Source organism: Puntigrus tetrazona, chromosome 20, assembly GCF_018831695.1.
Source record: "Puntigrus tetrazona isolate hp1 chromosome 20, ASM1883169v1, whole genome shotgun sequence".
NCBI lineage: Eukaryota > Metazoa > Chordata > Actinopteri > Cypriniformes > Cyprinidae > Puntigrus > Puntigrus tetrazona.
In genome coordinates, this window is record NC_056718.1 from 27,451,514 (window position 1) to 27,595,692 (window position 144,179).

General features: G+C 37.5%; 7 protein-coding genes and 1 pseudogene across 9 annotated transcripts in view; 4 read left to right on the top strand and 4 right to left on the bottom strand.

Annotated features, from left to right (window-relative positions):
• Nucleotides 1-3,784: 3,784 nt before the first annotated feature.
• Nucleotides 3,785-23,427, top strand: arhgap31 (Rho GTPase activating protein 31). The gene is given in 13 exon segments (XM_043219352.1): nucleotides 3,785-4,358; nucleotides 11,357-11,459; nucleotides 11,610-11,754; nucleotides 12,159-12,241; nucleotides 13,093-13,200; nucleotides 13,484-13,626; nucleotides 16,313-16,520; nucleotides 16,613-16,737; nucleotides 17,134-17,193; nucleotides 17,565-18,371; nucleotides 18,923-19,059; nucleotides 20,252-22,343; nucleotides 22,346-23,427. Coding segments are annotated over 13 exon segments (4,245 nt in total). The 5' UTR covers nucleotides 3,785-4,258; the 3' UTR covers nucleotides 22,480-23,427.
• Nucleotides 23,428-24,586: 1,159 nt separating this feature from the next.
• tex55 (testis expressed 55) lies at nucleotides 24,587-26,714 on the bottom strand. The gene is made up of 4 exons (XM_043219811.1): nucleotides 25,935-26,714; nucleotides 25,625-25,803; nucleotides 25,222-25,284; nucleotides 24,587-24,903 (listed from the first exon to the last, which is right to left on the bottom strand). Exons 2-4 carry the CDS (start codon nucleotides 25,760-25,762, stop codon nucleotides 24,847-24,849), a joined length of 258 nt encoding a protein of 85 aa, XP_043075746.1. The 5' UTR covers nucleotides 25,763-25,803; nucleotides 25,935-26,714; the 3' UTR covers nucleotides 24,587-24,846.
• A 1,070-nt stretch (nucleotides 26,715-27,784) lies between these two features.
• zbtb20 (zinc finger and BTB domain containing 20) lies at nucleotides 27,785-76,021 on the top strand. Of its 2 annotated transcripts, none has more exons than XM_043219809.1 (4): nucleotides 27,785-28,051; nucleotides 63,345-63,533; nucleotides 70,303-71,868; nucleotides 73,844-76,021. In XM_043219809.1, exons 3-4 carry the CDS (start codon nucleotides 70,323-70,325, stop codon nucleotides 74,377-74,379), a joined length of 2,082 nt encoding a protein of 693 aa, XP_043075744.1. In that variant the 5' UTR covers nucleotides 27,785-28,051; nucleotides 63,345-63,533; nucleotides 70,303-70,322; the 3' UTR covers nucleotides 74,380-76,021. The 2 variants fall into 2 exon arrangements, with proteins under 2 accessions (XP_043075744.1, XP_043075745.1); XM_043219810.1 differs by lacking the exon at nucleotides 27,785-28,051 and adding an exon at nucleotides 40,776-40,938.
• Nucleotides 76,022-95,517: 19,496 nt separating this feature from the next.
• On the top strand, nucleotides 95,518-106,027 carry si:dkey-251i10.3 (uncharacterized protein LOC553498 homolog). Of its 2 annotated transcripts, none has more exons than XM_043220032.1 (15): nucleotides 95,518-95,782; nucleotides 95,945-96,044; nucleotides 97,184-97,254; nucleotides 98,143-98,207; nucleotides 98,281-98,429; nucleotides 98,702-98,857; nucleotides 99,439-99,558; nucleotides 101,030-101,124; nucleotides 101,313-101,436; nucleotides 101,527-101,604; nucleotides 101,712-102,042; nucleotides 102,312-102,739; nucleotides 103,238-103,422; nucleotides 105,115-105,214; nucleotides 105,494-106,027. In XM_043220032.1, exons 1-15 carry the CDS (start codon nucleotides 95,748-95,750, stop codon nucleotides 105,827-105,829), a joined length of 2,373 nt encoding a protein of 790 aa, XP_043075967.1. In that variant the 5' UTR covers nucleotides 95,518-95,747; the 3' UTR covers nucleotides 105,830-106,027. The 2 variants fall into 2 exon arrangements, with proteins under 2 accessions (XP_043075967.1, XP_043075966.1); XM_043220031.1 differs by having other exon boundaries at nucleotides 95,519-95,782; nucleotides 101,712-102,054.
• Nucleotides 106,028-107,396: 1,369 nt separating this feature from the next.
• On the top strand, nucleotides 107,397-109,580 carry si:dkey-251i10.2 (uncharacterized protein LOC562682 homolog). The gene is made up of 5 exons (XM_043220058.1): nucleotides 107,397-107,670; nucleotides 108,021-108,133; nucleotides 108,934-109,043; nucleotides 109,151-109,215; nucleotides 109,347-109,580. Exons 1-5 carry the CDS (start codon nucleotides 107,478-107,480, stop codon nucleotides 109,454-109,456), a joined length of 591 nt encoding a protein of 196 aa, XP_043075993.1. The 5' UTR covers nucleotides 107,397-107,477; the 3' UTR covers nucleotides 109,457-109,580.
• A 417-nt stretch (nucleotides 109,581-109,997) lies between these two features.
• Nucleotides 109,998-117,548, bottom strand: LOC122324398 (annotated as a pseudogene).
• Nucleotides 117,549-122,349: 4,801 nt separating this feature from the next.
• Nucleotides 122,350-125,859, bottom strand: LOC122325363 (ADP/ATP translocase 2). The gene is made up of 4 exons (XM_043220385.1): nucleotides 125,616-125,859; nucleotides 124,050-124,536; nucleotides 122,865-123,005; nucleotides 122,350-122,753 (listed from the first exon to the last, which is right to left on the bottom strand). The coding sequence occupies exons 1-4, from the start codon at nucleotides 125,724-125,726 to the stop codon at nucleotides 122,596-122,598; spliced, it is 897 nt and encodes a 298-aa protein (XP_043076320.1). The 5' UTR covers nucleotides 125,727-125,859; the 3' UTR covers nucleotides 122,350-122,595.
• Nucleotides 125,860-134,117: 8,258 nt separating this feature from the next.
• LOC122325076 (transcription factor COE2-like) overlaps nucleotides 134,118-144,179 on the bottom strand; it is a 16,560-nt gene continuing 6,498 nt past the window's right edge. Inside the window, 11 exon segments of the mRNA XM_043219944.1 lie at nucleotides 134,118-134,859; nucleotides 135,233-135,397; nucleotides 135,513-135,698; nucleotides 136,706-136,883; nucleotides 137,223-137,288; nucleotides 137,382-137,470; nucleotides 137,583-137,709; nucleotides 137,833-137,963; nucleotides 138,167-138,211; nucleotides 138,214-138,307; nucleotides 139,685-139,766. Coding sequence (XP_043075879.1) covers nucleotides 134,828-134,859; nucleotides 135,233-135,397; nucleotides 135,513-135,698; nucleotides 136,706-136,883; nucleotides 137,223-137,288; nucleotides 137,382-137,470; nucleotides 137,583-137,709; nucleotides 137,833-137,963; nucleotides 138,167-138,211; nucleotides 138,214-138,307; nucleotides 139,685-139,766 — 1,195 coding nt within the window. The 3' untranslated portion in view covers nucleotides 134,118-134,827.

Sequence of the window (144,179 nt, forward strand, 5' to 3'; positions counted from 1 at the left end):
AACAAAGGACTCTTCTACCTGACACCACTGAAAAGACAAGGCAAAAGAGAGACAATTTCTTGAGATTTAACAACATTGTGAGTCAGATCATGTGTTATTTACGTTTTAAAGGGATAACTCGTCCCAAAATTGCAATTTTGTCATTAATCACTTACTCTTTGTCGTTACAATCCATAGTATATCTTTAAACAAATGATGATAATAATAATAATATATTTTTATTAGCTGCAAATTAATGAGTTAGTTGACATAAAATTTGTAGAATGCCTAAAATGGACTTTCAAAATAAAGCTTAACCTTAAATTATTGAAATTATAATATTGTATAATAAGTATACTTATTTTTGGAATATAATTTATATATGTATAAGAAATCTCACCTGTTGAAATAAATCTCAAACTGCTGTCTTGTTTAAAAAAAACTTAATGTGTCTTGGTTTATTTAAAAAAAAAAATTCTAATCAGTCCTTTGAGATAAAAGTTTTACAATTATTATTATTCTTATTATTTACTTTTAATACACTTAGATATAATACATTCAATAATGTCTTGTAATACAATATTTTTTAAATGTAATTTTTTTCTGTAAATTTTCAGCATAATTAGTGTAATCTTCAGTGTTGCATGATTCTTCAGAAATCATTCTAATAATCTGATTTGCTTCTCAGCTAACATTGTTAATGTCAGTGTTGTAGCGTTTTTTACACTGTATAAAAAAAATTCAAAAGAACAGCAATTAGTTGAAATATAAATTTATAATGACATTATTAATGTCTTGACTGTCACTTTTGATCATTTAAATGCATCATTGCTTAAAGCTGCAGTCTGTAAATGTCGCCATCTATGTTTGAGAACCTGGTATCGCAGTTTCTCGCGGAGTTCTATCCTCTGCGTGGGTTGTGCTGCAGCGCGGATGAATCTAATGTTTTGAGGTGAACGTGTTTCTGTCAATCACCGCAGCGGACTCAGTCCTGTACTTAATCACAGATTCTACACTACGTCTCTGAATATACGACCCAAATAAGAATTTACTTATTTATACTGTCAAGTAAGTATAATTTAATTCATTTTATATAATCCCTTCTAGATTACAATCCGCCATCAAAATAAGTTTTGACATTTAATTATTCCAGCTGCTATGAGAATATGCTCCTCCCGCAGGATCCTCAGGTGAATAAAGCCAGCCGGACCTCAATCTTTACGTTTACAGACGTGACGTAATGACGCAGTGCCGTGATTGAATTTCCCGCCAAAACCTACCCGTCCCCTCAAATCAGAAAACATTATTACAAGCTAGCCGTTGTGAATCGAGCTAAAGTAAGACGACAGTTTTAAACACTGGCTGGTTATGCATTATTTCAAATATTGTTTTTGGATCATTTTTAACAAAAAAAAAACACCCAACCCCCAATCCAAAATCGCACACCACTACAAAATGGCTGACACCATATAGTGTGCACCATGTAGATGACAGGGAGCTCAAGGTCGGAAACCAATGCTTTCTCTGAATCAAAAACTCATTCAAGTTGTTCTCTGTAGTTTTGTATTAGATTTTGATTACAGTAAAAGAGCATACTGTACGAGTGGTCGTCTTCCATAAAGCTCTCCTGTCTTTTTATCCTCTTAAGTGTTTGTTATTAAATTCCCATGGAGAAAAAGAAGGGGAAAAACACTGAAATAGTGGGCAGTTTTGCACTCTGTTACATCATAGACTGAGATTGTCTGACAGGCATCCGTTTGAATTCACCCTTTGTTGACTTGTGTCACATGATGCAGGATTCCCCTATAGAAAGAAGAAGAACCTTTAGCACATGGTGACTAGACACAAAAAAGTGTCTGTTCTAGCGCTCGAAACACTTTAATCAGTGATCTGACTTTTTTATGCCATATTTGAAAGGATCCTTTTTTCTAATTCCTGTGTCTGCTAGGAAAAGCCTTTAGAAGAAATGTGCATTACTGATAAAGGAGCATTTGTATTTTATCGGGGACAGACAGAATTTCTCCCCGTTTTCATTCAGTAACACTGTTATTATTACAATGATTATTTAACAATGAAGTAAGGTTTTAATGACTTTATTTTATCCAGCAAAGATATATTAAATTGATCAAAATGAACAGTAAACACGTTATAATGTTACCAAAAAAAAAAATATTTTTAGAACATTTTTACACAGCAACTATTTTCAACTGTGATAATCACTAAAATCAATGCATATAATTTATGACAAAGGTCTTCTTTATGATTCTGAGTTTGTATGTTTAAGATAATTAAAGCAATAGTTTCTAAATAATGAGCGATTATGTAAAAACAAACCCATCATATTTAAAAATAAGATATTAATCATATTCTATAATAAAATATGATTTGTTGTTACTACTAAATATATATATATATATATATATATATATATATATATATATATATATATATATATATATATATGAAATTATTATTGGATCTCTTGCAATACTTTCAGAATATTTACTTATTGAAATGATTTTGTTTCTGTATTTTAAATATATATATTTTTATATGAACATATTTTATTATATATAAGTATATTTATTGAACAATGCTGACAATTCACCTTTGTATTGGAGGAATAAATTACAAAGATTTTATAATATAGAACAGTTATTAAAAAATGTAACTTTTTACAATATCACTGTTTTTTAAAATTTTTATTTTTTTTTAACTGCTTGTTTTTTTTTCTTTTACAATTTTGACTAACATAAAACCAAAGAGCAACAATTATATTATAAAATTATAAAGAAAACTGCTTAAAAAGGAAGCTGATCTTCCGCTACTGTTCTGTATGAACAAAACAGAACAGATATTGTATTACTTTCTACAGAGAAAGACAGCCACACATTATCTGTACACATCCAGTCAAAGTGAAGTTAACCAAATGCTTGTCTTCTGACATGCAAAAAAATCAAGGTCCGAAAGGTTTGGGATCTTCTCCTAAACATTTTTTTGCACCAACGAACGAACCTTTTGGACGCATAAACCATTTTAAGGTAGTAGAAAACAGATCCTTCTGTGCTTGCTGACTCTTTTGTGCTCATTATGTCAAGGTTAGCGCTCATGGCCAAGTTTGTCAGCATATACTCTCCTCAGTCCTTCATATTTCCTTCCTCTTAGATCGCAGTGAAACGACTCCTTACCAGCCGTCACACCGATTTCTTAGTTTTTCTGTGCTGCCAAACTTTTACACGCAAATAATATTTTTTCTTTCATTTTTACTTGGTTGTCTTGAAAATAACTTGTTGACCGCGGTGGGCATCATGCCGAGGATATAAAATGATTTCAGTATGATAAATACAAGAAATATTCAGATGGCCTTATGAACATTAGAGCATTAGAAAAATAAAATTATGAAATGATGTTTCAAAAAATGTGACATAATTTAATAAAGACCAGCCCCAGCACATAGAAGTGCCTGCAGTTGAAGAAACGTTCAAAATGGCTAACAAGCCGGGGTTAACGGGAACCTTGTGTTTTCCCCTCTCTCATCTGCCCTGTTCTCCAGATTTTTCCACGTCCTCTCTGTCTATCTCTTTCTGCCTTTCTCTCTCCCCGACGTCCTTCTCTCGGTCTGTTTTTGTTTTCCAAACAAGGTTCCCTTTACAGGAAATTGTGTATTCTGGAAGCATTCAGGAAGGCAGAGAGCAGGTTTCCTGTTGAAGCCATGGTCACAAAAAAAAAAAAAAAAAAGAGGGAGGAAGAGAGAGAAAGCGGGGTTGGGGGGGTTGGGTGAAAGGGGTTCAGTAATGTCCGAGCTGCTAAAGAAAAAGCAGGCACTTATTCCTCTCCCCTCCCCTCGCTCCTCTTCCCTCCCCTTTGCAAAAAAAGTTCTGACATTTCAAGCCTCCACTCAACACCAGAACAACGTGGAGCAAAAAACATAGATATATAGATAGACAGAGAACGGGAAGACTCTTCTCTTCTCGCGGGGGACAGAAGCTCTCACCTCACGGTCTGAACGAGGGGACGAGGGAGGAGAGACCCTGATGATGAAGTGACGTTGGGCGTGTACCGCTCCAGAATTCTTCACCCACACCAGCTCTTTGGTGGCTCGGTCAAGATGTGAGCGGATGATTTCTTTTGTTTAACGCCGTGGACTTCCTGATTTGGGGGTTTTTTTTTTTTTTCCCTCACTTTAACCACGTTTCCCACTTCCCATCCCATGCGTCGTGGGGCCAATGGTTGATTTGAAGGTGTATTTGCTCTGATCTGGATAAGTTACTGAAGCCTGATGAAGAACAAGGCTGCCAAGCTGAAGTCCAAAAGGAAAGGAACTGAAAATGCATTCGGCTGTGACTTGACTGAACATCTGCAGAATTCGGGACAAGACGGTAAATTCCTCTTTTCCACACTCACTCCTCCTCTTGCCATTCACATAACGGCTGCCCCTTCTTTCGAAGCCCCAGCAGTCATAATAAGTTTACTTTATTACGAACCGACACCAGAGCAGCGGCCTGGGCCTCTGCGTAAACATTAGCTACGTGTAATAAACCAACACCCATTTCCACGGCTGCTTGGGTGATGTGTCTATGGTTTTTTTGAGACAGAAGATACTTTATGTTACCAACTTTGGAGTCGTGTTACGTGTTACTTTAACTCTTGGGTGGCGTCTAATAAATCTCCACTCGGAAATAAATCTGTGCGCGATCTTAGCCTGACTTGTTACGTAGCGCTTTGATTTAGCAAATACTCATGAAGCCTTAAAAGAAAATCAAGAGCAAAGGAAATGTTCGGAGGAAGAGGAAGGGGGAAAAGAGGAGGAGAAAAAGCGAGGACTAGATTTTAAAGATATACTGTTCATAGTAAACGCAGACATACTGTTTATGAAATATCATCAAAAAAGTAAGTAGCTCATTGTAGGCGACAAAAAAGCAACAGGTCGTGATACATTGAGTGTATGAATTTTTTATGGATATTAACCTCATCCATACCCTAAGCCTTAATATTAGAAGATGTGTGTAATGTAGTTTAGGTTTGACAGATCCATGTGACTTAACCGAGTTTAGATCCTGTATCTCACATATTCATCATTGCAACTATATTTTTCAGAAAGCATTTGATTTATTTTCTGTGTTGACATAAAAGTATACTATTTTTAAACATCACCCAATACATTTTATTAATTGAAGAAAGCACTATTTAAACGATGACTATTATATTATTTTGTTATCGTGACAAATTAGGCCAATCAAACGATTTTCCTCCATTGCTTAAACATCTTGTGGACACACCTTTGTTTTAGTCACTGGCAACTGTTACACATTATATGAACATAAAATGGATTTATGCTTTTTGGATAGATGTAGATTAATGGAGCAACATCCGTTAATCCCGTTGTGTAATATCAAACTGTTTTTCTAAGTCAGAATACACTCTGAATAAATTCACCCCGCTGAAAGGCCTGCTTATTCCATGCATGCAGACGTTACAAACCAATATTGGCATGCGAAGACTGACGTTCAAAACATATAGTGCTTTCAGCAAGATACGACAGCTGTCAGCATCTTACTAAACTAAAGCACAATTGACCAATAACTGGAAAACAACTCTGCCGACAAGTCAAAAAAAGAGCTTTTCTCAGTCATCTTCGCCTCAGAGAACAATCATTCATTCATCCGTCCTGCTGGAGGTCTACACCGCGTCCTGAACACAATTTCTGAATAGCTAACGATCCGGGTTTTCCCTAAATCCCCCATTTTCTTCTACTTTCTTAAATGATTTTTTGCTTAAAAATGCTTTTGCTGAAGGATGTGCTGTGTGGTGTGTATGTGAGGATTTTCAGTCACTCAAGAGTGATCTCTCTGTAATTGCAGTTTATTGATTGATGATGAAAAGTACTTTATGAAAGTTCTTTTATATAAATCTCTATGACACATTTAGATGAGAGCTTTGTGCTTAGACTTCCTCAGATTCTGAATGGTTTGCTTGGCTCGGAGGTGCAGCTTTTTAATGTTTTGGTTAAACTTTATTTCATGTGTTCAGTGATTTACCAAAGAAAGATCTGGGTAGTATAAGTGAACTATATGGAGTAGGGTTAGGTTTAGGGGTAAGTTTAGGGTTAGCACCTAGTTATTGCCCAGTTATTGTAAACTCTATAATAATTACATAATATGCACATGCGCTACAGGACTGTAAACAAATTGCGCTACCAATATTTTTTCCTACAGTGAGAGGGTTATTTCATTAATTTAGTAGGAATACATTTTATATAGTGAAGCCCTTGTATTAGCCGTCTTTCTTTTTTTTTTTTTTTTTTTTTTGCAAATGGATTACAACTCAGTGGTTCCTGGTCATTTAGATTTGAGACTACTAATCTGTACTTGCGCACAAATACCAAGCAAAAGTTGTTATTATGTTGTTATTATGTTGTTATTACATGTTATTAGAGCAAAATTCTATTGACCATTTTCAATAAAATAGAGTTTAGTGCACATGCTCTGATATATGGTGCTCAAGTAGGCAAGATGAGTTCAAGTGGCTTGCATAATTCCTGATCCTGTATCCTCCCCCCTTTTTCCCATCATTTCCTATGTGTTGCTCAAGAGTTGTAGTCTAACCAAAAAAACAAAACCCAGCTACTAATTTGAAAATAATGGTAATAAAATAATAGTTCATAATAATAAAGATTAGTGAAATTTAAAGTGCCCCTATTTTGGATTTTTGAAATCTCCTGCAAATTTTTAATATGGAAAGTGCACTGTGTATAAAGTTATTGTATCTCAAAAGAAAGAATCTACTTATTGAAACGAATCGTTTTTTTAAAATGAATGACATCAACATGAAACATTAGCATGCTATGCACGAACAGACCTGGGAAAAGCTCACAAACACTGCTTTAAATGTAATCAACCAATCACAGGAGAGGTTTGGAAAAATTAATTGTTTAACAAATCATTTGGGAGTTTTACTCTGTTGTAAATATGAACCTTAGTATTACACTTACACACTCTTCCAACAAAGTTCCACACAAAACGGAACTCCCCAACCCTTTTAAAAAATGCCAACGTATCCTAAATGAATCTATTCAGTTAAAGGAACATTTCTCCCCCAAATTAAAATAATTTACTCACAAATATTTGTTTTCCTCCATTCAGCGAAAGTCAATAAAGTCTAACGTTTCAATATCCAAAAAGTACACAAGATAATCCACACAGCTCGGATGGTTTCTGAATCGATCAAATTACTTTGTCTGATCCACAGCCCAATATTTGATCATTCACTTGAAAATCATGATATGAAATGCACAACCCTACCAAAGGAACTACTGACATCAGCATGTTTGATCAGAGAAATAAGATGACTAGAAAATGGATAGACAGTATACCATATACAGTAAGGCCCTAAGCTCAAATAGTCAATTTTGCTTTGTTTCCTTGAGTTGTATGGAATTTAAATGAAGTGGTGGAAAGAAGCAATTTAAAGTCATAAGCATCATGGTCATCAATGTATATGCTGTTGTGAAATACTTTAACAACGGTGGCTAACAAAAATAATAAATAACAAAGAAACCTAAAGCTTAAAGATATCACTGCTGAAGGTATGGTAAGGAAGTGATGAAGTTGGGTGGGAACTTTCCAAAGGCCTTTTAGAATTAGAGGAAGTGTCATAAGTAATACCAGCTGCAAGGACTGGGTGTGTCAGGTTTCCTCTGAAACAAACAAACCATTTTTAACTTCCTGCCCTGGCCCACCTTCTCCACAATAAGCGGCCTGACAGGATAAAGGAAGGACGGTGTAATAGTACTGTAGTCTACATGAAACACTGTTGGGAGAACAGAAATGTACATACAGATTATTGAAAAGGTAAATGCACAAAAAATAAGATTTTAGTAAATAGGTTTCATATTTTGTAACAGTTGATGACTTTCTGTATGATGTGGAACTGTAAGAAATGGCAAAAAAAGAAGCTCACATTTTCTGCGTAGTTAAGCCTCTCTTTTGCTCCTGGGTACATAAAATTGATGTTTGCTTCAAAGTATATCTTTAGGATAAAATGAGTATGTTTTTATTATCCTTTTTTTCAGTTGTCATACAAAGACAGTCTTATATGTGTCTCTATAGAGTTTTTCAACTCAAACGAGTTTTTGTCTCAAACTGAGCTCAGATTCCGTAATCAGCAGTTACAGATTTCACTATGAATTCCAATTCATAGCTATATAGTCTATTCCTATGCCCACTGTAAATATAAGTCAGTCGCAACTGGATTTGTGAAATTTTGCACACAATTCAATTTTCAGAAAAAATACTTTTTCATTAAGGCCATCGAGCCTTCGCCGAAAATTGGGCCAGATCATTCGAAAAGTTATGGAACCGATGATGATACACCAAACTGTTCACGTTCAAAACATCGAATAAATATATCTCCTTACATTTGCTGTGAAAGTAAAGCAATACCAAACATAAACTACTTCAGCCAAACACTTCTCAGTCGTTTGTCAGATTGTTTGGTGAGTTTTCTGTGTAATGACGTAATATTGAATTATTATAGTTCATTTACACAAACAACAGATAGATATAATAAATTTAAAGTAGATAACACTAGGGTTAGAGGATCAAATAAATAATGAATTTAATAGAGCAGCTATTGGTAGTCAATTCAAATTAAATACATTTATAAAAAAAAAAAGAAAACTACAATTTAACAATGAAATTGAATGCACAAGTAAGTGCACTTATTTAGCTTAAGAGCATCTATTTAAGGAAATACACATCTAACTTTCACCTCTTTGGACTCTTTTGTTGTTGATTTTGTCTTGTGCCATGTGCTCTGTGTGCCCTACCTTCCATTCCTGTTAATTGTATCATTTTCTTCAGCTGTGTCTTGTTGATTTAGTCAATTGCTTTGTGTATTTATTCCCTGTGTGTTTTAGCTCCGTTTGTCCAATCTCGTCTATATTTTTATGTGGTTTATCTGCCTGTCTGCCTACCTGCCCGAGTTATTGTTCCTTTATATGTGTATGATTAAACTTGTTAACCTTATATTCTCGTTGTACTCCTTCATGCTAAACCACTCCGTGACAGAAGATTGGACCGTACAACAGAACATAAGTATAGCAGCGTATTTTTGCCTTTTGTTTTTTATTTTGAAATGTTTACCCCGTTCATTGACCTGACTGTCCTCATCCTCCGGCTTGGAGCAGGGGGATTGCTCTCTCGAGGAATATACGGAGACCTTCCTCATCTTCGCCAATGACTCCCGTTTCCCAGACAGTCCAGGAACAGTCCTCGAGAGAGCCTCGCCTCTGTTACATCGAGTGGGTGCTGGTTTCGTGTAACGCACCAATGACCATTCATCCCATGGACAACGACCCCACTCCCAATCCAGAGCCCATCCCACCATCTCCCCGCGTCGTGGAGCCCCAGCCTGAGCCCACCGATGGTGCAGTTGCGGAGTCTGGCATGACCACAGAACCATCGCCAAAGAGAGCGACAGAGCCGTGGAGCGCCACCGGACCCGAGCCGACTGCATCAGACCAGGTGCGTGAGCCGGCAACAGAGCTCGCCATGGTGGAGACATCCGAATGCAACGAGAGCACGGAGTGGAGCTCCGACCCATTGCACCACGGCTGAGGATGAGCTGATCATATATCTGGGGCTGCTGGATGATGTGGAGTTGGGCTTCGGCTTGACACCACCCATGTATCCTGAGTTCCTAGGCCCGTCCAGCCGTCCTGAATGCCTGCTGGTTCCGTCCAGCCGTCCTGAATGTCTGCCTCAAAAAGCCCCTAGAGACTGTTTCCCAAGAGCTCCCTCCAGTGCCCGCGCCACGGGCACTCCCTCCAGTGCCTGCGCCGTCGATGGATCCAAGTAGCCCCTGCACTCATCCTCACCTCACCATTTGGTGCTTGCCACGGGTCTGCCGGTCTCCATCGCCGTCTTGGGTGGAGGATCCCTTGCCTCATCGTCCGGCCTCCAAGTCCTAGACTCCACTTTGGCTCGTAGACTCTCCCTCCTCTCCACTGTGATCCATCAGGCCACCAGCTCCACAAGGCTCCATCGTCCCTCCAGCTCCGCCTTAGTCTGTCATCGACAATCCGTCGCCTCGCGATTCCACTCTTCCGGCTTCACCTCGTCCCTCCATCCCTCCGGCTCTGTCAGGCTCCTCCTTCCCTCCGGCTCTACATCAGTCCTCTGTCACTCTGGCTCCGCCGCATCCTTCTTGTCCCCCATCTCTGCATCAGTCGCCGAAGCCTGCGGTGTCGCCTAGGTCCTCCAGTGCCTCGGGGTCACCCTGGCGCTTCGGCTCTCCACCACCTGCTCCTCCACCGTCAGTCGGCCCCATGGAGTCGTTGGCTGTTGGCTGGGTTCAGGGTCCTCTTGATCTCCTCCTGCTCCGGACTCCTCCTGTCTCCTCCTTGGCTCCTCCCTCCATCTGTTCCTCCCTGGACTCTGTTTGCCGACCCCCTCCTGGGGGTCCGTCCTCCACAGGAACCTCCTCCCAAGTTCCCTTTTTGTTTTGTTTTTTCGGTGCGAGGACGCACTTTCCGGGAGGGGGGAGTAATGTCACGTCTTTGGACTCTTTTGTTGTTGATTTTGTCTTGTGCCATGTGCTCTGTGTGCCCTACCTTCCATTCCTGTTAATTGTATCATTTTCTTCAGCTGTGTCTTGTTAATTTAGTCAATTGCTTTGTGTATTTATTCCCTGTGTGTTTCAGCTCCGTTTGTCCGATCTTGTCTATATTTTTATGTGGTTTAGTTTATCTGCCTGTCTGCCTACCTGCCCGAGGTATTGTTCCTTTATATGTGTATGATTAAACTCGTTAACCTTATATTCTCGTCGAGTGCTCCTTCAAGCTAAACCACTCTGTGACACTAACCATGGACTGAGACTGTAGTAGGACCTGCACAATTTTGCGACGTATGTACGAATGTACGTATAGTTTTAGGAAGCAACAAAACATTTAACTATTTCTGTGATTGTGCTTTTGAGAAACACGTCTCATATTGTAGAGAAAACTAAGAATTTTTTGTTTCTGCATACTGAAGGAATGTCGCCAAATGGAATATGAATATCCATTCAAATTTGTATGAATTGGCTCAGTCTGAGGAAAAATGGCATGATTAGGCTTGCATCACGAGTCAAAATGTGCTGCTCCAGTTGGACTTTAAAATGGACATGAATTTCTTTTTATGTGAGCTGCTTCTGGGGAACACACACACATAAATATTTTGTCTGAGGAGATAAAAATTTAAGCAGTTATTTTAACGGTATTGTATTTTGGATCTCTTTTGTTTCATTTGAGTGAACTGCTCTTTTAATAAAAGAATCTTTATTGATGATTGACCGTTCATTAATTTTGCCATTCTTTTTTTTGTTTTTGTGTGTCTAGTTCCTTATGTTCTGAAGACGTGTGCAGAGTTCATAGAGAAACATGGGATTGTGGATGGAATCTACAGACTCTCAGGAATCACATCCAACATTCAAAAACTCAGGTGGGCTGATTTTTAGACTCATTATATCAAACATACAATAATGTTGCATGATGGGAAATATTTCCTATAATACCTGAACTTGTCTTGCTTGAATCATTTATGTCAGTCATGTCTTTGTAGCTAATGTGTATACTATGTGTGTGCATACAGACAAGAGTTTTGCTCTGAATCCTGTCCTGACCTCACTAAAGAAGTATATCTTCAGGATATACACTGCGTGGGCTCTTTATGTAAGCTGTACTTCAGAGAGCTCCCCAACCCTCTCCTCACCTATGAACTCTACAAGAAATTTACAGTAAGTTTGTAAGATAAATGTAACATCTATTTATCTAGTGACAATTGATATTTATGTGCATTTTTATGAATGTTATGTTATATCACGGTTATAAAGTTCTCACTGATTGCGTTACACGCTGTCACAATTTCATCAACATTTTGGTCATATAAATGTCAGCATTTGCACAAAATTGTATATTTTTGCTGTATGAGCCTGAGGTCTTTCCTTTAGTACTAATAATTGTAAACAAGTTTAAGATTAGCTCCATTTGAACCACTACAAACACAAACTTAAGATGGTTATTAGCTTCCAGATAATGTGCAGTGAGCACTGTGATCCATAGACATTCATAAAAAGTAAAAAAAATATTTTAACCATGGATCCAGAAAGTAACAAACCCCCATTTCTATTTTTGTCCAAAGCATGCGGTGTCGGTTAAAGAAGAGCAGGAGCAACTCCGAAACATCAGGAGTGTCATAAAAGAACTTCCTGTTTCACACTTGAGGTACAGCTGATATTACTGAGGTTGTTTTTCCCATGACATTCTATCTATCTATCTATACTCCCCAAAAACAGTGCTTTCATTCTCTTTGACAAACTAACAGATGTTAGACCACATGTTCATGTTGACCAGAAACTATGCTTCCAGCCACAGGTTGAGAGATCTAGTTCCAACCACACAACATATGCAGTTTGCAAATGATCATTGGAACTGTGTTTTCAGGAAAAATGATGGAAACTATGGAACTTCGCCACAGTTTATAGTGATGCTTTTGGGAAATGAACCCCTAAAACAGTCGTACACAAATTAGTCTGATCCAGTTCTGCAGGGGAAAATTATTACTGCGCAATGATTTACATTTCAGTATGTTAATCAGGAAGTCCCCTGATTACTGAAAAAAGACATTTTAACTACTTTATGGCGCTTGCTTGAAAGCTCTATTCATTGTAATTGCATAGGAAAGAGTGATCAGTACATTAGCCAGATTTTCTCCTGTTTTCCGAAGAAAAAAGTAAGTCTTTCAGATTTAGACTTTATAGTAAGGTGTTATATTATTTAACGCAAGCTAACAATGAATAATACTTCTACTGCATTTATTTATTTTAGTTAATGTTAGACGCCACATTTATTAAAACCATTTTCAGATCAAAATCTGTTAAAGTGTAAGTGTGAACTAACATGAAAAATAGCATTTTTATTAGCTATCATGAACAAGAGCTAACGAATGCTAATGTTTAGCTAATGTTACTCCATTTTGCAGGTGGAGTAACCTTTAATTTCTGGTGGAAATGGTTTTAATTTAATAATAAACAAACCTGAAATTAAGAAATGATGTGAATTCTATCTCTGTGTAGAACTCTGGAATACCTCACCAAACATTTGGCACGTTTAGCTACGCTCTGTCACCAAACCAACATGCATGCTCGCAATCTCGCCCTGGTGTGGGCTCCAAATCTACTTCGGTGAGTTCTGCAATGCTTTACTTTCATTTTATAAACTCTTCTCAAACACGATTTTAGTCATAGAATTTGTATTGTATGTCTACAGTAAGCTTGCAAAAGGTTAAATTAAATACAGTTTTGTAGTTTTTATATTCATGCTATTATTATGCTGATTATTAATCACAAATGGAATATTTTCCTTAAAGGCGTTTATGCTACATTGTACAATTCCTGACAAAAATGAATTATTTTATCTACCACCGTAAACCATTAATCTAAGTGCTCTCTTTTTGTTTTGGTATAGCTCCAAGGAGGTAGAAGTGCCCTCCTGCAATGGTGATATAGCATTTCTGGAGGTGCGGGTCCAGCAGTCAGTTGTGGAGTTCATTCTCAACCACACTGAGCAAATCTTCAACCAGGATGTTCAGCCATCCAAGTCCAGAGAAGGTAACTGGAGCAATGTAGTCACAGTAAACACGAACGGTGCACTGTATCTCTAAATAAACTCAGCGGCTGGTAAAGATGCCAGATCTTCTTAGTTTAGCCATAAAAAACTTTATTGAAAAATGTAAGTCTATCATTTTTGAATGACAAGGGAAATCGTAGTAAGAGGAGTTTTCATTTTTAATGTACACCATCTGGGCATATTCTGTAACCACGCTGTAATTGGAAATTAAAGATCATTAAGGTGAATTAGCATACAGTTGAGCAGAGTGAAGCTTATGATCAGAGGAAAGCCGTCCAATCTTACACAGCTTGATGTGTGTTTGGTTTAGCCCAGCCTCCTAAAGCTCCTGCATTAGGCCCTGCTTTAATACTCATGTTGCTATTTAGAAATCTGCCCCGGATTGGGATAACCAGAAACGAAGTATGCGATATTATCATGAAAGCAAGTCAAATTTCTGAACTGCTACACTATACAATTTTCTTCTGGGACTTTGCATACATGAATAATAACTTGAAAATGAGTTTGACTGCGCTATTCGTGACAGCTGTGTTGATAAAGTCAGGAAATGGGTCTTAGAATTGGAGAAGGGTGTATACAATAGCATGAGATCTGTAGCCAAAAATGTAACAACAAAACAATAGGCAAGACATACAAAAAAAGCAAACAGCTAATGTCCGCACACATGCACACTTGTTGATCACAGTGTGAGCTTCAGTACATTTCTTCCCAATGTGTTTTAAAAACAACTGAATAGATAACCGTTTTATGACTAATTAATGCTGAAACTATAAAAGCCTGTTTTTTAATAAAACTGAAAAATACAAATATTCACAAATTAGAACTAAAGTTTACGTTGAAGCACTAAAATGTCAAATTGTAAATAAAATAAAACTTAAACTGTCAACTACAAACCCAATTCAAATAAATTTGGGATATTTTTGTAAGAAATACAAAAATATCCCTTTTCTTTTTTTTTCTGGTAAAGTTAAATACAAACTAACACCGCTTTGTAGTAAAACTACAATAACAATTACAAAAGTTAGAGTCAAAACAAAAGTGAGATTATAGAACAATAGGAAGGTTTTAGAATTTTCACATTAAACTGTTTTGAATGCGGTGGATTGGTAATAGTTGAGGGTGTCATGATTGGGTAATAAATAAATAATCCTCCAAAGCATCCACCAAAATCTCAGCCTTTGCAAGCAAGGAAGCGAGATGGTTTGTGGCTTACCACTTTGTGCCAAACCTAATGAGAACCATTGAAAAATATTTCTCAACGCAAGATTGCAGTGGATTGAGGTCTTTCAGCATCTACCGTACCGTAGGGAATCTGACATAATCTCAGTCCATATAGGGAAAGGCAGGAAACCTCTGCAGAATGTGCGTAACCTTCAAACCTCAGATGGTGCATGAAAAACCATCATGTTACTGTGTTAAATATAGCCATGTGGGCTCAAGAGTATTTCAAAAAACCATTGCCTCTTGACACAGTCCATCGTTGCATCAAAAAATGCAACCGTAATTTCTGTTAGGGATGGAGAAAGCCGTACATCAATTTTCTCCGGAGAAGCTGTCAAGTTCTCTGGACCCAGGCTCATCTTAGATGGTCTGAAAGCCAGTGGAAATGTGTGCTGTGGTCAGACGAGTTCACATTTCAGTGTGTAAAGACATTGTGTTCTACATGTCAAAGACGGGGACCATTCAGACTTTTATCAGGTGCAAGCAAACAACTGTCATAGTAGCCCCAGAACAGTAGTGTCCACAGCACGGGTGACTTTCTAATGCGAAGGTACCATTGGAACAGGAAAATATTGGGACTGTACAGAAACATATGCCGCCATCAAAATGACATCCATAGATATTACAGCAAGACAATGCAAAGCTTTATTCTGCGCATGTAACAACAGAGCGGCTTTGCGAAAGTGAATGCACTTGATCTGCTTGGTCTGCTGTTGAAAATACATGGTAAGTCATAAAAAGGAGAATCAGACAATGATGAATAACCACAGGATGTTGAGCAGCTGAAATCTTGTATCAAATGAATTGGGCAAATATTCCACTTGAAAATTAACAGTTCAAAAGTGATTTAAAAAATGTAAGTGATGTAACGTGCACTCCTTTTGGAGTGTGCTGTAGCCATTGCACTATACAAAATGTCTCAACTTTTCTGGAAATGAGGTTGTAAAACATATAAAAATAATAGTAATACAAAAAAGTATTACAAACAAATACACAACAACATCACTGGAAGTCTAATTAAAAAAAAAAAAAAAAAAAATCCAAAAATATCTTTGATTAATCATTTGACAGCACTAATATGAAGTATATGAATAATACTAAAATAGCACTGAATGAATGCATTAAAAACATGTGCAGTTCAATCATTTATATATAAAGAGTTCAAATGCGAAAGCCTTTTATTTATTTTTTTATATATTTTTACAGGCTACTATGTGTAGGTTCAGTAACTGCACTTTAACGCCAATGAGTGATTATTTTCATTTGACATTAAAGTGAAATAACTGAACGTAAACATAGGAGCCTGAAAATGTCAAACACTACTTTAAGGCTTTAGCATCTGAACTCTTCGTATACTGACAGAATAAGGTTTTGGCCTCCTTTAGTGATGCAATGTATGTTACTCTCAAGACATGCTATATCTGACTAGTTGTTATGGTTTTGTAGGCCCTAGCATGGCCTGTGGGGAGAAGTATGCCACCTTGCCTGCCAGCACGCAGTGTGGCCCCATGAAGCTCATGAGTCTCGAAGAGGCTCAGGCCCGCTCTCTCAGTCCCAACCATCCAGCAATGAGAGAGAGGCAAAGAGAGAACAGCCTTCCAGATACAAGCACTGCTGCAATGTATCATACAGTGATAGATCTGTCTGACAGCAGGTGTGATTTATGCAAGCTTCTAAAAAATATATATATATATATTTTTACATTTCAACATTTTAATTACATGCAATAACCTTCTCACCATACAGAAGAAAATTCTCAGGAAAATCTAAGAAGTGGAAGTCCATCTTCAGTCTTGGGCGATCTGTAATTGACTCTAAAGGGAAACTGAGTCGCAATGGGAGTGTGTTTATGAGAGCCCAAAATCCCTCAGGTAAGACCGAGACACCTCATCAAACAGAGCTACAATAACAGCACAACGCTGCTCTTGATGTCTTGAAGAAAGCCATACAGATGGCCAAAACATCATGTAGTTCACACCCTATTTTCACCTAATTTTACTTGTTGCTAAAACAGAAAACATGATGAATATTTTAAAAAGGCATCACCATGATGACCAATTACAGTAAGTTAAAAGTGGAAAAATACAGTTGCTAAATTGATTAAATATGGTATTATTTAAAATAAATCTTTTTCTACTGTGTATGAATGTTTCAGTGTTAAGAAAAAAAAAATTTACGCCCAAAGTATCTTTTTTCAGTGCGGAGTAAAGAAGAATTACAAGTGTGCCAAGTTTTATGTTTTTTTTTTTGGTTTTTTTCAAAAACAGAAAAACCTGCTATAAGGCCATCCAAAAGCATGGACTCTCTCTGTTCCTTTCAGGCAGCAGGTGGGGCTAGATCTCCATATCTACAGTATACTTACTTCACTATCGTTTTGTAGTTGGAGCTTTTTCTATCTTTCTATCTTTTTCTGTTTTTTCTAAAAAGATTTTAAGCAAATTTAATAAATGATAAATACTGCATATATATTTAAAGATACATTACATATTACTAAAACAACAAATCTATATATATATAAATATATAGAATCAAATTATATGATGTTATTCTGCGTTTTGCAAAGTTTAATGCTTGATATGATTAATTCTACAAATAAATGGTTTAATATTGTGTTATGCCAACACATTCATAAATTTTTATCTTCTAAGATTTAAAATACGTTTTTGGAGCCGCTGTAATTTTTTTCATTCCCATTCAGATGAGGACAAAGCACCAACAGAAGGAAGCAATGGCATCTTTGTCCCAGTTCTAAAATCCCGAACCCTGGGCTCGGATATCGACTACAATCTAAACAAGAAGGATCAAAAATGGGACTTAGATCCTCATACCGCGTCAGGAGGATCCCTGAATGAGAAAACAGAAGGAGCATCCAATGCCTCCTCTTCGTCACCTTCATCTTCATCCCCACTGCAGAAAACTCTTCCAGAACAGCTGAAAGTGTTCAAAGGTGATGACCGCAGCGGCTGCCAGCCCACATCCCCCAAAAACCGTCGGATGCTGTATTCTGGATCTGCCGGTAACGGATCCAGACCGTCTTTTCCAGGCAGTCTGTTTCCGCTGGAGTCATCGCCTCGCCACCAGCGGAAGGCCCTCAACATTTCTGAACCCTTCGCGGTGTCTGTACCTCTGCGTGTGTCTGCGGTTATTAACTCTAACAGCACCCCCTGCAGGGCACCAGGGAAAGAGCGGGACAGGGGTTTGGGGGGACTCTTTAAGCCCACTAAGGAGGCTGGACCTCTGGAGCCAAAGCGCAGTGAAAGCATTGGCACTGCTGGATTGCGAGCCCCCGGCAGTGGTGGAAGTGTAAACTTTACGTTCAAAGACTGGGAGACAGGACTAGCAGGTCACACCAGCAGCACGGGGTACAGAGAGAGCCCGCTCAGTGACAGCAGTGGAGGCAGCGGATGCAGTATCTATAGCAACAGCAGCTCTTTCCCCGTGGAAAATGAGGATCAGACTGGGGAAAGAGATACTACAAACACGCTCACTATGGGGACAACAAAGAGTATGACGATTGCTGTGTGTGTGTGTGCGCGCGTGTGTGAATATTTTCATTTAGTGAAAATTATTCCAAATCTTTTTCTTAATCACTGACATACTCTTTCATTATCATATATTATCAGATTTACAGAGTAGTCACATGAAGTAGAAAATAATTTAGATCAGATCTGCATTTGCAAGTTGACTAATTAAATGTCAATGATATGTTTGAAAAAAACAAACGTAATCACTGACATACTCTTTAATTATCATATATTACCACATTTACTGAGCAATCACACAGAGTAGAAAATAATTAAAACTACATTTTTAAAAGGTGTAAGGCAAAAAACAAAATACCACGGTGCTTTAAAACATTGGTTGTTTTAAATCAACCATTGTGTGTTTGAGCAGGGACTAGATTTTATGGTAATGGCAGATGGGGGAAGTGTTTGGAAATCACATTATTTTTGCAATTATGTCTTGTGTTGCTACTGCCGCAGAAATCACATACTGCACCTTTAATTCTACTACCCTAACTGATGATATTATATTGATTTCTCTGAATCCTCTCAGGCAAGGATGCAGAAGTTAGAGAGCTGATAGCCAGTGTGAAGAATTTTGAACCTCATATGTCATCTGAGACCAAAGAAACTGGGGAAGAACTGGAAACTACATCAACGCAACAAGATATGACAAAATTGGATAAACTGGTATAATTTTTTTCTTTTAGAAAACACATGAAATTGTACCCCTATATTTTTAAGACTGAAATGCTATATATTACTATTTCATATTTTATCTTGGAACATAATAATAGTACAGTGATTATATGTACAGAATTGGTCCAAGGTCAGGCTTGGAAAATAGAGATTTTTCTAAAAAAAAAAAAAAAAAACAGTGCTGTATAACTGTATCAAAGGTACACATTTCTAGTATTTATGCATTTATTTACCATATTACATTTACATAAAGTTTCTGAATTTTAAATAATATAATTTCAAAGGGTTAAATTGACCTATTGAGATTTTGCATACATCTATATTGTAAATACATATTTCTTTAAATTCATAACACTTTAATGTTAAACAATATTTTATTTTATTTTGAAACCTTTTTTATTTTTTGGTAAAGTGCAAAAAGTTGATACCAATTTCAAAAATAAGGATTCTTTAGTTTAATTATACATTGATCCAAAAATTATCATAACATCTTAGTTAATCATTTAGTATAGTTTCGTTCTGACAAAACATCCCTCACATCTGACATGTGTTGGTAGTGACAGTAATGCTTTGATTGTAACCACACAGCAGAATTTTCACTCACATACTAAAATACCAAAAACAAAAAGCTTAACTGTACTAAAATCTTGTTTCTTTCACCCAGATATGAGGATTATGTGTTTACTTTTGTCACTACCAACAAGTAGTAGCGACAATTGTAGATACTTTTGAACCTAGCTTAAAGATGCTAATCAGCACATGGTTAGCTAACTCAGTTCTGAACAGTGGTACACATATAAAAACTAAATGTTACAGAATAACTCCTAAAAAGTGATCATAAATGTATTGTAAATGTATTGGTTTTGTTAAAATAAGTCTTGGCAAATTGTCTAAAACATACACTGTTTCATACTTTACAAAGAAAATATAACTGTTTTTTAAAATACCAGTGGATATATATTTTTCCAAAATAATTTTTATACGTTTAAATTTAGGGGTTAGGACTTAATATAACATATATTCAATTCCAGATTCACTCCTAGTAGGAATAAAGCCAGAATTTCTAAAACTACTTAAACTACAGACTTAGAAAAAACAGACATAATTTTGACCTTGGTAATATTATTGGAACAAATCATACCCCACTTTTTTCTCATTTTGATTGTTTCTTCGTGTTTCACAGGAACTAATCAAAAAGGTGCCATCATCTGGCACGCATGAAAACGTTTCAATCACTGAGGCTAAAACAAATGTGCCAGGTGAACAGGTGAAGCCCAGCTTCACCAAGATTACTGGAAATGAGGACACTTGCAAGCTAAGTGCCCAAGCACAGAGAAGAAGTAGTTTGCCTACCAACACTGTAACATCAAAGGGACTCTTTATAGACCTTACCAAAAATGTAACGTTTGATCATTCTGGTGCTACTACATTTAATTCTGTCATGAAGCATTTCCCTGAAAGATTGTTGTCATGTGATGGTGGCTGGAATTACTTGGATAATGATGCTGACAGGACAGACCATAAGAGCTTAGAGTTGCAAACCACAATAACAACCAATCTAGAACTTTCCCCATTTCTACACCTAAAGGAAACAGATATTCTCCAAGATTCAGAGCCATGCAGTGAAGAGGATCTAAGAACAGATCTTAGTAAGAAAGACAACACTTCCAAAGGTGACTTGTCAGACAGTTCAAGCAGCTATGCAAAATCAGACATTCTCACATCTCTTAAGTCTGACACAGAAGAACCATTAGTATCAAAGGACATTTGTCATAAAGAAAATAAGGAGGTTAATGATAAACCTCAGAAACTTGACTTAGCAGGAAGAATCAAGGGAAGTTTGGAAAGACTCTCGACTTGTCTGAATGAACATCACCACACACTGGAAAGTTTTTATCAAGATGATGCAGACGCATGGGGGAGTCATTTGGGTGGTTTGGATCAGGTTGAACCATGGGAAGACTTTTGTTCTGCCAAACAGTGGGTAACCAGCCCACTGCACTCACCAAAACTTGAGGATCACATACCTACACCAAGAGAGACCACGCCATGTGAAGCAATTCACAGCCAAGTTCTTGACAATCCAAAAGTGGATGACTTGCCCAAAACCAAAAAGGCTGAAGCTAAAGAACCAGCTGCGCTTAATGACATTACATCATCTCAAACAGAGGTTGCTGTGACAGTTGCCTGTAAACTAGGAAACTCTGACTTACCAACAGGAAACAAAAATGCAAGCTCAGATGTAGCTTGTTTTGCACAGATAACAGAACATTTTGACAGTGATAACCTCAAATGGATAGGAGGCAAAGATGACAGCGAACTGGAGATTCCACACATTAAGGTATTGAAGAAATTCGCCAATCCAGATGAGACTACTGGACAGCAAAACATGAGCAAAGTTAAACAGAAACGCTCTTCTCCATCTCAGAGGTTTTATCGACAAACATCCCAGGAGTCCTGCATTGTGGAGAGAAGTCGTGAAAACATTAAACCCAAACTCAGGCCATGCTCCCTTAACCTTGATATAGGACACCAAGGTGTCAGAGACATTTCATATAGTCAGTATCTGAAAAGTGCAAAGCACTCAACTGCACAGGAATGGTTGACACCTGAAGCGAAGCATGGTAGCACATCTCTAGAGTTGGAGCTATTCCTCAGTGGCTCCAAGGCCCCTGTGCGGCGCAACTCGGCACCCGTTAGCGTGTCATCAGTTCGTACTGCATTCATGATCAAAACTTGCAAAGCTAAAGCAGTTCCTGTTATTCCACCAAAAATCCAATATAGCCATATACCTCATGCTTTACCTGAGGGGAGCACTGATCAAGTAAGTAAAAATACATCTGAAAAGAAACCTGCTAAGAGCAAATTGGGAAAAGCAGATTCTGCACTTCCCCTCCAGAGAGTCCACAGGGAGGGTCTGCCAAGCAGTGAACCACCATCAGCGGCCCAAAGACCGATTCCCGTGAGCAGTGCAACATGCAATGAGAATTACAAACCAACCTACATTCCAGAGCTTCCAGTGTTGAGAAGGAAGCGATCTGCAAATGGGGACACATTTATGGATCGTCCTAGGCCTGAACGCTCATCACTTCTTCAGAGATCGTCCTTTCGAAATCGCCCAAGACCTCAAAGTCTCATCCTCTTCAGCCCTCCATTTCCAATCATGGACTATCCTCCAGTAGGCGATGATGGTAAACTAGTCCTATCTCCTATTAAAGCTGAAGTGTCACCATTGGACGGCTATTCAAATGAACTAGCGGAAAACCTCAAAACTACCGAGGGGTAACCTTGCGTAATAAAATGACTTTGCCGAAGAGTGGACAAAGGCTTGAGACCTCAACCAGTTGCTTTTACCAGCCACAACGGAGGTCCATGATATTCGATAACAGAAGTAACAGGCAAATTGAATGAGATAAGACTGATCTATTACTGGCCATCATGCAATAACTAGCAAACTTCTTGCTTATTAATTGTGACCAAGTGTCAGTATACCTAGAAACACACAATGATGCTTGGAAATCAAGGTGCCATTAATCCTGATAATAGATTTGTAAGTATTAAGCTTTGTGTAAAATGCTGCTGCTAAGGGTTCTATATCAGAGATGTTTCTATATTTGCCAGGAAAACTGAAACATGCCTTAGGATAAACCTAGGAAACTCAGCAGGCTTCTGCTGTCTATGCAAATACAGAGTGTACAAGCATGTCTCAGTTTAAATTGACTTCATTCCCTTCATGTGGAACTCAACGTTTTAGCGTCTGTTATTACTTTATAGGTTGCTTACAATTGGAGTGATTCATAAATGATCTACAAATCTGCACAATAAGAAAAAAAAGCAGTTTAAAAAAAAATGACAAAAAAAACAAAAACATTTATTTATTCCATAGTGTTTTGTTGTCATACAAATCTGTACTTCCGTGAGTCCATAAAGAGTAAAAATCAATTTGTACAAATGTTTAGAGTAAAAGTCCAGTGGTTTGATAATAGTTTAAAGGTCAATGTTCTTGAATAATTCAAATATTGTTTCAAGCTGTGTTCTCTCTTCTGTAGATACATTTTTATAGCCTATATTTTAAAATCTCTTGTACTTGGTTAACAGAAATGTATGAAAAAAAGAAACCAAGTTCTCAAAAAAAGAGATTAAAAAATTTCCATATTTTATATAAACCATAAAGCAGAACTTTTGAGAATGTATTTTGAAGAAAGGCAGAGACGATGATGAAAGATCATGATGATGATGTTGTCAGTTGTGTAATCAGACACACTAACATTGTAATATGTTCTTTTTGTATTCAATCAAATTGGATTTATTGTATGTATACTTTTCTAAACAAAAATAATAAAAGTATTTCACATGTAATGCGCACGCTGTTATATACACTTAAGGATTTCAAACGACACATGAAGTTATTTCAGCACAGAATTGTTTAAAATTATGATGTCATTCATAATGAATATTAATTTTTTATGTAATATAGGTAAGAATAAAGTAGTTCCTATGTGTACATGGTAAGTTGTGCCACTTACAGTTGTCTAATACTCAAATATAAATAATAAAAAAATAAATAAATATAACATCATCTGTAATATAAGTTTACAGAAATGCATAACTATATAAAATGTATATAACTAGTATATAAGTAAAGTGGTCCAGGGACCAAACTTGCCTCGTGTTGTAGCTGTGCCATGTCAAAGGTAAGCTGAGTCACTGGGGAATATAGAACAATTCACATTTGAAATTAAACAGTGGACATGTCTATGGGAACAAGAAGCATGTTCATGTTATGCTGCAGAACAATATTCACATTTTAATAAACTAGCTAGGAAATAATAGTGAAACAATTTTTAACATTTAATAGTATTTGCTGTAGTTACAGCATGTCCCACAGCTGCAGGTGATACTCATTTATTACTAGATAAGCCAATGACACACTTTTACCCCAAAGCTAAATAAAAAAAATATTATATATACCGAATATGTTGTGCAATAACAATAAATGCAAATAGACAATGCAACTGTGAAGATATTTTCAACTTATTTTTATTTACAAAAGAAATTACTGCATGTGATACACCGTTCTTGAAAAACCAGATGTTGCCCTAAAGTAAATATACAGTAGATAGCTGTAGAAATACAGTGTAATAAGACCTTACTATAAACAAAGACTTCCTTTACTTGCACAGCCAAAATCCACCATTGAAATTCAAGTACAGCACAAAAGCCAGCCATTTTTGTCTAGCTAGCATTTTATTGATTTATTTATTTTGGAAAAGATAATGCCTTACACATTCATGTCTTATACATTATACAGATGTTGCTTATTATAAACCACAGTTAACTCATAAAACTGTAACAAACTGAGAATTATAATTCTCAGATTCTATGTCTCCAAAATCCTCTTCCTTTCTCAAATTTGTGTTTTATATATATATATATATATATATATATATATATATATATATATATATATATATATATATATATATATATATATATATATATAATTTAATAGCTTTAACTTGCCACTTGAGTGTTCATTGAGATGTTTAGACATTAAGATTATTAAGATTTCAGAATGTTGTTACCGTCTAAAAATTCTGACAAAACATGGTAAATTTGGAGAACAAAAATCTGAAGACAGTTGCTTGGAAACAACAATGCAGAGTCACGGAATGACCTGCAGCAACCAATACACCTTATTTAAAGAAATATATAAATAAAAGAATAAACTTGGATTCAATTTGTTGCAAAGCCCTTGCTGCTTTGCTTTAGAATTCATTATGATTTCACAAATGTGCTGCTTGACTCATCACGGATTTTGATCTTCATTTGCACCTGCAAAAGTTTTTGCAAAATCAACCGTGTGTTTTTTTTATGGTTATTCAAAAATGTTAATTCTTATTTAAAAAACATTATTAAACATATTTATAGGCACAGGTAATGCAATATATTTCAAAGGTCTTTTTATTAAATCTGTGTATTTATCACCAATAGTTCAATAGGCCATATGCCTCTTCAATATATTTTCAGCGAGATTTGTTCATGAAAAACTCCCATAAAGCCAGTCAAGATTTTTGTTATAGGCCTATATATAAAATAATCCATATAATGACTATGTGTTGCAAAGTACACAAAATGTCAGATTAAAAATACCTGTTCTAACATGAACTGAAGTGGATCGTCTGGTCTATCAAAAACCAGTCTCTCTGTGATGTCCTGAAATAGCACAAATAAGACTATGAGTGAAAAATAATACAATGAAGAATCTTTTTTTTTTTTTTCTGGATGTCTCAAGCACCAAAATGTTTCTTTTGCCTGCTAAAATGGCATTGGTAACTAGCAAGAGCTCTTTTTTTTGTTTTCGTAACACTCATAAACAATATGTAGTTTTATTAAATAAACCAGAGTAATGCAATATTAGCATGCTAAGCCGTTTTTGGAACTTCTATTAGTGCTCCGAATTGTCCTTCGCCATTTTGTGCTAAGCAATTCATCACTGTCTCCCATTTTCTTCGTAAGAAAATATATGAGTAACTGCTGCTTTGTTCTTTCTCACCTGAAAAATCTGAAGAATACTGTGAGTCTCCATATAGTTAAAAGAGCGTTCATACGGGTCCGTGAAAACGGAGGTAGTACGAATGTTCTCCGCACTCTCGGTGATAAGCGCTTTTTCTGGTAGACCAGAATCTGCCATCTCACAAAGTTTTAAAGTTTATACTGTATAGCTAGTATAGCCTACAAAAAAACGACAACAACACAAAAACGATATACACTACAAGGTAAGTTGCGAAGTGTACTTTCTCGCAGTATTATAGCGTTAGCCTAGTTAGCCCTCGCTCTGTAAGAACGGATTTCAAGTGCATTACCTCAGTTCAAAATAAATAGCAAACTTTGTATTTCGCCCGTTGTTTTGTGTTAATACAGAAATCGGACCGCGTATCTCGAGCACATCTAGAGCAGGACTGTTTGAAATGTCACCCTGTAACCCCTAGCAACTGTATACAAAGAGCGGGGGATGATGTCATCGGGCACGGTTCCCCGGGACAGCGCCTTTGATAAAGAATCGTGAGGGGTCTCGAAAAGGTTTGTTGAAAATGGAGAAAACTCCGTTCGCACGGCTGACACGCCGCTTCTGCGGTCAATGCCAATTTTCGTATCTATTTTCGGAAAAAAAGAATACCTCAGAAGACCTCGGACTAACGTTTTACAATAGGACTGACAAAGGGAAGGAGGGGCCAACCGCCGTTTCTAGGTTGCGAGTCGTCCTCAGCTGACACCTCGGCCTACAATGGGTGCATTTTATGTAGGGCAGACGGTGTGCGTGTCCCCCGGTGAACCTCTCGGTTAAACGCTGCTGTTCGCGTTCATAACCGAAAGGGGGAACTCAATATCAAGAAAAGCTTGCAATCAAACCGGAAACCTCGCACCAAGAGGAACGATATTATGGAGGCGAGGGATTGTTACATGTGACGAAATATTTACGTGAGCCAAGGTCGAACGGCTTTTATCGAAATAATATAATATACGCGCAAGAAATGGCTCGTTCTTCGTAAACGTGTCTCTTTGAACTTTTGACATAAATCTGAGTGGGACGTCCTACATTATAACTACATCGCTGCCAATATCCGGACACTATATTTTACACTGCTATCATAACACGATCAACCGTTTGAAGGATTGTATTAGTCTATCTATCTATCTATCTATCTATCTATCTATCTATCTATCTATCTATATATATATATATAGATAGATAGATAGATAGATAGATAGATAGATAGATGCTCTTTCACACTAACAAAAGCAGCGCCTGAAAAAAAATCACTTAGGCTCGAAGGTTGATTATTCCTCGTCTAGACTACAGACGAGCGCGCGCGCGCGCACGCACACACCTGTCATTGTCTAGACTGGGGGGGGACGGGGGAAGGGGTGCTCGGCGTAGCCGGGGACTCGTGAGCCACTATTGCATTATTTTGTGTCAGTCACAACGGCTCTGTGAACGCATTGGCGAAGAAAAAAGTTCGGTGTCACTTTTCACGATCTGATTGGCCAGCAATACCGTCAGCAACTCTCCTTACGTTTCCTTGAGGTCAGCTAGGGACGTTAAAAAATAAATAAATGAGAAAATAGAAATGCGTAGAAAGTAAAAGGCACGGTGAACAATCTAGCTTGTTGGTCTTCCAGCTGACAGGCAGCGGCGTCGTCCAATGTGTGACCAGATATGATTTTAAGAAATTTATTGACATCGCCCCTAACCAATCTAAAGTGGGCTATCTATAAATGATCAACATGCAGGATTCTCGGATGACTGGCCTTTTGGTCGAGGATGGGACATGGATTTCAGGGAGTTTGATTCGCGCTCATAACACCAAATAACGTCAATGTCTTGGCAATGTATGCATTTGTTTGCGCTCGAGAAGCAGCGCGTACATGCAGAAACTCCTCAAAAGGGGGACCACAACAAGCGCGTCGAAATACTCAACGGAAAACGGTGCACTTGTACGGTGACCGATAATTAAAGAAACTGAGGATGCGCAGTGTCCATGCCGGTTCAAACACAACAATTGCGATAAGGCAGAGTAGTTTCACTTTCAGAGCCACAATGGAGCCAGTTTCAACGTTCCTCGCCGCGCGGAAGGGAGGGCGTGCGGCTCACCGATTGGGGTAAAGTCATGTTGAACGATTTATATCACAACCTACGTGCTTCAAGAAAGTCCATTCTGTTCCAATCGCCAGTAGAAAGGCGTGGCTGCCCAAAATCTTCGACGAATAGTGAAAAAATGGGAGGGCACGAGTGAGCTGCGTGATGTCCTCTCCGAAGGTAGGCTGCAGCGTGTGTTTATTGATGAGATGAAAGAAGATGGAAGTGAGAAATGAAACAAAGTAAGGGACAATATTAATAAACTCAGTCCTTGCCTGGGGAAAACCGGGGAAGCTGTGAAGCGCTGTAGCCACTGGAGAAGAAAGACCCTTAAAGCAGCAGGTAAGAAATAGGGAGAGGGAAGGGAGGGGGAGGGTACTTATACTATTTATGTTAGGCTATTTATAAGAGTAATAGCAGTCATTCCCTTGATATGAGGTGAAAAAAAAACTTAAGCATAAAGCATAAACTAATAGGTCAAATACAAGACTTTTGTCCTTGTTCATCAACATCTTCTGTATGAGCCAAGCTTTGAAGAGGATACGGAAAACTTGCGAAATTACATTTAGTTGTAAAAGAATTGCCACTCCGGATTATAGGACACGCAGGCTGAGTTCTCTCAAAACAGCCAGTGTCTGTCTGATATTAAACAAAAAAAGACTCGCGCTTGCCTGAAGTGACGTCTCAGGTAAAATGACCGTATAATTCCTCGCTCGATCGCCGATCTTCTCGTAGTTTAACAGTTGGCAGGCTACGGAGACTTTGTCGGTAGTTTTTGTAAGTTGTATTATTTTTATTTCGCGAACTGTTAGACGTTACGGTGGACCGTGACACGAAAAGCACAATACGACTCGGCAGAGCCGCTAGGGACTTCCCTACGTACGACCAAAATATTTGATAGAATAACACAGCTCTAACCGTGTGTTAAGTGTCAAGTATCGCCGATTAATGCCCGTCAGGACTACGATACAAAATGCCCCGTTCAGCCAGACGAACGGACGGGATAGAAATGGAGATTTGAACATTTCAGCCGCTTATCTGGAATCCCAGTATTTTCCGGGCTATTGCTAATATTTTATTGACCCCGGTAGATTTGCGCGCTAGCCTCCGGTCTCGGGATATCTGAGACAAACATAATTGTTACGTGCGTTGTTGTTTCGTGTGGACGGTCTGAGCAACTCGGACCAATTCTATAGAAACTACGGAGTTTTGTAAGGGAGTGTGTCGGGCGCTTTAACATGTCCGTTATTTGTCATCATTAAATTAGGATACGCAGCCTAACCCAAAGTGACCGGAATTTTAGCTCTCGCTCCAAGTACGCAAAGAAGCCGAAATGTAGTTTTAGTTACAAAAGATAAATGGCCATCTGTTCCGTATTCTAATGCCTGTACTTACTGAATGACCTCTTTTTGACTCCGTGTTGTGAAGTGCCAGCTTGTTGCCTATAACGCACGCGTTTGTAGGCTAAGCAAACAATAAATCACTCGGCCATTTTAACACAAAAAACTTCATATGGCAAAACCTAGAGCGGCTCGTCTTCAGTTTTCGGAGGCAGCGGGGCCTTCAAGCAGCGGTCCGATCACAGCGCTGATTGTATTGTTATCTCTATGTAGTACGAGACGGCGGGTATGGGAACCGTGGCATTGGCCCGTTGTGGAAAAAACACCCCAGACACATTTTTTCATTAATTTATCATATGCCCTCTGTTTCCCGCCGCCGTATTATAAAATGTCTGTCTTATATAATCTGTTTATTTATAGCGAATGACATGAAAAGGTTGTCATTTTTGTGGGGGGGATTCTATTCGATGTTGCCTACTTTGATTTTTTTGTAATGTTTTATCTTAACGAATGAGGTGGAAGAAGGAAACCTTGTTATTTTACGATATAAACAGAACGCAACGATCTTGTTCAGCAATGTGTATTTATTTATTTTATTTTTTGTTGCTGAGCGCCAGTCTCTCTCAGACGGTTGGCAGTGCGGCCTTGGAAGTTTGACTGTACCCCCTTTACTTATTGGTAAAATCACAAATGATATTTTAACGGTCAAACGTCACTTCATTAAACGTTAAGCGTTTTTTTTAAGTGGACTGCTGGTGTATATTGAATACAAGCGAACTGTTATCATTAAATAAATCATGACCTCTGTTCTTTTAACCCTGTCCTGCGTTAATGTATTTTGTTGCTAGCTTTGCTGTTAGCCAGTCGTCTTCTAAACCTGTGGATGCCCGAATAACCACTTTTTACCTCAATCCATTTAATTCATTACTGTCGTCAGGTCTACGTTTAAAACTTAAGTCTCTCTCTGTGTATTTCTTAGTGTTTCGTACCGTTTTCACTCCGCTATAAGAGAATGATGTATAGGCTAGGCATACGTTAGGTAACATAAGGCAGTCTACAATAAATCACCATAAAATATTATAGCGTTCTCCTCGACAAATATATACAAATATAAAGGCTATGTCAGAAAAAAAATATTTTTTTTTTTTTTTTTTTTTTTATTTATTTTTTCACAGCACTTTTTTTAAGCTGATACCGGCCTCCTTTCAGAGAACTGTTTTGTAAAAGTCTGCAACGTCGAGTAAATTAACTCTTTCTGTATTTATAACAAATTATGTTTTCGTTTTAGTCAGCACACTGTAGGAAAATATAAGTTAGTATATATTCAGTGATTTTTCACCCCCCCTCCCCAGACGTAGTACAGGACTGCTCCGCGCAGGCTACTTTTGAACACGTTGTTCCTTATTCGCGTGCACCTGTTTAATTCGGTGGGAATCTGTTTTTACCCGCGTACTGTACGTGTATCAATTAAAAAACGCGTGCAGTTTCATGGTTGATTTGGACAGTAGTTAGGATAGGGAGGAGGGCCTTGGCTGCGTGAAGGGTGTTCGTCTGTCAGCTCTACCGACTTTAAAGTTGCTGTATGTGTGAACGAGACGTCGAGAAGTGTGTTTTACGTTAGTTTAGAGCTGTGTACACCAAAACCGAAAATAAACTTTTTAGTTATACACGAATGCATTGCAAACACAAATACATATTTTGGGAGTCACAGCAGTCGCACTGTGTCCCCATGTGTGCCCGCGCCCGTGTTAATGCGCTATAGTTCAGCCACTGAACGATATTTTTCTCATTACTTTTAAGCAGCTCACAGATGTAGCTGTGTCAGTTATACGATGCTTGGAAATATGTTACACTTTTGTCTGTAAAGTCGTCAAGCGGTTAAGACGTCGTGTACAAACCAGTGAGAGTCGTGCATTCTTGAGTGGCTTTATGTTTCTTGAAGTTTTGAAGTACTACAATAAGCTATTGTTAGTAAGTGATATCACATTAACATTAACCGAGCACTCGTTTAAGAACAAAATATAGTTTTTCTGTAGGAGCTTTTCCCAACATTAATATTAATATGTAAGTTTGTGTTTTCATCAGCTTATCTTTTTTCCTTTCCTTTTCTCTTTGCTCCTTTTTTTGTTTGAGAGTAATGCGTTTATCGGTGCGATTATTGATCCAAGGTGTATATTGATTGTTGCTTATATAACAATCCGCTGGTCGAGCAGGCCTATATAACCATTGCTGTGCAGGGTGAGAGGTCGTGATCATATTTTCATACAATTTTTTTTTTTTAGCATTCATACCCCATCACTTTTGAATATTTTTGTCGACGTTTAATGACACATCAGAGTGGTTTAATTTCTGTGCGCGATTATTTATTCACCGCGCCTGCGATGGATGCGATATTAATACATATAGACTTGGGGTTAGCGTGTCTCGGGGGTTAATACGAATTTATATTCCTAGTCTTAATGTTTACTAAAGTTTTAAAGAAATGTTAAACATATTCTTTTTGTCTATTTTTGGTAAGATGGAAATGATAAATGTGACCAAAAAACAACAAATGAATCGTGATCTTAGGAATATTGGTATTCGTAGATCAAAAGGAGGCATTGTGTGCTGTTTATTTTGGAAACATCAAACCCTCTTAGTGCTTCAAACGTAATGCTCACATGCCACTGCGAGACACTTTTAAAGAGTTTGTCAGTTGGTTTGCAATTGATTGTGTGACAGAATGACTCTTTAACACCGCTAAATTACAATTAAACAATTACAGGTCTACAGAATTACAATAATTTTGCAAGATGATTTGCCACAGTTCTAATTATTCTTAAATTGGTACTTGATAGCATTGTTTACTCTTACGCTGTTTGCTGTACCATTAGACTAGAGGTAACTAAGTCAGATTACAGGGATATCTTAACCATCTCGCTAGTTTGAATGGTGACCTTTACTAATGTAATTAAATATCAAGGTCAGAGCCAGTTAATTCCTCTTATGATAAGACAGCGCTGTTTATTTCAGTGCGGCACGATGCGTTTCAATGAAGTCCAAGGATAAACCGTAATGATGGCTGAAATTAAAATTGCGATTCAGACGGAAAAACAGATAAATGTACATATCCATACTAACCGCTTCATCTAGATAGAGAACTGATGCCAGTTATACGTTATTTAAACACACGTTTAAGGGTGAATGTAATGAAATGATTAACTTCCAGTCATTTCCAAATACCGTTCTTATGCAATGTAGTATTGACAGAAGGGGAGGGTGTTAATATTTCATGCATTATAGGCATTTGACCTTTTGGCTTTGCTTTCTTCATGATGTAGTCGTGTGCTATGATATTTCGTGTCGTAATGATCATCAGCTTAATTATCCGTTTTTTTTTACTGCTTGGTGTCCTGCATCAGGAGGCCTTCACGTGGTTCGAGGAAATCCGTCACTATAGAATGGTCAACAGCACTCCCTTCTGAACTGATATTGCGTAACCTATTATTTTTTTACATAATGTAGATTCTGGAGATATAATTACGCGAACGTGCCTGACAATAATTTCTTATTTATTCTGATGTTCTGGGCCTAACCAGTAGGAGGAGTCATTTTACTTTAGGGCTGTTTGTATTGGTTTCTCTCGTTTTTCCAAAATAGATTACGCTGTTTACTGGCATCATGTAAATATGACAAACGTGCATTAATATGTAACTAAAAAACTAACAAACAAACAAAAACGCATAAAAACTAAAATTCTAAACCTACAGCTCAGGACGTGAAAGAGCCAAGAAGATTCCACATTGAAAGATTGTAATTCATTGTAAGACTTTTAGCATATTGTGATGTTTCTCTTGCGTAGAATAACAATTTTACGTCATAACTCGTGACATAGCCTGAGGGGAAACCATGGTAACAATGGACAGACGCAGACGCAGGCAATTTGTTCACACTTTGATTTTCTCTTTCAAGGGGCTACAACAATAATTCAGCAATTATATAAAAAAAATACATTTGTAAAATTGATCAATGGTTTAGTTCGCTCATACGTTAAAATGGCTTGAGTTGGCTAAAGTAAGATAAGTAATGTCCCACGAGGACAAAAAATGCAAAGAGATGTATTATCCTCCATTCAAACCTTAAAGGGATACTTAACCAAGTTAAATAAATAAATAAAACTACAGCAGCCGTCTGCGTTTCACACAGTTTCTGAGGTCTCAGTCGCTGTTGATGAAACCTATGTGTATGTTAACCCTTGAGAAAACATTTAGAATGGGTTATTTTTGCTTTTAGCGAATGCTTGCAATGTAATTACTTGACAGTTTAATCTGAGAGATCTATCAGAATTAGTGAGCTATCCACTTTTCCTAATTGAGCTGAACGTTCCCTTACCCTTAGGCTTTATCTTAGAAGAATAAATTCTATTCTTTTTAGCTGAATAGGTTAGTCTTGATGAGCGATTTCCTATTTTTACGCTATTTTTAAGAAACGTGGAGATAGGATAAATTTCTCATATTTCTGCCTGTGTGTGCGTGTGTGTGTTTTGCATTACCATTTTTGATTCAGACGGTGTTTTCTACCACGAGAGGGACTTTAGTTGTCAGCGGGAATGCTGCACGCAACAGCTTGCGGGTTTAAAAGGGAATTCTTAATATAGGCCTGGACTCTATGCTAAATCCAGGTCAAAGTTGAGACCCCTTTGTCTTTTGTACACGAGCCTCACTAAAAGTGTAATTGTGTTCCCTTGAACGGCAGCTGCATCAACGTCCTCGCGTTCTCCACCTCGCTCTTCCGATTTACTCCCAACGATGCATGTTTTGCCAGTTGTAACGCATCATAGGTTGTACTGTGAACTGTACGTCGTTCACCTCAGATGACCTGAACGAGGCAGCGTCACCTACTCGCGCTATCGTATTCGCACACCCACATCAGGAAAACCAGTTTTAGGCTGCAAGGTTTAGACCTCACCTGGCAGACTAGTAACATTTACCTCAGAACGAAGAGCTGCTCTGGTACAATGGGGATTTTCCACGCCGAGTGTGCCAACAACTCTTTCCCGCCCTTTTGCATACATAATTGTCAGTCATGTGTTGCAGCATTAACTCGGTGAATCTTTTTCTCCCTTTTCTCTCTTAAAGTTTGGTGTCAAGTGAGGCTTGTGAAGAAGTACGAATATACCTCCCCCCCCCCCAACGTAAACACTTTTTGTTTGGCCACACGCTTTCTCAAGGTCTGTCCCTATCGAAACGTGGAGTTTGTTTGTGTACATGCAAATAAAAGCCCTTCCTGTGCTTTTCTCCTATATTTCAGTCCGTAGACGTACGGTGAAGGCACGCACACCGCGAGGATCTTTTCAGCGTGTCTCTTTAAATGCATAAACGAGTACACAGGCATTTCACTGATGTGAAAAATGTATCTTGGATTCTAATAGGGAAGTTGTAAGTTTGCCAAGGTGCTTTCGTGTCCTCAGCTAACCCCGGCACTCATATGGTTTTCTACAAGTCTTAGTGAGATCACTGCCATTTCTAAAGGAAAATATCTGGAAATGGTTTGTAAGAGAGAGATGAAAAAATAAAACGGAGGTAGTCAAAGAGTTCTCTCTCAGAGTTTGGCCAAGTTTACTTCTTATTTGTTTACAACCGGGCTGTATAAAACGGGCCTGGCGAACGCAAGGGAGGGAGCTGCTTTGGAGCACAGCAGAGCACTCAGAGATAGAATGTCCTCCATTTTGGAGAAAAGGGCAGCTCCAAACGTGTTCACTGCTCCAATAGGAGAAGTATTCACGGACGCATAGGCTAACAGAAACGGTGGCACAAACGCGGAATTGAGTAAAGACTGTTTAACACATTACCGCTCCGCGCTGTTAACAAGTCTTTATTCTTACTGGCAAGGACTAGTTTTTGAAGACGATTAGTGGTGTGCTGCACAAAACAAGAGGAGGATCCGGTGGGACAAATATATAATGTATCATGTTTCTGGGAAGACAACAACTGTCATCGAATGCGTGCACACACACACACACACACACACACACACACACACAGTGTGTTAGCAATGTTTAATTCGGTCCAGAAAAAAATAATGCATAGATTTTTAAATCATGTAAGATTCCAGCTGCTAAAATGGAACTTCAAAAACTACAATATGCAGACGCATCGCCGTAAAGGACTTGATTGTGTATCTTTATGTAAATATTTTAAAGACGTATTCTTTCCCCGGAGACCCTGGCTTTAAACAGGATCAGTTTGTGTTGTGTGTGTGTGTTGCTATAGTTTGAGGACATTTGTCTGTGACTTGTGTCTGGTTCAGAGGGGAGGGAATAAGCCTCACGTTATTGCAGTGTCTCTATCCAGGTGTTGTTTATCCTACTCTGTATTATGTGGCCATTTTGGAAAGAGCACTTGACGTTTTTATGGGTATGTATGAACTGGGCCAGCTTAAAGAGGACAGCTGCAGAACTGAGGAAACATTTTCAACGTTTTGAAGTAGGAATGGCCTTGAAAACTGTGTGCATAGGTGTACATACCTGTTGCCAGGACGGCTATTGTTGCCAAGGCAATTTGGCAGAGGGGCAAGCGTGTGAATTGTTTGCTGGCCAGTTTAAAACAATTTTTGAGATTTTTTTTAATGTACAATTTCCTCACTAATTGGCAAAAGCTGAGAATATGGAATCATATTTTTATACCGTGAATCATTTTGTAAGGCTGTTACTGCCAATGTTGTTGCTTGTTTTGCCAACTGTGTAATTCTATAGCATTCATTGTGTTTTTTAACCTATATATTTCAGTGTGTGTGTGTGTATAGTAATACACACACACACACACAAAATATAAATAAATAAGTAGGTTTTTTTTATCAAGTTTTGGAAGCGTGACTGAATTTGTAGCCAGTCAAACACAAAGACTGATATTTATATTGCCTAATATGAATCTTTTGGATTTGGATTGGGACTGCAACAATGAATTGATAGTAATTAACAGTAGCGGGGGTCACAGAGCAAGATACAGCAGGAAAAAGTGTGTAATAAGTACAAGTACAGTCTACAATAAACATTTTAAAGAAGACTGTTTGGTCAAGTGCTTTGACAACGTGCTTGTATTGCTTGTGTTGTTTAAATGCAGGCTTTTCACAAACCATCTATCTATCTATGTATCTATTCACACACACACACACATCCTGTTGAGCGTGTGTGTGTATAGGCAGATGCAAGGTTAATATACACACACGTATCTGTGCATGTTTGTGTGTGTGTGTATATATGCAGATGCATATGTATATATATATATATATATATATATATATATATATATATATATTTATACAGTTTTTTGTTTGCATCTGCACACACATCCTGTATTTGAATGCGTTTGCACATGTGTGTATATATATATATATATATATATATATATATATATGTGTGTGTGTGTGTGTGTATATATATATGTGTGTGTGTGTGTGTGTGTGTATATGTATATATATGTGTGTGTGTATATATATATACATATATAGTTTGCTCATAAACACACACACACAGTCATACAGATACAGGATGGTATAAAAATAGTTCCACGATTAATATGATTATTTTAACATGTTACTACTTAGTAGTGTATTATTAAGAGTGCTCAGAACATTTTCCATTTTATCACCACTTAATCATTTAATACAATATTTACATAGAACTAAAATATACTAAAGAAAAACATTTAACCAACTTTTAACAACTTTTTTTGTTTAAATTGTATTATTTTGTTGTATATTTATTATTTAATTTTTATATTGTATGAAATGTATAGCACGCATTGTATAGTCTTCGACTATTATTAGTCTCTAGATGTGGATGTTGGCATAGCATGGGTTTTAAATATTGGATTAATCAAAGAAATAATCAAGATAATTCTCAGTATATAAAGGATACACTATTTGTATTGTTATTAATTGATTTAATCACACAATTGTATTATTTCCTACTCTTTATGTGGCTTGTTCGGTAGGTGCTTTCACACATACTGACTTTATGTACATTTATTGACATTTAACAGTTTAGCCGTCGTGTCTTTCGAGAAATACTGGTAAAAGAGAAGCTGTAAAAGGTGCAAAATTATCGTTACCTTCATGCTTGCGTGAACAAAGCCACATATTCACTGGTACTGGCATGTACAAAGTGAGGACAGGCTGACATGAGAAGTCTGCTTTGAGCCATTCATGAAGTTTGGAGAGAGATGATGCAATTACTTTGTGCTGTTTTAAAAATAGTCGCTGGGAAATAAAAAAAATGACAGATACCGGGCAAAAAAGTGTCTGTCCAGGTGAATGAAAAAACATTACCGTGTTTAAAGGTTATTTTTGATGATTGGAATCACAGATTTTAGTACTTGGTACTTGGTGCCGATGTGTGAATAGTGTCTTTAGAAAGTTGTTAATTATGCGAACAGCAGATGTGATGCATTTATTGAAAAATATGTAATCCAGCAATTTTACAGCGTTTAGCAGGTTAGTTGTGTGAAAATCTATCATCTAATGATAAATTGTCCAAGAGTGTCAGATATAAAGAAATGGCAGAGTTCTTAGTGACCTTGACACACAGTCACGAGACTCTTCTTGAGGGGGCCGCTCACTCACATTTCTTTCTGTTTTTATGTTGTTTTTCTGCATGTTTTTGCATGTTTGTTGAAACTCATACATCGTTGGTCACACCACAAATTTAAGCTTTTTTTTATATTTGGAATATTTTACCAAAAGTGCTTCAATTCTTTCCATGAAATAACAATAAATTATTTTACATGATAATAATATATATGATCTAATAATACTTTACTTCAAAGAATTTAATTCTTTCAGAGATTTGTTTGTCTCAAAAATATGTAAATTCATTTTAGTTCATCATAAAAGATGGCTTGAAAATCACTCAATTTATATCAACGTATGCACATATTGTTTTTTTTTATATTTTTTATAGAAATGAATAGATTTGGAGAAAATTTTGGTGCCATGTCTGTGACCCAAGCAGTCTGACACAGTTACACGTTTTTTTATTCATTTGCGTTATATTTTTATAGCAGTTTGTATGTATGTATCGCTTACCATATTACTTATCAAAATTAGGCATTAGAAAAGCATTTATTGCAAATCTTTCTCTCTTTATTAATTAGTATTTTCCCATGTTATGCTCCCTTAAATAAAGTGCCGTGTGATGACTCAGATTTTTCTTTGTTTTAAGTTCACACTTGCAGTTAAGACACATCCCCCTTTTCATTCATAATGTGAAAAGCATTAATAAGATTTCAGCAGTTTCAGTGTAAGTCTTGTGAAATGGAAAATGGCTGTTTTAACACGTTGCAATTGCAACACGGTTATTAATCTGACGACGTAAGGTTTCTAAAGGCCTTATATTCTGCCACTGGAGATTTGGCACAGTGGGCATACTTTATTGGAAAAGTAAAACCATTGTTTAAGAAAGAAATGTTTCCTGTTTCCAGTCCAGCGTGCTGACATTGTGTCCGTTTCTTGTACGTATATATTGTCGATAAATATGTACAGTAAAAGTTTTCAATTAGGATCCCATTTGCTATCATTTCGTTCAATGTTCTAGCTTGGTTTCCTTTGTATCTATGGATTTTTTGCATAGCGCATATTGATATTAAAGGTATCAAGAATTGAAGAAACGGTGATCTAGTGCCTCTCACGCATGAACCATCTCTTGTCAGGCCCAGCGTTGGCCACATAAACCTGTATTACAGTAACCTCAAATAAACTACTGTATTATTGGCATTGTTTCTGAAATGCGGCGTAGTATTCTAAAAGAAAGCCTAAATGGTTAGTGTTATTTTCCTGTCTGTGTAGCCTAGCTGACATCAAACAGAAAAGAAAATCATTTTAAAGGCAGAGCAGGTTTTGCTAAAAGGTTATGAAGAGAATTTTTTTTTTTCGCTCAGAAAACACCAGGAACGTCTATGGAGAAAGCGAACGTGTCAGTTTCGATCGCGTGTTTACTTTATTGATATAAATTAGACTAGTTAAGTTTGGATCGCCATGTGTTTATTAGAAAATGTTGATCGCTGTTGTTACATTAGGTCTGTAATGACATCCAGGAGACCGAGAAATACGGTGTCCATATTAAACTACAGTCTACAGTGAGCCAATCGTGACCAGCTTTGGTGAACCGCTTCATTCAGAGTACATTTTCTTAGGCAGAAGCGTGTTTGATGGTGGAATGATGTTTCAGATTGGGGGTCAAGTGCAATGTGTGGAGAAAGAACCGAAGCGCCAGTCGGTGTATCACTCTCTGATCTTTTTAAGGATTCTCATGACTTCCTGTTTCTATCGGCCATCCTCCTTTTGCTGATGCTATGATTTTTTTCTTCCTTTCTTTTTTTTTTTAAATTCGGCAGTTGCCATGGACATCTGTACCAACATGATAAGACTGTAATTGTACCAATATGTGCTCCGGGGGTTCAAATAATTTTGAAGACCATCACATGAACAGTCAAATGGTGCATCTTGAAAACGTCTTTGTGATGAATTCAGTTAAATCGGCATAGAAAAACGGCTGTCACATGGCTCTTTTTCACTCCCAGTTTTTTCCTTTTACAATTTTACACCAAATGTAATGCGATATGACGACAGTTAAGAAAAAATGACTGAAGTGTTGGTTAAAAATGGGAAAATGCGCACAAAGAGTAATAGAAATTAACATAGGGATTTACACCTTAATGAAGGGGGCAAATGGTATGGAATTAGTTATTTCCCAAGTGTCCGATGTTTGCGATATTTATTCGAATTGATATTTTCAAGTGTACCGAATGCGTTATTTGGAAAATATGCGTCGTATTTCACTAAACACATGCCAATATCGCTAGCATGTAAGAAGGACCTTTTGAATCAATCGTACCGTATCTTCTACAAAAATGGGACTATTATGCACAACATCAGCCTTATTAGAGTGCACCAACGAATAAAGAGAAACAAAACATACAAGCTTGCATGTTTGTGCGATTTCAATACAATACCATTCGCACATGCAGTTCTCATATATGCAGAGTATAATGGGAGTCTGATTTGAAAGGAGGCGGTGAATCATAGTAAACATCACACATCAGCAGAGCTGTGCGGTCTGTGATCGGCCGTTTTTTTATAGCAGTGGTATTTAAAATAAAGCAAATATAATTCATTATTGATACAAAACCTACACTATCCGGACCTTTAGAGACCCTCTATGGGTGGTAATCATATAAGTCTACAACGGGGTCCAAGCTGCTAATATGTGTTTATGCCATTTGATTGAGTACCTGGAAAGCCAATTAGTAGTAATTTGCACAAAAGCAGGAGAAATGTGATTGTTAATAATTGGTGACTCAGAAGTGGCATTTACCATTCGCAACGTTCAGAAACAAAAATGTCAATGAACAAAATAAAACCGTCCATATTATGAATCAGAGGCATCCCAGCCCAAACCTTAAAGCCTGCATCACGAGAAACGGTAGATTTTTATATTATAATACGGAGGAGTAGGACTAATTTGACGGCAAAACAAGAACAAGAGCTTCACATAAAGAAGGAACATGCATAACTTTATGATTAAATGGCAAAAGGCCATAAACGCACTATTTAAGCTTCTCTCCGGAAGACTTTCTTGGCACTTTGCCTAAAGAGCGCGGGGTCGTTTCAGGTCAGGCCTGGCGTGTTGTTGTAAAGGAAGTGCAGTGCATTCGACTCGCTGTATTTCACTTCCTTGTTTTTCACGTGCCGGAATCACATTTGAGAAATCAGACACTGACAAGACGGCAAAGCAGCGAAAGGTTGAAGAGCATGTTCAAAAAAACGGCTGTAGGTTTTAATGCAGACATATTTTATGCATCTAAAATGCCCAAGGAGTCGCCATGCGTGCTCAGCGAGGATCAGTCTGAACAGGTCAGGATGTTTAACGTGGCTCGTTGTTTTTTTCGCCACATTTGTTTATGCCATTATTTGTGTGCTTCAGAAATGAATAATAGTTTTGTTTTGAAGGTCTATTTATGTAGGAATTCTGCTTCTCACGTTTTGCATTTGAATGCTTTAAATACTTTCGGCTCGGTATAAAAGCCAAAGACTTTTTCTGCATACAATCACAAACTCTTTTAATTTTTTTCTTTCTTTTTTTTTTGCTCCATTAATGCGCATCCTGTACTCAATTCGCGCGTTTGTCGCCTGTTAAAAGGGTTCCCAAAAGCAGTTGCTCTACATTTAGCGAAGCCTTCTATTCAACTCGAAATGAACGCTAGCTAAATAAATGAATAAATAAATGAATGATGAATGCCGTCAGGAGGACGGCACATATTTTGCCATCTCTTTCGGCGACCGGTAACAGTCCGTTGTTTTAGCTTGCTGAGGAATGTTTGTATTGCTTAAAATCATGACCAAAAAAAAAAAAAAAAAAAAAAAAAAGAATGAAAGAAAGAAAAGACAAAAGTGATATTTTATTCATTAGGACTGTCTGTCTTTGTGTATTCTCATGCAGTCTGGTCTGCATTTATATGCTAACATAATTTACTCCTCTAACCTAAGGCAGAGTTTACCATCACCTCGACAGACCTCGACAGAGTGTGTGTGTGTGTGTGTGTGTGTGTGCAGCCAGTGTTACTAATATCTCATGATGAATGTGTGTGTGTGTGTTCATTTCAAATTTACTAAGAAACATGGGGAGCCATTTCAAAATGTAGAGACGTTTCTTTGCCTGTTGTTAGGATACAAATCTTTCCCTTGATTTAAATGTCACCTCTTTTTAACAATAAATATAAAAACGGACGCAAAACAGTATTTCTAATGTATGTCGTTTTTTTTTTTTTTACAAATGGAAACAGCTTTTTACAACTCACGCGCTGTGTAGGTGTTTTTAACGCAAAGGGGTTCTCACAATTGGAGCAAAAGTAATTAAACCCTGCGACTGATTGATCATTTAGTTATTCTTTCATCAAGGATGTTATATTGGTATATTTTCTCATTTTGAATCGCAAATGTTGGGTTTTAAAGGGCAGTGTGAGTATTGTAGTTCAGGGACTGGTTACACGGTATCTCATACACTGTCAGAAAAATGTAAAAAAAAAAAAAATTACCTTTAGGGCTACAAAAGCTTGCCACTGAGGGAGTACTTGAAAGGGGCACCTTTTATTACCCCTAAAGGTGCACAGTAGTAATATTTACCCTTAAGGTACCAATATTCTTTTTTTATTAGGGATAAATCAAGAGTATTTTCCCAGTGACGAGATGCTGTAGCCCTAAAGGTAAAATTTTCCACATTTTTGGTATGAATGGAGGATGAAGAATGAATGGAAATGCTAGTTAAAAATCGGTTATCTGGTTGGTTTTACTTACAGGTGTTTGCATCAACCCTGTCAGACAAGTCGTGTTTGAACTATAGGTTTTTTTTTAAGGCAAAATTTGATAATTAGCGAGAAGAGTGGGTGATGATGATGACCGGTATGATGCGCTTACGCTCCATATGGCTTCCAGATGTCTGACAGCACCAGTGAAAATTGTTTTATTTATTTATTTTGTCATTTAATACAGATTTTTTTCATTACAAATTACATAGACTAACAATAACTTGAAGCTCACAGTTTATTCACGGTTTGCGCGTTCCTTTCTGTGCTTTAACGACGGCTTGCAAAGCGAAGGTGAACCATGCAGTCGGCGTCACAAATTCGAAATCGAACACAAATTGATTTAGTTTATTAATGCAGAATCATTTTTTCGTGTCATAATCCCAAGACGTTTATTACTGTTCATTCTCTAGGTTGATACAGGTTTTTCTATCCTAAATGTTCGACGTGTTTTCTGTGATTCGAACCCTACTGCATGTAGGGCGCCACAAAATAGCTGAATTTGTATGAACACTTATTTTGCATAGCGTTTATTTCACTAAAGATTTTGGGAATGAAGTAAGCAATCAATAGAAAAGGCTACCGAACTGACAATAGGTCAAGCCAATGTAATTTTCACGAGATCATCCGGTCGATCGGTACAGTAATCATTTCAATGCGTTTGGTGGAATTCCCAAAAAAATGTAGAAAACACGTTGCGTGCGATAGGTTGCAGCGTGCATGTGTGTGGTAAGGACATTTTGTCATTTTGACCTTGGCTAAAACCTACGAGCATGGAAAAATATGTCACAGCGAGTATCGGTGATTCATTGAGTCTAAATTATTCTTGTCCACAAGTGCTGGCAAAATCTAGACAGGACAGACACTGTCGGTTTCGTTTCTCCAATTGTTCCTTTCCTGCTTCCTTTAAGTTATTTTTTGCGGTTTTTAAGCATACTTTCACTGAGAAGGGATATGGCGTTAGGACTATTATCACCTCCAAACAAACCGTACGGACGCCGCAAACATCAAAAAGCACTTAGTATTTGGACAGGAAAGCAGGTCAACGTACCATTCGGCATCATTAATATATTTATGTAGGTTTTATACGAATATAGTTTGGTAGCGTTATAAATAAATTCTCGGCACCACCTCTCTCTCTTATTGTTTCTGCTGTGTGCCATTAAAGACCAGGCTCAGAGGCAAAGGACAATGTGTGAATGCCGAGCATTGTAAGTCACATTTGCATATTTGAGATTTATATTATTCAGATGCTTGACATCCTTTCCCAGAAACCCCCTTCCCTCCCTCCTCCTTCTCTCTGCCCGACACCCCACCCTCACCTTTTTCTTGCCTTGCCTTTCTGTCTTTGTTTTTCCCTTCTCCCCATCCCTGATAAAAATGATTTCCAGTCACTGCACGGCATGCTTTATGAGATGGCCGCCTCATTAAAAAGCGTCTCTGATTAACCTGAATTTCGGCTCCTTTCTTACTTTTCCTCTCTGCCTGTCCGTCACCCCAGCGTTATTATTCTTTTCTTTCGTCTCCGTCGCCCCGTGCTCTTTGTCGCTGCAGCAGGGCACAGCCGTCTGAGCGTCTTCCAGACAAACTGACCTCTAGGGACGTATTGACAGTTTGTGTTACTGAGTGACAGACGTATAGACCCGCGGAGCGACAGTGAAGGAACACACAGAAAAACCGCTCCAGCAGCCTCCCGGCAGTCGTTTTTCTTTTTCGTCATAAAACTCAGAAGATTCCCTTCTAAGATTAGAGATTTTTTGGGAGAGGGAAAACAAGGGTGGCGAAGGGGTGGAGGGCGGGGGTGCTTATGTGCAGTTTTTTTTTTTTTTTCCGGAAAAAGGGGGTGGGGAAGGATCTAATTAATTTTGAAGGATCATCGGCCCCTTTCGTCCAAGGCAGAGAAAGAGGCAGGGCGGGAGACGGAGGGGTGAGCGAGTGGGTGGAGCGAGTCTGAGGGAGAGAATAAGTGAGACAGGGGAAGGCGGGGGGGACAGACAGACCCCTGGACTGATTAGAATTCTGGGCAGGTAGCAGGCGGCTGCTGTGCACCCACTGTGGCCAGGCAGAAAGGAGGGGAATGGCTGCCCGCCCGCCTGCCCGTGTGTGTGTGTGTGTGTGTTTAGGGGTGATCTCTGGGAGCAATTCTTGACGTTCAGGTTCCTTGCACTTTTGTTACCTAATTTCCTCTCCGATCACTCCGATATTTCGGCAGCGTTCATGAGAGGAACTACAAAACTCATCTCAGATCTTCGGCGCGTCCCAGAATTATAGAAACGGTGTCACAGCATCAATATAGCACAACAGTAGGTTCCCAAAGTAAAGTCCCATTCATTTTAAAATGCTTTTAAAATACTTTCTTCCACCTGCGCTTAATACGCAGAGACAACTACAAACGCTGTGGCTTCTGTGATGCCTTTAAACCACTGTTTGGTTTTTTTCGGAATCGCCCTACCTGTCTGGCATAGAAACACGACATATACAGCGGCGTGAGTTCAGGGCTGGACTGGGGAAACCTGTAGGGAAAAAAGGTCGTTTTTGAAGTTCCGTTACATTTTTTTCCAATTATTATCAATTCGGTGACTTTTTCAATGCCTTTATTTGGAGATGACAGTGTAGAGCGGACAGAAATCGGGAAAAAGGACCGCAAACCGGGATTCGAACTCGGGTCTCCGTGAACGCGGTTCGCGCTGGATGTGCAGTGATAGTCAGCTGAATGATTGAGTAGCCATTGCGCTCTCAAAGTGCTCTGTTTTTCCATATGCATCTAGATAATTTGCTATACCTCTGTGAAAAAGTACACTTTAGCGTATTTCTTAAAATAGTACTTGTTCATAAGGTAAGGATTCTATAGGTGGTTAAAGTGATGACATTTAACTAAACTAAAATATTCTTTCAAGGTTCTGTATTTGTCACGTGTATTTAATGTCTTATAAATAGCATGGCAAATAAACTTGTGGTATTGATGCGCAAAAATGGACGATGCCGTGCATGTGATGCAAAATTTTTCGGCGTGCATATGATATCACGTACATATATATACGTAAAAGTCCAGTTTCGACCAATAGTCAACAGTGCAACAACCAATTGAGGACATACACGTCCTTAAAATACAAAAAATATCGTGTAAATAAAAAGAAACACACAATACAGTATAGAGAAAGAAAGCGTAAATGTTTTTTTTTCTACCGATATACAAAATGCATTTAGTGCCGTTTTAGCACATGTCTGTGTGCGAGGTAGGAATGCTCTCTCAAGTGGCTGTAATTCTGTTGAAACTTGTATAACGTGTGTGTGAATATATTTGCAATTACACATTCGTCATGATGAAGTTGCCATTTAGTACTTTGATGTAAAACCAAAACAACACATTATAGTTAAAACTGCAATCAAGTACACAATGTGCTCATAAAAAGTGCACTTCATCAAAGCGCGGAAAACAGTTCAAAAATGATAAACAATTAATACAAATAATGTTTTCAAATGGACATTAAAGTAAAGCTTGATGTACAGGGAACAGCTATGAAAAGCAAATAAAACGTACTTAAATGGATTTTCATTTCGTGAATGTATTATGTGAAAGTATTTATTTTGGTATCCTTTAAAGATTGGAAGTACGCTGCAAGTGCACATGCAATTAAGTGCAATTAATACAATTAAGTGATTGTTTTTTAACAGAAATATTAATGACATCGCTTTTTATATTAATAAGCGATGACTATAAATCGAGCATCATCTTTAATGTAGTTATGTCATTCACAATGCTTTACGTGATACGCAGTTCATTCGTTACGTCTTTTGTTCTGATTTCCATACTTTTTGGCTTCGAATCATGGTTGGTCATGTTGTGATTTATTTCAGAGCTGGATGCTTTGGTTCAAGGCCTAGGACTCTTTTCCGAAGAATTTAGTGAAATTCTGAAAAATACTTGCAAAATCAAGGCCACCAAAAAAGTGGGCGGCCACTTAGTATATAATGTTATGCTTCACAAAATATATGAAATATTCGAGAGGCTAATGGAGTGTTTTGTGAAGCTTTTATGTCTGTTACATCTAATGTACCCCTAAAAAGCTTTTGAAAGATCTTCATACTGCGTGCCCTAATGAGCTCCTTTTATTAAAGTATCTCTGCATGCACGTGTGTGTGTGTGTGTGTGTGTGTTTATCAGGAAACGTTTACCTCCTCTACCCGTATCAATATGCATGAAGTATTCATTGTCTGTACTGTTTGTCATGCTGCATGGTATAGACAAAGCACCTTTCTTTTTGTTTATACCGAGAACATGGCTTTGATCATGGCCTCTGTTCCCTGCCATTTATATTCACATGCATATATTCTGGCAGCGTGGATGGTGATCAAAAGGATGCGCACACAATATATGCAGTACAGTATGTATCTTGGACTACATTAGCGTTAATTCGTCACCTTTTGGGGTCTTGTTACCATGCTGTTGTTAATTAATGAGTATTCTGATGGTGATGATATGAATAACAACATTACAGCTACAGTGTCTGCAAAATAGCACATGGCAATATTGGAAAGCACAAATAAGATCGCTGTGTAAACCTTCTATATATATATATATATATATATATATACTATAAGGATATGAATGATTGTGCGGCTTGTTAATGAGGGGAATGATATTACCTGTTTAGATTGTAGGACTTTTTCATGCGAAAAAGGAAGTACACTTGGTACTTGTAGTGCACTTCAAATCTCAAAAGTATATATTTTTTTAAAACTGTACTTTCATATATTAATGAAATAAAAGGCCACTTAGTACACACTGTAACTTTTGTTCGAAATGAATTAAAATTTAAATGAGCAAGTACATCATGAAACCGCGTTTTTTTAACTCTGGTAGTATTATAATAACACTTAATATTTTTGAGCCGGTGGTGATTTTTTTTCTTGGGAATCATTTCTTCACGCTTATGCTATATCTGTAACTGAAGAAAAAACGGCCAGGCTATGCATTAACATTAAAAAAAGAATAATAAAACAAGCAAAACGAAGGTAACAGCGCCTGTAATAAAACGCAGCTCATAACAGCACATGTGCTTTACGTAGGTACACAAACATAGGTTAGTGCTTTCGGTCTGTCTATGAATATATTTGGCAAGTTCTTTTCTACCTTTTTACTTTAAGAAATGGAAAGCAATTATTAAGTCTAATGTCAGTGGAGCCAAACTTTTATTATTTTAAAACAAGTCAAAACACATTAGCTCATTTTTCATTTTCTTTGACACCTGTCTTTTTCATTATCGGTGGAGTTTTGATATTGTTAGTCAGGTTCTCACTGATAAGGTGATGGACCGTAAACCATAATATCAAGCCATAATAAGCGTAATAACCAAAACAGTGTTCCTCCGCCAGTGTTTTTATGCCTTAACTGCTAATGGGTCAAAAGTTACAAAGCACAGTGCTTCTTCACACACTTTAATACACATTTCAAACATAATAATAATATAAAGTTTAATATTTGTATTTAAAATTCATTTTAAATCGTGCTTCAAAAAAGTCGATATTTCGATGTGCATGTGTAAGAAAAAAAATAATAATGCTTTTATTAATTTTATTAATTATCATTTGCAACCTTATCATTACATATGCATAATAACAATTGCATTTATACACAAGTGGCATTCATGTATATTGTACTTTATTATTAGTCATTTTGGTAACCAAATTTACCATCTTTTTATTACTTATTACTTTAAGCATTCAATACAAATTTAAACTCTAATAATTTGTATAGAATTTTATTTACCATGCCGTAAATCATCTGAAACCATTATATTTATTTATTTTTTTCTACAAGTAAGCTATTTTTCTTCGGGAAAACATAAAAAAAAATACAGTATGCTGACAAGTCAGCTATTTTTAGCTTTTGATAGAAGTTTCAGAACAACAAAACGCTGTTTTCTCACAAGATAATTTTATTGCGAGAAAATCTTGTGCTTTGTGAATGGGACTAGTGTCACAAGCACATTGGCGTCTTTTGCCATCAGCATCATAAATTTATTAATTGCCCGGTGTAGAGATGAAGACGTCACGGTCCCTCAAGTTGGCGGGCAATAAAACTGATTATACATTCAGAGTCTTTGACGATAGATCTGACAGGCTTTTTCTCAAGTGTCAGACACTAGTTGTCAATCACCGATAGACGTAGAGCCGTTTCAGCTGGAGCACGTCTCTAATCAAAGAAAAAAAAAACTCATTTCGTTCATCTATGATGCTGAACAATTGCGATAAGCTTTTGCAAATCTCCAAAACAATAAAAACATTCCTGAGTACACAGAAATCAGTCGTACGAGGTGCTTACATCTAAATTAATTAGTTGATACAATGCTCTTTTTGTGTGTACACATTTTTACATTGTATTATATTTTTTAAAATACAGGCGTGTATTTACATCTGTATTTCATTTCTGCGTTTCCATGCATACTTTTGACCCATTTCTAACACCCGTACCGTTAAACCCCTCACCTCAACAGCAGTATAATATGAACACAGTAAGTACATTGTTTGCATTTCTTTACGCAAGTAAGGGCCACTTAATGCAAAGTGGAACAGAATTGTTTTAATCCAGAATTTTGGATGACCTCGGTAAAAAGCCTCATGCAAACCTCTTTTACCTGGGACACCTGTGGCAATAATAATATCATTGCCTATCAAAATGGATTTGTATCAAATGATGTCTTTTAAGATCAGCGTCCGGCCTGAACGACGCTGGATGGATTGGGGTCACTGTCAGTAGCAAACTGTCTTTATAAAGTAGCCTGTTTTATTATTTAACTTGTAATATTTATCAACTAATATTTTATAGTGAACATCTATCAAGTATGTAACTAAAATCAAGCACTGCTGTGTTTTAATATTATCATAAACTGCACTGGCCGACAATTTGACATAGTCTCCCAATTTAGTTTATTTGTTTATTCATATATATTCCTGCCGTTTAAAATGTTTGCCAAATGTTGGTTATTATTAAAGTATGAGCTGCGCATTTCTGCTTTTAAATGCTCAACGATCGTTACGTCACAGACACTCAAACCGCATTATAGTCTTGGCCTCGTTTTCTCTCACCTTTTACTTGCCGTAGTCTCATTCACGGTTTACACAATCACCACGTGTTGCCATCTGTCTAAAATGCCCAGCTTCTTCCTAGCAGCGTCAACATTAGCACCACGGGCTGAATGGACGCCGCCTTTAACACCAGCAGCGAGAGGTGCCGTGAAAGTCGTTTATTTTCTTATCCTACCTAAATGAAGAATAAAACAGAAAACATTTTTGGGTCATGACCAAGCGTTCAAAAAACCACTGCCATCGCATACCGTAAAATTAGTCATCTGCTTATTTGTATGCATTGAGAATTGTTTTTGTGTTGTTTTTTTTAACATTCGGCAGTGTTGTAACTTGCATTAAATGTCTAGTCATAACAAGTCGCAGGCATCCGTTGCACCAAAATTTTGCCAACGGTGCAGAGCAGGTTGGGCAAAATGCACCGTGTTTGTACATACAACATTCGCGGCATCGCGAGGCGGTGTAATGGATGACAGATTAACCCTCGCTTATTTATCTATCTTGATTTCTGGTAGTATATTAAACTTGAATGCGATGACGTACCGCCGCACGAAAGGGTTAATGCGAGGCATATCTGGGTTATGTTACCGACTTCTGAACTTCGTGGGCATTTTGTAACGTTATCTTACACAATGACTGTGCCATTGCAGCAATACGAGGAGGGTTACTTATCTTGTTATAATGCAAGGGCACCAGTTCCAATAAAGCATTAACCGGTATTTCACAGACTGTGTGTACGCTCGATAATAAATAACAACCCTTTTGATCAGAACGCGGGAGAATGAGTGGCTACCGTACGTTCACATTGTGTCCTGTACATCTCATTCATAAACCAAGTCACCGGTAAAGCTTTAAGCGATAAGACAACCATGAAGACCAAGGTCAATGTTGCTTTGATCCACAGAAGACTTTTTCATTCTCCATGTTTATTAATTTCCTTTAGTGCTGCGTTGCAGGAAGATATATTATACCATAATGCGTGTTGATTGTTTATGAATTTGCTGTTGTGAGATGTGACATCGCAATTGTAGCATGCAGGCACTCTAGTTAAACAGGTCTTAAGAGGGGGTTCACACGATTCACCGAGTGACCAAACATCGTTTATTTTCAATAAGAGTTGGCAGCGACTATTGGTGGTTTAGCAAAGCAGGATGAAACTGAAGACGGGGATGGATTTGAATCGTTTTGGGGGTTTTTTCGCATACTGTGCGCTGCGATGGCAACAGACGCGGCGTCTCAAGGGTGTGATAGTTTCAGAGAATGCAGCACATACCTGCGCTGCATTTCGAAACGCGGCCTGACACATTTCGAAATGCAACAAACGTGAGTTTGCATGCGCGTGCTTGCCTTACACAACGGCACTTCTGAAATCGTCGCATGCAGCGCCGCTCGTCGCGTAACCATGTCAAAACGTCCCACCAAAAAAATGTGTAAAAATAGTGACTAATGTTGCTTGTGATTCATTTGTCACGCCGCACATGGAAAAGCCGAGTTGATGCAAACCGTGGGATACAGCATAACACGGCTGTTTTGTTTTGACAAATGCATCGCATGTATTGCACAGAAAGTACAGCGTACGCTACGCTTATGTAAACTGCGCGAGCACAATGAAAAGCAAAGCCCGTCGACTTAAAAATAGATTAAAAACGAACAAGTTATACAGGTTTTAAATTCTTTGGAATTCTACTAAGAGATTGAGATTTCTCGGATTTGTTGTAGAGCGCAATTGATCGTAATCAATGTTTTTTTAGTCTTGCATTCACACAAGAATATAATAAAATTGTAGTTGTGGCGAGGCTGATTAGCGAGCGAGTTTGGTGAGTAAGGGGGAGGTTTGGCACCTGGCATGTGTTGACGGTTACTGGTTACTCTCCACACAGACACACTCGGCTATCAGGCAAATATGGTGTGGTCTGGCAAAGAGAACAACTTGTACATTCCAACTTGAATGGTTCATCGCAGACAAGGCTTACGACATTGTAAAGATTTCCATCTTGAATTTTTATATATATATATATATATATATATATATATATATATATATATATATATATTTTTTTTTTTTTACATTTTAACCATCCATATTTTGTGTTTTTCGGTCGTATGAAAAAGACCGATAAAACGATCTGGAAAATAGTCTTGTCTTATGGGCACATGAAAAATTGATGAGATTTTGAGAATTCAAAGACTGCATTGTTTGTGGAAAGGTTATCTGTGAAATTCAGTGTTGCATCTCAGAAGAAAAAAAAAAACATTTTTAATTGCATGCATCTGTGCTGTCTGCTAGAGGCTTGCAAATACAATGGAAAATATGCATGGGTAAATAAAACCAGTATTTGATGAAACAAACATCAATCTTTTCTACAAATATCAACCTTTTCAAAAGACGCTGTGAAATATTAAAAGAAGACGTAGATACCTAAAATGACTGTACACAGACTGGCATATGCCATGTCTGATTTTTTTCCCCGTCAACAAATTCATCTTTTAATTTGTATGTTGTTGGAAATTACTGTCACAGTTCATTATAAGCTATCCATTAGAATAACTCCAAGAGCTTTTTAAAAGATTGATTAAAGCAAAAAGGCGACCCACTTTACATTTTGTTGTTAACTACCACGTACTGACATTCAATTAATCTTTTGTTACAATGTATTTATTTTACATCGTACTTGTATTTTTAAATATCTGCATTTGATTACATCTCTAATTAGTTAGATTTAATTTCTGTAATTACACTCTTGACCCTCATATGCTGCCTTCACGTGCTCAGAAATGTCCTATCTCCTACTCATAAAATAATAAAATATGGACCTTTTTCATGTTTCACGGTTCATAGTTGGGTTGACTTGAAAACCAGTGAAAAGGAGAATACTACAAATATATATTTTTTGCACTTCCATTTGCTCAAATAGAATAAAAACTAGTGTCTTCATGACTTTCAATAAAAGGGCATTAGAAACACCCTTGCATTAGCGTGAGCTAGTTTTTATGTAATTTGATGCAAACGTAATATAATGCAAAGAATGGCGTTAGAAATGTATATGCATTTCTTTAAAAATAAAAAATAAATATTTATGATGCTGATGACCATTAAACGTCTTGTGAAAAGGGTCTAAAGCATCCCGTTGGTTGACAATCATATAAACATTTACCGGTGTGGATAGTCCGCATAATGACGAATCTGGATTTCAGTCCAATACGTGATATTTTTCACTGTTTATAAAACTTCATGCTTCAATTGATAGTTCATATATAACCCATAAATACAGTACTTTAGTGACAACATGATGTAGTTTCACTAACAGCAGCGATGGTTATCCCTTCCGCCACGTTTAAGGTTTATGGCCCAAGTCAGATGTGAAATATGATCTGTCGTATAAATACGACTTGATCTAGTTTCCTATTTATTTCTGATAATTCTGCTAGCAGGTGAAGGCGGCATTAACTCACCCGTGAACCTAACCATACCACCAAACCCTAACCTAAACCATATCACATCGGTCACAATAACATACCGACCTCATGATTCGTTTTGAATTCTGAGTTTCAAGCGCGGCATTTATTCTTAGCCTCACTCTGACAGTTGTGTGCAGTAGTAGTTAAAGACATCTGTGCGCAAGTGAGACCCCGCCATTCAAGGCAATGTGTTTAAGGGGTGTTCCTAGGCATTAACAAACAGGTAATCTATAAATAAAAATCTAATATATCTTCTACACCTTGACTGTAACCAAAAACACAATACAATATGGCGACGTATATGCAAAGTGTTCTAAAGCCTTATAGGTGTTGGACATTTGTGGACAGACCACGCTTGCTAAAACGGTTCCTGCCAAAACCTTCAAACTGTTAGCTGTGTGAATGTGCCCAAGAACGTCTTAGTTTCCATGTAAAAAATGTAAATCTTGTCATTTTTATTTCTTGTATTTCTCAAAGCTAGTGTATGGTGGATACCCAAATCCCAGTTTTCGTGTCACCGAATGTAGTTTTAAGATATTTTTAGGCGAGAATGTTTGGACTTTAATGTAGTTTCCTTATAAAGATAACGTCTATTTGAAAATTTGCTTCTGCATTTTCATAGACGTTAGCTCGAGATGATCAGCGGGCGTTCATCGCTCATAAACCGCTCATATCTTGGCCACATGGCTCTGATGTCTCTGTAGTGGTTTAACATGAGATTTTGGGTAAATCTATCGGGCAAGTCTTTTGCCTCATTACTTTATTACTTTTTTCCAGAGCAGATAGTTTTGTCAGAATCCCATCGTGTTTATGTATGTTCAGTATCAGAGCTCTGCCTAGCAACCTTTATGAAGGCAGTTGTTTAAAAATATTTTATATAAATAATAGTGGTAATTATTATTTTTTGTGACACACGAGGACACAAATTTGTATAATGACATGGGTATGACATGGCTAATACAAGGAGAAGGTGACTTATGAGGACGTTACCTCATGTCCCCTGTGAGTTTTTTGGAAAATCTAAAAATGGCCGCAGTTTCCTGTAAGGGGTAGATATAGGTGTAGGATCAGAGTAGGACAATAGCGCATACAGTATAAAAACCATTATGCATATGGGATGTACCCACAGTTCACTAAAACGAACGTGCGTGTGATTTTAGTTATATTTTTACTCAACAAAAAATGAGTGTACAGTAAATACTTTTAAATTATAAAAATACTAAAGCACAGTTTTAAACAAGGAGGTTATTTTTTCTTTCAAAAAGCTTGCCAACAAATGCAGCAAACAGCTCTGTCATCAGGAATCACCCTTCACAGATGAAAGAATAGTGTGAGCCTATAGGACATTCAAACTAATGAGAGATTGAGAGGAAGACTGAAAGCTGAATCAGGAGTCAGTCTCACTCATAACACACTGCTTTTACTGCAATAATACAATCAACTTTTAATGAAGCAGCTCGACGTTCCTTTGTTACTAGTTCTAAAGTGACTTTTTGGAATTAGTAATGGAGATTGAATTGAATTTTATTATTAATAGTAATAGTTCATCCAAAAATAATTAGTTTACTCTTTAGCTTGATGGTCCACTTTAGACATTCTACTAACTATAAGTAACTTTCTAACTGCATCAACTAATTCTCATTCATTTGCAACTACGTGTCTGCTAACTCTAGGTTTAGGGTTAGTAAGTTAAGATAGAAACATTATTCTTCTGTCAAACATCGGGTCCCTCATATATAGATACCCCACTGGACCTCTTCAGGCACGTAGATGCAGGCGCCATGCTGGAACGATGCTCTTGACATCAATCGCCGTGATGGAGGTTCACACAGAGCCGTCGAGCTGCTTTGTTCAGGATTGTTGATCTTTCGAATATTCATTGATTCAAACGGGAAATCAAAATCAGGTCAAATCAGACCGCTACAATATGGCAGATGGCTTGAGTATCGCGGCCCATAGAAACTCTAACGAGCCATCTTTAGATTAAATGATATATCCATCTATGAACAAAGGTGTATGTTTGTAGATTATTTTACAACGGCTTGTCAATTTGTGTGTGTGCAAAAAAACGAAGAATAAAGAAATTAAAGACTTCACTGAATTTTTTTTTCAATTCTTGGTCAGTCTCCTCCACCATTCACGAGAACATCATGATGCATGTGTGTTCAATCTTCTGCTTTTAAACAAGGTGCAGCACATGATCCTCTTGTGAATGGTGGAGACTGACCGGGAAGAGAAGAAATCATTGAATAAAACGAATCGTGTTTTCTTTGTGCACATGAAACCTGTAGAATTACAGTTCAATCACTGAGTTGAATCACGTGGACTGTTTTATCAATGTCCTACATTTCAGGGCATTGAACTTAGTAGTTGTGTTGCTGTTTATGCAGGGTCATAGAGCTCTTGGATTTCATTTTTGGGTAACCTATCCTATCAATGTACCAATGTGTTATATATATATATATATATATATATATATATATATATATATATATATATTTGTGTTTGTGTATTTTGACTACTATTTTATTATACAAATAGCTAGAAACCATATTCTTTTATAGTATTGTGCATTTCTGTGACAAAAAAGGTAATAGGATTGCAGACTGTGCTGAAGATACCTGCGATCAGAGTCACCCACTAAACATGTAGAAACTAAGAAATTAATTTTTAAATTAAGATAATTATTTTAGATAAGGAACAGTGTAAAGAATTGAAGAATGTGAAGTGTTTGTCACGTTCTGACAATAAAGAGTCGTTTAAAAAATTTACTGTGATAATCATCTATATATGTTGCCCAGCCCTACTGTAAACACTACAGAAAGAAACACTAGCTTACTGTAACACGATTTTTTTTGGTAATATTAACCAACTACTCTGTTTGTCATGTCATTATATGTGCATGTTTATTTTAGTCATTTAGCATCAGATAAGTAAAAATTGTTTTATTGTTTTAATGAACCTGGTGTTTTGTATATTGCACACCAATTAAAAAAAATGTGCAGGTGGAATGCAATATGTAGGCTGTTTATGGTTGCCAAGCAACAAGGCAACTTGCCGCATTAATATAGAATTTGACTGATGTGTGGTCACAGGTGTGCGGATATCGAATTTTACAGCATCTTTGGAGCATGGCTCATCCCGAGTCGGATCTATCTATTAAATCACACGTTCCACATTATGTCAGCATCTAAGATGTTTTTTTTTGCTTTCAGTGACAAAATTATTGTTTTTTTTTGTTATCATGTAGAATAAACGCTGAGGATACAGAAATAATAAGATAGAGAGAGAGAGAGAGGGATGAGGTTTTGCGAGGATAGCACCACAGCTGCTGTTTTGACTCGATGGATGGTGACTGTGACCTACTGATGCTGGATCCATTCAGAGCCAGAACATGGGAATGACACACCGGTCTAGACAAAGACTAAATCGAATCTCAGCCTAACCACTTCAACGCATAAAAGCCGGATGAGAGAGAGAAAGTAGAAGCGGTGGAGTTAAGAAAATGTAAAGGGTCATCAAATCTCCAAGGAATGTGTCTTTTTTAGGGCTTTTAGTCACATTTGAAATGCTGCGATCTGACAGTGTCACACTGTGCCTGTCCTCTTCCTTGTTTTGAATGTAGGTTAAGCTTTCAAAATAAATCAAAATGTATACTAAGCTCTTCTTGTGGAGGAGCGCGGCCTGTAAAGTGTTTGAAGCCTGTGCGTGATGGTACGGCAGTATCAGTGTTTCTGCGTCACCATCCAAAACTGCAATGATTTGGACGTCAAATTTTCTGCCAATAACGATTTGGTGTATTGGAATGGCACGTTCCACTTGAAATCGGGTCCCAAAAATTTAGACAAATTTAAGTGCAGATCGGTGAGACAGTATTACTGGCCGGTTATTTTCTATTGTTAATTCTAACGATGCCTGAGGATGAGATGGCAACGACGGTATTGTGATATAAATATATATTCTAGTATTTTGAAGTATTCTGTTCCACACAAACATCATCCGTGGAGGTTTATAATGTGCATTTGAAAATGTGACATGCTCCAAACATCTAGCATTAAAAAATCTGATGTCGACAAGTATCCCTATGATTCCCTATGATTTTCAACCAAGGTAAAAGCTCTATTTTTTTATTTAAAAGCAAAGACTGGTATAAATATAAGTATTCAAATATTTGCATTGTAATTTTACTGTTGCTACATACACACACACACACACACACACATATATATATATATATATATATATATAGTTGTAAACATAACACATACTCTAAAACTGTATGAGTTCATAACATCTCGAAAGTAAATATAGACTAGCCTTGAAGGATTGCAGTGTATGTGAAATAAAAAGGCCAGACTTTCGTTTCATTGATGAAATAAATCAGCAGAGTCACTTTGCTTTACCTCAGAGAGAATGTGTGTGTGTGTGTGTGTGTGTGTGTGTGTGTGTGTGTGTGGAATGGGAATGGGAATGTGATCGGTTGTGGTAGGGAAAGGATGGGTGTGGCTGGCTGACCATTCTTTCATCTCTCTCTTGCATAATAACACCTGGCCCAGTGAGCATATGATTTCTCCTTCAGTAGAGTTTGACCCTGTAATTGGTGGTGAAGTGTGTCCACAAGTCTGTCACAAATGTGTCTTTGTGATAACCCAGAGGGAACTGCTTCCTGCCTCAACTGCAATAGACAGGAAGTTACAGCATTACAACCATCTTTTTATACCGTTCATTGACATAGTGCAAAGTGAGAGGTATGATGGAAAGTTTTGCTTTGAATTAATTAAAATGAATTCTGGTCATCTAAACGTGTGCACTAGGATTTTAACTGCAGTCGTTTTGTGGTTGTGAAAAATGTATGCTGTGATGATCTAAGTTAGCACTTGTGTTAGTTAAAATAAATGTAGCAAATTTTAGGTATGTATGTCTCTATTCATCATGATAGCATTTTTGGTATGGCCTTTAAAGAAATAAAACAATAAAAATGGCATTATAAAAGAAGATGGTTCTGATGCTTGATTGTGACTGGCTGAAGAGTATTCAGTGCTATTGTAAAATACCCTATAAACACACTCCTGTCACCTCGTTACATCAACATTACAGCACCACTGCAACTGTGTTGCTTAGTAACCATTCTGCTAAACACTGCTGAGGAACTACACTTAGAAGAATATCATTTCTTATCAATATATTATGATCTTTATTTCTACGTGTTTATGATATTAAACATTACCAAGTCAGCTTTTGATACCAACACGTATGAAGACTTCAGATCACACACTGGCTTCTTGATAATCTTGAAATGACTGTTTTTCGTTTTAATGGTTCGGTAAAATTGTATGAATCAGAAAAATGTCTAATTAACTGAAATAATGAAAGTTAACAAAAAATCATTTTAAGTATAATCATATAAATACGTTATATTTTTCTGCTAAATACATTTTGATAAATATTTTTTACGATCATTACAATAAGTAATATTTTGGTCAAATGGTAAAAAGATCGTGGAGCGACTCTCAGAGCAGTCCTAGAGATGTTCTTACTCAGAAACTCCATATACGCCGAGCAGAAGAAATCCATGAAATCTCTGTAGTGGTAGCTGAATAAACAGAAGACTTAACTGCTTTCATTGATGCAACGTGACTAATAAACACACGTCTACCACAATATTGTCATAGGGTTGGTGAGGTATAAATGCATGAGGAAGATGGAGGTCAACAAAAAGGCATTTTAGTTAGAAAATCCAGGAGAAATCAAACCATCTAAGCATAGACAAGAACAGACAAAGACTAAGGTAGAACTGAGGGCTTATAAACAATATGACAAATATAAGGTTTATATGAGCTCATTGTAACCAAGTATATGCTACATGTAATGCAATGCTAATCGACATAGCCTTTGTAACTGCGTGTGAAATATGCTGCGCATTTGATTAATCGTGAAGCCCTAATCATATTTCTAAGGGCATGCAGCAAGTTTAAAGTACGTTTCAACAGGTTTAAATGAAATAAGCATTTACGTAGTTTTTGTTTATTAGCCAACGTTTGAGCACGCAGCTGAAATCAACCGTGTCTGACTGTGTATCTCTCCCAATAACTTTACTGTACAAATAAGTGCATAAAAGTTACGTCTTTGGCAGTTATCAAACGATTTTACATTTAGAAATTTCGGTAGGTCAGCGTGGTAGCCATGTCACACATAAATAATAATACACCTGGTTCACCAGGGCTCTTGAAGCAGCAGCTCTACATATATCTTGATGATAGATCTGCTATTTTGGGGGGTGTTTTGTTTTATCCTGTCCTGTTTTCATTCTTTCTGTGTATGTGGATGTGTGTTTTTCCACTGATGCATATTTTACGCTCAGTCAATTGCTGTATTTCCTGCTTTGCTGTTGTATGTGCAGCAGCAGTATTTCTTAAATGCTTACAGCAGCGTGTCTGTGGGTATATTGGCGGGAGCAAGTCACGATACTTCCTCTGCAGCAGCAGCGTAATCTCAAACATTAACATGTATATTACCACGCTAAGCTCTGAAAGTGGCCATGACAGAAACGGAAAGCTCTGTCGTGAAACTCTAGATGGCGCAGGTCGATATGCTCTTAACCATTTTGACAAATGCCATCTTTATGTGCATTGCGCGGCCGACTGGTGCTTGCAGCGCACTTCAGAAACCCTCCACCTTCCCCAGCTCCACTTGTATATGTCTTGTATTGTTTTATATATGATATATGTGTAGCAGCTGTATTTCTTAGCAAGTATGTCTGTTGTTTAGGAGTGGGCAATCTTCTCAAAATATCGGATCACGATCCTATCATGCAAAATCATGATCCAAGAGCTGAATTGCGTTCTTCCAACTGGAACAAGCCAGTGACTTATCTATTTGAGTAATTTAAATACAGTATAGCATTAATCAACCAACATGTTCATTAAAAGTCTGAGCTAGACGGTGCATCACTGTTATGCATATATGTAATATATAATTATGCTTATTTAAGATGATTCAGTCGAGAACAGAGAGTTACTCTTTTATTAACATTAATGACTCTGACAGCAGGTATTTGCGTTAGTCTTTAAGACTGAATGCGCAGAACTAATATACCGGCACACATTCACTGACTGCCTTTCTGTAATTAATTAAAAAGACTAACATTTTGACATATTTTTGTGTATGTTTTACCATTTATGTGCGAACATGAAACCCAAACTTGAGTATACTTTGCATGTTCGTGTTCAGCTCCGCTTTAAAGCGCACTCACTGAACATGCCATACTTTTGCAGTTAATTCACTTTTAAGAAGCATTTCCCACAGCAGACCGCATTTAACAACTGTCACTTTAGATGATTGGAATGATTTGGATGTAGTTCATCCATTCGCCCCGAACAATGATGCTTCAAAAACGTATAAAGAGATTGCAGAAGAAATCTATTTAAATTAAGCGGTTTAATTGTATTTTTTTTTTCCTCTGAAGAGACACTCACCCTACATGATAATCGGAATTAATTTAGGCTTATATTCAAATAAAAACTTTGATCAATGCGCATACATAAAGCACACTAAATACGAGCGCCGCGAAGCGCCAGGAAGGCGGTTTCAATTTAAAGGATCCTTGGAATGCAGCCTTCATTTCACGTCCTTTATTCAACATATTTTGAAGTCATAAAGTGTATCCTTCGCATTCTCTAATCACGAATCATTCCGGTTCACAAAAATATTTGGCGGAAAATGATTCAGCACTAAGCTTTTCCAAATTCATTCTGTAATTTAAGACCAACAAGATGTGTTTTGGAAACATTTATGTAGCTGTGCAAAGGAGTCTAACCCTGGCCTCAAAATGACTGGACTAGAAAGCATGCCTTCCGATTAAGTAGCAGCCATGATCAACAGGGAAAGCGAAGCGATGCTGCCTTCACGCGCTATCAGAAATTTCCTATTTCCCACTTATGAAATCGGGATTACAAGCTTGCCCCATTCAAGTGTTTTGTCGTCAGAAAGAATAAAATGTAATATTCCATTGGTTTGTAACCCTACACATTCACCTCCCTAGGATGTGGAGAAAGAGATGGGGGCGGGATCAGGAAAGGTCCTTGAGTTGGGATTCGAACTTGGGATGACAGTAACGCAATGGCGCACAAGGCTATCCGCACTGATATAAATACGCCGAGACAAGGTGACGTAGTTGACAAACAGCTTTTCCGTCCACCTATTTTTATGCGCATTTTGGAATACCGCATAAAAAAAGGCTGGACGGAAACACCAAGATGTGCATATATTGTAAAAATGCGCCTCAACTTTTTATCCGATTAGGAAAAATGTGCATAAACCACGATGGAAACGCATTTACCAAATAAAGTCACGTGACTTTGATAACCCCAGCGATTGTTCATGGTCAGAGATTCTGTAGCTCTGAAATTTGAATTGGTTCGTGGATATCTACGTCGTCGCACTTCCGAGGGCATTGTAGGTGGTAATTCGATTACTAAGGCATTCTGGTTGATTGCAGTGTTAACATTTTTACAGTGTTTAAGAGCAGGTGTGCCATATTTGACTATATTGGTAGATTCTTTTATACAACTTGACAGGGAAGTTCTCTTGTGTGTAGCTAGCGCACAAACATCTGCAAGATGTCTGTTAATGATATCTTGATCTGGAAAGCATCTGCTGTGTACAAACGTCGGACAGATGTCTTTCAGATGTCTTTCAGATGTCAGTTTTACATACATTCTAAATCATAAACATCTTAAAGACACATAGTAATGTCTATTTGACATCTAAAAGGAAATGTCCTATAGGTGTGTTGCAGATGAGCAAAGACTCAAAAAAAATACATCTTGTAAATTCAGACGTCAAATAGAGTCTCCAAGATCAGGGTATTTTTACAGATTCAAATCTGTATCTGCCGACGTACGTAAGGCACTACGATTTCCAAAATGCAGAAAAACTCAAATTGTGATATGGACTAGTATCTGTATTGAGTAAAACTAGCATCATATCACATAAACACAACTGTAAAGGTATCCAAGGCAACCCGTCAAAATAAAAGTCAGGTTTAATTTGAAGTGATTATGCCTATTACTATTTCTCAGTAGAATGTAGCCACAAAGCTACTACCACTACTAGCCTACTAAAATGAGTTTTTGGAGAAATAATCACACAGTATTTCTTCCATGTTTTAATTTAAGTTGTAAATTCCCTTTGCCAAAGATAAATGAAATTAAAGTTTTATGCCTTTATTTGATAACAAGAAAAAAGAAATACACAACGCAGAATTTCAAAAATTGAATAAATTAATTTGTTTTATGCATTAAAATAATTGGGCATGTTAAAAACACAGAATTTGGTAACAATAAAAAAAATATTGTGATGGAAAAAAATCTAACAATTCATAGGGCCCTAATCGTGTAATTTTTTAACTCAGTAAATCGATGTGAAAATGTGTATGTTTCGTTATTTTAATTTAGTAGACATGCTTTTGAATAATAAAATTGAATTGATCTTTTAAAGGAGTTGAGAAAAATGAAAACGGAAAAAAATAATTAATTTAGAAAAATTAAAATGGAAAAAACTAAATTTGGAAGAATATTTAATGGAATTTGGGGAAAAAACAGTTATTATCATAAATAAAACATGGCTGCTCACCAGTCAGCATCAAGGACAGGAAGTATTATGCAGATTAAAACGCATTATGAGAGAGAGAGAAATTGAGTATGAGTGATTATTAACTCACACGCACTTCAGGAGTGATAAAGATCATTTTAAATACATTGATAACTATACCTGCCTCCACTCCAGTGGACAAGAACTTGTCTTTTTTCATAGTTTCTGTTGCATTTACTTCACTTCAACCGGTTAATGTCCTCAGTGCATATAAACGGTGAATCTAGAGTAATCCATCCCATCTCTAACGTTCTCAAAGTAGCGGAATAAAACCAATACATAGCCTTTTCTAGCAACTTGGAAGAAAGCAAAACAATGTTGTCTAAACGTATTTTTTTACGTTCGTCCTCGCTGTGTCTCTTTCTCCACAAAATGTCGCCCGGTTCGAATGCGCAAGCCCTTTAGATATGAATGAAGTAGTCTGATCTTTAAAAAAAAAATGTCCTGAAAGTGATCCCAGCGATATCGCTCCTCTATATCTTTGTTATAGTCGTGGCGTGAACTCGACATTTTCGAATGTTATCTTTATAGTTATAGTTACCGTTATCGTTCTTGGAGTGAATGGGCCTTTAGAGCTTTCATTCTCTAGGTCAAGTCATAAATTTTAGCCTTTTTGTAGCATTCTTTTAATGGTCAAGGGGATCTGATAAAGGGGATCCTAATAAAGGGGAACTGTATTAGCCAGAAAAGGGTAAATCTCCCATGCCGGACAACTTTAAATATCTGCTTACGGTAATTGTTCTCTCTGCTTCTTTTTCGCAGGGCGACTTTGAAGATTCTGCATGAGGTTAGATTGTGGCCGGAACGAAATGAAATGAGTGGCTGACAACTGACCTCTTCCGCTGCACCACCACCACCAGCAACCTGTAGCATCTAACCAGTGCCTCTTCACCAGCCTGATACACAACGCACCCACATACACACAATTACCTAACAGAACACCATCAGACTGTAAGTTCGCCCAGCTTCAATTTATTGCCTTGGTACCAAAAAAGTCTCTCTGGTTGATTAATGCGTAATATCAGGCTGTTGTTGTGCTTGTTTAGCAATCACTTGGACGCCCTCTCTCGTTCTCTTTTCTTCTTTCTGGGGTATTTGGGTGGATCTTTATCCTATTTTAAATCGAAATCAAAAGAAAGAACGACGACAAAGCCGGAGCTTATTGTATAACCATCAAGAAATTATATTTCGGTGAAATTATTTACAGCCGAGCATAGTTCCTTTCCAAATTCTCATTACTGTATTGATGTTGATAACAGTGACGTTGTGATGTATGTATTTTATTTCACCGTTCTGATTGCTGGAACGCGTTGTGGATGATCTTCTGTGTCGTCTGTAGTCGTGCATACACGCGTCACGTCACGGTCGGAGGAAGGCTTAGCTTTGGCCAGCCTTGCACACACTCCACCTATGTTTATTACAGTAATGAGAATATAATGAAAATCATTGAAAATAATGAGAATTACGTAAAGTCTCAAAAGTAGAATGGATGCATTACAGTAATGAGAATTTGGGGGGCGGGGAATGCGTTTAATTGTCATGAAAATAATGGCATGATGCTTAAAAATGATTGCGGTTCATTTTCTTTATGGAAAATATAAATCCTTGTGTTTTGTTTGATTTTGGATCTCCATAGGATTCACTCAGCAGACTAACGTTCACACTTGCCTGTCATCAGATTGACTCTTTCTTAAAGGGATACCCTTGTAAAACAAATTCAGCTTTAGCGTACTTTCAAAAAGAGTATTTATATTTTAAATATCTCTATACTTGTGATGTTTTTGGACGGTGTTAACTGCAGCTGAAAACATATTACAATTAATATTTGCATTCGATGCATTTAGCTGAAATTTAGAATGATTTATTGACTCTGTATGTAATTACTTTTGTTTTCCTTTGAAATGAGGTCAAGGCATACTGCAAAATACACCTGTTAATATTTACTGTAAAATAAAATATACTTTAATAATAATAATAATAATAACAATATCTCACTTAAATTTCATTTAAAAAGATTTGTAATTGCATGTTTGGAATAATACATAATATATAATAAATGCATGTTAACTTTAAACATTAACAGGCGCTTTAGTAAGCCAGCACATCTAAATAAGTGCTCTTCTTAAAAGATTTTTTTTAAATGTAATGATTTAAAATGTAACAAGTCTTGACGTGGTATTCTCTTAAGTACACACATTTCATTAATATTATATCATCTGCAATAGAGTTTATTTTAAATATATACACTTAAGTGTACATTTAAAACATTTAAGTGTGCTACTTTTTTTACTTTTAAGATGTAGGCCTATTATTCATTCAAACGAAATAAATGAATAACCCTACACAGTTATGTCATAGCGTGTTGTCCTTACATACGCTTTAGGTCCAAAGCGATTTCCACTGACCCAGCTTTAATTGTAGTGCCGTCCGAACGAAGGAAGACTTTTGCTGTCTCTTACTGTACTTGAGTATGGTACCACACCGGTCTAACATCACCTTTGTTCAGTGTTCCGTCTATATTTTTCCCTCTTGGTGAACAAGCTGAGGCGCTGTGAGCAACATCAACATAATGCGAAACTTTGATTAATATTAATATTCCTAGTTCAAATAAATCGTGCCGCTGTAAAATCACCATCAGTCACTCGGCTAACTTTGTAGACCGCGGTAGCTACTTTTAGACATTTTCTAATCCAGATCAAACTAATTATTTTACAAACCATTCAAAATTTTGCATTACTATTCAGACCAATACTGAATAATACGTTTATTTTAAGACTTTAGAGCAAGACTGTCTTAAAACTTCTCCCTCCTTTTTTAGAGGCACTTGAAACTGATGTCACTATCAATCCTAAATCAAAAGCAGACCCCTCTTTAAGCTTCCCTTCAGGAAATCAAGCCCAAGACTTTTAGGAAAAACGCGATATGATAATATCTTGTCTATTCTTCGATCGCCTCAATGTGTGGACCCCTTAACACTACCTATTTTCATCCACTCTAAAAATCTGAGATGCGCACGTGTAAAATGAAGAAATAAAGCACGAAATGCTTATTAATGTTATTTTTATTATTTACCACCGTCAGTTGACAGGGTCCTGCTGCGTACCGCGTAGCGCGCTTCATGAGAACTGCTTGGCCAGACTTTGACAAAAACCAAAAAAATCCGATTCCCTTTTCATCAAAAGCTTTTAAAGTTTTACAGAAACAAGTCTAGACACACATAAGTACACGGTTTTTCTTCTTCGTTTTCTTGTAGAACACTATGCCTTGGTAACCTTCAAAATACGATGCGTATTTCTTAGCGGTATAAACCTTGCAGTGCCGTGCTTTAAGTCTCGGAGGTTGCATACTTGAAATCAGCCGCTTGCTATGGATCCTAAATGAACGACCTGCTCCGGTAACCTGTCTTTTCAAATGCTTTTATGCGGCGCTAATATTTAAATGCTCTTGAAATCATACCAGTTAAGAAATTCTTGAGAGCGGTAAACACTATTTCAGAGCCTCTATTAAAGGGAATAAGACGTGGTGCCAAAATGACAATGCGTAAAGCTGAGAAGCGCTCGGAGAGGAATGCACGTGGAAAACGGAGAGGGCAACGCGAAAAGGAGCAAACAGTGTGTGCTTTCAACTTTGCACGCGCAGGTTTCTGTACGACGGCGTTTAGCGAAGGGGGCTGATGTTATTGCTGTCCATTGATTTTCAGAAGTGCTGAAACTCTTCAAGGCTTTTTTTTTTTTAAGTGTTTCAAAGCCTCCTGTTGAAAAAGGGTGTAGCACCTCGCAGAAAGTAGACATTTTGTGTTCTCTCCAAAACTGTTTGTGTAGACAGTCACGTTCCTTCAAACGCAGACCAGCATGAACGCGAGCCTCAGAGAGGTCTGAAAATTATTCATAGCATGAATAATGATCCCGTGGACCCATCGCGGCTTGATTGATTTGATTTACTTATTTTTTGATTTCGTATGTAACAAAAGCGAAACACATGCTGCATGTTCAGCCGTTAGCTCAAGACTGCCCTCTGTCTGTGAGAAGAAAAGCTTTTTTAGGTCACCGAATTCCAGCCACTCCACTTTTTTCATAAATAATGTCTCCAGTGTGCTAATTTCTGATACTTTAATGCTGTTTGGTAGGATGTACTGAAATCGCCCCGGCGATGCCACCTGTTACGCTCTAAAGAGCTACATTGATTATTCAGTGTGTTTTGCGAGATTGTTGCAATTAGGCTAAACGCAAAAGTACATGTTTGTAATTTAATATCATCTCATGACATAAGTATAAATATCTGTAGCTGTAAATCTAAAGTACAGTGCGCCGAACTACATGGCTCAGTTGTAGATTTAGGAACGAGTTCTGAATTCTATGTTCTGACCGGCTTTGTGAATTAGCTTTGTGTTGTTGTGATAAAAATTCTTAAAATTCAGTCTCGCTTCCCTTGAATATGGATATTGAAAATAACACGGACGTTACCTTTTTCAACATTTCAGGTTACAGCGTATATTACGTAAAGCGTGATGTGTATTTCACGTAGCGATCGGGCACCATTCGCTTTTATTTGCATAGTTTACTTCCTTCAAATGATTTTTGCGGCAGTAAGAGTACAGAAAACACAGATATTCCATGCAGTACTTACACACTGAGAAAATTAAAGATTTAAAGGGCCCATTGTGTAGTTAATATGAAGGAATTATCCTCTTAAATGCTGTATTCGTCCAAATAAGTTAAGCTTTAAAGGGATGGTTCGCCCAGAAATTAAAATTTGTTTTTACTCGCCCTCATGTCATTTTAAATCTGTACGGCTTGCTTTCTTCTGCGCAATGTAAAAGAAGACATTTCGAGAAGTGCATCATTTTTTTTAGTCAATGCAAAATGGGTTGATTCTCATTATTCTTCAAAAAATCTTATTTCGTGTGAGTTTTGTGATGACACGAGGGTAAGTAAATGATGATAGAATTGTTTTGGGGGGGGTGAACTGTTACCCTTTGCTTATAAATGTAATACAGTATCTGTTTTTGTTATGCAGGTGTTATATTACTGGATCAAATGAATGAACATGAAACAGTTCCAATAAAACACTACACACTAAATGAATACTAAGAGATGAACACTCCCACTTCCCAAATTCTAAGCGTAAATGTCGTATTTGCTTCCTGTTAGGGCTTGATTAACAGCTTAAAAAAAATCCACAAGAAAAAAGTCACTCCACATTTTCTTATGACCAGTCGTTTTGTGAAAATAGACCTCAACTAGGCATTGTCAGTATATTCAATATACAGTACATTTAAATTTTAAAAATGTATACAAAAAAAAAAAAAAAAAAAAATCTGTCCTTCGAAACCATAGACATAGAGATATTCTCAAAGATTAAATAGTATGCCACACAGATATTTTGTGGCCAAATATTTTTGAATAATAGCATTTTACAGTATATATTATGCACCGATTTTAAAGCGTAGTAGTCTACACTACATTGATATCCTAACCATGTGTATATATTTTCTTCGATGAGAAATGTCCAGTATGGATGTAATTATTTACAATTTTGTATGGATGAGAAAAAAAATAACAACAGTTTTTTCAGTATCATTAAAAAGACTTAATGTGGAGATATTTTCAGAGATATTACTTAGGTTTTGTTCATGGTGGAAATTCTGAATAAATTGCATTGTGGGATACAGTATTCTGGGAGCGTTTGTTGTAATGTTTGAAATAGAATACTAGTTTACTATTTAATGAATGCTGCACACTAAACACTGTATACTATCTACAGATTTTTAAAAAGAGTAAATGGTTTCGGTAATCAAACTTGGTAATCACATGACCTCGCTATATTTGCTAGATGACCTCATTACATTAGCAAGTGGTGTCCAGTTACCTAACCTTGCAAATTTTGCATTAGAAATCCACATGTGTGTATGTATTGCTCATTTTTACAAACTTCTCTGGGTATTATATCTTACAGAACACGTATAATATGCTATACTACTCCAATCCTGTTTCTAGAGATCCACATGGAGTTTAGCTCCAGCCTGATCCACCCAAAAATATTGCTAGCCTACATTAAGTAATCAAATGTAAGTAAGCTAACGCACTTCTCTTACTGTTACTGCAGGACTGTATAGCACAAGGTTGTAGGGTAGTATAGCTGTTCAAATTTTTTTACAATTTCTGAAACACTGCACAGTGCATTAACAGGACATTATCCATTCTTCTAAAAACACATCTCTGCTGTTGGCTATATGCAGGCAAACAACATCCCATGACCGTGTGGTCCATAAGGGGGAGACAGAAAATGAATGCACGTTCTACAGAAAATGTCAATGAACAAAAGCAATGAAAGGCCATAGACATTCCATAAGATAATGGAAGATTGAAGCACATGCCTGTGGTTATCTATGATTTATTTGTTGGTCATACTCAACCTATAAACACACAAGATAATTAACATGCATGCCTAAAGCTATAATAATTTATAACTGTATATTTCACACACTTTAAGTAAAGTATAGAGAATGTACATGCAGGTGTGTTAAAAACACATTCTCTATTTGACATATATTCTATTTTCACAGGTGTTGACCTTCAGTATTTTCTCTGTGTATGGCTAGAACCTCTGTCAGGGGAATGGCTATGGCCAGTTAGAACTAATCTGAGAAGATATGGTCGAAGGTCGATCCTTGAACAGCCTTTATCAGTATAAAAGAGACCCATATAATAAAAGATTGAGATTTATCTTCACAACAAGACTAGGAAAGATCTCTCAGGTGCACAACTTAAAGAAACGTTGTAGTTAAAGGTTTTTGAAGTAATTGAATTTGAAATACAATGACCCAGCTCCATTTCCAATACGTCCACAAAAAATGATGTTAGCACCTTTAGCTGAAGTAGCTGGACAAGTTCACTTGCTGGAAAAGCATCATCTGCAAAGCTCTAGCATCAAATTTTTGAATTTGTGCACAGGATCTGAGCTGGATGGAGATGGTTGTCGCATCTGTTCCTCACACAAATCAATCTCTCTGCCCCGGAAGACTTGGAATAGTAATACTTTTTGCATAAATCGTGACTGTAGTGGTATCCTACTTTTATTTCCTGTTTTATTTTCTTTTACAATATGGAAAATTCATTTTTGTGTCTGTTAATGTGTGTTAATGTTATGTAGTGCATGCACTTCTTAGAGCTATGATGTACAGTAATCCAGGCAAGGAGCGAGTTATCGTCTAGCAACGCTCTAGTGGATAATAAAGCATCCATATAGGGTAGACTAAAGATGAGTTGGGGCCTACAAAAGAACGTATGGATTTCAAGGCATCTATATAGGTCTAGGATGTGATGAGAGGGGGGACAACTGAGTGCCTATGTGTGATTCGAGGGACATGGGAGTCCCAAATAAGGGAGACAAAACCTTAAAGAACTGTGTTGTAGTAAAGTGTTTTTGACACTTACCATATGTGGAAAAGTACAGCTGTTAACATTTGTAACCTTGAAAGTCACAAGAGATATAAGTTAGAGGGGCACCGTCCTTGTTTTTCACACTGTGTAGAAAACTGTGGGTTTCTGTATAAAACATTTTTAAAGTCAATGGAGTGAGCCGTATTTTGGTTGCCATGACAGCAGCTAAAAGTAGTTGTTAAAAAAACTTTAACTTACGGTCAACATTGTACTAAAGTGCTTGAGAAAATGCATTAATCATGTGCGTGACTTTTTTCTTGTTTGTGTCTGCCACACAGGTGACATCAGGTGCAAGGGGATGACCGAACGCATTCACCACATTAATCTCCACAACTTTAGCAATTCTGTACTTGAGACCCTCAATGAGCAGCGAAACCGCGGGCACTTCTGTGACGTGACTGTTCGGATCCATGGTAGCATGCTGCGAGCTCACCGTTGTGTGCTGGCTGCAGGCAGCCCCTTCTTTCAGGACAAGCTGCTCCTGGGCTACAGTGACATCGAGATCCCCTCTGTGGTTTCTGTACAGTCCGTCCAGAAACTGATTGACTTCATGTACAGCGGTGTGCTGCGGGTCTCCCAGTCTGAGGCCCTGCAGATCCTCACAGCTGCCAGCATACTTCAGATCAAGACCGTCATCGACGAATGCACCCGCATTGTTTCACAAAATGTTGGCATTGCTGGATCTGGCAGCTTTTCCGTCGTCCCAGGCGACTCGGGGCAGGAGACACCACGGGGAACTCCTGAGTCTGGCACGTCCGGTCCCAGTAGTGATGCCGAATCAGGCTACATGCAAACATCTCACCAGAGCCTTGACCGCGTTTATTCCTCGCTTTATTCCAGCTGTTCTGGGTTGGGCCTGCAAAACGGTACCCGTGGAAATCGCTCCCACTATGCCAGTACCGCGGTGACAGCCAGCTACGACTCGCCCCTTCCACTACAGCAGAAGGAGGGAGGGCAGGACCCTGCCTGGATCACACGCATCCACGAGCGTTCGCAGCAGATGGAGCGCTTCCTGGTCACGTCGGAGACTACACACTGCCGTAAACAGCCTCGTCCAGTGAGGCTCCACACAGGTGATATTCACATCAAGCAGGAGCAAGGGGACGAGTACAACTGCTACGGGCTTGAGGACTGCCGCGAGGACAGCGAACAGCTGGAGTGTGTCGAAAGTGAGCCCAAAGGCGAGAGCTTTGACTCCGGCGTCAGCTCTTCCATTGGCACGGAAACGGATTCTGTTGAGCAGCCGTTCTTGTCTGGCTTTGCCCGAGACAACTGTCCAAACAAAGGCCTGCAAGGCGAGCGTGGAACCCCTGTGCAGATCGAGGTCAACGATTCATCTCCCGAGCAGAACCAAGAGACAGTTGAAGACGGGACTAGAAACGGTCCTTCTCAAGAGAGTGGTGAGCTTGGAATCCATCAGCCGCCACAAGCCAACCTAACAGCAGCCCAGTCCATGCCTGGTGGGCCATACCTGCGGCCAGGTGAGCCACTTACCAGCAACCTGCGTATGCCCCTCACCTTGACCAGCAACACCCAGGTAATGGGAACCGCAGGCAACACTTACTTGCCTACACTCTTTGCAACCCAGTCAGCCAGCGACAACAAGCCTTTCCTCTTCAGTCTGCCCCAGTCCATTGGGAGTCAGCAGCCCCAATTTGTGGCAGTGCCCTCTCCCAGCATGCCTCCATTCCCCGGCGGACTGACGGTGCCACCAGGTGGAAGTCAGCAGCAAGGTGGTGCTGCAGTGGGACAGCATGGGGAGAAGAAGCCCTACGCATGCACTCTTTGTTGTAAGACCTTTACTGCCAAACAAAACTACGTGAAACACATGTTTGTGCACACAGGTGAGTTCCTTTGGCCTTCATTTCTGTATGGTTAGCTAGTATCCGATTATATCCATAAGCTAATCTGAAGCACTTTGATTCAAGGTGAATAATTGGTAGCAGTTATTGTGAATTTGCCTGGTTTCCTCATTGGATTAGGCATTATGTTATAAGCTGCCCAGTTCATTTCAGCAGTTTGACTAGTATCCGTCAGGACCTCAAAATTATTGATATGATTCTTCAGTTAATGGGCTTTAACTCAAAGATTAGACTCAAAGAAACGAAAGCTTTGTCTTAGGCAAAGTCTCTAAGCTTTACACAGAATGTACTCAAGCTATTTGCCAAATGCATGCCAGTTTCAGCTTTGTCATTGTGTATATGCAGTTTTTTGTTTTCTTGTTTTATATATATATATAAAAAGTCTGCCCTCTGTTTAGTTATTTATTTAAGTTTTTTGGTCACGCCACAAAGTCATTGTCATTTTTGGAAGGTGCTTTATCTTAAACAGCTTTCAGTAGATACTTTATCAACCTGGCTTTTTGCAGTGACATGTCCACTTGTGAGAAGCCGAGTTGTGATAATAACTCTTACTGTTTTGGAGTCGTCTCTTCTGGAGACTGATCTTGTGAACTGATTGCAATTTATTAGCGTATTCTGAAATGACTTAACGCTCCTAAAGCGTACAGTAAAATATCCTTCCTTTAAAAGAGCGTTCAAGTATAGCAATGTTAAGTTTGGTAGGATAATTAAATTTGACACTGTGAACCCCTGAAGTAGGTTACCGTGCAATAATGATCTGTCGTCAGGCCGCAACCAGCATCGTGTAATCGTATATGTTTATTAAAACAGTCAGACTTTGATCCTTGGTACGTCCTTAAACATGCTGCCATAAATGAATCACAGGAGCTTTTATCATACAGTACAGCACAAAAGATATTTTACTATAACGACAGATTGCTTGTGACCTAGAAGATTGTGGCTGCCAAGAACTTATGTAAATAACTGACCAGTGTGGAATTACAGCAATATACATTTACTTCCTTGTGATTTCTCATCATTCAACCTATTTTTATGCATTTACTCTTCTTGTTTTCCGTTTCTTTTTCTGTTATGGAGTTGTTTTTTAATGAATTCTTTATACCTAATTAAATCGGTTTTGAGTTTCATTTTAAAATCAGTAGAAATGACTGCCACACAGCTTTACATGTGATTCCTGATTGGAATAACAACCATGAAAATTCCCATTCAAAGTTTAACCGAAAAAAGAATATATGAGCTGATGAAATGACAGCCAACCTAGCAGATTCATATGAAATGTGTTTAGGTTTTGAATCAATCGTTATTAAAATTTGATTAAGAGTATGTTTACATACAGTAAAGCAACACCAAAATTCATATTCATACTGACTAAAAACTGCTAATATAACTTTAGATTTGCTCATTAGACATCACTGGTATAAAAAAATCAAATATGTTTTTGATGAGAAAAGAGACGTGTATGAAATTTCAATGTAGCTTAAGCATGTTGACTGTGGTGGCCTTTTTAGATTTCGAAATTTGACATTACTGTTGCTAGGTAACCACAGCACTAATTAATTCCATAATTAAAATTAATACGTTTAGCAACATTAATAATCTGCATACAAAGTTCAACTTTTCATAAAAAGTTACAGTTAAAAGCAAGAGCAAAAATTTTATTATTTTAATGATATGCACAGAGAATCAAACGTCAGTTTTTTTGGAAGGTTCTATCAGAAAACAAAACACAGACATCATGAGTTAAAGAGGAACGTGTCGCATTTCAGGTCTGTAGCTGTCACATTACATGCTTATTATTGCTCAAATGGTTTTCCTGCAAAATACGGTAACTTTTCACCCTACTGTCATAAAAAGCAGAAGGAGAACCTGCTCAGCTTCGCATAGCATGATCAAAATGATCAGTGACGTGATTGACCGCGGTCCCTTTCTAACGAGTTTGTTCTCTGTGCTCTTTTAGGTGAAAAGCCGCACCAGTGCAGTATCTGCTGGCGTTCGTTCTCGCTGAAGGATTATCTCATCAAACACATGGTTACACATACAGGAGTCCGAGCATACCAGTGCAGCATCTGCAACAAACGCTTCACCCAGAAGAGCTCGCTCAACGTCCACATGCGCTTGCACCGTGGAGAGAAGTCCTACGAGTGCTACATCTGCAAGAAGAAGTTCTCCCACAAGACCCTGCTGGAGCGCCACATGGCCCTGCACAGCACCGAAACCGGGGTCTCCGGGGTCAGTGCCGCCGGGAGCGGCGGAGGCCCCGCATCCATCCCGGTTGCGATGGCTGTTCCCGAGCCGGGAGCGGGAGTGGTGGCTCTCGCCATGCCAGTGGGAGCGGGCGGAGCAGGGGGCGGAGTCGGAAGCACCGGAGTGGGCGTTGCTGCGGAAGCCAGCTGCCAGGAGGGGACCACCTACATGTGCTCCGTGTGCCCTGTCAAGTTTGACCAAATCGAGCACTTCAATGACCACATGCGCAAGCATGTCTCCGACGGATAAGTACAAATAAAAAAAAACTCGCGTAAACATGAAAAAGAATGAAATGATAACGAAAACGGCACTAGATTTTTTTTTTCTTATATTGGGGCATGAAGAGTAATGAGTATAGACACTGGCACATTAAGTTTTCTAGAAAAAAAAAAGAAGCGTTTAATTTCTTTTCTTTTTTTTTGTCCTTGCTATTCTTAAAGAATAAAAAAAGATGGTGGCCTTAAGGCTGTGTAGTTGGATAATGATCCACTGGCTGGATCCATACTACTGGCCTCTAAATGTATGCTTTCCTTAAATACTGATTTATGTGTTGAACACTACCGAAAGGCCTGCGAAAGAACACACAAGAAAAAAAAATTCACATGCGCACACACACACACACACACTGAGACATACACACAAACACAAATACACATACCCATGCATGCACTCACACGCACAAACTACTTATACACACTTATATATGGTAGAGGTATTTTGTATGTATGTGTATTTGTGCATGTGAGCGTGCGTGTGCACAAAAATAAATATTGCAGTGAATTTTTTAAACTTGTAGATCTTTTCCCATGTAGACCGTATTGGACACTATAAGCGTCCAAGCTTACTGTGGTATAGATTCAAAAAAAAAGGAAAAAAAATGAAAGAAAAAGAGATTTGGCTCTAGATTCATTCTAAAATAATGATGGTCACGTGTTTGCCTTTTTATGTGCGATAAGAATAGGAGAGTTGTTCAATTTGACACTGGGTTTTTATTTATTATTATGGCATTGAGGGATTATGATGTTGATGTTGTCAAGGTACAAGCCAGTTTTATTAACTGTACTAAAATGGGAATTTTTGAGTGGCTTGATGAATGAATGATTATTATGATTATGACTATGATTACGGTTATGACATTTTCCTTTTCTCCCACCCCATTTTTTTCCCCCGATGGTTCAGGTCAAGTTTACAAAAAAAAAAGAGAGAGAGAGAGTTTATCAACGACAGTATTCGAGCAAAAACTTTGAATGCCGTTAATAATTTCCAATTCGTTTTGCATACACTGCCACTAAGAAGACGACTGTTAGTTGACCTCTTCCGCTTCAAAACGAAATGCGATATAAAGTTGCGAGCAACTGATTTGTTCTTTTCATTTGCTCCATGTTTAGTTTTTTTGACAAAAGAAAAAAGGAAAATGGCAGATTTTAGTATGCAAACAGGCCCAAAATCCAAGTTAATTGCTGCTCCTCACATGCTCACTTTGAGACTGTTATCAGCTGTAGAATCCAACATTATGTGGATATTTCTCAAGTTCTTATTATTTCTCAGTGAACATGGGAAACGTTAAGCTATTTGGAGCCATGGGCTAGATTAGATCAAAAGTGAACTGGACAGAAATAACCTCCTAAATGCATAAAAATGATGTATTTCCTGTTAGCGGCGACTACTATGACTCAGTTGTTTGGGCCGGTGGGGTGACTAAAATGCACTACTCCTGTTCCTAAAGCCCCACCTAGTGGCTCAAACAGCCGTCCTTGTTTTTTGCCTGATGGGATATACACATGGGGCGAGAGAGCAGGCGAAGGATATAGGGACGCAAGGCAACAGAAAAAGAAACATCTACTGAACCACAATAAATTCAACACGTTCATTCTTCTTTAATATACCACAGGGAGAAAACTCTCCAAACAATAAGAAACATTCCCAATTTTACAGATATCTAGACATTGTTGTGTGTACTTCGGAAGTGAGTTGAAAAGGTTGTATTTTTGGTGTTACGTCACTCAGAACCTCTGCGTTCATATTTGGCTTTGTTATACACGTATTTTATGGATATAAAAAGACTCATCTGCCGTGCAACTGCAATCTGGCAACTTTGCTCACTTTGTCTGAGTAGATACACTTTTGGAGTGTAGTTTAAAAAGATGACAAAATGTATCGATCACAATTTATTTGGACTCTTTTCCATTTCGGAATTTGGTCGTGTAAGTTGTAGGTTTGAAAAACAGTGCTACTTTGCACATTTACTTCAAAATCCTGTGCTTAAACATTGAATTGTTTTACTTAAGAAATTAAATTCTATGGTTTTTTTTTTTTTTTTCATTGTTTATAAAGGAAATATCTTTTCTTAAAAGCTTGATAAGAGGACTGCATTGTTTTCTTGCATATATGTTGCACTGCTTAAACCAATAAGTGCACTACTGTTACCAGAGATGTTCTAGTTTTTAGAGATAATCATTTTTTTATCAAATATTTGGTTCTATAGTTCACTTGTGTTTGAGTAGCTTTGTTCTTTTTTTTTTTTCCTTTTTTGTTTTTCTTTTGATTAGACGATTCGATTTTTTCTCGGCTTTGTTATCATCACTTGCTATTGTATTTACTTTTGTGCTGTTTATGCAAGCATTTTCTTCTTCTTTATTTATATTTAAACCATCGTGAGCTTATCCCTAGTCAGATCATAATGACGTACCGCTTACACCGCTTCCATCCTTTCCCCTTTATCCCGACACTATCCCAATGCAGTTAATTCATCGACGCGAACGCTCGGTTTTCTTCTCATTCATACCAAACTAAAAAAAAAAACAAAACAAAACAAAACAAACAAACAAAAAAACATCAAAACCACAAAACCACAAAAAAAACAAAAAAAAAAAGAATTGTAGTGTGTGCCTAAATATATGATAAATGTCTTTTAGAACAAGTACGTTTCTATGAGAGGGTCGTTGTGCAAAGCTTTTTAGTGCTGTCTAGGGATCAAGCACATTTATGTATGTGTTTGTATGAGCATGTGTGTGTTATATTCCTCTGGTATGTCTCTATGTGTGTGCTGTACAAATTTGTGATGCCTGAACTGTAGGGCTTCCTTTGCAATATGCAGTACAGGTACGGCAACAGTCACAACATGTTATTTTACATACTTAGGAGTGCATTTGGTAACTTTCTCAAGAACAATCATCGCTATTTTCCCTACAATAAACGACACGAGGAACACGATGCCGTCAAGGCCCTTGCTTTAAGTCCGAACGATACGATCTGGCCTAACCCAGCGCTGTCCCCGTCAATTCAGCGACTTCAATACGCCTGTTGAATATTCTGTGATCGCTCTCCAGTGCTTCGAGACCAAACGTCGTTTTTTAACTCAATTATGCTGCAAAAGTTTGGCCGCAGGCTGTGTTGTATCAGTCGGAGGTGTTGCCTTAGACTAGCGTGCGTGTTTGTCGGTCATCTCCAGTCGGGTTTCGATTGCTGTGGCGGCGGACAGAGTCCCGTCTCATCCATTAGTAGTTCCGTCGCTTCTAAACGTCTCTTTTCCCATTCAGTAACCGTCCTTTGTGGATTCCGACTGCAGCAAATCGCAGGAACGTTACACCGGAACATGCGCGTCTCTAAAGGAGGGTCAGGCCAGCATAAACGTTAACATTTCGACGCATTAGAGCACTTAATGAGCGGGGCGGGAGGGAGGGACCCACACTGGCCATCAGCTGTGTCTTTACAGATAGCCTTAAACATGTTTGACTCAAGCGACCAAATGCACTATTTGCTTGTGAAGGTGCTGTTGCAATTTCTAGCGTTTCTTTTACACAAGGGATATATATTTAAGAGAAAGCAACCTTGCAATACAGTATTGGTAAATTGTCTAGTGAAGGTTATGAAGGACGTACAGCGACACGCCAATCGCAGATTTCTCGTCATTTCGGCCATGCGTGGAGGCAGCGGCGTCACCGGTCCTAGTATCAGGCTTCATATATTAAAGCCGTCTCATCTCGCTTGTGTTGGAAGTGCTATGAGGCTTTAATGTCCGATATTACTGTTACTCTGTGTTTGTTCATATGTAAAAAGGAAAAAGAACAGCGACGAAAAAAAAAAAAAAAAAACCTTTTATTTCACAGAGACTTTGTTTAGCCAAAATTGTGTAGTTTGTGAAAGTGTAAAAATCTGCACGAAGATGTTTAGACACAATTCAGATGCTTAAATGTCATAGTCTACTATCCATCGCATCTAGACTGGACACCGTTCTTGTGGGTAAAAAGCACTATGACGATCACTTCTATGGGTAGTTCAGATAGACTTTTTTACATTACTTACAGTATATATTTACAGTTCATAAATGTAGAGTTAGCGTTTATTTTTGTTTTCTGCTTCAAATTGTAATTTTACAATACATATTACTTTTCTTCAGTGTACAGTATAGATACAGCATTCTCTTTGCTATTACAGTAAGTTTTTATGTTGTAGGACTACCACCTTCTTTTCTCCTCGCTTTTTAACAAAGGTACTTTTTTAAAAACAAAAAAAAATCTTAATTTATAAAGAATATCTATTCCTAGAGTATAGGCTTGTGGGCACAGAAAAGACCTTGGAAAACATCACCAATATCTACGTAGGAGGTTTTGCTCGCTTACTTGGAACAGTTGAATGATCGGTTGTGTTGTATGCTCAGAGACTAAGCTTTTTTCATAACATGCATCCTATAAAACCCTGGTGAAATGTTTCAGTCGGCCCGTTTTTTTTGGAACAGTCCGCTTCGATTTAACATCTTTCTCCGAACAAACAAAGACTTAATCTTCTCTCTACACAAAGGTCAGACTAATTCAAAACAAGCTAGAGAATCCATGTCTTCATCAGCATCTACAACAGATAGTACTGTAACCAAAACAACACCTAACACTGTACATGTGGAATTTTACAATGCCTCTCCTTTGTAGAAGAAAAAAAAATGATGAAGTGCCTCTTTTTACAGATCCAAGCTTAATGAAGCTCACAATAATACTGTTATTTTTATTCTGTAATAATAATACTTCACGAAACAGTAAAAACAAGACAATATTCACTGCCTAAAACAAAACACACACACACACACACACACACAGAAACATAGTTTTTCAACTGTTGACAGATCCCTCTGTGAGGCAAGCATGAGGACTACCAGCAATAATAATTACGAAATAGATCTGAAACGTCACAAAAAGACTTTGACTTGTACCATTTAAGGACCACTAATAAGTAAGGGTGTTTTATTGTGTTTTAACCCCTGAAATCACCAAAATGAAGCTTATTTTATACTACAATATACAGTGGTATATTGTGTCCAAAGTGCCCCTGTTAAAATTAATCAATAATAATAATAATAAAAAAAAAAATGTTTGCGTATGTTTTAATTTCATTTCGTGTTTTTCAAACCTGCCTTTAGAATTTTATAAGTCGCATATTTTAAATGCCCTATTGAAAATGTCTGCCTTTTCAGTATGCATTTTATCGGACATTTGTGTATGTGAACAAAACTAAACAAACAAACAAACGAAAAAAAAAAATTGTTCTTCCTATTCTATTTCCTCTTCTTCCTCTCTTCTTCTCGGTTCTTTCCTATAGATGCTGAATTTGCTTGAGAATGACGTCTTTCCTTTCAAAGATGTTGATGCTATACGCTTATGAGCAGTTGTTGTTATACATAATCAGCATAATATTGTGTATGCCGTGATCAATATTGCGATGGTTTATGTGAAAAGAGGTCATTGTTGTTTTGTGATAAGATTTGCGAGACTTTACAGACTGCTCTGTAAACTATAGAGACGCGGTTTTTTGAAGAATATAACAGAGAAGCGAATACCGTTTTAATCTTTGTAGTCAGTAGACAAGCATATCATATGTTCGATACCAAATTTATTTAATCCTTTTTTCCCGCCAGAGGTTAGATATGTAAGCATGCTTGTGATTACACACTTTTCTAACACTTCTCTTTCTGCGTTACAGCTCTGAATGGTATTCGATATTGATGATATGATATTCTTCTGCTTGTATCATAGGCTCAAATCCAAAGACAAAGCATTTACTCTATTTATGACTACAGAGTTTGTTCGTTCGTTCGTTCGTTTGTTTTTCAGAAACAATAGAAAATTATACATATATTTACAGGACAAAGTACAATACAGATTTTAACAGGAGAAGCAAGCAAACATAAAATATCTTTAGATGAATCATATATATATATGTGTGTGTGTGTATATATATATATATATATATATATATATATGATGTTTCAGATACAGATACTGCAGTTTCTTTACTAATCACGCAAGGCATACTTTTATTAATAACACTGACTACGCGGTTTTAAACGATGACGCTCGTGTCGAGGATCACTTTTCCGTGGCCACCCGAACCGGAAACAGGGCCTGGATCGAGGGAATGGTTTTCGGTTCTCTGTAGACGGTATTTAAGGGTCAGCAAGGCATGGAGGGAAAGGTGGACAGATGCTGGTGCTTGTGCTGGGCTGAGAGGAGCGGTGATGCCGTTTTTCTTATCTGTGAGCTACATGTTTAGCGCTTTCGCTATCTTCCACAACCACTGTATACCCCCTAAAGCATCAATCTGTCCTGTTAAAATTCAATCTCGTCTGCCTCTCCGTCAAGTTTGATACATGACACCTCAGTTCGACAGTACCAGTGCGTTTTTGTATAATCAATCAAACGATTAATTAGCTAAACAGCCGATTTACGTAACAGATTTGGTTCTGCTGCCGCGGTTCCAGACTGTAATGGAGTCGTAATGAAGGATTCTTAAAATAATACTTTTTTCCTTTTCGGAAAATAACCCCGTCGGACTAAATTCAAGAATGCATTTTTCTAAACCTCCACCATCTCCGCCAAAGTTTTCTTATTATTTGAGATGCTTGCGTAAAAATTTGCAAAATGGTTTGCAATATGAAAATGTAAATGGGATATATCTACGTGTATTCCTTCGGCAGACGCCTTTCGATGTGCAGCTAGTGCATACGGTAGATTAGCGTAATAGGTACAGATAGACAACGTGCGTAACTCTTTAATAGTATCTCTTAAATTTACCCGTTTCGTGGAATCTTTTGTACTTTGCGTCGTTCGCAGTTAAGCAAAACAGGATTTCAGTCCAGCAGAAGAGCAAATCTGTCCGTTCCGAAGGTGAATATGGTTACTGTTTCTGCTTTAGCGGATTTGCAGATTCGTTTAGATTGACCCCCAAATTACTGTGGATGCTTGGATTTCCCTTTTTATTGAACACGCGAGAAAAGATTTCATAACTAAATGCTTAGACACTACTCACTTCTGACCACTTTAATGCCGCTTTCTGTCATTTTGATCTGAATTTAAGGAACTATCGTACACTTAAACACTCCTCTGAACGGTTTTAATCTAGCGAGATTTTTCTCCCAGTGTTTTTATTGGCTTTCTTTCTGCTTAGAAAGGTGAACAATATAAAATGCACGTAAAATAAGAAAAATGACGTTTCGTCAGTGAAATCTTGAGTTTTTGACAATTTAATACGAAAATGCTGCAATTCAGCTGCTTATTTAAACGCAGATGTTTGGGGCCATTCGCTCGTATTCAAATACAGTATGTCTACAGCAAATCGTTTTTGTTAAAAAAAAAAAAAGACTTTGGAAAATTTTGTCATCATATCATTTCACTTGTTTCGTCACTTTATCGTTTAACCTTTATTTGAACCATTCGTGTTGTACCAAATGTGCTACTGCTTGAGCAACACAAAGCGAACGAATTGAATAGCCCAAAGCCTCTAAAGTCATTTGAACGTAATTCATTGAATCAAGATTTTTTTTTAACGTGTATATTTTTATCTGGGACTCCATAAGAGTTAAGTCAGAGAAATGTGTCAACACCAAAGAATTAATGCCAATGTAAAAAGAAACACAATCCGTTAAAAACGTCCTGAAACTCAAATTTGATCACAGTTGTGAAATACGTGCATCATTTTTCATTACGTGCTGTGATAACACGGTCGATGCGTTCCACGTCGACTCGTTTCATTACTTTTTGATTTGTAAAAATTCATTCTTTGGCAAATGTTTTTTGCTTCAGTAACGTCAAACATCAACTGCACCGACGCAAGACAAACAGATTTTCCTCATACTTTTCTTTCTTCATTATTTCTGTATGTTCTTTTGTCAGCATGGACCAATCGTTTTATTTCTCTTGTTTGCATGCAAGTTTTTTTTTAAAGGTTAATTTTACCAAAAGCTGACATTTAAAGAACGAATTTTCCAAACATCAAATTAATTCTTAAATAAAATTAGTAATGGTTTCTTTTCGTATAAATCGACACCATTAGTACCGTAATTTTATCTTTAAGGACCAAATGCCCATTTTCTTTTTTATTTGTAACATATAGTGATATCATATAATCGATGTAAAAACGTAAAGGTGTAATGTGAATATTTGGTTGGAAATGCTCATATCATAGTAGAATTTTACCCCTTGACAAATAGACAATGTAGTAAAATGCCGTGGGATACTTTGCTAGCTTCTTTCCGCTGATGTATTTAGCTCTGTTGGTTTAGAAAATACACGTTAGGAAGACTTTTATCCCTATTTTGTGCGATGTTTTGTGCTAAAAAGAATTTAGGGGGATTACATAGAAACCTAGCTGGCATAAAAATCAAAGTTTTCAAAAAGATTTGGTATTTTTCACTGTTTAAAGCCATATCTTAAGCCTTGTTTTATTCTTGCACTAGCACATAATTTATTTTCACAAATTTCGTTATCTTGGTTTTCATATTGAAACATTCAAACTGAGCGAACGTGGAGCTGTTGTAGTAAAGGTATTAAAACATCTTGCAGTATTCAAACAACAACCTTAAAACGAAAGTTGCAGTTGTGATTTTAGTTTAGTTTGTCCAGTTTCTATTGCTGTTGTGAAAAAAGTTTGTTTGCTTCGTAATACCTGCTGTTTAGAGATATCGAATAAGGTTTTTTTAGAGTGTGTGTGTGTATACAAGGCCATTTCCTTTTATTTTTATATGTCAAACACTGGACTAGAACAATTTGTAATCATTTGTGAGACACCGGTCGAGCCAAGTCAAATTAATCATTTGATTTGTATAGGGCTTTCACGAACACAAAGCGGCACGGAATACACATTCGGTTTGTTCAGCTACACGGGGTTGTCTGCACTCGACGATCTCTCGAAAAACGAAACCGACCGCATTTTGTAGGTAAAACACCGAACTTTTTTTTTTTTTTTACTGTTAAACCCCTCGGCGAACTAATGTCAAAAGGCAAACCACTTCAGAAACCACTAAGCACGAACCACAGTGGATCCCTGTAGCAGTCCCTCATTGACTTAAACCCGAATACCACTTATCAAACCAGAAAAGAATTTTGCACTAAAATTATTCTTGGTCTTCTTTGATAAATAGCAATAGAACACTTCACATAAACATGAACCAACCACGTGTAACAACAAAAGCTTTCTGTGCTCTTAAAAGATGCTATTCAGTTTTTTTAATATATATATATATATATATATGTATGTATATATATATATATATACATATTTAGAAACAACATTGGAGATGTGCGGCGATGCTGAGGCTGTATAACGTTGGATATTAATACTGTTAAAGAGAACACGTATAACACGTCTGAGTTTTAGGTACATTAAAGTATATGCTTCCTGTTTCCTCTCGTGATTGTTCTTGAACAATTTTTTTTTTTTTTTTTTTACAAGCTCTGAGGAAAAGAAGAAGGCTGTCCCAAAAACATGAAGACACTTTCTTTCTTTCTTTCTTTCTATCTTTCTTTGGTGTTTTCAACACTACTGAAATATTCACACAGGCCAACTCGCTCGACTCCAGCGATCGGGCGCAAAAATATACACACGAGATCGAAACGTTTCTGCAGGCGATCAGTAATAACCTCTAGCGATTTCTACGTAGTGACGGTCTTTGGTTTTCTGGAAATAGTGGCTTTCCTGTTAAAACTGCTTCGCAGTGTTGTTGAAAGGTGTTGCGGTTTGTCTCGATATGTTGCGTGTTAGAGGAAGCATAAGTATGTGCCTTCATGTAATCTTCTCGGTGAGCTTGTTTTTATTAAGAAGCTGAAGCCAGCCAGTTGTGTTTGCACTAAAACCAAATTGCTTTTGTGATGTTGGTTATTCGAGCAAGCTTGTTGCGTCACTTTAGCAGTATGCATGAGGGTGATCCTTGGTAAGTTCTAGGGATAGAGCTTGTGTCTTTTAAACTTCTGAACTAGCGCAGCTTAGGAAATCCCCGGAATAATATCTCTGCTTTGTTTCCGTTTCGTTTTGATCAAATCATCCCGACGACGTCATCGTGTCTTGCAGTGGCATATTCCATGTTGAGAAAAGAAACACCAAACAAATATAATATTGCATACCATACGATATTAGAGTATTTAACATGTCTGTGGAAAAGACTGTCACACATTTCTCTGAATCAGTGGGAGTGCATGAGTTCACGAGGTCGCCTCAAGACTATTGGTCATGTTAATATTGGTTCTTTTGTGCTATTTTTTAACTGAGTAAGTTTGTGTTGCATTTGTAATTTATTTCTGTTTTGTTTATTGAAACCTAAAAAAGGCCTACATGCTTTTCAGTCTTACAAATGCACCTTATTCTCACCTGTCTGGAACAGACGGGCCTTGTAATATCTCTAATTTAGCACCTTACTACACAGCATGATTTCACTTTATGCCAGTTTTGCTACACTTCCATGCATATGATTTGAAAGAAAAAAATAAAACCTTATATATTTTGTGAAAATATTTAAAGGGATGTGCCAAAGTTTGGAGGCGATCTCCCTTGTTTGTATGTTTATTATTACTTTTTTTCTTTTCCTTCCGCTTCAGTTATTTCAATGGTATCTCATGTAACCTTTCTTACAAATGTGTTTAGAAAAAAAAAAATTATTTCAGCAAACAGTATCATTACTTGCCATTTTACAGTAAGCCCTGTATTTTCACGTATATTTACCAGTGATGTGTATTTGTTATTAAACAGAAAATAGCCGTAAAAGCTTCATTATGTTACATAATATTGTGACTTTTTTCGAAAAACTGTGAAGACTTGCATATACTTTATACAGAAGTATTAAGCCTTAATGCAAAAGACTAAAAAAAAAGAGTGGAAGAATAACTGATTGTTGCAAAGTAAGGATGATTTTTTTGTAAATGTTACCAGCACCTTTTTTTGTAATTTTCACTCTCTGAGGTATTGTAAGTTCACTCTGTTTGTGAAGTTTGAATATGAAGGAATAAAAAAATAGTACTTTCCTGTACATTAAAGGATGGGATGATGTGTGTGTTTTTATTTCTGGAAAAACATCCTAACGCTTTACTTCTCGGGATCGTTGCGCTATTTTCAGACGTTTTTCAACTCTTTAGAATTGAGTTTCTGTAACACAGCTTCTTGGATTTTGTTTAAATATCAGTATATCAACATAAAGCATAAAGCAACTGATACGGGACGCTCTTAGCTAGCAAAATAGTTATTGTAAAGGTGTAGTCTTTAACAGTGAAGCACCTTTTCTTAAATATGAATCGGCGCAAAACAGAATAGACCGCAACGGAAGGAGATCAGTCTGGAGGTCCGGCGGAGAGAGTCTGAAAAGATCGACATCCGTTAACAATTTGAAGAGAAAAGCGGTAAAAGGCATTACTGTAATCCGTGACAAGTACTTCATACATTTACAAAAATTGATCATATATTCTTAAGTCAGAACTGACGTTTCATTCGTCACACTGAACACTACAGATATTCTAGCAATTCTGGATTTTATGTTGCTTCGATCGGGCAATGTCTGTGTTTTCCAGAATGTGGATTATTTTAAAAATGTCCTTGCTACAGTACTGATTGTGTTTGGACCCTCGCTGTCTATGGGAGGGTCAGAGCTCTCCCGAATTCATCAAAAATATCTTCATTTGTGTTCAGGAGATGAATGAAAGTCGTACAGGTTTGGAAAGACACGAAGGTGACTAATTAATGACAGAATTTTTGGGTGAACTATGAGGGTCGCTTGAATATTATCGTAAGACGTGACTAATTTCACTGTTAGACCTTGCAGACGTTTCTGCAGTAAAATTCTGGCAACTCTTTTGCCAGCTAGTCACACGTGGATCTTTAAAAGTGACTAACTAGCAAAGGTGTTGCCAGTTAATTATTGTAACGAAGCCATTATGGTGACTAACCATCAACACCGTTGTCAGTTAATTACAGTAACAGCAGTTGTTGACTGTTACATACTGTAAATCAAAAATTATAATGAATAACATTAATTTTGACAATATCATATAGTCATTCTGGTGTTATAACAAAAAAAAAAAGTGCTATATTGTTTACTGTTATTTCTTAAAAAAAAAAAAAAGAGAGAAATCATATAAAATGTCTACACAAATATATGTCTACACAAAAAGTCAAAAAGAGTAGACTGGGTGATATGATGACGCCACTTTATACCCTGGAGAAGGACGGTTATCCAAGAGATGGTCAGCATTAAAACGCACACACGTCGGATCGGAGTTGTGCAAAGAGTGAACAACAAGGTCGGAGAAAAAGATTCATACAGTTCAGTAACAAAGTAGACATCGTTGGGACTGAGTATCGCTGATATTTAACCACAGCTGTTGTGGTCTACAACGACAAGACCGTTGGTATGTTTGGTTCCTTTATAAACCACCACTGATACCTCCAAAGCTCTCAGAATGACACGGTTAGCTGCCCTTATTGCATTTTGTTATTCATTTCTTTTTTTGTGAGTGTTGCACAACTGGCCATTGTGTTTATGCACTTTACCGACGGACTGAATCTTAGGAGGAATTAACTGGCCACAAGCTAGATAGTACTCGAGCCTCAAAGCATGGAGGCAATCCTCTACGCACGCGGAAAAAATGTAAGGGAATTAAAAAGCGGAACTGAAAGGATTCGATGCTTTCTACTATAGACTGATCGATAGCTGTGGGCTGATCAACACTGTGCATAATTAGTTTGTTTTTTTAAGCCAGGATTGAACCCTCTGGGGTCCGAGGTAAGTTTGAGGCCCTTGAGATGTTTTACATGCCCTGACATTTGTGCTTTTTCTACTTATAACACACTGTTGGTCAACCTGATTATTTTGTATTCAGCACAAACTGTGCTACAATCATTTCTGAAAAAAATGGATGTACATGTCTTTATTATTTAAGAAAAAATATAATGCCTGGTTTGTACGTTTTTGGAAAAAAGTATAGCTGAAATAAGGGCAAAACTCATACTGTATAGTTCTGCACAAGACTTTGGAGTAACTTATTCTTATATCTTATTATTCTACTTACTCCTTACTCCACAGAAAACACTGTATTGATTTAAATTTTTAAAGACGTGTTTTGTGACTAAAAGTCTGTATGATGACAATGGCCAAATAATATTCAGTGATTCTCATCTGAGGGATGTCACCTTCCCTTAATGGCCCATCAGTGTAACTGTGATCAGAGGCAGGGGATTGAAAACTGGCTTTTTAACATTAGTTGTATTCTATATACAACACAGTATAATTAAAACATACATACTGAATGTCCAAGATACTTTATTGAGCACAGTGATCTAACCAGAGATGTGAAGAGGTTTTGAGTCCTTCCTGAAAAACTGAAAATGTTTTACTCGACTAAACATTTTAGTCAGGAATTATAGTTCAGGAAAACCCAAATGTGTTCACGTTTATGCCACTATAACATGTAAACTAATGCAAAAAACAAACATACTTGTTATTCACATTTAAAATGTTTCACTCGATTTCAAAAAAATGTAAATTAATGCTAAACATAACTTACTCATTAGTTGCTGGGTCAGCTTGAGGTAAGTCATCCCTTGAGGTAAATTCATATTCCTTTCAGCTTACTTTTTTCTGTTATTTCACAGCTCATCTTTACTTAAATGTGGGACCACTGTATGCTTTATGATTAAGTATATAAATACTGTACTACATCATTTAATTGTCTTCATAGCTCCATTATAGGAGTTAAGAATACCTATTTTAATGAAACTCTAATATCCTATTATAGGCTGACTTGGTTCAATATTCTACTGAAATGTTTTAATTTTTGTCATCTTAATCTTGGCCTATAGTGTCAGAAATTTTAGTTTGGTTTTAGCTGGTTTCCCAGCCTGGCTAGGCTGGTCAGGCGGGATTTAGCTGGTCGTTTCCCAACTAATCAACTAATGCCAGGCTGGCAGGCTGGAAATGTGGCCAAAACCAGCCTGCTTACAGGCCAGGATTCTTTCTTCTTAAGTGGGCACTCACCTTTCAGAAGGCAGGTACAGCCCCATAGGTTCTTGCCTTACTTGTAATGCTCAGTGGCCCCTTAGGTAGGTTTAGGCAAGTTCAGCCCTCTTGCCTCCTACAGGGCTTACTCTGCATATACTTGGTCCTTAGATGCTTAAGGCGAGTTCATATATTAGTCGTTCCACTATCAAAGTACAGCGGGATTGTACTAGTTTCCAAGTAGCATCAAACTACAATTTCTTACATGCACAAACAAGGATTTGTAAACGCTGCTGCTCTTTGTTTCACAGAAACCTGGCTGAACGGCGCCATCCTGGACAATGTGGGCTAATGGCTCCAGTTGTTTAGATCGTGTCACAGAGTCGACGGAGAAAAGTGGTGGATTATGTTTTTATGTAATTGAAGGCTGGTGTACATACATGGAAGTTTTAAAGAAGATGCATTACCCAAATTTGGAAGTCTTTTAAAGGAATACTTCAAATGAAAATCAAGGCAAAAAGTTAAAGATAAAAAAACCTCCACTATAAATAGCTTTTTAAAAAATCAAATACGAAATGTAGACTACCTTTTGTAAATCTCTTAAGCTTGGCTCACAGTATAGGTTTTTTAGCCCCAACATACCCCCGATTTTCCCCTCACGAGAATTGTGTAGCAAAAATCTCGATCTGTCCAGAAGTTTGGCACAGATTATCTGCTAATGTGACGTGTTCACTGATGGAACTTTGCACCTCCTGATCTGTTCACGCACAAATTAGGGCCACCCTGATCATACCAAACGTGTTTGATATTCAAAATTTAAATTGGGATTATGACGACTGTATGATTATGTCAGTACTTTCACAATAGGCAATGTGCGACCGTGAAACAGCTGCTGTAAGTTACTCTCCTTTGAATGGTGGAGAAGGACTTTTTAGTAACTGTCAGAATAATATGGTGAAAACATATCACAACTGTAAGGAGAAAGAGAAGCACTGGAGAGAAAAGTTTTAACTTACCGGGTGAGCACAGAAAGCTGTTAGCATGTCATGTTCACACTGCACTAGGATGGCCATACGTGCCATTTTCCCAAGACCCGTCCTAGCCAGAATTTCTATATGATCTAAAATATTTGGGTTTTTGGCTATGTTTGCATGAAGGCCAATCAACGTATGACGTTGGTTCCTTATGTTTTCAAAATGCTCTTTAGGCAATTTGAATCAAAGGAATACAGAAATCCTGGCAAGGACAAGTCCTGGGAAAATAGCACGTATGGTCACCCTACACTGCACCAACAAACACCAACAAACTTCGAGTTACAGAGAGTCAAATAACACAGCGTCTACACTGGGTATAAAAATGGTTGCATCGCACCACATTTATTGCATCCGGTGTAGATGGTGCAAGTCTGACTGGGTAAGGAATGGATGATCCTGTAGCCACAATCTAAATGTTACTGTTATTGATGTATTTGTGAGTCAAAAAACACAGATTAAGGATATTCAGTCAGGTGTAAACAAAAATCTCCAGGTTATAATTATACAACCATGTTTTTTTGAGGGAACAAGACACTGCATCCAAAATGCTATGAGAAATGTCTTCTGAGTGACAATGCTCTGAATCTGCTGTAGAATCTGTCCAATGGAAGGGCGTGACAACCTGGGCAGGTGATGTCAGCAATCAGGAAAGCATAAAGGCATGAGCAGCAAAGCCAGTGACAGCTTCATAGTCATGAAGACCTGCGCTGGCAGGGACACTGGAAGTATGGCAATGGGACGCAGTGTCACGTTCCATCAAGGAACCATGGTTATATTCATAACCTGGAGACATTCCTTTTCAGGATCTCAAACTGCATCCAAAATGCTATGGGAACGAGATGCCCACGCAGCCAGAGTTTCAAGTCCCTGCCCTGTGTCTATGTCTCAACATAAACCACTAGGATGAGAGGACTGAAGACCCTGGTGTCATACCAATGTCCAATCACTAGAAACGGACAAAGGTAGAGAGGGTGGACCAACCCACCATATTCCTTGTGGAGTGAGCCTTAACTCCCATCGGCATAGGGAAACTAGAGGACTCATAGCAAATCAAAATTGTCTCAACAATTCACCGATTGATGGTCTGCCCACAAGCAGGCTGACCTCTCCTAGGTGGACCAAAGCACACAAGCAATTAATCCGACCTTCTCCACAAGACTGCCTTGTGAATGTACATGTCCAGTGCTCGCATAGGACACACACAGTTCAGCTTCTTCTGCTGAGATTCCAAAAGCAAGGAGGATGAAAAGACCAGCGCAAAGTCTAGATAGGATCGGGCCACTGAAAGGGCCTGAAGGTCTCCTATTCTCTTCAGAGAAGTGATCGCCAGTAAGAAAGCCATCTTAATAGTGAGATGGTGATCAGAAATTGAAGCTTATTACAAGGGGGTGTTTACCCACAGTCCTGCAATTCGAACGTGAGTGGATAACCGATAATGCCACGTGCACCTTCAATGTAGAGTAGGATAACCCTGCAGAGAATCTAGCCTGCAGATACTCCAGAACTGTATAAATTGGGCAGTTGACAGAGTCTTGCTGGCGAGTTCTGCACCATGAGGTAAAAAACTTCCACTTCAGGGAATATTCATTCCTCATTGAGGGAGCTTTGGATTGGAGAATGGTCTCTACCACATCAGCTGGGAGAACAGAAGCGACAAGTTGTGCTCTCTTAGGTGCCACACTCTAAAGTGTGACAAATTGCGCCCCCACCTGTGTGAGGAGGTCCCATGGAGGGCCTTCTAGGAGATCTGTCAGGTCCGAGAACCATATTTGGCCTGGCCAGACTGGGGTTACTAACAGTAAGTCAACACCATCTCTGCGCAATTTCATCAGAACTCCCGGAAGCAGAGACTCCAGTGTGTTAGGAGGATCTGCCGTGCCAGTTTGAACAGTGGCCGTGAACACAGACCCTCCTGGTGTCCCCCTGTGTTGTCGCACATCAACACATGATGACTTCTCAGCTCATTTCCTTGTGCTGTCTAGCCGCCAGGAAGAGCCTGAAGAGACCCCCTCGTGGATGGCGTGCTCCCCAACCTCACGATTTTTGATTTTTGAACGGACAAGGTTGGGTGCAGCACCAAGGGCACTAGGGAGTGACGGGCACCAGAGACTGCGGTGGATGAATATGTAAACAATGAGTGATTAGCACATAATCATGTGCTAATCATGCCATCTCTTTGGCATACCAATCCCAAGCTGAGCTGCGCTCTGTGGCACTCTATCTTGGGTGTAGCCTCCTCTTGGGCTCTAGCAGACATCTGCAGAGCTGCAGGATGATCTATGTGAAGTACCTTTGCGAAGAGCTGGTAATGGCATTTACTTGAGACTCTTTTTGTAGGACATCTTATGTTGTCATGACATTACTCGCAACCGCAAATATCTGGGAAGTAATAGCTGATTAACAAGGGTGTAGAGGTTATCTAACCCTGATTGTACGCCTAAAACAAGTTGATCCAGGCACTTAGTAAAATCACGTTCACCCACTGTTTATACTGATGCACGTGGGAGAAATATACAGTGCAGTTAAACACCTATTTGCCCCCTTACCCTATATTTTATTCCTCTCTTTTAATCTGTAACAAAGCATGCGTCCTGTGAAACCTAAGCATCACCTGCCCCATGATCTCTGACTGGAACGAGCTCTGGAACAAACTTAAGTGGCTCTGAATCAGACTCATAAACTAGAGCAGGCCCAGGAAGGATCTCATAGACCTTAGTGGAGTCTGGAGTGAACTCAAGCTTGAGCTGACTCTTAAGTGGATTCTGAAGTTCTCCTGAAATGGAGCAGACTCTTGAGTCTTCACAACAGAGCTTCCCAAAACTGTCCTGGAGGACCCCTAGCCCTGCAAATTTTGTTTGTCTCCCATATCTAACACACCTGATTCTACTCATCACCTTGTTAGTAGACGCTGCAAGACATGGGCTGTATCCCAAATCACTCCCTATACCCTCATTTACTATTCCTTACATTAGTCCACTCATTCAGTTCACTTGAAGGAATGAATGAAAACGAGTGAATTCGGACACTGAGTGAACTGGAAGAACTGGTGCTTTTGTATTGTTTGCTTGCTGCTTCGTAATCATTTGAAGGTAGCTCCAGTACTAAGAATAAGGGATTTATATTGAATTCTGTCACTGAAATTATATAGAAACCAAAGTTAAAGAATTTAATAATCAGTGTACAACGAATTTGTACTTGTGTATTAGGCTATGTTACACCATGGACGAGAGCTTTGTAAAATGAGTGGATGAATGATTCAGCTGCGGGTGCCATCTTATATTAATATCATTTTGATCTTAATATTAATATAATTTCAACTTTATCTTTAACACAATTCAAGGTGTTTTTAACATTTCAAAACACAGTCATGTTAGCAGAGCAATTACACTTTCTCATGCGACCAACAATTCCACAACAAATGTAAAATACCACAGTGAAATATTATTTTAAAAAATCATCTGATGGTGGTGACCAAAACCTGAAATATTTAATTTATACCAGAAATTAAAGAAATGCCATAACACATTTCTATCAAATGCATTAAATCAGCCAATTAATGTATTCAAACAAACAGAGTTATTGTTTACAAAGTTTTTATTCAAGAGTCACATTAAAGTATTTTTATATAATATTGTAAAACAAAATCTTATGGTCTTCTCTTTTAATAAAACAAATAGAGTTCATGTAACAGCCATTTAGGTTCTGTTGATGCTAGATGCTAATGGAACCTGCTTCAGGAAAATAAAATGATCTAAATGTTTCAAATGATTTCCTCAGAAATTGGAACATGGTTGTTGACATATCATGGTTGTGACACAGAAATATTAAAATTAGGATTTAGACTTTTCTAAAACTATAAAACTTAACATAGCCTGTCTGACAGTGATGTACTCTGCAGAAGTGAACTGTGGCAAGGGGGTCCTTTGGAGTGACAGCCGCCCCTGATATTACATGATTTTATTACTTTTTAATGCATGTCTAACTGTATTGACAAAAAGACACAACTTTGCAACCTTATGAAACATACATGTGTCACTGAAAAACAACCTTGCTTTGATATGAGATATTATTAAGTGTTAAAAAACTATTTTCCTCATTTAAAGTCATTCTCTTTGGACACACTGTTTTAGATGTAGTTGGAGGACAATAAGAGCAAGTAGGTATAATAATGAGAAAATTAAATTGAATGGGATAATGCTAAATACATTCTGTTATTAATCCCTCATAACATTTAAAATGAAAAATATTTGTAATTTTTACATCTAATAGCAGTTACACTTGCTGGATCTGTTTTGTCCCATATCTCAAGAATGACTGAATAATACAAAATTCAACCTGGTAGTCAGGAGGTCAATGTCTGTATCCATGCAACCCAGCCTACACCCTTGTGCAGAATTTCTAGGCAATGACCCACACCTCCATTACCTTCTGGCAAAGTATTGCCAAATCTTGGAGATGGACTTATCTCTCAGGGAGCAGAGTCTAGTCTTTCATGCTGCGGAATCAGTAATTGCTGCAGTATTCTGTCACAAAATGCTCTCGAAGCAATATTGAATATCCAATAGTAGCTTTATTGTATTCCAAAAACAGTGACCGAGGCAAAAAGCATAAAGCATTGCTTAAAGAAACAGTTCATCCAAAAATTTTAATTGTGTCATCATTTACTCATCCTCAAGTAGTCCCAAACCTGAATGAATTAGTTTGTTCTGCTGGACGCAAAGGAAGATATCTTGAAGAAGTTTGTAACCAGGCTGTTTTGGGTCTATGGAACTCTATGGAAGTCAATGGTGAAAAGCCTGGTTATAATTACTTTTCAAAAATCGTCCTTTGTGTTTGGCAGAACCAAGAAATCCATACGGGTGTGGAACTACTTAAGGGTGAGTAAATGAGTACAGTAAGAGCAAAATGAAAGCACAAGGTTTTCTTATCGCTCTTGCGGTACATTGATGTCATACACTGGACACTGAAACATTATTTTCCTGTTTAACACTGTAAAGCTGCTTTAACACAATCTGTATTGTATAAAGCTCTTTATAAAAGGTGACGTGACTTGATTTATTGCTAAATAACCTTAAAGCCTGTTTGGAAAATAACAATCTGTCTGCCAAACTTTAAAACACCAATTGTAAAAATGTAAAAATAAAAATAAATATAAGCTTGAAAGCTATTTGAAAAAAACTCTGTATCTTATGGAATGTAATTAAATAAAAGTAAAAGTATTGCTCTAGATCGCCAAAATATTCCTTAAGTATCATAATAAAGAAAAAATATCACATATTGTATGCTTTTTTTGGAACATCACCTGTGTCTGTCTGTTTTGAACAGTCCACCTTATGCATTAGGAAACAGCATACCCTATAGTAAAAAATAAGTATAATACATTGCATTTGAAAAACATTTATTTCATATTTTATTAAAACATATTCCCTTGGTTTCACAGACAAGGGTTGTAGACGTAAATCAACATAAAGGACAGTGCTTTTGTTTTGTCTTAAGATACACACCAGTAAGGGTTTTTTTTCTAAGGCATGTTTATAAAAATGACTTAAATGTCCTAACTGAACTATGGCCAAACCCTGGTTTAGACAAAACCCTGTCTTTAAAACTGGCCTTAAAGTATACTTAGGGTACATTTAAAGATCTATATTATTAAAAGATCAACAAATCCTAAACGGTGACATTAAAACACATATTAGCCTTAATACTGAGAAACATTCATTGCGCACTAATGAAATACGCCAAATACAGTTTAATTATAATTTGTGTAATATTAACACAAGAACAACATGTCAGTAAATATTTAAAACTATTACTATGAAATAAATAAATGCATTTTAAATATATTATTTTTAAGGGGGATCCATAGAAAAAGATTAAATATACACCTGTCTTGCAAAGCATAGAAAATATTAACACTAAATATTTAAGATATTTATATGACTTTTTTAGCAAATCTAATGTCGTCTTTTACAGAATTATGTTGGTCAGTCTAAAATGTAGGACTGAAAAAAGTTTGAATAAATCAATGTGTTTATTTGAAAGCCATCATTCGTGATGTTTGGACTAGTGTTTTAGTGCGGAAGGATCTGCTCCAGCTCAGGAGGTGGCGCTAGCGAGCGATTACTGCAGGTTTGCGAAAGAGAGAAGAATCAGGTGTTGGAGACGTACAGGGAAAAATAGATTTCAACGATTATCTTTTAGTAGTTCTGATAACATGCTGGCCTTTTTAAGTTAACGGACACATAGCTGCTAGAAGTCCATGATTTTTTAAATCATATCAGGAAAGAGAGAAAATCAACCCTTTCCACGCTTGGACAGAACACGTGGTGAAACTGCGCAGCATGGTCAAGCCAAGCTCTCCAAAGAAAACATTCAGGTTCGCTCAGTCTTCTTTCTTCTTGGTACAGTAGTGGTTTATCTTACATATCGGTATGAACCATGTGAATGTGACCCATTCTAGATCAATAGCAGCGTTAGTCTAACATGTTAAGTGTATGTCCATCATCTCTAGAATGTCTTTTCTTGTATTCCTCCACAGTAAAGGTGTAAAGATCACCTCAGCCTTGACTGTTGAAAGCGACGATGAAGATGAAGACCTTTTCATTAACGAACAAGCCATCAGTGCCAGTGAAGATGAGGTAATCTCAGTCAGACGAGGATGTCAAGACCTGCCTACTTCAGATGCCTTGTTTTTAATTTTTTAAATTGTTCATAATTGTATTTTTTTATTATCTGCTAGGTTGTTACAGTGTAATTGTGCCTTTAAGTACTGATTCATATAAATTAACATGCATACTGTAAGGTTTGGTTTTGAATGATCTATTACTATAACAATATTTATAGTAAGTTTCCATTTGTTAGCATTAGTGAACTTCACCTAACAATGAAAAATACTTTTATTAGCTTCGTATTTATTACTGCTATGATTAATGAATGGACCTGACATAACATGAACTAACAGTGAGCAGTTGTAATTTCATTAATTAACATTAAGATAAATGACTATGTACTAATGACTATAACATATGTTCTGCTCAAGTTAGTCAGTGTATAACCAGTTGCATTTATATTAACCGATGAAGCCTAGCCGTGTAAGCTGACTATGTACACATAACATATATAATGTGTGTGTTTTTTTTTTAATTACATCTGTTTATTAGACTATTTCATGAACTTAGCTGGATGTCTAAAATTGGAAATATTCACCCAAAAACTTTTTTTTGGAAACCCCAGAAATCCAGCGATATACATTAACACCATAAAGAAATGTACAGTGGGGTCCAAAAATATAGTAAAAGATCACTTTATTATCATTATTATTATTTTATATAAGCCTTGCTTTAAAGACATGCCTTTTAAAATCTCCTTTTGCATAAATAATGATTAACTCAATGCAACCTGATATATTTATCATGCCCAAAAAAATATGGTAACCATTTGGCTTGTATTTTGTGAGTGTTATGTCCAAACTTCACGTAAGATGGTACACTTGGACAACAGGACAGTAAGGAAAATATTAAACAGAGATCAAGTTAGATTTCATGAATTTCGGATGATCTCAAATTCTGTGAGTAATAGATGAGGGGCTGTAATATTACAGTTGTCCACAAGAGGATGTTGCTTCGTTTTGCATCTCATCTAAACAGACAGACAAGCCTCACAGTATAAACACTTATTTGAAAAGATATATGGCATACATAATTATTCACACTAAGCTGTTGATGCTTTCACCAGATTAAGATAAAATATTAATTTTTTTGCTTTTGCTTTTTTAAAGGAGGGCAGTGATGATGAGAGAAAACACAAGAAACTGCTGGAAGCCATCGGTTCTATTTGTGGAAATAAGAGGTGTGAGACTTTATCTTTTTAGCGCTGGTCTGCCCTAATAAATATGTTTGATTTACAAAACCTAAAAATCCTAAAAAGTGTAATGTTTGGAAGATGGAATAACTAAACTAGTTCTGTTTATACCATAGTGTGTCTAAATACTTAATTCTAAATAGCTGGAGTGTTTATGTTCTGTTGAATAGCAGGGTTGCCAACATGCTTTCAGACTCTGTCTCATGCTCCCACTCCAAAGAGGAAACCCTGCTTGTTATATGAAACAAAGCTTTTAAAGCTTTAATACGAAATTCAGACACCAAATACAGTTTTGGTGCACTTAATGTGGCGTAATTTATTGTAGCACCTCAGTCAAACGCAAGCATACAGGCTTCTTTGATCTCGCTCAATACTCTCAAACAAACCAGCGCTATCAATAAATGAGACCGGCTTTTCAGCAGGAGAGATGACCGCTTCACTCTACATGTATTTGCAGCCATTCTTGGTAAACATTACAGCATGTTATGCTTTGATTATTACGTTGATGACATTTACAGTATAAATTTATTCTGGAGAAGTGACGGGAGGGGCAACGTTTTTTAATTCACTCAATAATTTCTTTAATTTTAGAGGTTCAAGGTTAACAGAGAAAAGGGTTACTTATTTTTAAGTTTTGCATAAGTGGAAACTAGTGAATGCAATACTGAATTTAACCAAAATATTTTATCCTCACATATATATATATATATATATATACACACACTCTACAGCAAGCAGAACTTAAGTTATCAATCCTGTGAACATGCAGGTAATTCTAGTCAGAATAATCACTGTTCTTTAGACCTGCGAAACACCAATGACGGTTATAAAATGTCCAGAAAAGCTTTTTGAACAATTGATGCGTGTTTATTCAAGGAAAAGGCAGAATGAGCGTTCTGAAGCCAGTGTGCAGGTCTCGGAGTTCTTTGTCAATGCAGACGGTAAATACAACATTTCTTCACATTTATCTTTGTCTGAAACGGAGCTTCTGTAGTAAGTTAATTCTGTTTAAAGGTACGGGAGAGAATGTCAACCTTTCTGACCTCCTGGGAACCGTGGAGAAGACATCAGGAGCCTCAAACAAGACCAAGAAACAGCTGAGGAGCCTGCAAAACAGTAAAGGGACTTTGGAGTTACCGCTCAACAAACAGGAAACGGAGAAGGTGAAATGCTGAATTTTCAGTTCAGCTACTTGCTGGTTTTGGTTCCTTGCCTCTGGCTTGCTCAGTTGGAAACATATTATAATGTTGGTGTTAAAAAAAACTAATTTCAAGTAACTTTCCACATAACTTGTCTCTGAATTTTTGACATAGCTATATAAAGGCTTACTTTACAGCATACAGCCACAAAGTTGTCTATTACACCATTCTAAATTCTAAATGGTATTTGTAGTGACTTTATGTTGATGACCTTTTTCTCCCTGCCATGTCCACAGATTCAGAGAAGCATAGCGTATGAGAAGACCACTAATGAAGTGTCTCAATGGAAGAGCATCGTAGTGCAGAACCAGAAGGCCGAACAAATAGTGTTTCCTCTGAATCAGGAGTCCTCAGGACCTAAACGCATGGAGCAGGTCGTGGCGGGATGGAAGGTGTGCATTTTTATTTTATTTATATAACATTTTTTTGGCATATCTCAAATTTGTCATGGTGTGTTTTAGTTTAAATGTGTACTTTGCTGTTGTAACTGTGATGGATTGATCTCTACCACACTTTAAAAGAAAAATTCTATTCATTTTTTTGATTTATGATACATATTCACATTTCCTTGTTCGTTGGTGCTATTCTACAACATTGTTCTCTAAAATCTCTTAAACTTTCAATCAAATTGTGTACAATATTCACTTTGCCTTCAAGCTGTCTAATTTCTAACACTGTTACATCGAGCGTACGTCTTTGTTTTGTCTAAATCATTGTTACTACCTTTCTTTGTGTGTTTTTTTTTACTGTAATTGTCCAAAGGCTCAGTAATGAGAAACTTACCATTTACTGGAATAATAGACAGTTATGTTCTCAAAAAACATGTATGCAAGAAAAAGACTTTCTGATCTTGAGTTGCAAATGCTACTTTAATGTTTTTTCTTTGCTTGCTGACCAATTGTTACTAAATCATGTTTGGCAGAAGCACTTTCTTTTATTTTAATGCTATCTCCACGTGTGTATTCTTTGACAGTCTCAAACTCCTCTTGAACAAGAGATTTTCAGGCTCTTGCGCAACAACAGCCAGCCAGTCAATGACCCCGTTTTGACTCATGTGGAGGAGGAATCGCTTAAAGCCATGAGCCTGGAGGAGGTATGACTTTGATGAAGCTTCTGCTCAATTGCCGTAGATGTTTTATGGGCATTCAAATCAAGTTGTTACTGCTTCCAGTACAGGTGGGCCTAGACCTGGCATTAGGGCCTTACTCACCGCAGGAACAATTTCATAGTATCCAAACTAACTGTGCAACTACCCACTTTTTGTCGTGTTTGCATCTCAGGAATTAGGAACGATTTAGGTTCTGTGTTTGGAGGAACTAAATTATCTACTTCAGAGTAGGGTCTAAAGTCTGTGACGTAAGTGTAAGCTAAATAAAAAAAATAAAAAAAAATTGAACTGGAAGTTAAGTGCTGGGCGTTCGGTCAGAGGAGAACTGACCCCAACTGAGTCTGGTTTCTCCCAAGGTTTTTTTTTCTCCATTCTGTATGCATGGGGTTTTGTTTCCTTGCCGCTGTCGCCTCTGGCTTGCTTGGTTGGGGACACTTAACTTCTAGTGACTATCGTTGAATTGACTACAGAGACCGTCTCTGCATTTAATAAGAAATTGGTCACTCTCGTCACTATATATCCCTGTCATTATACTGTACAGTGCTTTGATGCAACCTGTGTTGTTAAAAGCGCTATATAAATAAAAATGATTGATTGATTGATTGATTGATAATTGGTTGACGTGTACAAAAAGCCCTCACCCACCACTACTGCATTTTCTGCTTCTATCAGCCTCAATGACATGTAGCATTGCCAGTTGACTTTCCTTTCATCAATCGCTTGACGTATACATCGACATTCCATCATTGTGAAACCTACAAGAAACAACAAAATATGTACAGCTTGGAACCATATTGGAATCCTGATATCTCTGGGATTAAACCATGCAGGACCCTAAAATTATTTCCAAAAGAAAAGTTTATTAAGAACTAGAATCTAAAATAATATTGAAATATCTTAACAATATTTATTTCTACTTGCAACATTTGTTCCTCAGATAGCCTTCTTTAAAACAAAAGATGTCTCTGCTTTATACAAAGTTGGTCTACATTTGGTATTTGACCAAAAAAAGTGTACAATATAACATTATTACTATTGGAGCCGCACTGAAATCACAATCTCTATATAGGGCCTAAAAAATTAAATGGCAAAAGAAAAGCTTGCTACAAGCAAAAATCTAATAGATCATTTAGATGTCTTTTAATATTTAGTTACAGGCATGCAAACTTTTGAAAAAAAAAAAAAAAAAAAAAAAAAGTGGTCCCTATTAAAGCATAATGCAAAAAAGATTGCTTAAGTGAACAGATGTTACTAATAAACCTATCTGTTAACATCACATGGCACCAAATGAGTTCCTCAAGATACCTTGTATTGCTACTAATGGATAGATCTAGATGGATGTTTATGATTGTTCACTGAGCAGCATGTTAAATATTCTATCTTTGCTATCAGTCCTCATCATTATTAATCAGTATATTTTGTATTCCACTTTGTAACAATTTGTTTTGCATGGCAGGCTAAGATTCGCCGTGCTGAGCTTCAAAAGACAAGAGCGCTTCAATCATACTATGAGGCAAAAGCCAAAAGAGAAAAGAGTATCAAGAGTAAAAAGTGAGTTCTACAACTGAATATGTCTGTGATTTCTGTGACCAGCTTGCTGTTAGTTAGTCTGTCTTGTAAGTAGTACTGTACAAAATACATTCAGAATATATATATATATATATATATATATATATATATATATATATATATATATATATATATATATATATATATATAATTAATTTTTCCCTCCTCAGGTACCACAAGATTCAGAAGAAAGCCAGGCGTAAAGACTTTCTGAAGAACTTTGAGGAAATGGTAAAGACGAATCCTGAAGGTGCTCTGGAAGAGCTAAAAAAGATGGAACTGTCCAGGATGCAGGTAATACTGAAAGACATACTATTCAAACAAAGATTATGAATAAGTGAGAATCATTTGGACTTTGGATATTTTTCTTTGTTTTCACTACAGGAGAGAATGTCTCTAAAGCATCAGAACAGTGGCAAGTGGGCCAAAGCAAAAGCCATAATGGCAAAATACGATGATTCGGTGAGAGTGGTTGATTTTTGTTTTTCTTTATATTAATGTTCTTGATAGTGGAGTGAATGTTATGCATGCTGCCTATTCTTTTTCATCATATCTCCCATGCTCTTCAGGCACGAAAAGCAATGCAGGAGCAGTTGCAGATGAATAAAGATCTTACCCAGAAGATTGTGGTGCTTTCTGACGACGAACATGAAAGTAATGAGGAAGCACTGGAGACAGTACCTGACTTTGTGAACGACCCTGAACCAATTATTGACTCTGTCAATCCCTGGATGAGAGGCAAACTTACACACGAAGAACCTGAGGTCAGCTGTGTCACAACTGAGGAACCTCAAACAGAAGAACAGGAGAATGAGGAGGAGGAACTAATTGAAGAATTTGAGAGGAAGAGGAAGCTGAGGCAAGCTGATGAAGAGGACTTGATTCCTACCGAAGAACAGAGTAAGACAGCAGGTATAAAGCAAATACTTGCACAAAAATCAGAATGGTGAATAGATCATTTACTTTCAGAACAACAAAGGAAAGTTTTTCTACAATGTACAAACTAGGCCTTTGTGAGAACAGAAATGCCATACCATTGTACACCAAAAGTTATTATTATTATTATTATATTTTCATTTAGCAATTTATTTATTTAGTTAATGTACTGGACTTGAACTGCATAGTAGTGTATGTGGTGATTTATTTTTATTTTTTTTCTGTTTAAACAGAACCTGAAAGCGAGGTAGTTGAAGAAAATGTGGTTGAAGTATCTGATGAGGAGGAGGAGGAGGAGGAGGATGAAGAAGAGGAGGACGTTTCTGAGTTTAACACCCTTTTCAGGCTCATGAGAAGTGAGAAGACACATGAAGGTCCAAAGCAGACACCACGAGAGTTAAACACAGGCGTGCAAGAGGATAAAGAGGACTTTTTGAATGAAGGACAGACTCGACTCAGGAGTATAGAGGACCTGGAGGTTTTGGCTGAAGATGTTGACCCCCATCCCACTGCAGCACCGTCACTGCCACAGACAGCTGTTGGGGAGGCCACTTCTGAACCACCTATCAAAAAAAGAAGAGAAATCGACCTTAAAGAAGTACTCACCAAAGATGCCAAAGCTGTCAAAATTCCACTTTTGCCAACAGTGGTTGAAGAGGAAGTGAGTGGAATTTCAACCAATAGATTGGTTACCAATAGATGAAGTATAACCAACTGACCTTAGTCAGGGTAAACAACATGGCTGCATCCAAATTAAGTGTTATTTAGTGTGATCAATGTTTTTTCTTGCTGAGCAACTTTTCTCTATTGGGTGGGTCATTGTAATGTGGTGTGTAAACATGAAATAATGTCCATTTTAGGTGACATTTTTGGTACAGTTTTGGGATCAGCTTTTAAAGAAGCTCCTTATTAAGGATCATCTTTTTGACAAAAAAAAAAGAACTGAATATTATTTAACATAATAATATTGAAACATGATTTATCAGGTTTATAACATGTCTAACATAATATAATATTAAAATAAATTGAACAAACTTCGATTTAACCCTGACTAAGGTGTGTCTAGGTTAATTTGGCCATTTAGTTATGATTGATAAGTGAGAAGCTAAATTCTATGCTGCGTTTTCCTGTTTTTAAAATGTTTTCCTTTTTTTGTTAGGGTCATGATGAACAGATCTCCATCATCAAGGAGGCCTTTGCTGGGGACGATGTCGTTTCTGATTTCATAAAGGACAAAAAGAAAGAAGAAGATGATGGGAAGCCTAAAGTGGTGGACCTGACATTGCCAGGCTGGGGAGAATGGGGAGGTGTTGGTCTCAAACCCTCCCCCTGGAAACGCAAAAGGTGATGGTGTTAGATCATCTGTATCTTTAACTTTCAAAACATCTTTCTCCTATTGTTAAATGTCAGTTTTAAAAAGAAAAGTCTTTCTGTAGTTAGTAATTTTTCATTAAAATGTCAAGGAAAATGAGTAGCACGTACTTTGAGTAATTACTTAGAAATGAAGTCTGTTTTGAATAAATACTTGGGCCAGGTTTACTACAGCACCACGTACCCTTTAAAAAAATGACTGTTAGGAAAAGTTACTGTTGCCGGTGGTCAGTTCACTAGTGTTTTTGCCATTATTTAGTTTTATTACGTTGTGTTGATCATGGAAATGATGTGCCGTTATGTAATTGTACTGTGCCAATAGATAACCTTCCACTACCGTCATTTACTAAATACAACTTTATTAACTTGAACTCCTTTATTTAATTACAATTTTTAACATTACAAACGCACGCATTGGCCTTCAAATAATAAATAAAGATGAAACCATTTAGCATAGTATAACATAGTAATGCCAGTACTATAGCAAAAAAAAAAAGGGCGATCCTGTAATGCAAAGTAAATGCATTAAAACATTAACATGTAGCCTTCAGATATTCAATTATGAAGCATTGTATTAAAAAGATCAAATAAAAGTAATAAAATAAACGTTACAGGTAACTGAACAGTTGGACTGTTGCTATGGTTATCACAATGTCAAATTTTACAACTTTTAAAGCGGGGTCGGTCCTGAAAGAGTGTGTACTTGGCATGAAAAATAACTTTTTATTCAAACTGAAGTTGTTATACACAGAATGTGAGAAAAGATGTTGCCTTTCGTCGGTGAGCTTCTTTTGCAGCTTCACCGATGTGTGCACAAAGTGTACTGCACAAAGAATCTCTTAATTACTTTGGGTTTATACTTTGCTTACAGCGACGCTATTTGTGAGCGAGGAGAGCTCATGCTGAATGAACTCTTGCAATTTGGCCCTCTGATTGGCTGTTGCGTGTGCACACTCAGCAAACATATCTGGGATCGGTGCTCTAGGGACACATTGTAAATAAAAATCTAGGGCTATGCGGTTAATCATTTCATGCTTAAACCTTCTGGTAACGTGCAATTATGAAATTGGTCTGTGATTATGAAAGCTGTTAATGCGCAGCTTGTCGGTGAAGTACGGCTCTGTTATCGGTACTAAATGCAGCTCCGGCATTTGAAAACGCAAACGTCTTTCCAAACCTGAAAAGCATTTATGAACCTCTTGGCCAAAAAAATACCACATTTTATAGCATGCTTCACTCTAAACTTCACAACATCGAGTGTTTGAAATAAAATCCTTCTGTGAGATGTGGAAAAGGCACGCAACATTTCACATAGTATTCGAAGAAGTGATGTAGGTGATGTGTTGATTAGCATTAGCACATTGGTATTACTGCCACAATGGAAAGGCTGGTACATTTTTAAACTTTTAAGTACTGAAGTACTGGACATTTCATTTAGCGCATCTGACCCAACACTTTTTTTTTTCACAAGGATCAGATTTAGTCTTGATCTGATATCAATTCTTTTGAAAATACTTCAGAGAAATGCTTACCGTTCTTCCTTGTAATACTGTGAACTATACAGAGGACCCTCTCTCAATTGGTAGTGAGTTTTTTTAACATAAATGGCAATTCAGTTGTACTCAAAGCCTTATCATAGCCCTAATGATTCATTTGTCTTTGTAGATTCATGATAAAAACAGCCCCGTTACCTCCACGGAAAGACCGGAAACTGCCTGATACCATCATATCAGAGACCAGAGATGCATCAGTCGCTGCCCATCAGGTAACTAATCATCTGGAAACGCTCAAGTAGCAAATAAAATGTATGTGAGTCCTTATGAATGCATTGTGATTTCCAGATTTTAAGATGAGATCCTGAGCAAAATATATACTAAAAGCAAGCAGTTATATGTCCTTGTCCATGTTGTTGACCCGGTTACATTTGTTAAATTTCTTTGAAATGACAGGAGTTTAAATTCAGTTCAAATGCCGTCTCAGAAATTGAAAAGAAGCCCAATACTGTGTGCCTGTTAGTTTATTTTATAATTTTTTTTTTTCATAGGTTGGTCAAGTGCCATTCCCCTTTCAAAACACTGCACAGTTTGAATCTTGCATCCGTACCCCCATTGGCTCGACGTGGAACACACAAGGGGTCGTGAAGAAGATGACAAAACCAAAAGTTGTCACTACATTGGGAGCGATCATCGAGCCTATGGTCAAAGAGGACTTCATAAAGAATAAGACCACAACGTCAGCTGATAAAGGACCGGCGATCACGTTGGGAGAAAACAAAAGGGCGAATAAGCGCAGACAAAGCATCAAGGAAAAAGCATCAGCAAAGCATCAAGGAAAAAGAGAAAAAGGAAAAGACCAGAAGAGAAAAAAACAACAGACTTGAAAGGTTGTGTGAGTGCATAAATAATTTAATTTGTGAGGTAAAGTGTTTCCAGGAGACATATCTGTGATCAGTTGAACTTCTTGTGATGCTTATCATGGCCACATACATGTAATAGTATTCCTCAGAACGCCTATTAGTAACAACAGTTTTTTTTTCTCTGTTTTGCCGCTTTGAAATAAATACTTTTTTAAAGCACAATTGTTCCTGTTTGAATGTCTTTTAAAAGTCCCGCGTGAATAGTGACCCGTACTTGAACCGTGAATTCAAAATTAAATATTCTTTGAAATGCACAAAAATATTGGCCATTAAAAATCCGGTGATCATGGAATTTTACAACTAACGCTTGATATTGACACTTGATGTCTTTTTGCGTAAACTATCGAAATATTTTACCTTAATAAAATGGTATCCGCCAAAGGCACCAGGACAGTAAGTTCACTTAAACGTGCCAAATACTAAAATAACACGCAATAAAATAATCAGCCCCTTGATTTGATGCTTTGTAGAGCCTGTTTAATTACAGCATGTAATCATTTGTGACATGTCTGTACTAGCTTTACCCACCTAGATGTTTGCCCAACGATGGCTTAAGGCTAGGAAGGTTAACATCCTTGAGTGGCAAGTTAGAGCCCTGACTTAAATCCCATAGAACATCTGGGCATGGACTCTACGGTGAGCATGGAAACTGACTGAACTTGAGCCATTCTGCAAGCGGAAACTAAATCCCTATGCCGTTCTAAACAACTTATGATGAAGAAGCATAAATTGGCTTTAACACTTCACACAACAGGCAGGGATTGTAGAGCTGCATAACGCCACAGTAAGTTAAACAGGAAGTCACAAACTGGCCAGAGCTCCCCCTTCAGGTCCTGCAGACTCTGCACTCAGATTATGTTCTTATGTTTCACTCACAACAGTCATCCACTGTGCCCTGATCCAATTCTGTGAAAGAGAGAAAAGCAGCACATGTACTCTCTACAACAGTAATCATTCTTTAAAAGACGGCAGAAGTTCTTTAGTAAACGGAAACAGACCAACGTGACGTAAGCAAGTATTACATAATTTTCTAGTAACATTTGCTAGTCATTGTTATGAATTACTCTTCAAAAGCACATTGACTTCAACTTTTAAGTCATTTCAAAGACGAGTATATAGATGGCTATAGTGAGGCTTTTACGATTAAAAAAAAAAAAAAAAAAAAAACTGATTGAAATTTAGCATTTAATGTTGTATAAATTGTTACAAAAAGCAAATAAAAAAAAAGGCTGTTTACCAAAGACCCCATCTTATATGCCACCACCCAAACATTACTTAAAAAGTTGAGCAAGGAAAATGTACATTTTCCATGCTCATTTCTGTCCAAACAGAGGATGTCTTTGTTTTTGTGTTCAGATCAATGACAGATTCCTGAAACTGAAGACTTTTTCTTTTTTGAAAGCTTCTCACCTGACACCATGTGAATACTTTATGCAGGGGAGGGGCGGCGTGATGTGCTACCGTGAAATACCCTTTTTTTATGCAGTTGTGACTCAGCAAAAATGCCTTTCAAAAGTCGATTGTCCGCGGTAAGATCTGGGATAGTGTGTATAAATTGGTTTGTGTTCTGTAAACTATAAGTGAGCTGTTGAAAAAGCCCGTTTCAGGAATCATGGATGCTATGTTTTTTGGAGTGGTCATACTGCAATTTTTGGCATCAGTTCTGTCCTATCCAAACGGGGCCCCAGAGTCAACTTGTGTGGATATGATGCCCAGGCATAAAGGGATAGAGCCCAAACCGAACCCTGGTCCATACACCATCCAGCCGAGCAGCACAACGTTTCAGACTGACAAACCTGTCACAGGTAGGGGACAATTTGGACAAATATGATTGGCTCACTACTGTTTTAGAATTTTATCAATTAATTCATGATAATCCCGAGATCAAGCAAGTTCTTGCTATACATTCAGGATGGCATACCAAGGAAGTGTTACAATATAGATAATGCTCTCAATCAAGAATTTGAATCGTGTTGTCAGTAAATCTATTTGGAAACAAAACTTGGAGATTTCGCTTTTGTTACATTCAGGCTACATTCCTATAATATTTTAACTGCATTATTAAGCAATTTAATTTGATGCATGTCTATCGACTAAAAGGAGGACGGAGGTGATGGCATCACTGGTTAATGTTTTATGATTTGTTGTTTGTCAGTTGTAATCAAAGGTCCAGATTATAGTGGCGTTCTCCTTGAGGCTCGTTCAGGATCCGACTCAAAAGCAATAGGAACCTGGCAGACGCCTCCACCTAACACAAAGTTCTTAGTGGTAAGGCTTGGGAGTATGTAGAGTAAAAGATTAAGCCTTTGTTTTAATGCAGTGTTTATATCTGAGTATCCCTTACTAAAAAGCAGTATACTTCAAGTTCATTTAATTATTACTTCAAGTATATTTTAAGCATACTTCATGTAGTAAGCATACAAATATCAGTGTACTAGTAGTATACTTGTAAGTGCACTATTTCAATAATCCCTGGGACTAAATTGGCCCACTTTCTGGTATATAAAAGTATACTTTTAAGTTTACTTTTAAGTAGGCTGCCCTCTAAAAGTTTGTAAACACCCCTAGCAAAATGTGTTTCGGATGATATCAGCATAAATCCTAATCATTTTTTGATGCAAATACTGTAAATTAAAGTAACTCGACGTTATCCTTGCAGACCAGTAATAATGATTTTCATTTTGATTATATAGTAGCGTTTTAATACACTTCGAAGTATAGGCTCAGTAAACTAGTTTAATAGTTTCATACTGTGTCATATTTTAGATCATTTCAAAGAAATTAAAAGAGGTATACTAATAGCACTTGAAGGAATTTCTTAAGGGATGTATTATGATCAAATAGGCTTATGATTTAAACCCCTTTTTTATCATTTAGAAACGCCAAATGAATTCAAACTTACAAAAATAAAAGTTAAAAAAATAAGTGGATTAATTATGGAACTATCAGAGACTAAATATCTAAACATTCTGTAAGATTAAAAAAAACCTTTTTGTTTTGGAGTTATAACCAATCATTCAGAAATGTGTTATTTGGGATACAAATGTACATGAACGTTGTGTTCCTAGTGTTCAGGAAACAAGCAAGGTGCAGTGACCCATGCCAACCCCAACATGAAAAACAACTCCACCGTCTTTACCTGGATTCCACCAGCTACAGCCAAAAATGTCTTCTTCAAGTAAGAATGAAATTCATACTAAATGACTGCACTCATGATATACGTTCTTTGAGTTCAATCCATAAAAATGATCAAAACATTTCAATATTTGTCCACGTTAACCCTAGGGCCACTGTAGCCCAGCAGAGCACTGTGTTCTGGGTAGACGTGATGTCTTCAACTCTGACTTCCAGTGAGTAGATATTGTTAATGCATTTTATGTAAAAATAAGTCTGTCAGAAAATATTGACATTTGCACCAGCGAGGAGTAATCCATGCGCTATTTATCAAGCAGTTTGCCTTCTTTTGTCTTCTAATTATCAGGTGAAGGAGGAACATCACTTGACGTACACAGTAGTGCTGAAAGGATTGTGACACCAACGCTCTCACTTCTTCTTCTTGTCCTGCGGGCAACTGTTCAATACCTTGCTTAAGAGTGATCCAGACTGATTAAAGTATACCAGCTCATTTACTCCTTGTAACATATTTAACCAGCATTAAAAATGTATACACACGTTTTTATTTACTTGCCTAAAAATAAATAATGTATTGCACCAACGTGTTTTATTGTTCTGGGTTTTAATTAACGACCAGGCGAACGTACACTATCCCTTGCGGATAAATCAAGATCAAGGGCCTCATTTGTAAAATCCTGAATTTCTCGAATGTATGTGTACGTATCTCTTTAGGTGAAATCCGTGAAAAGATGGTGAACTTGTGAGCAGATGGGTGGTTTCAGCTCTCTGTCTTTTAAACGACTCCGAATTAATGTTATCGTATAAAATATACCCAGTCGTCGTAATTTAGAGCAGCTTGCATTTTCAAAAACCTGCAATGCTCCGACAATAAAAAGTGCGTACGTCTGCTCAGACCCTGGTGGTTTTCCGTCAAATTTGTCATCTAAAAGTCAGTTGTGGGACTTTGATAAATGAACTTCATAACATGCATTACTCTAAGAAGAATCTTTTAGACAGATGACCCACTAAAGGATGCAGCTTGTTTAATAAACAAATAGTTACAGTCATAAAACAATGTACAATTGAAAATTGTAAAAAGCATTATACCACTTAAACCACTGCTTACTACAAAGTATACTGCCTAGTTTTTTTTTTAAAGCGCTTGAAACATTTTTAAACAGTAATATGCTGCATTGCTTCTATACAAAATTAGTATATTGCATGTTTAATTCAGAAAGCTGTCTCAAAAGTATTAGTATCAACCATTAAACAGAGTTAAAGGCTTTCTTCTCTTTTGACAAACCACACACAAAAAACAACAAGAGTCAACTAATAAACAACAATTATAAATAAAACAACCTACGCACACACCTTGAAGGTCCAGAGGAGACAGAATATGAAAAGCAAAGATATGTTAGAGATCATAATTAAACGTAAAACATTATGGAGAACAGATTCTAATTATTGTTTGTTATTAATGAAATAATGATGAAGACCAAGATGACGATGAAGTGAATAATATATTGCACTGTTCTTATATAACCAGGATTTGTGTCTGAAATAAAAGTCAGTTAAATTTTAGCTTAGGTTTGGAAATAAAATTAACAAAAACATAATTCAAATATAAACATATCTCAGCTCCTGGTATTGTAATTTATATTAAGATTCAACTACAACAACAACAATAAAATAATACTGCTGTATTACTTCATTCTTTGCACATTCTCAGGAAAGAGAAGAAACATTTAAGAAAAGAATAGAATAGAAGTGAAGATATAAGTATTATATTTTATCTAACTACAAGTGCAACAGTAGTCAGGCTTCAAGTAAAGCAAAAGTCCATTCACATAATGCTCAACTTTTTTTAAATAATGAATGAATATATAGTGTCACATCAACTTCTTGAGCTCGTCGTACAGAACCAGGACGAAGGCTCCACCCATGCCCCTGAGCACATTGGACCAGGCACCATTGAAGAAGGCCTTGCTTCCCTCATCACGTGCAATCTTCCTCCAGCAGTCAATAGTGCCGCTGTACATTATGTCAGCTAGAATAAATTATAAACACTAAAGCAGTAAGTCACCAAAAAAGGACATTTTGAAAAACCTTAATTAGGACAAATAAAACAACAGAAAAACATCAGCGTCACATCACTTGCTCACGAGTAGATCCTCTGCGGTGAATGGGTGCCATCAGAATGAGGTAAAAACATCACAGTAATCCACACAATTAACACCTTGTGAAGTGAAAAGCGTGTTTGTGAGAAACAAATTTATTACTCCACCCCAAAATGAAAATTTTGTCATTTACAAATCCATAAAAGCTTTGTTCACCTTCGGAACACAATTTAAGATATTTTGGATGAAAACAAGAGGCAAACAATTACCACAGTTATTGTTAAGGTGCCGGAAATTATGGAAGACGTTGTCTGAATGCTCCGTCTGCCATCAGTGGTTCAACCTTAGCATTGTGAAGCTACAAGAATAATTGTTGTACAGCAAGAAAACAAAAATAACTTTATTCAAGGATTCAGTACCGTAACGTCATTGTAGCGCCATCCTGTGAACGCACATAGCATATGCAGTTTACTGTTAGACGCAATGGAAAGATAAGCTGTTTGTACAAATCAAAGCATAAATACATGTACAATTTGTGCGTCTAACAATAATCATGTTTTCGTTAATTGTTAATTGGTGGACTAGAGTCATGTGGATTACTTGTGAATTATTGTGATGTTGCATTCACTGCATAGGATCCTAGTGAGCAAATGATACACTTTCTGCACAGATGTTATGATAAAGTAACTAACTTTCACCATATTTTCATTATATTAAGACTGAACTGAACCATTTTGGGCGGAACATGATAGAAAACATTTGTTGGATATTACCTCTTTTAAGTCCAGACTGCATCATCATACGACGACGTACTGTGTCAAACGGATACGATATGACACCAGCAACGGCAGTGACTGTGTGAGCAATCATCCAGCTGACAAAAATATGGGTGTTACTAGGGTCGGGTAGCATCCCTGTAAAACACAAATATTTTTTATACTAAAATAACAAATACCGAAATGAATGCAACTGCCCATTAACAATTTAGTATTAGTTGCTCAAATAACACATTTTCAAATAACACATTTTTCAAGGTGTTACTGTCATGTATTTGTTATTTTATTTGTTTTGTTTTGAGAAACTGAATGCAATAATGAGTAGCTTTTCAGAGATCTATGTTTCTGTGTATTAACTGTCACTCCATTTGACTAGTATAGCATGTAATATATCACCAGCCCTACCCAAAGCACTGAAATTACTTGTTTTTCATAAGGGTGATTATTAGTTTTGTCCTAGCATTTGTGTAATTAGATAAAACCTTGTTTTACATGTTTGATCATGGACGCTGATCAGATCAGAAATAGCAGATTTAAACTTCCTTAAAACATGCTACACGGAATAACGTCTCGGTTATGTATGTTACCCTCATTCCCTGATGGAGGGACATTGTGTTGTGACGACAGACTGGGGTCTTGCTTGGAGCCCTTATTAGCTCTGATAAGAGACAACTCAAATGAAATTCGACAAGTGGTTAACTAATCCTGAGGCCCTTCCTAAGTGGGTATAAATAGGCTACAGGTGTAACCACTCATCAGATTTGCTGAGGAGCCGGGTGGTGTGTGTGTGACACGTGGAAACTAATAAATACTGACCACAGAAGGGGGCAGTAAGCTTATGGCTTATGGTCCTATCCCAGGTCCTATCCCAAGACAGAGAGGAACGTACTGGCAGCAGAGACAGACAGAGGACTCTGTCAAGGGAAGACACAGGTTCACAAGAGGGAACCTTGCCGAGGGGAATGCACATATAAGATCTTTGTGGAGAATCAGCTATATGGAGCACCTAGCCCAGTACAGGGGATGACCGATACAAGTGACGCCGATACTGGGCCTGGCGTCAGACTGCTCTGCCCAGTCTGACTGCCGGGGGTGTTGAAGGAAGCCCCAACAGGGTTCGCCATCCAGAGAACTTACTGAAGGTGAAAAACCAGTGCTCTCATCCCCAGTTGAGGGGGAATGGCGCAGCAAGCGTGACACCGGCCAGTTCTTCCCGCCAATTACCTATTACCCAACACACGGGAAGAGACTGGCTCTACACGAAGACTGTAGTACCTCATAAAGGTCATCGGAGTGGCCCAGCCCGCAGCTCTGCAAATATCTGCCAGGGAGGCCACATGCGCTAAACTCAATGGAGAAGGCAACACTTCGAAGTAGAATGAGCTCTCACTTCTAGGGGGCACGGTTTGCCAGGGTAATGGCATTGACTATCCAGTGGGCCAACCTCTTTGGAGACAGCCTTGCCTTTCTGCTGAACCACACGGCAGACAAAAAGCTGCTTGGTGCTTCTAAAGCTCTGGGTGCGGTCCACGTATATGCGTAGAGCTCTGATGGGACACAGCAACACCAAGGCTGGATCTGCCTCCTCCAGGGGCAGTGTTTGCAGGTTCATCACCTGATCGCGAAAAAGTGTGTTAGGAACCTTGGGCACGTATCCAGGCCGGGGTCTCGAGACTACATGAGAGTAGGCCGGCCTGAACACAATGCACTCTTCGCTTCCCGAAAATGCTTGGAGGTCCCCGACCCTCTTGATGGAAGTGAGCATGGTCAGGAGCGCTGTCTTGACAGACAACAACTTCAGCTCGACTGATTTTAGCGGCTCAAAGGGACCTCTCTTAAGGCCAGCCAGGACAATTGAGAGATCCCATGAGGGCACAAGGGGTGTCCTAGGAGGATTTAACCTTCTGGCAAACCTCAGGAACCTGATGACGAGATTGTGCTTCCCCAAAAACCTGCCGTCTACTGCATCGTGATGAGCTGCAATGGCAGCCACATACACTTTTGGGGTGAAGGGAAGGAAAGCACTACTCCAATTGTGCATTTCCGGGGGTCTTCCCTGCAAGAAGAACACCAGTTCGTGAACAGACTTCACTTCAAGGCATAGGCTTGCCTCATAGAGGGACTTAGGTAAATCACCTAAGTCTACCGTATCCCATCCAGGAACCAAATATGGAGTTTCCACAGGTCCAGACGCGGGGGCCACATGGTGCCAAGCTCCTGAGAAAGAAGATCTTCTGTCAGAGGAATGCGCCAGAGAGGGGCTGACGCAAGGAGATTGAGTTTGCAAAACCAGGTCCGGTTGAGCTAATACGGCGCAAACAGCAGGACCTGTTCCTCGTCCTGCCTGACCTTGCACAGTGTCTGTGCGATCAGGCTCACTGGGGGAAGTGCATATTTGCATAGGGCCCATGGCCAGCTGTGTGCCAGTGCGTCCGTGCTGAGGGGAGCTTCGGTTAGGGATTAAATCAGGTCGAGCTGAGCCTCTCCGTATTGACTCTTCTGGGCTGCAGAGAAACCAGGCTGGGTGACAGCAAAGGGTGACGATCCTTCCCAAAGAATAGAAAAGTGGGATCGCAGTACTGTCATGGGCATGGCCTCACAATAAGGACATAATCCCTCCCCGAACATGTCTTTAGCGTGCCGAAGCCCCAGTCACTGAAGACAGCGATCGTGGCCTTCATTCGTGGACAGATATCGCCAGCAATCAAGAGGGCACAGAAGGCCTGTTTATACCCACGTGATGGGGAGGGGCTCAGGATTAGTTAACCACTTGCCAAATTAATAATAAGTAATAAGTGCTCCAAGCAAGACACCAGTCTGTCTTCACAACATAACGCTTAGTCACTGACAGACAGGGAACTGAATTTCTGTCCCTTTCAGTAAAGTCTGCAATATTTAGTTTTTTTTTGTTTTTTTTTAAACATTTCCATTTTATTATATCTTCTTAATTGTTTTAGTTAATTTGTGCCTTTTTTAATTGCAAAAAAGTATGAGAGTGAAAGTGCAATAATTCCAATGAACTGAAAATATATTTTTTAATTACATTTTTTAATAATAATCATAATAATTTAAGCAAAATAATTGTGATTTTCAGCCCCTAGCTCTGTCCCTGATGTAAGATATTCTAGTCAGAGCCCTGGAAGTCACAATTAAAGAGCAATCTCCCTTATGTCTACTCCTAATAAAACCCACCTTTTGCGGTGTCATAGATGCCAAAATAAGCCGCCCTGTAGATGATGATGCCTTGCACAGACACGTTGAAGCCCTGATACAAGCCTCTTACACCATCAGACCTAATAATCTTTTTTAAACAGTTTCCAAGTCCTGTGAATTCTCTGTCTGCACCAGCCTTTCCGACATCAACAGCCAAACGAGTTCTGGCAAAGTCAAGGGGGTAGACAAAGCACAGAGACGTGGCTCCAGCAGCACCACCAGAGGCGAGGTTACCAGCAAAGTACCTCCAAAACTGGGTACGCTTGTCAACACCGTCCAAAAAATATTCTTGTATTTGTCCTTAAAAGCGAAGTTGAGTGCCTGTGTTAGGAAGTACCTAATGACGTTGGTCAAGTTGCCTCTCCAGAAAGACAGGAAGCCCTGCTCCTTGGGAATACGTACTACACAATCAATAATACCTTTGTATTGTTTCTCAATTGTAATTTGCTTGCTGGCATGCTGGATCTGCAAGAAAAAGGGGACATTTTTACAAAACAATTATCAATCAATTTATCAAATGCCACCACATCATTTAACCAATTGTAATTTATTGCATGACCTTTGGGTCACCAGTTACAAGACACCAAATTGTCAGTCAACATATTGAAATTTTTCAATACCTTTTCAAAATATTTATTTGTCTGCTTTTTCAGAGAAGAGACAACATTTTAAATGCTTAGATCTGTTACCTTTATCAGAATTAGAATACAGATGTAATTAAAGCCAACAGACATAAACTATAGGCAAAAACATTGGTATATTTGGATGCAACTCTCTATGAGGCTAGGCCTGCCCTGAAAATAGATTCTCCTTGCCTGGACCTTGGTTAAAACGATTGCCAGTTGGGCCAAGTTGATTGCTAACCAGAACAAAATAGCTCAATTGTTAATTAACATTAGCATTACAAGTTTCATACATCCCTAGAAACCTTCAACTGCTCAAGCTGCTTTAGACAACTATAATCCAATAGAAGTGTGAAACACTCCGTTTGTACCTTTAACATATTTATATATGTAGTGCTGAACATTTATTGCCTACAAAATGTATTTAAACTATTAAATATTTTTCATGCACAACTAAAGTTTTCTAATATATCACAACAAAACAACTTCAGATCTTCCACTTTTCCTTAACCAAGGTCACATGATCATAGACAGTTAAATTCTCCTTAAAGCAACCATCTCAGATAGCATTCACAATGGTCTTGATGAAGAGCATTTCATGCATAAATAATGTTAATCATAATAAGACTATCTCTGGTTAGGTTGCACAATTTAATTTTAAACAAATGAAAAGTCCCCTTCTTGCACTGCAACTTAAGCCTCCAAAAACACTTAAAATTTGCAATGGGTTGTTCTGGATTATGATATTTTAATACACATTGAACTAAGAAGAAAAGTCAAATAAAATTTTCAATGAAAATGTTTTTCGAAGCAAATGTTTATCTGCTTTCATAACCTTTAGTCTTAAATATTGTTACTAAAATATCCTACATTCAGAGCCCATATTAAATCTAAACCTAACCTTACAAACAACCTTACACCAATGGAAACGGCGAGTCAACAAAAATCATGTTGATTATAATCTTTTTCTGTTTGATGCCTTCTGAATGCAGGGTGTGTGTTGGAGAAAGTCTCATATGTACTTACTAAAATATATTTTATAGACATTATAATATGGAGATACGTTTCTATAGCTATGACTAATTTGTAAATTGGAATTTTGTCTGCCCCTGAAAAATGTACATCACTAGTCATGGGATGGCTGAAATAAAATAACTAGAATGCTTGCACAAACAAAGTATATAAAACGCACGTGCATGTTGAAATATAATTCTTTAATTCTTTAAATCTTTAATTCTTTAACTTAACATAAGAAGCAGACTTTATTTTATAACAGATCATTTATATATTTATTATTTAGCAATTATTTAACAACAACCTTGAAAACGTTGTGTGAAAAGGATGCGGAAGATGCGTTCGTTTCTATAGCAACAATTATCTCGCTGGTATATTTTATCTAATAATCATTAAATGACAATTTTCTTATTATGAGACAAAGTTGCAGCATCATTCACAGAATGATCTAACAACACGCATTCAATATCAACCAGTAATTCGTACGTAATTTAGAATGTATAGGCTAATGTTACAGTCGGAAAAAGAAGCCTAATCTATAATGTACACATTTGTTGCAAAGCGTACCTGAAGGAGCAGCTTGACTCTTTCTATGGGGGCAACAGCAGTCTCGGAGATAGCAGCAGCAATCCCACCGGCCAAAAAGTCCTGGGCGAATGATTTAGCGGCTTCACTCATCGTTGCGTGATGCTGCTGGCTAATGACCGAATTTATAGATGTTCAATGACTTTTCTAAAGGCCTGATGGCGAGATACAATGAGATGTCTGTTCTTTTGTTACTGCCTCATCTGTTCTTTATGGAGTAGGAAACCCGACCTCTGTTAGGAAATATTTGGTGTCCGTGATAGGCTATTCGGTTGCAGCTGCCTTCCTGGAAAAACCAGTTCGACCAGTTAGTCAACATCATAGGCACTGATCTCCTGGGTGATCGGGGGTTCGAGGACCCACGGGAATGGCTAAGCAACCACAGAAAAACATGAGATAGTCTTCATTAATATTAACCTATAAAAGATGAGTACGATCCAGCGACCTCTCTGATTGGTGGATATCGCGTATGTCCCGGCCAAGTTCCCTCTAAACGCGTGTGCTCGTCCGCACGCTTCTTTGAAACATGCTACAGCATATGCTGCGCGCGAGCTGGGAAAGCCATTTGATTGAATTCTAGGAAATGCACAATAATTGCAATGCTTGGGAAAACCATTACAGAGTAGGGACAGGTGAATGTGGTTTACAGGGTAAAGAGAAGGGTTGTGTGCCAGAGCTAATGTCAATATAATACTTTAATGGTCTCGGACAAAATAGCCTTGACTGAGAGCCAACACAAAGTTGTGAAATAAAACTATAACAATAATGGACATTATATATATTCAATATATACATCATGAGATAAAATAACAGTAAGGAGAAATGAATCTCCCCCTTTTGCATGAATCTAGCCCCTTTTGCATGATCTTGAAATATTTGTGGAAGAACCCGGATGACTGCCTGTTTGTGCCACAGGAACTAGGATTGATTTTAGTTCTAGAAACTCCTTTTAGGGGAACTACATTTGTTCCTTATTTCCTCGTTTATGACTCCTCAGGAGGCCTCGTCACTCCTCACTCCTTGATCCTCGCAGTGCAATTAGAGAGATTGAGAGATCCTACAAGATGGCTGAGCTCGAACGGTTTCCAGGCCATAGGATGTAGGACAGAGGAATGAGGAATCAAGAAAGGATATTGAGAAGCACCCAAAGTGTTTAAAAGTCCTGAATTCTCATCTTTCATTTGCCAGTTATCAATATTATGAGTTGCCTGGGTTTTTCCTGTCTAATTAAAATCCACTTGGAAAACAGAGTATTTGTGTGGATTCTTTAGTCTTCCTGTACTTCCTCAACCAGGAACCGTGACAGGAACCGTTTTGACCACTTTCTGAGTCTTCTTGTCTCCAGCCTCTGCCCTCAGGATTTCCAGTTCCTACTCCTTGGCTTCCTCAACCAGGAACCGTGACAGACATGTCTGGTCTCTGGCTCAACACCTGGCTCCTTCTGTTCTTGGCAATCCCTTGGCTCCTCCCACCCTCCACTCTCCCATGGACTTTTATTCTGTATTTGATTTGGCCCCCACCCTCCCTCCTACAGTTGGTTATGTTGTGAGGACACTCCTTTCCAGGAGGGGGAGATATGTAACATGTCTGTGTGTTTCTGAGTTTTAGTGACCTAGTTTTTCCCTGTACTGTTCAGTGTATACTGAAAACATCACACTCAGTTCACAAATTAACATAACAACGCCTGTTTTTAGTGTAGTGCTGAGATTGACGTACAAAACTCACAGATGAACAGTTACAGTGCACACTGTATATAACTGACACAACTGATGGCAAGGCAACAAAGCAATAAATGATGCATCAATTAATCATCTCTTAAAGGGCAATAAAAACTATTGAGATTTTACAATTGGTTTTAATGAGAGCGCCATTGTAGACATTCCTGTATGATGCCAGGATAAATATCTTATATTTTGTCCCTAGACATGTGACCTTTCGTTTGATAGCTTAGGTGGCATCTTCATGTAAATTAATATAAAAGTAATAATTTAAAATTAAAAATAATATCATAATAGAAATGAAAAAGTATTGTGATATAATAAAAAAAGTACTACTACTCTCGCAAAAATTTGTGAAAAAATGGAAGGTAGCTTGACCAGCTTTGAATTAATACTAAGCATTTAATGTAATCAAAATACCTTTATTTTTCAGGTACATTACTAGTTACCAGATAAGTCATATTTTTAAACTGTATTTTCATTATTGAAGTTCACAAGTCTGGGTGTGTGACAAGGATAAAACTGTAATCTACAAGCAGGGCTCAAATTGAGGATAGATACGAGGGGATGGCATCCCCCTGGTCGAAAGAATGGCATAAGCATCACCTCTGTAAAACCACCATCCTCCCTTTACCCTTTGGATTAATAATTTTGTGTATTAAGCAAAACTTATCATGCACATGAAATGTTAAAATTGTAGTTAGGGTTTTCTACTGGAGAGATCAGCTGAACAAGCTGATCAAGGTCTTCAGGGCTATGTGAAACGAGTCAAGTCTGTAGAAAGGTATCTTTCACATGTTCTCAACAAAGAATTTGCATACCATGACAAGCTTACTTAACCCTTATCAAAATAAAACAAACAAAAAAGTTACACAAAGGTCTACAGTGGACAAAAATGTTCGTATCAAAATGGTCATAAAAATCTGAAGCTTGAGAGCACAGATATAAATTTGGTCTCATTTTAAACAAGACCTATGGCAGTTCACAGAAGTAAACTGTGCAGGTAATGTGTGCCATTTGCGAGGAACACAAAACCATCCGTGTGGTCCTCAAGAGAATGGAGGACATTAGGATCATACATAAGGGCTAACAAAAAAATCGGGGTCTTCTGTCACAGCGTGGTTGCGGGAAGGAGCACTCAACAAGAATAAGCATGATGTACATGTATGTTAGACCCTATTCCATCTAAACTATTAAAAGATTTGCTTCCAGAAGTCACAGATCCTATTTTGACCATTATTAATTCATCATTGTCATTAGGATATGTTCCCAAAACCTTCAAACTGGCTGTAGTTAAGCCTCTTAAGAAAGCACATCTTGATCCAAAGACTTAGTAAATTACAGACCAAGACCAATAATTGGACCTAAAAACTCCACATATAATAATCTAGAACACAGTCTAACACTTGATGGCTGCTCTGTTAATTCTTCATCATCAGCAATCTTTCCTTCAAAAACCATGTTTCTAGCATCTTTAAAACTGTGTTTTTCCATCTTAAAAATATATCTAAATTACGACCTATGCTTTCAACCTCTAATGCAGAAATATTAATTCATGCGTTTATGACCTCGAGGTTAGATTATTGTAATGCTTTATTGGGTGGTTGTTCTGCACGCTTAATAAACAAACTTCAGCTAGTCCAAAACACTAGAACTAGGAAGTATGATCATATTAGCCCGGTTCTGTCAACACTGCACTGGCTCCCTATCAAACATCGGATAGATTTTAAAATCTTATTAATTACCTATAAAGCCCTGAATGGTTTAGCTCCTCAATACTTGAGCGAGCTCTTATCACATTATAGTCCTGCACGTCCGCTGCGTTCTCAAAACTCTGGCGATTTGATAATACCTACAATATGAAAATAGACTGAGGGAGGCAGATCCTTTTCCTATCTAGCACCTAAACTCTGGAACAATCTCCCTAACTCTGTTCCGGAAGCAGTCACACTCTGCCAATTTAACACTAGATTAAAGACCCATCTTTTTAGCCCAGCCTACACATAACACACCAACACACTTTTTATTATTCAAATCCGTTAAAGGATTTTTAGGCTGCATTACTTAGATTTGCTGGAACCGGGAACACTACTCCTACAATACAATGTACTTGTGACATCGTAAAAAGAATGGCATCTACGCTAATATTAGTCCTGTCTCTTTCTTATTCTGTTTCTCAGTTTGTATCCAGACTAGATGGTGGATCAGCACCCAGAGATTATGTTCATCAGAGACCAGAACACCTAGATGCGCCCGTCGACAGATCACCAGATCCTGATGCACACACACAGACACACACAAAGTCATTTACACTATCTGACACAGCTGCGTTTAAAATTGAACTGGAGGTTAAGTGCTGGGCGTCCGGTCAGAGGAGAACTGACCCCAACTGAGTCTGGTTTCTCCCAAGGTTTTTTTTTCTCCATTCTGTATGGATGGGGTTTTGGTTTCCTTGCCGCTGTCGCCTCTGGCTTGCTTTGTTGGGGACACTTAACTTCTAAAGATTATCGTTGAATTGATTACAGAGACCGTCTCTGCATTTAATAACAAATTGTTAACTCTCGTCATTATACATCCCTGTCATTGTATTCTTCTACTTTATACTCTTCAGTGCTTTGATGTAACCTGTGTTGTTAAAAGCGCTATATAAATAAAATGATTGATTGATTGATTGAATATCACTCTTAACAGTCTTTAATGATCCACAGTGGAAAGAAAGCAGGCAAAGAGAAATCACATTCATACATAGACGAGACCAGACAACCTGACCTGAAACATACAGGAACTTATAAAGGACAAAGGAAATTACTTAACTCAACACACCTGAACACAATGAGACAATCAACAGAGGACAGAAAGTAGGGCACACAGAGCACATGGTACATGAAACAACAACAACAAATAGTCCAAGCACATGACAACAGGCAAACCTGAAAAAAATGCCACCATCTGGTAAAAAAATAAATAATTTTGAAGCCTTGCCAACAGAATGAAAGCTTATTAACAAAAAGTGCATCAATTTACAGTAAAACGGCACTGTCATTAAAAAAAAGCAGTTTTAACGTGTTTCAACAGGGGCAGTTTTGTCCAAAAACTTGTAAAAGGAACTATTTTTTGTACCTAATGTAAAATAGATTTATTAAAAGGAAATATTAAAGGTCCAATAAAAATACACACCCCCAAAAAATAAGCAGTTCACATTAAAACAGTCAAAATTATTTAAAAAATAAATGGACAAAGATGTCCATAAGGTTGCCGAGGGGTTAAGGCTGCAAAAAGCATGGAAGATCATATAAACAATATTATAAAACTACAACAGACAGGTGAAGTTTCAGTGGGTTGACTTTATTTAAGTCTTCATTAAAAACAGACAAACTGGAAAACGGCTATGATAACTAAAAAGTGACCAGTGACAAGTTGAAAAGAGAGGAAACATATAAAAGAAACATTTTTTTAATAACTAAAATAATTTTTTATATAACTAGTATTGCAACACTAGTCAGGCCTCACGAGTAAAGGAGGAGTCCATTCACATAATACACAGCCGAAGTTTCTTCTTCACTATAGTGTTTACATGACCTTCTTGAGCTCGTCGTACAGAACCAGGACGAAGGCTCCACCCATGCCCCTGAGCACATTGGACCAGGCACCCTTGAAGAAGGCCTTGCTTCCCTCATCACGTGCAATCTTCCTCCAGCAGTCAATAGTGCCGCTGTACATTATGTCAGCTAAAAAAAAAAAAAAAAAAAAAAAAAAAAAAGATATTCAAGACTGGTTGTAACCTAACACAAAAATGAATACAAAGGTTCGGAAAGTATATAACAGGAGATGGATGTTACCTCCTTTACGTCCAGACTGCATCATCATACGACGACGTACTGTGTCAAAGGGATACGATGTGAGACCAGCGACGGCAGTGACTGTCTGAGCAATCATCCAGCTGACCACAATATGAGTGTTCTTTGGGTCAGGCAGCATGCCTGTAAAACACAAATATTTCAACTGAACGATAAAACAGAGGTTAACAGGTCAACTATTTCGCTTTGGTGGCTTAACAATTTTCACTACATTTCTACATTTCAGGAGTTATTAAAATGAATCAATTGTCAAGCTACAACTATTTGATTGCTTTTATTGGCTTCCTACAGTAGCAATTTTCACAACTACATTTCAGGAGTTATTAAATAAAAGACATGAATCGTCCAATTGCCAAGCTACAACAATTCTGATTGGCTGTTATTGTTATAAAACTGACATTCCCAGAATTCTCTGCATTGCATTTCAATTTTTGTTTGAATTTGATATTTTTCTGTAAGATAGCTGTTTCATCTTAGTTTTTTTTCTTATCAGTTATGTTTATTCAGGTTGTATGTTACATGCAATGTTGTTAGATTTAAGTTTATTGCATATTTCAGTTTAATTAATTAATGTCATTCAGATTTAAGTTTATTATTAATTCAGTTTGAGCCCTTCTATATACATGTTCATGTCCGTTTCAAGGGTACGAAACAGATTTCAGTACTTTAATTGGTTGGTACAGTAATATTATATCGTTTAATGAAATTACGGTATTTAACTGTAAGTTTAACTTAAAGCTGTAAAACCTAAATAAATTTTTTTATGGACGATTTTTTTATTTTTTCCAGCAACCACAGCTGGCTTTTTATCAGCTGTAACTTTTAACTGAAAAATAACTTTCTCCATCATTGCTTTTGCAGCTACATTTGATTTTTGTTAATATATATATTTAACAGTTTTGTTTTTACATGTGATCCAAATGCCTCCGACTAACATTTGTAAATTGGACTTGTTCACATTTGCTATGGAATGTATTAAACCTGTATACATTATTAGCTATTAGCTATGTGTTATGCGCATAATGTAAAAATATAATAATATTAATAATAAAAGAATCATATCAGTCAAATTAGTTGGATTAAATGATTTTAAAACATGCAGCTCTCTCTTAGCCCATGATGTTGCAATCTGCGTTTTGGCTCTAGTTGCTATTTGATAAAACCCACCTTTTGCGGTGTCATAGATGCCGAAGTAAGCCGCCCTGTAGATGATGATGCCTTGCACGGACACGTTGAAGCCCTGATACAAACCCTTCAGGCCATCAGACTTGAAGACCTTTACTAAACAGTTTCCAAGGCCTGAGAATTCTCTCTCTGCACCAGCCTTTCCGACATCAGCAGCCAAACGAGTTCTGGCAAAGTCAAGGGGGTAGACAAAGCACAGAGACGTGGCTCCAGCAGCACCACCAGAGGCGAGGTTACCAGCAAAGTACCTCCAAAACTGGGTACGCTTGTCAACACCGTCCAGAAAAATCTTCTTGTACTTGTCCTTGAAAGCGAAGTTGAGAGCCTGTGTTGGGAAGTACCTAATGACGTTGGCCAAGTTGCCTCTCCAGAAAGACACGAAGCCCTGCTCCTTGGGAATACGTACTACACAATCAATAATACCTTTGTATTGTTTGTCTGCTGTGATCTGTTTGCTGGCATGCTGGACCTGTAAGAAAAAGGGGACAATTTTACAACCAATTAATGTATTAAACAACAGTACATTGTCGAACACAAGCGTTTCGAATATGACTTTTGTTCAGTTGCCAAGGATATTTAAAAATCTGTTTTTGGAAAAGAGGCTGAAATCTGAAAAAAAAACATACTTTCGTCAACATTAGCACAAAAATGGAACCAAAGACAACAGACACTGACAAGGGCACAACACATTTAGTAGCAGAGGTGGTCTTGGTTGGACCCTCCACAGGCCTACAGGACTGGTGCTGTAAATAGATTCTCCTTGCCACGACCTCGGTTACAGCTATCACTAATTTTGGTTCATTTCTAACCAGAATAAAACTGACACAGGTGCTGATTAACAGCAATCGCACCTTTTAAACCTCCATAGAACCTTCAAATGCTCAAAAGAACTAGGCCTATAATCCAGTGGACCTGTGAGGTACATGACAGGTTTTATTGGATGAATGTTACCATGGCAATACAGTCAAACATTCTTCACCGATTAGCTGCTAGAACAAATATCTATTTATATAAAACAAACCAACATATACATATACTTTTTTTTACTAAAGCCAGGGTTAGAAATAATTAAACTTATTTAAACTACTCTGTTTATACGTGTCTTGTCCATTCTCCCCGACATCTAACGTTAGCTTTGAATCGAGGACCCGCCAGTCTGAGTCACGTGATCACAAACAGTAAAAAAAAATACTTCCTCAATGAAGCTGTCGAACATACCGTTCACTAAAGGCGTATTTCAGCAAAGGGTTAAACCTTGCGTTGACACTTTCGTTATGTCGCGTCCTCTTTTCTCGGTAAACCTCGAGGGCGTAAAGGCCGTTTAGAAACGAACACTATATCGCAGATCAAACTTAATGTAAAATATCGTACGCACTCCCCGCATTAAACCGAAACTTGCATCAGCTATCTCATTCATACGAATGGCCTTGCGCTAAAAACGAGAGCTCCTCGAACACAGATTGTTGTGTGAAGACGTTGGATGTCACTGTAGGTATAGCGCGCTCGGGACAGCATACAGTCTCGCTTTCAGCGATGCACCAGACGTACCTGAAGGAGCAGCTTGACTCTTTCTATGGGGGCTACAGCAGTCTTGGAGATCGCAGCGGCGATCCCGCCGGCTAAAAAGTCCTTGGCGAATGAAATAGCTGTCTCGCTCATTGTTTCGTGATGCCGTCGGCTGTACAGGAAGGCTGTTCGCCAGATCCGTCGAAATCACCGAATTTATAGACGCTCCGTGACTTTTCTAAGGCCTCGATCGCGAGATACAACGGGAAGCCTGCTCTTTTGTTATTGGCCCATATGCACTTTAGGGAGGAGAAAGCCTTACGTCTAACAATAAATGCCACACCCCCCAATGTTATTGGAGGATGTTTTTACAGAGGGCAAATATTTAGCATTCTTTAATATTTTTGTAGAAGCAGCAAGCGTGTCACTGCACAACATCCATTCTTTCCTCGTCTGTGCGCTTTTACCAGTGAACACACAGAAAACAAGCCTGTAGCCTAAGTGTTGTCATGATAGAAACACAGCTTCATATTTTGATCACTTTTTTCCCCCCTATTCAAACCTCTCTGGTCATGTAAAAATAACTACAGCCTCTTTACTTATTTCTAATCTGGTGTATTCATTTTATCAAATGCCGCAAACTAGATTCAAGCCTTACTCTCCACCTGCCACAAAGTAACAGCAGTTTAACTAAAAAGTTCATTGAAAGTCGCTCCATTGTACATAGTATTCTATAATATAAAATATTATGAGGTACATCATAAAAGACTGAAGAAATGCAGGTGCCGATACATAGAAATGCACTGTTTGCAATTAGAAGACACTGAACATCAAGCTGTGCCAGAGGTGGATCTGGCAGGCTTTCAGTATCTGAATAAGTATATCTGAAAATGTAGGAAGAAAGACAGAAAGAATAAGATTAGCATATTCATAGATTCTATAAATTCGATTAAAAACGCAGTCACTGCACTTTCCTCCACTCCTGCTTAAGGACTGATAATCAGTCACACTTTATATTCATCATTTGAATGATGAATATAAGTTCTATATTTTAAGCCATTTAGATTAATAAGACACATGAAGTTCCCTCAAAAACCACGTATACATTGTAATACCCATGTAATTATACACGTGTGTCTTCATAAATTATGTATTCAGGTATACATATACACATCGCCTGGTCAGGTCGACCAAAGACATAGGTGACGAGAGCAACAGAAAAAATCTTCAGAGCAAGGTGGCAGTTCTAGGACCATGGCCTTCAAGGTTAAAAAGGGTTGCCATCGCAGTATCACTTCATATTACAGCTTGATAGTAACACGGTTATGCCATGGTAATATCTACATTATTACCTAGGAATGACATGCAGTATCCACTATGTGGATTCAATGTGTTTTCCTAAGTAATAATTTAGATATTAGGCTATAGTATTAGCCTGTTGTTACTGAGCTATAATACGATATGACACCACAGTTACTGTACATTGTGCTATTAAGTTAAAGGAACAGTTTATCCAGAAATGTAAATTACCCCATTTTTTTCACACCCCAAAGCCTATGTATATGACTTTCTTCTTTCAGATGAACACGGTCAGAGTTTTTAAAAATGTATCCTGGCTTCTCCAATCTTGGTAATGCTGGTTGATAGTGGTATTTTGAAGCTCCATAAATCAGATATATCCGCATAAGTACTGCGTCGTAAAACTAACCTGTACATCTTCAGGGGTTTCACATGTCCTCTGAAGCAGATAGATGGGTTTTGTTTTTATTTTTTTATATATATATATATATATATATTATATATATATATATATATATATATATATATATATATATATACAGCGTTGTATCAAAGCACTGATCAGTATAAAGTAGAAGAATACAATGACAGGGATGTATAATGACGAGAGTGAATAATTTATTATTAAATGCAGAGACTGGTCTCTGTAATCAATTCCACGAACCAAGGAACCAAAACCCCATCCATACAGAATGGAGAAAAAAAAACCTTGGGATAAACCATACTCAGTTGGGGCCAGTTCTCCTCTGACCGGACACCCAGCACATAACTGCCTCCGTCAGTTGATTTTGATATTGTAGGTATTATCAAATGGCCAGAGTTTTGAGAACGGACGTGCAGGACTATAATGTGATAAGAGCTCGCTCAAGTATTGAGGAGCTAAACCATTCAGGGCTTTATAGGTAATTAATAAGATTTTAAAATCTATCCAATGTTTAATAGGGAGCCAGTGCAGTGTTGAACATAAGTGACTGGTGTCTCTATTTTCACATTCTATATAATAGAATTGCCAATTACTAAAGCACTTTCATCAGGTTTCTCAGTGGGTGCTTCACTAAGTGGGGAGAACCTGTTTGATGTTCTGAACGGAAGGGAAGAGCGGTGTTTTGATCCACGACTATGCCATCTCACGGTTACCCAGTTGCCCTGCTGCTTGGGCTCTAATACCGGAACCAAACAATTTACATGATTCGCTGAACGAGTCACATCTAAAGCCCTCACATAAATTAAAGTTTGGATGCGTCTCTAGTTGTAAAACTTTAAACAACAGAGAGTCACTGTTTGCCAGAATCAGGTATTATTTAAGTTACAGTTTGAAAACTAGAAATATTTTTGTTACAAAAATCCATCAATCTGCTTCAGAGGACATGCGATAAACCCCCGAAGGCGTATAGGTTAGTATTTACCTTGCAGTACTTGCGGATCTGATTTATGGAGCTTCAAAATAATGGTCACTATCCATGACCTTTACCAAGCATTTACAATTTTTTAAAAACTCTGGCTGTGTTTGCCTGAAAGAAGAAAGACATACACACCTAGGATTTTCTGGTAGAATGTTCCACGGGATTCAGCATATCAAAATCCTTCCAGAACACAAAGAGTTCCTTAGATTGGCTTTCAAAGCTTACCAGTGTTGGGTTCTTCATTTAGGTCTAGCCTTGTCACCTTCACAAAGAGCATTGATACTGCCCAGGTTCCACTGTGACACTGTGGCATCCACATCTATCTTCTGCATGGGTGAAGTTGATCATTGCTGCTACAGGGAGAATCAGTTTAGAAAAATATTGTCTTATTCCCATCAGCCAATTCCAGAGATTGCTAGATTAAAATGGACATCTCCCTTACAGGCTAGGGAGTGGTCTTGGATGGACGTCCGGCTCACAATCTCTGGGAAGGGCATCATCTTATCTGCAGACTAAGAATTCCTTTTTGAGATCTTTCTATAGTCCAGTGATTCCCGATACTGGTCCTGGAGTACCCTGCAAATTTTGCATGTCTCTGTAATCAAACATGTCTGATTCAACTCAACTGCTCATTAGAAAAGACTTAAATGTGCTTGTTATCAAGTGCAATGTGGAAAGGGAAAGAAAAGGAAAGGTTTTACAGTTTGGCCAAGAAAGGAATGGAAAGGAAAGGACCTTTGTTGGCCAACACACATACACACACACATCCTGAACACCCACCTGGAGCAGTAGGCAGCCAATCCCTTGGGTTAGAAGTCTGGCTCTCTAACCATTAGGTCACGACTGCCCCCTAGTGAGTTCTCCAGGACCAGCTCACATTTATAAGGTTTTACAGGAATTCATCCCCAGTTTTTTCTGGGTTAATCCATTTGTTTGCTTGTAAGATATAAACAGGCATCTTTTTCAGTTAAAAATTGAGTATTTAATATTGTCATTATACATTACTGACCCTCTATTCTCCAAATTTGATACTGTTCAATAGTCTATATAAATAAGGGTGATTGATTGATTGATTGATTGATTGATTGATTGATTGATTGATGGATGGATTAAGTGATTCATTTACATTCATTTCTTGCTATTTCATTGAGTTACAATGTCCAGAAAATTACATTTTTAGATTTTGTTTAGCTAACAACCTAAAACCCACAAAAGCTTAATTTTAATGATGTTACTTTGTTAGAATTTGAATGAAATCTCTGTTGTGACATTAAGAAGATGTTTGGTTTTGTTTACCATATTTCATACTTCATCAATGTGATATTGGTTTGAGATGTTGGATTTTGGTTAATGCCACAACCCAAAACCAACCAAAGATCAATGTCTACTGATGTTAGACTTTGATGTTGTATGGACGTCACATTATGACATTAAGATGATGTTGGACTTTGGTTACCATACTTCATGAGTAAATATCAATGTTTGATGTCAAATTGATGTTGATTTAAGATGCTGGCTAGACTTTGGATTTTGGTTAGTTAATGCCACAACCTAAAACAAACCAAAGATCAACGTCTACTGATGTTAGATTTTGACGTTGTGTGGACGTCACATTATGGCGTTAAGATGATGTTGGATTATGGGTAGTTATTTTCACAACTTTAAACCAACCAGAGATCAACGTCTACCGATGTTAGACTTTGACATTGACTGAATGTCACATTCTAACACTATGACATGCTCTCTATGAGTACTTCCTGCCTTAATTTTGGGCTCTCTTTACTTTTAGGTTCTCTTTACTTCACCCAGAGCGCAGGTTATAACACTCAGTTTTTCTTGCTTCAGACGATTCTGATGAAAATGGCATTCAATGCAGATGGATGCAGAATTTAGGCAGATGGTCCTACCCGATCGGGTGGGCTGAAAAGGCATTTGTTTATACATCTATAATACATAATACTACATAATAATTACCAAATCAGGTTTCAGTATTTTTTTGCAGAGTTTTTGCAATGTGTAAATGGAATAACTTGGAGTAATCATGGAGTAATCTGTAACTAGCAAAGCTCAACTATCAGATCCATCATCAGAACATTCCACCAAGAAAACCAACTCTGTACATGTGGTTATATTAATTCTATTTACAGCACTGTTCTATAAATTCAACTTGGTAAAAGAACTAAGCAAATGCTCTTTTTCAGAAGGTGCTGGAGCTGAATGCTGCTGTGACACTTTTGTTGACAAGGTGGCAAAACAGATGTTGTGGAGAAGTCATTAATTGAAAGAAAATCATGGTGTTGAGTTTTAATGATCAGTACCAAAATCATTTTTCAGTTTTCTGGGGGAAATTGACCACTTATTTGTGAAATCATATTAAAGCAAATAAGAAAAGATCAAAGGGTTTGGTTAACGAGGATCTAAATTATTATTATTTTTAATAATATTAATATTATTTTATTTAATTAAAACCTATGCAATTAAATATGAATGTTTTTATATGTTTTGCACATGATAAAGTTACCTTCCTCTTTTACTGGATTCTCTCTCTCAAGTGAAATTGTAATATTACAATTGATTTATTACGATTACAATTTATTTTTATTTCATTAGTGACACTTCAAATATTGTATATATATATATATATATATATATATATATATATATATATATATATATATATATATATATATCTTACCCTAAAAGACATTTAATGACAAGATTTTCTTAAACAACTAGTTTTATGTTTCAGATCACCCTTGGTAAAGAATAAGAAAATTATATAGTAACAGATGATACAGTTGTTACATTAGAAAAGACACTTACTTTATGTATTATTAGGTACTGTATCTGCAATATGATGAACAATAACTAGAATGGAGTTGCTGGAGCATCTTGTGGCCAGCAGGTGGACCCATACCAAAAGAGATTAGTGGCCTGAGCAAGCCTTCATAAACTCAAGAACAGGTGTTCTTCTGTGAAACTATGATACCTTGAAAACCACGAATTTATTCATTTATTGCATTGCTTTATAGAATGTTATAATAAAAATGTTCATATAAAGACATTCTGAAATATTGAAGAAAGCGACTTCTTTTACAAGCATATTCTAAAATATCTAAATATGAAAGATTCCATCAGAGGCCAACAAAATAAAGAGGCAATTGATTGACAAGTGTATGCTCAACCAAAGGCATGCTATCACACACACAAACATAAACAGAGGCAGCAGGTGCTCCTACTTGGATTTTAATTACATGATCTCTGATTCATCTAATTGATATGCTAATAAGGGTGTAATTAATGCATGAGAGAGAACATCCGCAACCTCTATTAATTAATGAATAATCATCATATATGCCCTTGCATATTTAATCACACATGCATTTATCAGGTTTTTGTTTGTTTGAATTAGTTTCTGAAGAAATGTTTTGCTTGATGCAATCATCGAGAATCATGCAGCAATACGTTTAGGAAGTACGGAAAGCATAAGTGACAGATTCTCCTCGAGTTTCCAGAAAACAAAATGATATTAAAAGTAAACCAATAATGCACTTACACCTAAAACAACAGCAGAATCGTGAGTTACATACTTCTAGCATTTTCTTATATACATACTATGACGATTTCCTTTTATAATTTGATCTCAAATTGAACTCAAACCACTCGAATGTGAGAGCAACAGTCACTTTGTCTCCCTCACCCAGTGCTCATCTGTGATCATGGTGAATTAAGCATAAAGGTAATGATATTATATGACTGCAGGCATGCTTTTCCATCCCCGCCATAGACTGAATGCTGCTTCGGAGCTGTGGGTGATTGATGGCCCAACAGACTCCAAGACAATTAGCTAGTGGATTTTCCCTCTATCGCTGGGCATTGTGTGGTATCCATCTGCTGCCACTTGGAATGAGTTTAATTCGTTATTCAACCAGCAACCGTCTCAGGATAATTAAGACTTCAGTTATATGTCGGTTCACACAAATCCATTCATCCCAGTGCATGCTTCTCTCACGTTTCAGATATTTGAAGCTGTGGAGTATTTTTGTTGCTGTTTGTTTGTTTTTGTATTCTATCTTTACTTAATTTATAGCATTTTTAGTCGCGGTATAGATCCCCAAAAGTGAACTTCGCCGTGTATATTTCTACGAGATGGATAGGATCGGGGTTGTGGGGAATAACAACAAATTTCGTATCATATGCACGCCAAACACGTGCGTGTCATATATAAGCAAAAGTCAGTTAAATGGTAAATGACATGGTGGATGAGAAATTGAAGATTTTATGAAATAGAAATAGCCGCATTTTAAATCATATAATACCTTTAGAACAAACACCAGTGTATAATTGTGTTTAATCATAACGACCCAGTTATTCATTGAAACGTATAGAAAATTAGCAAGTAAAAAATAGTTGTCAAAATGGTGGCACTTTAATAATAAATGATCGTTCTCTGATACAGTGGTGCGGAAGCATGTAAGCATATTCCATATTCTGACAAAAATAAGAAGCACATGTACTACAGATTTATGTGGAATTGGACGCCTGGCCAAAATGTATTTAGCGCATGTGTGTGAGAAAAACATTCTGTTTTTGTTTTGAGAGACACACAAGGGACTCTTTTTGTGTTTTCCATCTGCCATCGACGCCCAGGGGACCCAGAGAGGAGGTGGGAACCTGGAAGAGTTGTAATGTACTTCAATAAAGGATTCGACAAATGTGTGGCCTCTAATGTTACAAAAAAAAACATGTATCGTCCAAATCCATGGCTTAAACCTTTGACCCTTTGCATTTAACTCCAGCAACTTAGTGGGTATCTAATCTAATGTCAAAGTACTGATAATTATTGAGATTATATACCGTTTTGCTCAAACTGTCTGTGTGCTGTATACACATTTAGGCAGAATATGCAGCGAAAGATACGAATTTTGATAAAGATACGAAGGATTTTGCTAACCCAACTAGTGAAGCTCTCTATCACTCAACATGCCTTTAAATACACTTAATGGCATGCCTCCAAAAATGAAAATTCTGGAAATCATGCCGTCCAAAAAAAGTGATTTTGAGAAAGTCTAGCTAAAACAAGTAGCTAATTCACATGGCTCCGGTCCATAAGTTAAAATCTTACGAGACATTTTAACTTTAAACCATCGCTTCTGTCCAAAATACCACTCTGCACTCCATTATAATCTATCACTTAGGTTTTCTCAAACCAAAGCTCACCCTCATATTTGTTTGGAGCTGTTTTTACTTGTTAACTGTGTTTGATCTGTGCACATCTCTCTCCTCAGATTCAAGTAATGGTTTTAAAATCACTTATTTCTTTATCACACGCAAAGCTTTTCTTTAATTTGTGAGGATTACTTGTTGATTACTGTGAATATTGTTGATGTTTATCAGCTGTTCGGATTCTCGTTCTGCGAGCACCAATTCATCGCAGAGGATCCATTAAGCGATGAAATGCTACCAAAATCTGTTCAAATGTAGAAACAATGTCATCTACGTCAAGGCCTGAGGGGAAATACATTTTCAGCACATTTTCATTTTGGGGGTGAATCATTTCTCTAACTACAGCCATGAATTTGGTTTGATGGGAATTAATGGGCATGCGGAAGGGGAAAAAGCTTTTAGTGCATCCCAGAAATATTTTGAAGCGCTAATAATATGAAAACACGTTCATAAATAACAAGATCTGATCTACCGCTATAAATCTGAGAGTGGTGGTGATCACTGATCTATTGAACAGAATTATTAATCCTTCATGTTCTTGTCCTCTTGACTTGACAAAGTAGATTCTAACAAACACTTTCTTAATAAAGTTAAAAATGACTAAAACATTCCCTGTACATTTAACAACAAAACTCTTGTACATGTAAAAATCTACAGTCACTATTTTAATATGAATAACAAAATGACAACATATAAAAGGTTTACAGAAAAAACAAATACAATTAGATAACAATAACAATAGCAAATACAATTATGGTTCCTTATATTAGTACTTAACCTAAAAATATAACTTATATAGTTTCTGTCATTAAATAAGTCAATATATGAGGTAATCAGTTCATAAACCTAAACCTAAATAGACATTTTCTGTTTCTCTAAATGAAAAGCCTGATATATGCTTTCAAAAACACAATTTCAGTTGAGGGACGTAGATCTATCAGCATAAAAAAACTGTTCTGACACAACTGACATCCCTTTTACTGGCATCTACTGCGGTGAAAGTCTATTGACCAACGTGTCTGTCAAGAACATATGGCCAGAAATGTGTAACAGTCTCGAGTCTTATGTTTTCCGATAAAATTATTCCTCTTTTGGCATTTTGTGGCTGGAAGAACCTTTAAGTAACACCATCCCTTTGGCAACCTCCTCGCAATCAGAGGCAAACGGAAGGTTCCCAAAATCTTCTGAAGATGTCGTTGTGGTCTCTAATAATCTTGATGGGTCATCATCAGAAGATCTTTTTCACTCATTGTGGCTTGTGAGAGACAACATTGGTGTCAGTCCAGTTTTAGCCACTAACTGCAGAGCTTATGAATGAAAAATCCTCTACATTGGGGGAACCACAAGGCCTGTCATTGCTGGAAATGATGAAGAAAAAGAGGTTATAACGGTAACATATAGCTATATCAGATCATTGAGTAAACAGTTATTTCACTATGCCTGTCTGGATTTGTGTGATGTTTTAATTTTGGACTCTCTTTCTAACGGCACCCATTCACCGCAGTTGATCCACTGTTGAGCAAGTGATGTGAAATTCTCAGAATCTGTTCTACAAGGAACTAATTCTGACGGCAAGTACATTTTTACATTTTGGGTTGACTATTCCTTTAATTAGCACAGTATCCAAAAATAATGCCATGTCATTTTGGAAAGTTGAACAAATAAAGTATGATTTGTAATGTGCTACCAGGGCTTACAGAACCTCGATCAAAGAAAGAAGATCTCTAGTACCTCTAAAGCTAGAGCCTCCCGAGGTCTGGCAAACAGGTGATGGTGAACCCTGCGGTCTCAGGACAGGAGCAAAGGCACTTTTTGTTTGTTCGAGGATGGGAAAGACGTAAAGGCAAAGGGAGGATGAAGAACTGGAACCAGGCACGGTGGGGCTAGACGGCATGACTGAAAACAAAGATTTTTTGATCGTTGTCAAAATTCATTCTGTATTTTCAGAGAAAGGATCATTAAAAATGACAGGCGCAAAGGATCTAAGTTAAACTAAAAGCAAAAAACTCACTAGCATAAGGAGAGCTGTTTGGTGAGGCACTGTTAAAGCCAGGTGACCCTGAAACACCCAGACTACTCATGGGCACGGCTCCGTAACTCGCACTCATGCCTCCATTGGATCCATAACCTGACTGTTGAGGGGTTGATGCTGAAGGGTAGCCCCGCGGTGACAAACTGCTTGGGTTTCGGTTGTAACCTTAAAAAAAAAGAGAGATTAGGCTCAATAAACTATTTTTTTTTTCTTAAAAAATAGCACAATGAAACAAATGAAGAGAAAAAAATGGGGTGGGGGTCTGATTTCATGCTATGCCAGGATTAAGTTAAGTTAAAGAAGAAGAAGAAAAAAAACTTGTACAGGCAAAAAAATTTAATAAAATAAAAATTCTCTTTTCACGAATCAATTGTTCAAGCAAACTTTGAAATAATATTTTAATGCATGCAACTTGTGTAAAATGCCCATAAATTGGTATTTCCATTCTATACAGTGTATCCATACATTGTATTTAATTTGCATGTTAATGTGCTTTTGAAAGGAAGATAAAAAGAAGTGCCCATAAAAGAAAAAGAGCGAAGAGAAATTTGGTCATAAGTGTATGCCTGTTAATCTGAAGGAAACACACACACATATTTGGAACACCAAAATATGTTTCCTTGTAGAACCAGTATATTTTAATATATATAAAACGGTTAGGTCTTGGATTCTGATTGGTCAGACAGCACTTCCATGACCTCTTCACTCAATGGTTCCGTGTATCACTTAGCAGCACCCTTAGCAACATAAACAATCAATAATTTCAGGTATGATTATATACGTTCTTATGTCTATTCGTTTATACTGTAATGACACTTGCGATCTCAAGCCACGCCACAAATAATTTTTTAAAACCATAAAGATGGAAAACAGATGTTTTCTCATACTAAGAGATAAACAGATGTACGTGTAAGAGAAAATATCACATATGCTGGTGTTATGTAAAGTTTAATGATTCAGTAGGTTATGATTGTTTAATAATATAAAGCAAATATTAAATTAAAAACAACTATATCTGTAAATTAATTCTGGAGACTTTTCTTATCCAATGATGAAAAATCATTTAACCCTTAAAACTGTTCAAAAGGTATCATAAAAATGTGTATTCATGTGAAAGATCGATGAATGAGACAGACTTCTGAACAGTAGGCCAGTTGTCTTAGGGTCGTCACCTTGGCTGCTGGTTTGCCCAGGTTCTCCAATGCTTACACCCAGCTGGGTGGGATAAGAGCTGAGGCCCATGACGCTGCCATGGACGGGAGAACTTGGCATGGCCTGCAGCTGACTGTGAGGTCGTGGCACGCTGTACAGAGCCTCAGCTATGTCTGCCGCCCGTTTCAGCAACATGTCCTGCTCCAACAGAACATCAAAGATTCATTTGTAGTTGCAAATAAGCTAATTTGTTTAATTAACCACATTTCCTTGCTTGAAGTACAAATCATACTCTATAGAACATTTTTATGTTATGTTGAATACTATTCACGTTGAGATGATCAGAGGAAACTTGAGGAGTCCATGCCAAAGGGTAACAAGCTAAATAATTGCTCATTACAATACCTATAACTAACATATTGGTTTATTTGTCCTTCTAAAGCACATATTCCTGCACGGCCATACTCAACATCCGAAAGGAAATCAATATTATTAACTCATTAATTAACATTATATCTACTGCAATTCAGTGGTTACCTGATTGCTGGTGGCATTTCCATAGAGTGATTCAACAACGTCTGCTGCTCTTTTGAGTAACATTTCCTAAAAGAGAGAATATCAGAACAAAAAAAATGTTTGTTTGTACTTTATACACTTTATAGTATATGTCGTGAGCATATAGCAATATTTTCAAACCTTTGCCAATTTGTCGGGGTCACCAGGATGTCGAGGGATCAGCTTTTGAAGTCTTTGGAAACCATAGTCAATAGTTGGCTCATTCAGCGCTAGAATAACAACACTAAGTAAGAATCCATTCATCCCTCTAGACTACATATTCCACCGTCTGCATAAATCCAACAGTATGTAATTTGATAAAGGAAACAGGTAAGGCATCACCTGTATAAATAAAGCGTCCTGGAGCTCCTTTGCAGAACTGCTTGGATTTGTAAGACAGCGTAACTTCTACAACCCCTGGTATGTGTCGAGGAGGAGTTTGAACTCGGATAGCATGAGGAGTGATTAACTGCATGAATAAAGACAACCTCTTAAACTTAATTGTGACAGAATGCTGGTGCTCAGTCCTTGAGTCAATTCACAAAATATTATAAAATCTTTCCCTGTAGAGAAAGTATGTACAAGTGCATACCTCGCTCCACACGAGCATGCTCCCGAACACCACCTGCAGACCGTCAAAGAAGTTTTCTCCAATCACAATTACCATAGCCCCGCCTGTAGTCCAACCTTCACTGGGGCTGATGGCTTTAATGCAGGGAGTAGCTGCAATAGAGAAACGGCAACAACGAAAATGACATTAAAGGTGGAAAAAATGAAAAATATAAGTTCTACTTGACCACAGAGCTACTCGCTTCTACTCTTTCAGATAACTTAGAGCTGCCCTTCCGGCTTCATGGTGAAAACTTCCGGTTTAATGTAAATCTCGACAATTAAATGTAGCTTTTAAAGTAATTTCTGAATCTCACCGTATTCCATGCTATTCTCCACCGTCTCATTAGAATCCGTTCTCACGAGCGACGTCCATGTTTAGAGTTGTTGTGCACAAACATATTATCAGAAATTGCTAGCACAGGTCCATCCACACTGACTGTAGTTGACAAAACCACCTATTGGAATGCAAAGAAAGACATATTAATAATACAAAGAGTTTAAAGGTGATTTGTGCGGTACATTAAAACCTTTAGATGTCATGCCATAAGTAAAAAAAAATTCAAATTTCAAAATATGATTGATGATATCCTAGCAATGCCATCTTTAGAAACTTCAGTAACACGTTATTTTAGGGTCTCTTAACTAGATGCTTATTAACATGCATATTACTACAATATTAGCAATTTATCAGTAGCAATTAAGCACATATTAATGCCTTATCCTACATGACCTTATTCTACATCCCTAATCCGACCCAATATCTAAACTTAAACTATTAAGCAGCCAATAAGGAATTTATGAGGAATGCTTCTACCCAGTTCTATACTCTTACAGAAACGCTTACTGTTGATTTAAAATGAAATGTTTTATAGCTCTTTTTGAATCAGTTGCCTTCAAGAGCATTATATGAACCATTTAATGAATAAAACAAATCACTGACAAGCTCATGATCTACACTCGAATAAATAATTATAATAATTTGGTTTTAAACCATATACCAATGTGGTTTTAATTAAGTGGTTTCAAAGTGAAACAAAAGATCATATGAAGCCAATGAGAGCATAATTGCTAGAGATGAAAAACAACATGTAAACTCACAAAAAAATTAAATGCACAAAAATGAATAAGCAAGGACATCAGGGAAATGAAGAGTGAGGGATGAAATGTCCGATTGTGGCTCCAGTAGTGAAAGACAAGTGGGAGGAAGTAAAGCAGGAGGGTCCCCAGTGAGTACTTCCTGGGTCACAGAGCCTGACCTTCCCCATCTGGAGCCCATCACTCAAACCCTGACAACTTCCTGAAGCACCTTGGCTGATTTCCTGATCCTTGCTTCTCATACTTTTCTGATTTTTCTCTGATCACCCTCTGTCTCTTATGAGATTTTGCATTCAGACACTTAATCTGTATCACACTCTCTTTTTATTCAAAACTACATAACACAAGCCTGGCCCCTGAAGAACTGCTGTATGTGTTATCAAAAATGATAAGAAAAGCTACCATTGCGCATAGAGTTCATTGGTAAGTTGCCTTCCAGTAGAAAAACATGAAACAAGATAATCAAAATTGCATACAATATTAAGACTTTTCAGAGAATGTATTTCTTTTTCATGTTTTTGCTTGCTTGTTTTCTAAACTGTACATAAAGCATCTTAATGTGTAAAAAATACACATTTAAGAGATACATTCTCTGACAAACAGTAATGTCTAAAGCAAATTCACTTGATATGTGAAAAACTAGTTTAAGGATGTTTGGATATTTTATATATATTAGACACAACGTAACATTTCTGCATTTTTCAAATACCATTAGTTTGCAAATGAATGATTAATACCTGAAATCTCCTCATGTCTCGGGGATTCCCTGCTGTCTTCAGGCAATTTTGATTGCACTTTAGGAAAAACTTCAAGAAAAATCTGTGGGAAACACACACACACAAAGAAAAAAACAAACAGACAAAATGTAAACCACTTGATGAGTATTACATTTACACTTACATATAGTCATTTAGCAGATGCTTTTATCAAAAGTGTCAAATGAGGGCAATGGAAAAAATCTAAATCAACAAAAGAGCAATAATGTGCAAGTGCTATGAAAAGTCTCTGTTAGTACACGTTGTTGTAGCATATGTATTTATACATATAGCAATATATTTATATATATATATATATATATATATATATATATATTAGAAAAAGATTAGAGAGCTAGTGATAGAGGTTGTTTTTAAACCTTTCAAACAACATTTATTTAATTATATAATCAACAAAAAGAAAACAGTTTTCTTAAAGTGTTGTTGTTTAGGGTCAAATAAAGGTGGAAGAGATGTTTTTTTAGCCGATCCTTGAAGATGGCTAAGAACTCAGCTGCTTGGATTGAGTTGGGCAGACCATTCACATTCTGTATTAATTGTAAAAGTTTGATAACTTGTAAAAGTTTAAAATAATTTTCCAGACAGGAACCACAGAACCAGTCCATCCCATAATCAGGGTGAATAAGTCGAGCCGATAAAATATCTGAGATTGAACAAGCGTGCTTGCTAATTTTTGTTCAGCAAGTTTGCAAGAGGTTAGCCCATAAACAGTGCATCCGAACCACTATCTGGCAACCTCTCACAACACACTTTCAGGGTTTTGTTAGCTGTTTCATACCCGTGCTCCACGTACCATTCACTTTAACTACATGATAAACTTTTCAGTCCTTAATGAAATCATAGAGCACAGCTGCAAGCAGGCAAATGAAAGCACATCGAAACGCACACATTAACATGCATTAGTCACTCCCCCACTCACTTAGCATGCAAATCTCTAAGCCTCACTGCCTTGCACCTTCTGCCATGTATCCATTCACTGCATCATAATTAGACCCATCTTGCATAATTAATTAGGACTCCTGGAAAACCTTGCAACTTCAGCACAACACCCCTCTATCTCAGTTTTGTCACGAGGAAAAGTTTCATAATAACAATGCAAGTTTTGCACTGATGTGATATCTAGATTTCTTGGAGTAGTCTTCATAGTGGGCTATGATAAATATTTTGCAATGAGATTATTATATATGCACAATGACTATAATATATAAATATATATATATATATATATATATATATATATATATATATATATATATATATATATATATATATATATAGAATAATATATATATTTAGAATAATATATATATATATATATATATATATATATATATATATATATATAGAAAATATATGTAGAAACACACACACACACACATTCAGTGACATACAAATTATGTAAAAGTGTTGAATAAATAAACATAAAAATTTGTGTGATGAGTAACTATATAGTTATATATATATATATATATATATATATATATATATATATATATATATATATATTCTGAAAGATATATATTTTTTTACTATAAAATTATAATATTTACTTTTTATTAAATAAATGCAGGCTTGGTAAAGATGCATAGATTTGATTACTATTACTGCAATTATATAGAAAATTAATTAAATACATTATAAATTAAATAATTAATACCAATTAAAAAATATTTTAAATAAATCATTTTGATTGATTTTGCCATTTCTTTAGCAGACTTTAGCAGAAAATTGAGTAAATCTGATAGCATTTAACACTTGAACAGCAAGTAATATCCATTATTAGACAGAATGCTGACCACGGACTGAAACAAAAGCTGAGAAAGAGACACATTATTCGATATTCGGAACCATCACTCATCAGTATTTCCCCTGTCCATCTCACCTCCCTCCCATTCCGTCTTAGAAAAACAAAACAGTGTCATGACATAGAGGGAGAGGGGGAAGGAAAATTAGGAAACCAGATGTGCAGCATCGAAACACTGACATGCTGAAAAGTTTGAGCAGCAATACATCAACGACTGCATGCCACATGTTTGTGAGAATAGCCACTTGTTTGCACGAAGATTCAGATTTATATCACAACATCGTGCAAACCAAAACAACATTTTGAATGTAACTGTGAAGACGCAAACCATGATGTACGGCAATAATGCACTGATACTCACGTTTTTGTATACATACATGTATTACTGTTCTGTATCTATTGGATTCATCATCAAATAAGCAATCCAAAAAAAAAAAAAAAAACCCAAAAAAACAATAACAACAAAAAGGAGGATAAAATGTTGTGCTGAATAGTGTGTTGTAGGTGAGGATTGTGGGGGAGCCTCGGAGGGGTTTTGGGTAGCAGAGGTTAGTTAGGGCTGGTCATAAATACTCTGGGCTCCCAGAATCCCTTGGCAGACTTTGGGGCCAGACTGGTCGAGGGGTTAACAGGGCACGTTCCCAACCTCTGACCCCACTAACAGGGCACGCATAGAAGCTCTAAAAATCAATACCTCCATCACCACATACCACACCAGGACCTTTCACACGTGCTTTCACAACTAAGAAAAATAAAAGCAACCAACCAGCACACTGTGTGTAAAAAGATCGTTTTCATTATCTGCTTGAAAAAAATGTATCAGAACTCACGGGAGCCTTCGTTTTACATTAGCCTATTAAAAATGTGCAAAAATTCTTTATTACATTCTTCAGTATTTTATTTATTATCAGCATGACAATGTAAGTGATAAAAAGTGTTTAAAAAATTGCCATCGTGCACATGGCACGGGCTCAACAAGGTGTGCGAAGCCTGAAAATGCAGGTTTTCACAGTGTTGTGTTTCATTTGAGGAAAGGAAATCTGAACTTTTAAACACAAGTTGACATGCTCGTGACACATTTGCTCAGAATGGCACAGAATCTTATCTATTTTATATTAATTTAACAACATGGGTTCTGTGGGTTTTTTTGTCATTATGGTCGTTAGCTAGGAAAACTCTTTTACTATCTATGGCTCACACAGCACTATAAAAAAGTGCCTCAAGAAATACTAGTTAACTAGAGTTTTCCCCCTAATTAAGCATTTTCATTTCCTATTTTCATTTTGTTTCCGTGAATGCTCATGCATATTTTCTGTAAAGCACTTTGTAAAAAGGTTTTTCAGTCACATAACTATTTGGCTCATCTTCCATATTTCATGACCATCAGTGGGACAAAGAAATGTCAGTGAATACAAAAACATATTAAGAAAGATACTTTGATAATTTGATCACTAAATTTGATTCATACAAATGAATCACCCTAAAGCCCCAACCACATATAACTATATATATATATATATATATATATATATATATATATATATATATATATATATATATATATATATATATACATATACATACATATAAAACAAACAAGCGAATAAATTGCTACATTTCTGGTATGGTCCCAGATATGTTTTTAAAAAAATGTTATAATGCTCAGTGCTTGCCCCGAGTATGTCTGTGTAAGCACAGATTTATTTATTTAACGCAGAAAAAAAAATCTGAAGCCTTCATCTTTGTGGGGAAACAAAGGCAGGGCAATATGCATGAATACAGGAGTGGCAGATAGGAGAAAAGAAGGAAAAGATGTCTGCTTAATTAGCCAGTAATGATAGGATCTGACAAACAACATCTGTTTCCAAATTGGGAGTGTGTTTGTGTGTGTGTGTGTGAAGGGGGGGATTGAATGGAGGATGCCAGCACTCACTTTACTGAGCATCTCAAACAGAACAGCTTGATGTGAGTTTAGCGATGCAGCTTTCAAAAAAAAAAAAAAAAAGAAAAGCTCAAGACATTTTAAGTGCCATAAAAAATGCGATGGGTCCACTCATCTTGAGATATTTTACCTATAAATACCTGTCTGATAAAATTAACCCTCTGCATCACATGCTGTCATGGGTAGAGATATATATGTGAGCCTGTGTGTGTGTGTGTGTGTGTGTGTGAAGGCACCAGTGCTTGACTGTCTTAAATTTCACTAATGAGTTAATGATGCCCCCTGGTGCTAGCCTGGCCCCTATGTTTGTTTGTGTGTGTGTCTGCTTGCCAGCAATCTGGAGGAGATCCAGAAGATCTCGTCCTCCAAGCTAAAATCTGCGTGCCTCAATGTCCCACTTTCTCTGCAGAAATGTATTCCGTTTTTGTGCATACTGCAGCTTTTGGTATATATTCATCAGAACAGATGCCCTGAATTAGTTTGCATCATTGACGTGCATTTGTCAGAGATCAGACAATCTGTGTGCATATGTCTATGTGTGTGTGTGATGACTCTGTCCGGACTCGGGTCGGGGTTGATAGGGCCATTGACAGCTTCCCAGCGGGCCTGCTGTGAGCCCTGTCAGTCTCTCTACTATTTTATGCCTCCCCATTCTCCTTCAACACATTTCCTCTCCCTCTCGCTCCCCCCTCACTCCTGTCTGCATGTGT

Bases quoted from the DNA above. Each gene is read 5' to 3' on its own strand.
- si:dkey-251i10.3 (XM_043220031.1), top strand. From the start codon at position 95,748: ATGGTCAAGCCAAGCTCTCCAAAGAAAACATTCAG. The intron at 95,783-95,944 runs GTTCGCTCAGTC...ATTCCTCCACAG, and splicing joins TCTCCAAAGAAAACATTCAG to TAAAGGTGTAAAGATCACCT. The intron at 98,208-98,280 runs GTAAATACAACA...TTCTGTTTAAAG, and splicing joins GTTCTTTGTCAATGCAGACG to GTACGGGAGAGAATGTCAAC.
- LOC122325363 (XM_043220385.1), bottom strand. From the start codon at position 125,726: ATGAGCGAGACAGCTATTTCATTCGCCAAGGACTTTTTAGCCGGCGGG. The intron at 123,006-124,049 runs GTGGGTTTTATC...TGTGTTTTACAG, and splicing joins CATCTATGACACCGCAAAAG to GCATGCTGCCTGACCCAAAG. The intron at 122,754-122,864 runs GTAACATCCATC...TTTTTTTTTTAG, and splicing joins GCAGTCTGGACGTAAAGGAG to CTGACATAATGTACAGCGGC.
- zbtb20 (XM_043219809.1), top strand. From the start codon at position 70,323: ATGACCGAACGCATTCACCACATTAATCTCCACAACTTTAGCAATTCT. The intron at 71,869-73,843 runs GTGAGTTCCTTT...GTGCTCTTTTAG, and splicing joins ACACATGTTTGTGCACACAG to GTGAAAAGCCGCACCAGTGC.
- tex55 (XM_043219811.1), bottom strand. From the start codon at position 25,762: ATGGCAGATTCTGGTCTACCAGAAAAAGCGCTTATCACCGAGAGTGCG. The intron at 25,285-25,624 runs GTGAGAAAGAAC...GTGCTATTTCAG, and splicing joins GTATTCTTCAGATTTTTCAG to GACATCACAGAGAGACTGGT. The intron at 24,904-25,221 runs GTATTTTTAATC...AAACTTTTGCAG, and splicing joins TTCAGTTCATGTTAGAACAG to GTGCAAATGAAGATCAAAAT.
- si:dkey-251i10.2 (XM_043220058.1), top strand. From the start codon at position 107,478: ATGGATGCTATGTTTTTTGGAGTGGTCATACTGCAATTTTTGGCATCA. The intron at 107,671-108,020 runs GTAGGGGACAAT...GTTGTTTGTCAG, and splicing joins GACTGACAAACCTGTCACAG to TTGTAATCAAAGGTCCAGAT. The intron at 108,134-108,933 runs GTAAGGCTTGGG...TTGTGTTCCTAG, and splicing joins CTAACACAAAGTTCTTAGTG to TGTTCAGGAAACAAGCAAGG.